Source organism: Pan troglodytes, chromosome 16 (assembly GCF_028858775.2).
Source record: "Pan troglodytes isolate AG18354 chromosome 16, NHGRI_mPanTro3-v2.0_pri, whole genome shotgun sequence".
Lineage (NCBI taxonomy): Eukaryota > Metazoa > Chordata > Mammalia > Primates > Hominidae > Pan > Pan troglodytes.
Window position 1 is genome coordinate 93,703,022 of NC_072414.2, and position 134,479 is coordinate 93,837,500.

Below are 134,479 nucleotides of genomic sequence, written 5' to 3' on the forward strand. Positions count from 1 at the left end.
CAGAATGACTGTCTTTGAGAGAAAGGGATTGAGAATGGAAATTAAAGGGGATAAACAAGAAAAACAAGAGTGCTTGTTGTAACCCAGTGATCATTGCTTGTTGATCAATTGATCAATGCTTGTTGTAAACCAGTGATCATTAAGCACCATGGACAGAGACACATGATTACACCTAAGGTTAGAAAACCACACAAGTCCCGTTGCTTCCTCTTAATATTTTGAAATCAATCCTTACTCATATTATTCCTGCTTCCTGATGACAGACACAGTAAAAGATAATGGAATTACTTCAACAGCTGGATTCTTTTGTTAAATTCAATGAATATAGTCTTCTTTGATTACAGGAAACTGCAAGTTGCTTTGGAAAAAATGAATGTGAATTAGATAAAGCCTATATCTTCAAAGTGCTTGGTACAATATGTTACATTTATAACTTATAAAAGTCACATTATAAGATACTAAAATTTTTTATAGCTTACTCTTTTACTTGCCTACTTTATTCATTATAGATAAAATTTAAAAGGATTCCATATGATTTTTATGAATATCTTGGGAAGTGGATATTATTAGATTATCTAGAGACACTTTCATTTATCATGATAGGATTTAAATTGTTAAAGATTGTGTCCTTTGCAGGGACATGGATGGCGCTGGAGTCCATTATCTTTAGCATACTAACTCAGGAATAGAAAACCAAAAACCACATGTTCTCACTTATAAGTGGGAGCTAAATGATGAGAACACATGGACACATAGAGGGAAGCAACACAAACTAGGGCCTATTGGAGGTTGGGAGGAGGGAGAGGATCAGGAAAAATAACTAATGGGTACTAAGCCTAATACCTGAGTGATTAATCTGCACAATAAACCCACATGACACACCTTTACCTATGTAACAAACCTGCACATGTACCCCTGACCTTAAAATAAAAGTGAAAAAGAAAAATAATCCAGAAAAATATAAAGTGGTGGAGATTGATTTTTCTTAGAGATTCTAGAGTCATTCCTTTCTCCTGTGACTCATTATCACATTTCTTCTTTGTTGCTTTGCATATATTTCTAGGAGACAATTTCTTGGCTCATTGACTTTAGAGTTGCAGTCCCAGGTCATTATAGCTTTATTAGGTCACTATCCTCCAGTGCAGTTAATTAGCTATTTTTCCATTTATATAAAGATTTTAAATACCTCTGTGTGCTTGAGATGATAGTCTGTAAATAGCTACAAGGTAAGGATGGCATGAAGTTCACAACGGGAGCACGATAAACTAGATAAACTTCAGCTGCAAGAAAGACTCAGGTAACAGTTTGTTAGCCTGGGGCAGAAAGAAACAGGTGGTTGTGGTGGGGAAATGGTGATCACAGCAAAGGCATAAATATGAATTACCTGGAAAGGGAGAACAAGAATTAACCTTAGTTTTTAACTAAAACTTAGAAATGACTTGGAGATCCAAAGGTGCAAAGGAGTACACTACAGAGTCTGGAGTCTGCACTGTGGCTTGGTTCAGGGCAGGACTAGGATGCATGTAAAGTTGTTTGTGGTATCCAGAGACTTTTGGGGAAATCTGTTAGCCCTGAAAATGAAGACAAACATGCTTGTTGTCTTCCTAACAAGCTTGTTGTTTACTTCTATTTCTAGAGAAGACCCAAGATATAAAAAGGAGAAAGTTCATCAGATACTAGTCATAAGTGAAGCTTTAAAAGATGAAATTCCAGTTTCATGGACTCAAGATGGAGAAGGAATAGTTGAAAACATTTGGAAGAAAAACATCTGGGTTTTTAACTCACCCTGAACTAAAAAAATGTAGCGTCTGTTAAAATTAGTTGATTGAAGAATGGAGAAAAAAAAGTAGGAAACTAAATGTGTAATGTTTAACAACCTGCAATGAATCCTCCTATACTTGTTCATGTTTTCAAAACATTTATGATAAATTTTTAGGTCTATATAATGAGAAGTTTAGGTAGTGAAATGGAGTGATTAGACAAAAGTGACAAGATAAAGAGGTGGAAGATGGATCCTTTGAGGAAGGCTGAAGCAAATGTAGGTGAATAAAACTAGAGGGTACAGATGAGTGATCTTTATTTGCTTTTACCAACATCAAGGATATTAAGCACTTATCTGACAGAGTACCTGACAACTTCTTTATATCCACAGGGGATGAATTAAGTGGATATCAGCTTAGTTGAAAGGATGGAGATTTCCTTTTTGTAAGAGAACATTTGGACTTTTATGTTAATGAGAAGCAGGACATAGCCGGGCATGGTGGCTCATCACCTGTAATCCCAGCACTTTGGGAGGCCGAGGTGGACAGATCAGTTGAGTGCAGGAGTTCGAGACCAGCCTGGCCAACATGGTGAAACCTCATCTCTATTAAAAACACAAAAATTAGCCAGATGTGGTGGTGCATGAATGTAAACCCAGCTACTCGGGAGGCTGAGGCTAGAGAATCGCTTAAACCTAGGAGGCGGAGGTTGCAGTGAACCAAGATTGTGCCACTGCAATCCAGCCTGGGTGACAGAGTGAGAATCTGTTTCAAAAAAAAAAAAAAAAGACATGATACCTGTTCATAATAGCTAAGAAATATATTTTTGAACCTTGAAAACTGAGGGAAAAACTGACATTTCCTGAATGGGTAAATAAAGGAACTGGTTCAGAACGTAGTCTCAGATCTTTTCCAGCTCATTGAGTTTATTAATTGAGAATAATGAACATCTTTTTAAGAAAATTTTAAAATGTAGTGATCATAAATCTATTCTAAGAAGTTGCCCAATTCCGATCCCATGCAATTCCAGTTAGGTGAATTTAAATTTAAATGATTCCATCAAATGCTAGACTATCTGTATTTGTCACACTATCACAATTGTTTATTGTAAATAGATGATAACTATAATTCATGTCATTGTAATTATTGAGAGAAATAGCCAGGCCAGAACTAGGGAACTCAAAGCAGGATATCTCCTAATGGCAATGGCCTTAGGAGAGAACACATTCTTTCCATGGAGGGTTTGGGATGCATCAAAATAATCAAACACTTATAACCCAATGTGTCATCCTGGAAGCCATTCAGCGACCCAAAGATGAATACTTAATACTTAAGAAATGTGAAGACAAGAGGACAAAAGCTGAGTAAATTTTTAGATCTGCTGCCATTTGCTCTTTGTATTATTTTCTCATCTTTGCTTTATGAGGGATTGTGAAGTAGGTAAATTTTGTGTTTAGCTCAATTTATTCTTCTACTCAGTTCTGGCTTCATTCCTGCGACTCTTATTCTCCTACCCAGCCCTTCAGCTATTAGTCTGTCTCCTGAAGCAACCAGCCCTTGATAATCCTTCTTGGGTAATGACTCAGCTTAAAAATGGATCACTTATTTCTTCATCATTAAGAGTCTCATGTCTTGCATGCATGCGATCTCCACTAAGGAAAGCCAGCTGTTATTTTTTTTTGTTTGTCTGCAATGCTCAATGGAGTATCCTTCCTGTAGCAACGTAAGCAAAACAAGGGACTTCAGTATGTTAACCTAAAGGAAAACAACTCTAATGCTGCAGTTTGTTAACCTAAAAGAAAGCAGCTCTAATGTTAAAGGAAATATTTTGGGGCACTGGAGCTTTTAATATTGCACATCTACACAAACTCCTACTTTGCTATTTCTTCCCCTTTATCACAATTTTCCACTTAATGAACCATCTTAGTCTCCTGTTGAATTCAATAATTCAATTTCCCCTTTTCTTTTTTTCTCATCTCTTTCCTTTCTGATTTAAAAAATGTATTTAACTTAAAAAAATCCACCTTGCCCTCTGTGTAGGCTCTGTCTTTGAGTAAACTTTACACAGAATCTCATATTTTTTGAATGACCTAATAACCCTCTTTTAGTTTTGTCTTTTCCTTGTAAATTCATTAAAAGTGAAGTTTACCACTATTTCTTTTGTTATTCTGAGTTGTCAGTTTTTGCTGTTCAAATTTCAGTTTGGAGGAAGCACCACATATATTTCTACTTCACAGCATATTTTTATTATTCCTACTTCATGGAAGCCTTAATAGCATCTTTGCTAGAAGGCTATTTTTTCTCTTAGTGATCAGAAGGATTTATTTTTGTCTTTGTTGCCCATTTCTAGACAAGTGTTTGTCAGTTTATAGTTCAGGTCATGAGGATTTAGATGTAAATCACAGAATGGTTTGCACAACTCTTACTTAAAATTGCTCTGATAACCTTAGATTCTCATTTTATCTATGTTCAATTTCTTATTAAACATAATGTATATATTTTCACCTTTATATCATCTCTAAGGTTTAGTGCATTGTTAGGCACTTGATAGATACAGCATAAATACTTGTCGAATGAATGAGTGAATAAGCCAAGAAATCTCCCCAGCATTGTTTTTGAGTTGCTTTACAGTCAATACAAAGAATCATGGTATGTGAAACATGACCCCACCAGTTATATATATATATATATATATATATATATATATATATATATATATATATATGGAGATAAAACCAGTCGTATTTATTGGATAAAACCCACTGGAAAATAGTGTAATAGAAGTTACAGTGGTAAGAATTCAGATAAAGGAAGAAGTCAGAAAACAGATCTCCTGAAAGTAGAAATTAGAAATAGAGTGAGACTCCCCAGGTAGTTGATAAATTATAGACTTTCTTCAAATGTTCTTACCCTTTCTGTAGAATGAAAATCTGTATGTGACACCAAAATTGCATTTGCTGTGGTGAATATGGATTCCACAAAAGCAAGAATTCTTGTCAATGCTATATGCCCAACCTCTGGAATTGTATCTGGAATCCTGGGCACTGAAGATATTTTTTGAATTAATGAACAAAAATCATTCGGGGAACCACTCAGGAGATAATTATATACCTAGAATAACTACTTATTAAAGAACATGTTGGTTGACTAATGATCATTGTTTCCTTATTGATAGTCATTAGTGGCCATGCTTGGTCCTACATGTAACTGGAGTCAGAAGTCACTAATGTGTAGTTACAGAGCAAAAGTCAGGATGCACCATCTGTCCCCATTCCCTCAATATCTCTTCCACCTTCCTGACAGGCTACTTGAAATCCCTCTGTCAGATTCATTACTTTAAGATTTTCCTTTTCCCCCTAAAACACCTGTTCACAGTAAGAAAGCTGTGCTGTATAGAATAATGGCCTTCAAAAATGTTCATGTCTTAATTCCTGGATCTGGCAAAAAGGTACAGATATGAATAATTTAAGAATCTTGATTTACTTGGATTATCTGGAACTTCCCAATGAATTACAAGGGTCCTTATAAGAGGAAGAGTCAGAGGAGATGCGATGACAGAAGTTGAGGTTGGAGTGATGCACTTTTAAGAGGCAGAACGTCATGAGCCAAGCAAGGGATGGAGGCATCCTCTAGAAGCTGGAAAAGGCAAGAAACGGATTCTTTTCTAGAAGCTCCAGGAGGAATGCAGCTCTGTTGACACCTTGATTTTAGCTCTGAAAACCCATTTTATTGATTTTAGCTCTGAAAACTCATCTTAGGCTTCTTTACTTTAGAACAGTAAGAATATAACGTGTGTGTGTGTGTGTGTGTGGTAAGCCACTAGATTTGTAGTAGCTTGTTACAACAGCAATAGTAAACTAATGTAACAAGTATTTACTGTAAAGAACTTTGAATGGGAGTAAAAAGTTCTTGGTCCCAGTATAAATTTTCCCACCAATTACCTTTGTGAGGCTGAGTAGATTGCTTCCTATATTTCTTTCTTTATGAATTATTTATAAAACATAAATGTTGGACTAAATCAGGAACACTTCATTGAACAATGAAACTCTAATGGTTTATTTCTGGCAGTTGTTCTTCATCCTCAAAGAATCGTAATATTGTCACACCTCCCCATGCTGGGACCTGGCCACCATTCTTTAGTTTATTTTCTGGACTTAATCTCCGTTACTCAATCATCATCTTCTTCCAGAGTGCAGATACAGACACTGTCTGGCTCTTTTCAGTCAATATTTTATTTCTGTCACTTTTATTCACTCCAAATGTATTTTGATAAAAAAGAGAGACTGCCTTTATGTGACATGGTTTTTATCTTATGGTATCCTCTAGAGGTGTATTATCTACATTAGAGGAGATTATTTGTTTCAGCTCATTACATATTTTATATAAAAATTGAGGTTAAAAATCATTTATAAAATGAAGTGGTTTCTTCCATTTTGAACCATATTAGAAGCCTTTTATTGACTATTTAAAATGAATAATAAGACCCCATATTTATTTTTATGACATCTTATGCAAATGTTTCTTTGAGTGGTTAAATAAGTACAGGATTGAAATAGGGATACTGTGATAATTCCTGACTGGCATGCTGTTCATATACTATTAACATAAACCTTACTGAATTATGAGGTACTCTCTTGACTCCAGTGTCATTCTTCAGTCTCATTAATTTACGCCTTCATTCAACAAGTGTGAAACACTTATTATGTGACTGATTGTGTTGGTCACAAGTGGTGATTGTGATGATGGTGGGAGCTACCGTTGTGGATCAGTCACGGCTTCTATACCCAAGAGGCTACATTTTAATTGGAGAAATGGACATTTATATAACTGTGAGAAGCAGAGTAAAATAAATGCTAATGGTGCGATGAGAATACAGAGTCTGGGGCACATTGGGAAGATTTCACACATAAGTGAGAATTTGGCTGGGATTTTGAGAATTAGATTTTGTGAACTGGAGAATAGAATAAAAGAAATTTTGAAATTTAAAAAAGGAAGGGAAACTTCTAAAGTCTAATCAAGCAATATAAATAATAGAACAGAGACTTTGAAAGCTGTATGCTGTGCATTAGTAATTGTTAGGTGGCTCATGTGACTGGCTGAAATCATATCCATTGATAAGAAAGCATAGTGAAAAGTATTTAAAGATGACCTGATATCTCACCCAAATAGAACATCCTGGGAAGGATCAAATAGGAAATATTCATGTAACACAAAAGCAGAGGAGAGCTAGGTCTAAGGATGGAATTAATTTAGTAGTAGTAGTTTTGAAAACCATAATGCCAAATAGCAGCCAGCTGACCCCTCTAAGTGGAAGTCCAAGATGCATGTGATGAGGGTTATTTGGCTGTGTAAGATGTTAATATGATACTTATTTTCATGGCTGGAGGCTTTCTTTCTTGAACATGAATACTTGCCTAGGTAATTCTTTCTCATTTTCTTTCTTCCTTCAGGTAAGTAACATGAAAACTGATCTTGGAGTCTGAGGCAATGAATGGAATGAATCACTCTGTGGTATCAGAATTTGTATTCATGGGACTCACCAACTCACGGGAGATTCAGCTTCTGCTTTTTGTTTTCTCTTTGTTGTTCTACTTTGCGAGCATGATGGGAAACCTTGTCATTGTATTCACTGTAACCATGGATGCTCATCTGCACTCCCCCATGTATTTCCTCCTGGGTAACCTCTCAATCATTGATATGGCATTTTGCTCAATTACAGCCCCTAAGATGATTTGTGATATTTTCAAGAAGCACAAGGCCATCTCCTTTTGGGGATGTATTACTCAGATCTTCTTTAGCCATGCTCTTGGGGGCACTGAGATGGTGCTGCTCATAGCCATGGCCTTTGACAGATACATGGCCATATGTAAACCTCTCCACTACCTGACCATCATGAGCCCAAGAATGTGTCTATACTTTTTAGCCACTTCCTCTATCATTGGCCTTATCCACTCATTGGTCCAATTAGTTTTTGTGGTAGATTTACCTTTTTGTGGTCCTAATATCTTTGACAGTTTTTACTGTGATCTCCCTCGGCTCCTCAGACTTGCCTGTACCAACACCCAAGAACTGGAGTTCATGGTCACTGTCAATAGTGGACTCATTTCTGTGGGCTCCTTTGTCTTGCTGGTAATTTCCTACATCTTCATTCTGTTCACTGTTTGGAAACATTCTTCTGGTGGTCTAGCCAAGGCCCTCTCTACCCTGTCAGCTCATGTCACTGTGGTCATCTTGTTCTTTGGGCCACTGATGTTTTTCTACACATGGCCTTCTCCCACATCACACCTGGATAAATATCTTGCTATTTTTGATGCATTTATTACTCCTTTTCTGAATCCAGTTATCTACACATTCAGGAACAAAGACATGAAAGTGGCAATGAGGAGACTATGCAGTCGTCTTGTGCATTTTACAAAGATTTTGTAAATGGCTTGGCTGTCAAGATGTGTAACTATGGATTACTCCTCATGCTGATTGCATAAAAGAAACTGCAATTTCAGAGAAATACTGAAGACTCAGGCCATATTATATGCCTGAAAATTTATGAAATCATGGTAACAATTTCACCATTAAATTAGAAGTGATGTTATCCTTTGGCACAGTGTGCATCAAAGTGCTAAATATTAAATCTTAATGTCTTTTGTAACCTACCACTTTGAAAGACCTTGTTCTAGGTGAGTGCCATGTAATTGAACAAATAACAATACTATGTCTTTTATTTTTTCTACTGGACAGATTATTCTATTGATAGACAAACTACACATTCAATCTGTTTACCACCTAACTCCTATTTATTTATTTATTTAGTTAGTTAGTTATTTGAGTTGGAGTCTCGCTCTGTCACCCAGGCTAGAGTGCAATGGCATGATTTCAGCTCACTGCAACCTCTGCCTCTCCGGTTCAAGGGTTCGAGCAATTCTCCTGCCTCAGCCTCCTGAGGGCTGGGATTACAGGCACCCATCACAACCCCTGGCTAATTTTTGTATTTTTAGTAGAGATGGAGTTTCACCATGTTGGCCAGGCTGGTCTGGAACCCCTGACCTCTAGTGATCCACCTGCCTCGGCCTCCCAAAGTGCTGGGATTACAGGCATGAGCCACCGCGCCTGGCCTGTTTAGTATCTAACTCTCTTGATTTTAATTCTTTTTGTTCCTAAAGTGTTTGCTTTCTATTGCTCCAGTCTCTACATATTTATGCCACCTTATCAGGCTTCTTTGGCCATCTACAAAATTGTTAGTCCTATATTTAGAATATTCAAATTTAAAGTTAGAGTGGATTACCAACACCATCTGTTCCAATCCCCTCAAATTACACGTACTAAAATCCAAGAATTGAGCAGTGACTAGTTTGCCCAAAGGCACATAGCTGGAAACCATCAAAGAGAGCCAGGCACCAGAAACCATGACTCTGATTGCTAGGTCAGTGCCCTTTCACTTTCAGATCAATTTTGTTTTTGATTTGATGTTCATATTCCACTCTTCCATCTTTATCATTTCTGAATCCTTCCCTACTTCTACCACCACCACATATTTCTTGTTCAAGTCCTACCAAAGCTGAATTTTAAATCATTCCTTTAATTATGAAAACAATTCTTGAACTTTATTATTAAACAGTGTTCTTTTGTCTATGGTAGTATTCACAGAGACCCTTGATTCAATTCTATTTTATAGGTTTGAAGTTCATTCCATTACTTACAGCGGATGATGTTTCTTCTCTTGGGAAACAAAAATGTGATTGGTGAATTACATAAGTTACACTAAGATATTTTTGCCTCTTTCTCAGAAGGATAAATTTCAAATATTTAGCAAAAAATTGAAAGATTTATAAAAGATGTGTGAAAATTCTGTTTCCCAAAATTCTGTGGCTTTTAATCTAACATGGTTACTAAAATATAGAAACAAACCTATTAATTGAGGTTTCCATCGTGAGGTAATGAAGCTCTGATCATCTCTCATCGTTTGTGTCCTAGGGGAGATAATAATTGATGTTACCTATCCAGTGCTTCTAATTGTCTAGGTACTGTTCTAGGTGCTTTATTTGAATCTTATGATGCAGATTCATTATCTCACTATCCCCATTTTAGAGAGGAGGTGTCTGGGGCACAGAGTTGCTAAATATCATCAAGGTTATGAAGTAGTAAGTGTGGACGCAAAGTCTGCTAGTTTGAATTCAGAGTTGGTTCTCAAAACCAGTGCACTACAGTGTATCCCTGGCAATAAAACGTATCAGAATAGCTCCTTTACTTAAAAGCAGTCCCTATTTGTGGGCCCTCTACTGGGTGACGTCATTACCACCAAACCCAGCATTTATGGGGTCAATTAATTTACAAAAATTTTTTGTATATGTATATGTATACCCATTCAGCCGTTTTGTTGTAGGCTGTCACTACAATCAGGGAAGTTGAAATGCCAGAATTTCTCTGATATAGAGGAAAATGTCTAAAGTCTCCAGAAGATATTAAATAATTCCTAACTCTACCTTTCTTGGAGGGGGTGGGAGGACATAGCATCACCATGGCTGATTTAATAAATGGTAGAAGGAAGGACTGTGCAACAACTCTAAGTACACATACACATAGTAATGATCTACCAGTACTTTGCTCAAACTTACCTATGACCATTTATTTGTACAATTAAACACCAGGAAAAATAAGGAATATCACAATATTTAAAGGACTGTTGGACTCAGAGTTGACATTTACTCCCAGATTCCTGAAGGGTCATCACTGCTGTTTTGAGTGGACGCATTTGGTAGTATGTAGAGTCCTAGTTCAGATCAGGTGCATGTTGGGTTCACCAAATGACAACCTCCCAGTGATCCTTACATCATTTCCTCAATGTATAATTGGAAAAGATATACTTGGTAGTTTGTACAACTCCACACTTGTTCCTTGTCCTGTGGGTTACAGTTATTATGGTAGGGAAGTCACCAAAACTGTCCTATCCCCCAGTATAAAATAGTATTTTTCTTTTTCTTCTTTTTTTGAGACAGGGTCTCGCTCTGTTGCCTAGGCTGGAGTGCAGGGGCACGACCTGCAGCCTCCACCTCCTGGGCTCAAGCGATTCTCCTGGCTCAGCCTCCCAAGTAGCTGGAATTACAGGCGCATGCCGCCACACCCAACTAATTTTTGTATTCTTATTAGAGACAGATTTTCACCATGCTGATGAGGCTGGTCTTGAACCCCTGACCTCAAGTCATCCACATGCCTTGGCCTCCCAACGTGCTGGGATTACAGGTGTGAGCTGCCATGCCCAGCCTAAAATAGTATTTCAAAAATTATACTTCATTATGAAGGGGTAAAAATATCCCAGAGATACAGAAATAGTTCCCATTCTATCTCCATTTAATTCACCAGTGTGTCACCTATGAAAGCTAGTCACTTCCTGGAGAATGCCAATGGACTATTGTAAACTTATCCCAGTAGTAATCTAAATTGCAGCTGCTGTGCCAAAGGTGGTACCTTTGCTAGAGCAGATTAACATAGACCTGGGTATATAATATGTGATCATTGATCTGGTAAATTTTCTCTTCCATCTCTTTCACAAAGTAGAATTAGAAACAGCATTCACTTGGAATGGACAACATATACGTTTGCTGTCTTACTGTACCATAAAATAGCCTGAAGAGACTTGAACCGTTTGGATATTTTATAGATTGTCATAATGGTCGATTATATTAATAACACTATGCTGTCAAACCAGATGAAGAAGTGGCAAGTATTAGATACTTTAGTAGCACACATATGCTCTCAAGAGAAGGAATAAACTCTATAGAGAACTGTGAAATTGTCACATCATTAAAATTTTGAGTTTGATGGCCCAGTCCATGCTAGGAGGTCCTTTTCAAAGCAAAGGAAAATGTTTTTTCCTTCTTTAAAATTTTTTTTATTTCAAGTAAGTTTTGGGGTACAAGGGGTTTTTTTTGTTATATGGATGAATTATATAGTGGTGAATTCTGATATCTTTGTGCACCCATCACCTGAGTAGTGTGCATTGTACCTAACGTGTAGTTTTTTACCCCTAGCCTCCCTCCCACACTCCCACTTCTGATTTTCTAAAGTCTATTATATCACCCTGTCTGACTTTGTTTACTCATAGCTTAGCTACCACTTATAAGTGAGAACATAAAGATTTGGTTTTCCACTCCTGTGTTACTTCACTTAGAATAATGGCCTCTAGCTTCATCCAGGTTGCCGCAAAAGACATTACTTCATTCCTTTTAATGGCGGAGTAGTTTTCCATGGTATATATATTTTTTATCCACTCATGAGTCGATGGGGGCTTAGGTTGGTTTTCCACATCTTTGCAATTACGAATTCTGCTGCTATCAATATACATGTGCAAGTATCTTTTTCATATAATGACTTATTTTCCTTTGGGTAGATACCCAGTAATGCGATTGCTGGATCAAATGTTAGATCTACTTTCAGCATTTTAAGGAATTTCCTTACTGTTTTCCACAGAGGTTGTACTGATTTACATTCTCACCAGCAGTGTGTAAGTCTTCCCTTTCCCCCACAACCGTGCCAACATCTATTGTTTTTTGACTTTTTAATAATGGCCATTCTTGCAAGAGTAAGGTGGTGTCTCGTGGTTTTGATTTTCATTTCCCTGATGATTAGTAATGTTGAGCATTTTCCATGTATTTGTTGGCGATTTGTATATCTTTTTTTTGAGAAATATCTATTCATGTGCTTTGCCCATTTTTTGATGGGATTATTTTAGTTTCTGCTGATTTGAGTTTCTTGTAGATTGTGGATACTAGTCTTTTGTCAGATGCATAGGTTGCAAATATTTTCTCCCATTCTGTAGGTTGTCTGTTCACTCTGATTATTATTTCTTTTGCTGTGTAGAAGCTTTTTAGTTTAACTAGGTCCTATTTATTTTTGTTCTTGTCGCATTAGATTTTGAAGTCTGAGTCATGAATTCTTTGTCTAGGCTGATGTCTAGAAAAGTTTTTCTGATGTTGTCTTCTAGAATTTTTATAGTTTCAGGTCTTATATTTTAGTCTTTGATTCACCTTGAGTTGATTTTTTATAAGGCGAGAGACACAGATCCAGTTTCATTCATCTACATGTGGCTTGCCAGTTTTCTCAGAACCATTTATTGAATAGGGTGTCCATTCCCTAATTTATGTTTTTGTATGCTTTGTCAAAGATCAGTTGGCTGTACATATTTGACTTTATTTCTGGGTTCTTTATTCAGTTCCATTGGTCGACATGCCTACTTGTATATAAGCACCATACTGTTTTGGTAACTATCGCCTTGTAGTATAATTTGAAGTCTGGTAATGTGATGCCTCCAGGTTTGTTCTTTTAATCAAAGGAAAATTATTGCATCTTGCACCTTCTGTCACTAATAAGAAAGAACTATACCTGGTAGATTTCTTCCATTTCTGGAGGAAGCATAGGCTATAATCAGGAACACTACCACAACTCATATGCTGAAAGCCATGAAAGTCTGTCAGCTTTGAGCAGGGCACAAATATGAAAAAGGTTTTGCTGTAAAAGATCTAGACTTTGTGCAGATAGCCTTACTTCTTTGGCCATACTACCTGGCATACCCAGGGATTAGAAAAATTGGTGGTGAAAAGAGAAAAAATGAGTTTCATAGCAAGCACCAGTTGGATAATTACAACACAAAGCTTCAGGGGCTTAAGCAATCTTTTTCTAAAGATTACGGAGTAATTAACACATGACATGTAATTCCACAAGATGTCATATTACACCACATTAAAGATATGGAGGTATGAGAGTTAGCACGATCTACTGGCCTCCTCACATACTGCACCACCCAGAATCTGCTCATCTAATGAAGCAATGAAATGGCTGTTATCAAAATAGTCCTCATGGTGAGCTACAGGAAAGAGGATTTCAACAGCCATGTTTTATGTGAATCACCTTTTTCTTCCCCTCCATTCCCACTAACTAATTCATGTGAAATACACTGGCGGAGGCTACCATTTTGGGTTTAGATTACTCTGCAAAGATATAACAACTTATTTCTTCTATTTTGCCAACTTTCTTCTGCCCTGATGTTATTTGTCCTGCCCTGTTTGTCCCCTGCATAAAAAATGACTGGGTTCAGACAACAATAGCCCAGTTTCCATTTGTCTCTCCAGTGTCCCTCTTGACCCTTCTCCACCCAGTTTTGTGCCTTTATTAAGCTCTTCTTCAGTTACCTAACTTGAGTGTGGCATCTCTTGTCCTGGCAGGATCCTGACTGACACAAGTGTACAAAATTGAAAGTAAAAATACCTTGTTTTCTTGCACAACAATCTCACTGTCAAAAGTGCTTATTGCAAAAAGTTTATTGTCTACTTCTTCCAATTTGTATGCACAGCGGCATAGTGTGTGCTGTATTGGCATCCACTGTTTCACTCAATGGTGTGTCATGGTTGTCTTTAACTGTATAGATATCAAACTTGCTTTACAGTGGCTTTAGAGAATTTGATTGTATGGGTGTAGAATACTCTTTTAAATTTATCATCAACTGCTGGATGTTTTAGTTGTTTCATTTACTATTAAGCTCTAAACACTGGAATGAATTTCTGTACAGCTAAATCTTGGTACATATCCATAACTACACAGCATATGACTATGTAAAAATGAAGTGCTGTGTACATTCTTCTACCATTTAAACTGTAATAAAAATTTGGCACAGTGGCTTTTCTGGAGATGATAAAATGATTAGTTAATTTTTTGAGTTAATATTTACTTATTTTCAGGGATTAATTATAATGAGTAGTTATCACTATTGCCAACAAAACAGCACAAATATATTAAACAAAAATATTCCACTTTTGTTTCCCTCTTTTTCTCTAGTGTCTTATTATGAACTTTTGTGTCTTTTGGTTGCACTGATCCAAGCAAATAGCTCTCTAGTGGCAAAGCCCATGACCCATAAGCTCCTTTAAACTATCATGTTTTTGCAGTATCACTTGGTCACTGTCCTCTTGAGGTATATGTAATTAGCCCTCTGTTTCCTGTGGTAGGGTATTATCTGGCACTTCACGTTAGAGAACACAGGAAACTCCCAGAGTACCTGAACATGTTGTTCTCTCTATACAGGTAAAGTGGAAGGATGCAAATAAATTTAACAACGGGATATTGGCTTTAGTTTTAGATAAGGTTCTGTTGTGGGAATTGCTATGCACACAAGTCATATTCTAAAGCAAAGTAGATAGGGTCCAGGATAAGGAATTGACTAAAATGAGAGAATAATTGTGAAAAGTTTATTGACATTTTAGAAGAAGTTAATTGGCATTGGCTTTTGAGCTAGGATTACACTGTGCCTAAGGAAAGGTGGAAGACATTAGAAAAAGTCTGATTTTGCAATATTTTAAATTCAGCACAGGTTGCAATTAATCACTCTCTGTGATTATGCGAATGATTCTCATCCTTTGTCATGTGATAAATAGGCAAGAAAAATTGACACATGAAGATAGAAAAACATAGGTGATTATATTTTTCTCTCAATTTTCTTTTCAAAAGAGATGAGTATAAACTGATCCTCTTCCATAACAAGGGAAGCATATTTCTTAAGAATTTGTCAAGTTTGCAAGATGGAAGAGTCTCATAGACACTTTATTAGAAATGAAAGACATGGAGACCAAAAGACCCAAAGCTTAGTAAATAATTTCCAATGCAACGTCATTTAAAAATGTGATGTGAAAAGTTTAAAAATAAAATAATACATAAACCACCAGGAGCTTGATTTAGTTTTACTGGTCTCTTATATGATTTAGAATTACAGTGTTTGTATTACTTATGTCTTTGAACTGTAGGTAGAATGAAGAAGGATTTAGAGAATGCTTATAAATAAAATTTTTTTTAGGAATCACTGTGAGAAAACATTCTAAGTGTAAATAAAAGGTATTGAGTTTGTTGAATCTTGGAAACAGAAAGGTGCTAACTTTGTTGCATTTATGTATATAAAAGTTAATTTGACTGGGCACATGGTTATAAAACTTTATTTGATCCTCACAATTTACCTTGTAAAGTTAGTATCATTAATTGCAATTTGGTAGACTGAGACTCAGAAATTTAAACAACTTGCCCAATACCAACTTGTAAGTAGCTGAAAAATTATATAAATCTTTGTTTCTGAAGCCCATATTCTTTCCAACATGCTAGGTTGCTTCTCTAAATAAAACTGAAATTACAATAAAATGTGATAAATCTTTGTATAGAGGTTTGAACAAAATGCTTCCCACTGTACCAAAATGCTCTTTGTAGTTTAAGCTTTTTAGATCATGTGCTACTAGGGCAGTGATTCTCCAATTATCTTCTCAAATTATTTTAGTTACATATTTTTTCCCGCAGTGCTTCTTGGACTTCTACTTTGGTAGAATACAAAATCAAACACTTGGATTTTGCTGTAATGTTAAATTATTAGAGACATTTCTAAACACTCTGAATTTCAGTATCTAACATAATACAAACCCGTAACAGTTTGTGGACCTACTCTTCTCTGTAGACCACTTTTTTGTTGCTTCAGAGAATCCCAATGTGAATAAGTACTAATCCCTGCCTTTCAGACATGTCAACTTGGTGAGTTAGACTTGTACGCAGTTTACTACAACATAAGGGATAGTAAAATGAGTACCTGTGATATAAAGCAAGACCTCACAGCTATGGTAAACATTTCTTAAACCTTGAAATACTTTCCAGATGTGGGGAGTGAGGAACGTTTTTGCCAGAATATGGCTGTGGTCTTGGAAATGGATGTAATAGTTGAGAAAACGTAAATAGTTCTGTGTGACTAGAGCCAGGCTATATTAGTCTTGAAGCAAAAATTAAAAGAATTTGGGGTCAAATTCCTGTTACCCATGTTGACCAGTCTTGTATTTCACGAGGAACATCACGGCCACTACTCTGGGAGAAGCAGAGGGATATTAAAGCAGAGAAGGTTTTCTCCTTCACACTTGGTTGTCACACCGTGTTAACACAATTTCAGAACCTATCAGGATATTAGATTCTTCTCTCAACTCTCTGCAAGTTTTATTAAAGTGTAGTTAACAAATAAAAATTATATATATGGTGAACAATGTGATACTTTGATACATGTATATGTATGAAATAAATCAAGCTAATTAACATATTCATCTCCTACACTTATTTCTTTGTGGTAAAAACATTGAAGATCTATTCTCCTAGAAATTTTAAGTATGAAGTACATTTTTATCAACTGTAGTTACCACGCTTCACAAGAAGCCTCCAGAATTTATTTGTCTTGTTTAACTGAAACACGGTACTGGTGCGTAACATGTCATTCTCTACCCGCTTCATCAACCCTTGTCAGCTGCTAATTCTAATCTCTAGTTCTATGAGTTTGACTTATGTAGATTCCACATATAAGTGAGATTTTACAGTATTTGTAATTCTGTGTCTGTCTTACTTCAATTAGCATAATGTCCTCCAGGTTCATCCATGTTGTTGCAAATGACAGAATTTCCCTTTTTTTTTGGTAAGGCGGAAGAGTATTCGATTGTATAGGTACACACACACACACACAAACACACATTTTCTCCATCCACTTATGTGTCAACGAACACTGCATCTTAGCTATTTTGAATAATGCTGTGATGAACATAGGCGTACAGATGTTTCCTTGAGGTATGTATTTCAATTCCTCTGAATATACACCTAGAATAAGATTTCTAGATTATATGGCAGTTCTTTTTTTTTGGAAACTCCATAGTTTGTTTCATAATGGCTAAACAAATTACATTCCCAACAACAGTGTACAAGAGTTCCTTCACTTCACAGCCTTGTCAAGACTTGTTACCTGTTGTCTTTTTGGTAATAGCTATTCTGACAGGCCTGAGATAAGGTCTCATTGTCATTTTAATCTATATCCTTAATGATTAGTGATAAGATTTTTATATACCTGTTGGTCATTAGGTTAGTTTTAACGCTAAAGTGGAAATAGACTTTTATAACTTTGACTTCTTTCCTTCTCGTTCATTAATATGATTATAATTTACATTTTTGGCTGTTGTTCTCTAGCTATCACTGCTAACAAAGCCAATGGTTGGGGCAAATCACTCCATGGTGTCAGAGTTTGTGTTCCTTGGACTCACCAATTCCTGGGAGATCCGACTTCTCCTCCTTGTGTTCTCCTCCATGTTTTACATGGCCAGTATGATGGGAAACTCTCTCATTTTGCTCACTGTGACTTCTGACCCTCACTTGCACTCCCCCATGTATTTTCTGTTAGCCAACCTCTCCTTCATTGACCTGGGTGTTTCCTCTGTCACTTCTCCCAAGATGATTTATGACCTGTTCAGAAAGCACGAAGTCATCTCCTTTGGAGGCTGCATCGCTCAAATCTTCTTCATCCACGTCATTGGCGGTGTGGAGATGGTGCTGCTCATAGCCATGGCCTTTGACAGATATGTGGCCATATGTAAGCCCCTCCAGTACCTGACCATTATGAGCCCAAGAATGTGCATGTTCTTCTTAGTGGCTGCCTGGATGACCGGCCTTATCCACTCTGTAGTTCAATTGGTTTTTGTAGTAAACTTGCCCTTCTGTGGTCCTAATGTATTGGACAGCTTTTACTGTGACCTTCCTCGGCTCATCAAACTTGCCTGCACAGAGAGCTACCGACTGGAGTTCATGGTTACAGCCAACAGTGGATTCATCTCTCTGGGCTCCTTCTTCATACTGATCATTTCCTATGTGGTCATCATTCTCACTGTTCTGAAACACTCTTCAGCTGGTTTATCCAAGGCTCTGTCCATCCTTTCAGCTCACGTCAGTGTGGTAGTTTTGTTCTTTGGTCCTTTGATTTTCGTCTGTACGTGGCCATCTCCCTCCACACACCTGGATAAGTTTCTGGCCATCTTTGATGCAGTTCTCACTCCTGTTTTAAATCCTATCATCTACACATTCAGGAATCGAGAAATGAAGGTGGCAATGAGAAAAGTATGCCGACAACTAGTAAATCACAGGAAGATCTCCTAAGTCATGGCTTGTTTTGTGAGTGTCTTCATTAACTATTGAAGTTTATTGCTGAAGCTTCTCTTTGTCCTACCTTAATTTGATCATCCACATGGATATTGGGTCTATTTTGTTTGTCATTTAGGAGGGAGGGAAATTTGCTTCTGAAAAGAGAAAAGAGTTACGTATAAATTATTTAGAAACCAAATATTATACTTTTGAGCTTAATTCCTAAGGGTAATTATTAGAAATATGTAAGACGGAAGGCTATCTGAAGGCCTTCTGAAAAGGGAGAAATATCTCCTTCATCCACTGTAATTCAGTATGACCTTGAATTGACTATATCTGCAAAGACAAACATTTGCAAAGAAGGGCACATTGACAGTACTCAGTGTTAGAACTTTAACATGTCTATTTGGTGAACACAAATCAAACCACAACAGTAGTATAGGTAGTACAGATACATGCGAATAGAAATGATTAGAATATAGTTACCTATGTATCAGAGTAAAGCTATTTTTAAAACAAAGTTAGTAGAAGTAACTTTTGCTCTTTCATAGGCAATCAACTATGTTTTTTAAAACAATGGAGCATGTAAAGTCAGCAAAAAGCACAAAAAGTGATTCCTATGTACTACAGAATTTTTATCTACTGGCAAGGACGTTTACAAAGAAGGCAAAGAATAACATTTACTGTTTTTTTTTTTTTAAAGAAGAAAGAATACATTTGTTATGTCAAACAGAGCGAAAGCCAAATTCTAGTCTTGCTTTAATGTAATATTTGGCAATAAAGCATTCTTGAGATTAAAAAAAATAGATCCATGAAAGCTGCGCTGTGAAAAACTTTGCCAAAATTTTAACATATATCATTGCTTCTATTCAGCAGCATTATTTGTAGTTACATATATGTAACAAAACAGAATTTACTTCCTCACACTTCTACAGCTTTCTGTATCCTTTGGCTTTTGTCTTTTCCTATTGTTCTTCACATATTGAAATAACTAGACATTTTATCTTAGAATGAATCTACCCCTTTGTCCCTCTTGATAAACAAAACCAGATCCTATTACATTGCATAGCCTGTCGTATTTTTTGGTTATTATTACTTCTAGTTTCAATCACTCATAGTAATTATGACTTTAACCAAAGAAACTGACTTTTATTTCATAGAGAGTATTTGCTAAAGAAAACTAAAACCTGATAATATTTAATGTGGTAAAAACATTAATTGGTTTTTGAGGAACCATATATTGAGGAATTATTATAATAGTAGAAAAGAGACCTTGGTAAAAGTTTGGGCTCAGTTCCTAGTACAACAAAAACAAGTGGGAATTTATGGCTATGGAGCAGGTTGTAGTTTCTGTGGGTGGAAAATTTTAAAAAGTGACATCAAAGGTAGGGAGAATTCTTGCTAAACTGACCTAATAGGATTCTGGCTGCAGGGAGGCAAGAACATATCAAGGATGGAGAGGAGGAATTAGATCAGATATCAAGGTGTAACCAGATATCAAGGCTGGAAGTTTCTCTCTAAACTGTCTTAGCAGAATTCTTGCTAAAACTGGGCTATGCAGGTTCAGTAGAGAAGCGGGCCAAGGTTGAGGCTTATTCGGGAAGTGGGATAAGAAGAGTCTGACTAAATTTTGGTCAAGGGGAGAGTCTTTGTCAACTCAAAGATGGAAAATTGAGTATTGTCTGACATATATAATTATTTTAGTAACCAGTAAAGCTCATGAGCACTCAAAATATAACCATTTACCACCACAGTTATTCTATTTACATCTTCTTAAAGGAAGTAAATGTTTTTCTTAAAGTAGGAAAAAAGAAAACATTTACTAAGATGATTTGAACACTCTATAAAGGTATGAATAAAGTGACACAAACGCATCACACACACACACACACACACACACACACACAACATTCTCCATGACCACTGCCCCTTAGCATTAGAAACAGTAGTGGCTTCCTGCTGTAGCTAGTCCTGGATACTTAACCATTCCTTGCTGGTTTTCTTTAATATCGCTTGCACTGTTGGAAATTAAATTTCCTCGTTTACTCCATTTGAATATTGTACTTTTTCTTGGTGTGACCCTGATATAAGTATTTGCGCACAGAAAAGCCCCAGGAAAGAGCACCTCAAAATGATTTCTGGGATTAGCTGGCTCACATATTTAAGGAGTACCTGTATAACTTCCTTATCTCAGGAGTACTGGACTTTGATCACACAGGGGTTCTTCTACAAGTTCATGGAAAGTGCTTATTATGAAAAAAACTATGCATGGGTTTCAAACTCTTTTTGCACCAAAATAAACTCATACTAACTTGTGATAACATGTCTAAAAGGAATCTAGTTTGAGGCACTAGGAAGGACAGGACATCAGTTTGAAAAGAGCTCATATCAGAGCAACATGATTTCTTCTAAAATTGAAGCAAGAACAAACATCAAATTTATGGTGAAGCTTGGGCAGAAAAGTGGTGAAATCATTGATGCTTTACAGAAAGTTTGTGGAGACAATTCCCCAAAGAAATTATCAGTTTAAAATTGTATAACTCATTTTAAAAAGGGATAAGACTATGTTCTATGTTGAAGATAAAGCTTGCAACAGCAGGGCATTCACATAAATTTTTGAGGAAAAAAATTAATCTTGTTTACACCCCAATTGAAGAGGACCACTGATTAACAGCACAAACAATAGCCAACTCCATATACATTTCAATTGGTTTAGCTTACACAATTCTTAATGAAAAAGGTGAGCAAACTTTTTACTCGACAGGTGCCAAAACTGTTGCATCTAGATCAACAGCAGAGAAGAGCAGAGCTTTCTGTGGAAATTTAAAAAAAGTGGGAACAATATCCTCAAACATTTCTTTGAAGAATTGTAATAGGACATGAAGCATGGCTTTACCAGTATGATCCTGAAAACAAAGCACAATCAAAGCAATGGCTACCAAGAAGTGGAAGTGGTCCAGTCAAAGCAAAAGTGGGCCAGTTAGAGCAAAGATAATGACCACAGTTTCTTTGGGGATTCTCAAGGAATTTTGCTTTTTGACTTTCTAAAGGGCCAAAGAACAATAACATTTGCTTATTATGAGAGTGTTTTGAGAAAGTTAGCCAAAGCTTTAGCAGAAAAACATCCAGGAAAGCTTTACCAGAGAGTTCTTCTCCACCAAAGCAAAGCTCCTCCTGCTTATTCCTCTCATCAAACAAGGGCAATTTTGTGAGAGTTTTGATGGGAAATCATTAGGCATCTACACTGAAGTCCTGATTTGGCTTCTTCTGACTTCTTTTTGTTTCCTAATCTTAAAAAAAATCCCTAAATGAGACTTCTTGTTCATTTAATAGTGTAAAAATCTGCATTGACATGGTTCAATTTCTTAGGACCCTCAGTTCTGTAGAGATGGACTAAATGGCTGATATCATTGCTCACAAAAGTGTCTTGAACTTGATGGAGCTTATGGTGAGAAATAAAAGTTTATATTTATATTTCTATCTTTTAATTCCATTTTTTCCACAAACTTTTGGAAGTCCTCCTTGTATGTAGAATAAAGATAGACTTATTATTCAAGTTTTCACTTGTGTTTGTATAGAATGAAATGCAGGTCAAGGCAAGGCACTATAATCTCCATTACAAATAAATGTCACAGCCACTTGATCTCCCAATGCCTTACCCTTTCTGCTGGTGGAGCTACTCTTTCATCCAAGTCTGAATAAATCAGCCTTTCCTTGCATTAAAAAAAACTTATTTTTGATTGGCTTTATCTGGACCAGTTGCCCATAGGACTACAACAAGAATTAGGTCCCACTACAACTTATATAGAGAAGTACAAAGCCTGCTCTGAAAAATATAGTTTAAAAGAGTTATAGGATTTTCTAAATATTTGCTGGGGTCTGAGGAAAAGACATATGAGTGAAGTCAATGGTTAGGCTGAAAAAGACTAATGAGACAAAAATCAGACAGAAATCAATATGGTATATCACCTGAGATTTAGGCATTAATAATTGATTTGAGCACCTGGATAAGTGCTAACAGCCTGCTAGGTTGGTTAATGCAATCCTGTACTCAGTGAAGATGTTCCAGTATAAATGTCCATCAAAGGTCATCCATTTTGGAGGAGGCACTTAAATGTCATATGGATTAGAAATCATCCAGCAAACTTGAGGCATGTGATTAAAGTTATCAGCTTAAAATAGACTAGTATAACTTTATGATAAACACAAAGCAGAACCTATAGTTGATTTGCAAAAGATAAAGAGAAAGGAGGGGCTGGGTGTGGTGGCTCACGCCTGCAATCCCAGCACTTTGGGAGGCCGAGGCGGGGGGATCACGAGGTCAGGAGATCGAGACCATCCTGACTAACACGGAGAAACCCCGTCTCTACTAAAAAAATACAAAAAATTAGCTGGGCATGGTGGCAGGTGCCTGTAGTCCCACCTACTCGGGAGGCTGAGGCAGGAGAATGGCGTGAACCTGGGAGGCGGAGCTTGCAGTGAGCAGAGATCGTGCCAATGCACTCCAGCCTGGGCAACAGAGCCAGACTCCATCTAAAAAAAAAAAAAAAAAAAAAAGGAATCAAAACATACCACTACAGAAAAGCATCAGATCACAAAGGAAGGCAGCAAGGGACAAATAAAGGAACAAAGGCTCCACAAACAGCCATAAAACCATTAAGTAATTGTAAATAGTAAATTCTTATTTATTGGTAATTACTTTAGATGTAAATAGTCAAAGTTTGGCAATAAAAAGAATGACTAATAAATCAATTCAGTAAAGTTGCATGTATAAAATCAAAATACAAAAATCGGTAGCATTTCTATACACTAACAGCAGATTCAATGCAATCTCTGTCAACATTCCCATGGCATTTTAAACAGAAATTTAAAATTCTCAATTTTGTATGGAACCACAAAAGACCCCAAATAGCCAAAGCAATCTTAAGAAAGAAAAATAAAGTTGGAGGCATCACACTACCTGATTTCAAATTATAGTGCAAAGTTATATTAATCAAAACTGTATGGTATTGACATGAAAACAGACATATAGACCAATGGAATAGAATAGAAATCCAAGAGATAAACCCAAGCATATACGATTATCTAATTTTTAACATGGACACTAAGAAGACCCAATGGGGAAATGAAAGTCTTTTCAATAGATGGCACAGGAAAACTGGAACTCTACATGCAAAATAATTAAATTGGACTCTTATCTTTATACTTTTTCAACATAGCTAAACCAGAACTATGATTCCCAGAATTCCCTTCCATGTATGTTTTCATGTTAGGGTTTACCACAAGAAAAGTTTGTGTAAGATTTGGAAGGTGGAAGTGAAGCAGTCGTTACTTTTGATGTGAAGTTGGTGTAGAGAAGGTACTGCTGCAGCTCACACATACTGTCACTGGTATGGTGGCTCACCTTGCTGATGTCTCTCCCTTAGATCCTCTGAGTCCTGAACCAGGTGCAAGTACATCAGAGTTGGAAGCACTCAAGGAGACACAGTTCTAATTTGTCCTTGGCCTCCTCTACTTTGTGTCCATTTTCCCTTCCATAGTACTGGCTCTACTGGCTTTAGGCCCAGCATGAGATTCAATGGAAACAGACATACATAGATTGCTTAATGGCTTCCACAATTGCATAAGGTCTAATGCCTATAAGAAATTTCTTACTCTATATCAGTTATAGTGGTTCTACTTCTCTGATCAACCCCTGAGTGATACACTCTCAACAGATCACAACAACCCAATCATTTATGGGCTTATAGAATACCTTATTGATCACCATGATATTGACACAATATTGCATCTGACCAGGTATATTTTACAGCAAATGAATATATTTGACAGCAAATGATATATTTTACAGCAAATGAAGTGTAATAATAAGCTTACACACATGGAACTCACTAGTCTACTGACATGTGCCATCACTTACAAGCATCTGATTTGATAAATTGGTGGAATGGCCTGCTTCTGCTACGGTGTAGTTACAATGCCAGTTGGGAACCACATTTTGTGATGATGAGCTGCTCTCCTACAGGACGCAGGAGAAGCCTATGATGAGCTACTAAAGCAGGCTGTACTACTGGTCACAGCTCCTGTTGCTCATGCTCTTCTGCAGCCTTGGCTTTTATTTGTGATTCTTGAAACCCCTCCCTCATTAGACTCCCATAGCCCTAGGGATTATAAGAGCTCACTACCCTTGCCAGCCCTGGGTTCCTTTCCATTTCTTCCTGGTTCTTATAACCCTGCCCAAATTCTTGTATATAATTCCTTCCATCGATTATTTTCAATCACGCATTTTAGTGTGATATATTTTCTTATCTTGACCTTGATTATTTTCTACAATATCTGTAAAACTGAGAAAGAAAGTAGAGCAATATGGATTTACAGAAGTAAATGCACGTAATTGTCAAGCATAAAAGGGTCTGGAAGAATACATACTACATGATAGTTACTCTAGAGAGGAGGGCAGGAGCCTTGGATTAAGGGTCATTAAAAGGTCTTTGTCTTTATTTGTGATGGTCTAGTTTTTAAAATGAGAACAAATTCATGTACTCTGTATGCAATTACAAATTATTAAAAATTTAAAGTATCAGTTGAAGATCTTTGCTGATATCAAGTCGTTCTGTGATACTTTAAACTGGATTTCAAATTTTCAGAGTATCATTTGCTTATAATTAAATTAAGATTTAATGAACTCTAATATATTAGATATATATTTTTCCAACTAAAACAAAACAGATAATTACATTGTTTGAAATTTCCATTTCAGACTACTCTGGGGGTTAAGGATAATGTACCCCTGAGCCGCCTGATTATAGGCCTGTTCTATAAAACATATTCTTTTGGACTTTATGGGCATTGGCAAGGGAGTCTGTGGGCCATAGATATGAATGACTTTCGGAGAAATGTTAAAGTGGTTTGCTTTTTCCTGGCTTTGCTGCTCTGAAGAGAGTCTGTCTTGGGAGGCAGTTTCAACCTAGAAGTTAGTCTTAAGAATTCAGTTATTTGCCTGTATTTCAAACTAATTTTTAACTTCTTAGCTCTGAAATTCATGATCATTGAGCCATTCTACCCTTATTTATGTTCCCTTTTAGTCATTGCCTATAATTCTATTTTGAAACTATTTTTTCTCTTTTTTTTTACATTTTTGATTTGGTCTAATTTTATTCTTTAGATTTTAGTTTTGTTCAGTTAAACCAATATTTATAGAGTTCCTAATATGTGCCAGAAAATGTAAAAGGCATTATAGAGACAGAGAAAAATAAGGCACATCCTGGCTAGCTTCCATTCTGCAGGACACAGAGAAATAGTTTCAATGTCACCAGGTAAGTACAGTGATAGAGTTATGCATAAGATGGTATGGGAGTACAAAGAGGAGCAGAGGGTGCAGCAGTGGTTTTCAGCAACAGTTGTACATCAGAATTACCTGAGACACTTTTAAAAAATAATGAGACTCTTGGCCGACCTCCCAGAGAGTTTGATTCAATTGGTTTGGTTGGATACATTATTACTATTATTATTTTACAATTAAGACTCTATTTTCCTTTCTAGTTTTCTTCTGTGTTTTTTTTAAATGTAAAGCATTAATTTTTTAAATTTTTAATTTTTTTAAATTATAGATACATAATTGAACATATTTGTGGGGTTCATGTGGTATTGCGATATAAGCATACAATGTGTAATGATCAAATCAGAGTAGCCAATACATCTCCTTAAATATTTATCATTTCTTTGTGGTAGGAACATTCTAATTCCACTCTTCTAGTTATTTTGAAATTTATAACAAATTATTAATTATAGCACCCTATTGTGCTACCAAAACTAGATCTTAATCCTCCATGTAACCGTATTTTTGTACTCATTAACCATCCTCACTTTCTCTCCTGCATACCACTACCATTCTCAGCCTACAGTAATCATCATTCCACTCTCTAGCTCCATGAGATCTACAATTTTAGCTTCCATCGATGAATGAGAACCTGTGATCTTTGTCTTTTTGCACCTGGCTTATTTCACTTAATGTCCTCCAGGTCCATCCATGTTGTTTCAAAGGACAGGATTTTACTTTTTTGTGGCCAAATAATATTCCATTGTGTATATGTAACACATTTTCTTTATTTATCCATTGATGGGCACTTAGGTTGATTCTGCATCCTGGCTATTGTGAATAGTGCTGCAATAAACATCAGAGTGCAGACCATCTTCAATATGTGGCTTTCTTTTCTTTTAAATATACACCCGGCAGTGGGACTGCTGGATCATATAGTAATTTTACTTTCAGGTTTTTGAGAAGCCTCTATATTGTTATCCATAGTGATTGTATTAATTTACATTCCCTCCAACAGTGTATGAGGGTTCCCCTTTCTCCATATCCTCACCAGCATCCATTATTGCCTGTCTTTTGGATAGGAGCCATTTTAACTGGGGTGAGAGTACGTCTCATTGTAGTTTTATTTTACATTTCCCTGATAATTAGTAACGTTGAGCATTTTTCATATACTTGTTTCCCATTTGTGTCTTCTGAGAAATGTCTATTGAAATCCTTTACCCATTTTTTAATCAGTTTTTTTTTTGCTATTGAATTATTTGAGCTCCCTACATATTCTGGTTATTAATCACTTGTCAGATGGGTAGTTTGCAAATATTTTCTCTGATTCTGTGGATTGTCTCTGCACTTTGTTGACTTTTTCCTGTACTGTGCAGAAGTTTTAGCCGTTTTTTAATTGAATTATTAGATTTAGTTTTTTTTTCCTATTGTTTTTGAGCTCTTTATATGTTCTGGTTATTAATCTCTCATCAGATGGGTAGTTTGCAAGTATTTTCTCCCATTCTGTGAGTTGTCTCTTTGTTGACTCTTTCCTTCACTGTGCAGAAGCTTTTTAGCTTGATATGTTCCCATTTGTCCATTTTTGCTTTGGTTGTCTGTGCTTTTGAGGTCTAGCTCAAGATATCTTTGCCTACTTCAATGTCCTGGAGAGCTTACCCAATGTTTTTTTTTTTTTTTTCAGCAGTTTCATAGTTTGAGGTCTTAGATTTAAGTTTTTAGTTCATTTTGATTTGATTTTTGTATGTGGTGAGAGATAGGGGTTTACACTCATTTTTCTGCATATGAATATCCAATTATCGCAGCACCACTTATTGAAGAAACTGTCCTTTTCCCAATGTATGTTCTTGGCACCTTTGTCAAAAATGAGTTCACTGTAGATGTATAGACTTATTTTTGGGTTCTCTATTCTGTTCCACTGGTCTATGTGTCTGTTTTTATGCCAGTACTGTACAGTTTGGTTTACTATAGCTCTGTAGTATAATTTGAAGTCAGGTAATGTGATTCCTCCAGTTTTGTTCTTTTTGCTTAGGATAACTTTGACTTTTCTGGGTCTTTTATAGTTCCATGTACATTTTAAGATTTTTGTTCCTATTTCTGTGAAGAATGTCATTGATATTTTGACCTGGATTGCACTGAATCTGTAGATTGCTTTTGGTAGTATAAACATTTTAACAATATTAATTCTTCCAATTGCTAGTATTTTTAAAGGATTTTTCATCAATATTCATCAGCAATATTGGGCTCTAGTTTCCTCTTCTTGCTGTGTCTTTCTCTGGCTTTGGTATCAGGGTAATACTGGCCTTGTAGAAGGAGTTTGGAAGTATTCCCTCTTTCTCCATTTTTTAAATTTATTATTTTTTTTATTATACTTTAAGTTCTAGGGTACATGTGCACAATGTGCAGGTTTGTTACATATGTATACATGTGCCATGTTGGTGTGCTGCACCCATCAACTCGTCATTTACATTAGGTATATCTCCTAATGCTATCCCTCCCCCTCCCCTGACCCCACGACAGGCCCCAGAGTGTGATGTTCCTCTTCCTGTGTCCAAGTGTTCTCATTGTTCAATTCCGACCTATGAGTGAGAACATGCAGTGTCTGGTTTTTTGCCTTGCAACAGTTTGTAGTTTGAGTAGGATTGGTATTAGTTATTCTTTAAATGTTTGGTAGAATTTGGAAATGAAGCCATTGGGTCCCAGGCTTTTTTAGTCCATTTAAATTTAATGTTATTATTGATAAGTAAGGATTTACCGCTGCCCTTTTAAAATTTGTGTTCTGGTTGTTTTGTTGCCTTCCTTCCATCCTTGCATCCTTTCTTCTTTCCATCTTCCTTTTGGTGAAGGTCATTTTCTCTGGTGGTATGATTTAATTTATTGCTTTTTATTTTTTATGTATCTGTTGTATGTTTTTTGATTTGAGATTTCCATCAGACAGTAAACCCTATCTTATAATAATCCATTATTTTTAGTTGATAACAACTTAAAACTGCTTGTATAAACAAACACACAAACTAACATGCAGAAAGAAAACTAATAAAAGCTCTGAACTTCCTCCTCCCAGCTTTTAACGTTTTGTTGTTGCTATTTATATCTCTCTCTCTCTTTAAAGTAAATACAGGGTTTTGCCATGTTGGCCAGGTTGGACTTGAACTCCTGACCTCAAGTGATCCATCTGCTTTGACCCCTGAAAGTGCTGGGATTACAGGTGTGAGCCACGGCACCTGGCCTGTTTCTATTTATTTCTTATTGTACAGTCTATGTCTTGAAGAGTTGTTGTAGTTGTTATTTTTGATTGGTTCATCTTTTAGTTTTCCTACTTAAGAGTAGTTTACACACTACATAGTGTTATAATATTCTGTGTTTCAGAAATATTTTAAATAATTTTAAAGTAATACTATTATCGGTGAATTTTGTACCTTCAGAGGATTTTTTCTTGCTTATTAACATCCTTTTCTTTCTGATTGAGTGCTCCCTTTGTCATTTCTTGTGGGACAGGTCTCAGCTTTTGTTTGTCTGGGAAAGCCTTTATTTCTCCTTCATGTTTGAAGGATAATTTCACCAGATGCACTATTCTAGGGTACAAGTTTTTCTTTCAGCACTTTAAATATGTCATGCCACTTTCTCCTGGCCTGTAAGGTCTCCACTGAAAAGTCTGTTGCCAAACATATTGGATCTCCATTGTTTATTTTCTCATTTCTCTTGCTGCTTTTAGGATCCTTTCTTTATCCTTTACCTCTGGGAGTTTGCTTATTAAATGCCTTGAAGTAGTCAGACCTGAAGCTAGTACAGCACTGGGTCTCACTCAAGGTCTGCTGTACCCACTCCCTGGCTATGGCCCATGTTCTTTAAGGGTCCCAGGGCTCTTCAGTCAGCCTGTGGTGAATGAGGCCTGGGACTCACCCTTTAGGACAGTGGGCTCCCCTCTGGCCCAGAGTAAGTCCAGAAATGCCATCCCAGAGCCAAGGCCTGGAACTGAGGACCCCAAAAGTCCGCTTGGTGCTTTACCCGTCTGTGGCTGAGCTGATAGCTGAGGTGCAAGGCAAAGTCCCCTTTACTTTTTCCTGTACTTTTCTCAAGCAGAAGAATCTCTCTCCATAGCCACCACAGCTGGGAATGTGCCAGTTCACACCTGAAGCCAGCACATCTCTGAGTCTCACCCAAGGCCTGCAGCATACTACCTGGGTATGGCTGCTGCTGCTTCCGGGCTGAAGGGCTTTTTAATCAGTAGGTTATGGATCCTGCTTGGACTGGGTTCTTCCCTTCAAGGCTGTAGGTTCCTTTCTGGCCCAAGGTATGTCTAGAAATGTTGTTCGAGAGTTAGGGCCAGATGACGCTGACCGTTGCGTCCTATCCTAGGGCCAGATGACCCTGACCGTTGTGTGCTATCCTACTATGGCTGAGCTGGTATCTACGATACAAGACAAAAGTCCTCTTCACCCTTCTCTCCTCTCATCAAACATAAGGAAAAGGTCTCTTTTGGAGAGGTGCACTGTTCTGCCTGTGGTTGGGGAAGGGATAATGTAAGCACTCCCTCAGCTGCCCCAGCTGGTGTCTCAAAGCTCACATGCCCCCCACCTCCTCAGTCAGCTGGCTCTGAGCCCAGCTCAGGACTAGGACTTGCCTAGGAATTGCAGTCTTTGCGTCCTATACTGTCTTTCAAGTTTATATGGGGCCCCACAGCCCTCCAGCCCTGGGTGGTGAGGCTGGCTGGAACTCATCCTCCCACCGAAGGGATGGGTGATGTCTTCTGGCTAGTTAGTGCTGGTTGTTTTTTTTTTTTAATTTTATGTATATATATATATATATATATATATATATATATATATATATATAAAATACTTTAAGTTCTAGGGTACCTGTGCCATGCTGGTGTGCTGCACCCATTAACTCGTCATTTACATTAGGTATATCTCCTAATGCTATCCCTGCCCCCTCCCCCAACCCCACAACAGGCCCCGGTGTGTGATGTTCCCCTTCCTGTGTCCAAGTGTTCTCATGGTTCAGTTTTTAAACGCACCCTCCGTGGTGAGTGTCAGCTGAGTTCAGCTCTGTTCTGCTTTCTGTGGTGACAGGGCAGCACTGAGTTCCATGCAAAGCCTCACAGTTGCTGTGCTATATGCATTATCTCCACCACGCAGTGCTGTAGGTGGTCGGGGGAGCGGTGGCGTCACAACTCAAGACTGAATTCGATATTTCAAGAGGACAGAAAAGACATCTTCTATCCTCTTCAGTGCCTCTTTTAGTGATACTAAGTCAAAAACAGGCACTACGAGTGCTTACCTGATCTTTGGTTCCTATGAAGCTACTCCTTTTGTGTAGATAGTTGTCAGACTTGGTGTTCTTGTGTGTGTGTGTGTGTGTGTGTGTGTGTGTGTGTGGTGTGTGTGGCGGGGGTGGTGATCGGTGGAGGCTTCTATTCAGCCATTCTGCCCCTCCCCCTCTTCCTAATTTTAAACCACCAATGAGCAAGTTGGACTTAGCAGATAAAATCTCCAAGGGTGAGGGTCTTAAAATATCCAGTCTCAGTTTTGTTTCCTCTCCAGGACTCATTACAAGACTGTTCTTTTGGTGGTTCTTACCAAGCCAATCAGGTTCCAGGGACAATTCCCTTGGCCACATGAACAAAGCTGGCAAATCCAAGTTTCTGCAAAAGCAGCTAGTCAGTATTCTTCAGTGCTGTTAATTAACTACTTTTTGTGATTCTCTTAGCTTTTTATATAATAGAAGTGGCACAAGCAGAAGCTCAGTTACCTGTATTCTAATTACCTGAAGATCATGTGGTCTGGGAACAGGTAAGTGGAAAGATGGAAAGTCAAGATAACAGCAGGAAAAAAATTTAAATTGATTTATGAAATTTAGTTTCAGCAAAATAGTGTAGTGGCAGAATCTCTCTTTGCATTTATCAAATACGATTTTGGTGTGGTCAAGTAGGTTATAATGTAGGGAAGAAGGAACAGATCACATTAGGGCATACATAAGGGGCTACAGATCATGAAGAAAGGCAAATAACTGACTTTCACTTTTACCTGGTAGTAGAAATGTATCATGGGTATCCACAGTAAAAGGAAGGCTATGAAGGAGAGTTGGACTCAGCACAATGCAGTGTCTTTAGCAGAGGCAAGAGATTTGGGAGTTCAAATGGTGACTTAGAAAATGATTTATTATTTAAAAATCTTCTTAACCTGTTTGATAGGCTTGAAGGGAAATTAATAACCTATAGAAGTTAAAAGTGAAGACCACTTGCTCTATCTCTGTCTTTGCAGAAAAGTTTAAAAAGGAAGTCTGCTAGAGACTCATGTTCTGTGGCATTTCTTGGGACCAAATTAAATGAAATAAACAGAATTTGGAGAAGAATTGACTGGTAAACTGTCTTTCTGAGAGCCCACCTGCCCTTACCTGCATGCCTTACTACACACTTAATATCATTTTCAACTGTGAAGAAGAAAAACTGTTATAATAGTATTAATGGGGGAATAAATTATTCTGCTATGATAGTATGTTTGTTGGACATTTAGTTGTTTTTTTCTTCTTCCTCTCTAGTTTTCGCCATTACAATGTAAAATAGAGGTAGATACATTTCAGGTAAAATAACAAATTTTTGGAATCCAGGAATCCAGGGACATGAAAATTGACCGTAAGAGGAAAGATGAAAGGAAGGAGTAATTTAGTTTGATTACTTAATTCAAGCATGGTAATGATTTATATGAGAGGATATAAGGTCACCTGTATTTTTACTTTTAAAAAGAAACAGGCAAGTGAACATAGGCTTAAAACAAATAACCAGAAAGTTCAGCTGGGAGCAGGGAAGAAGTTTTGGGCTGTTGAAATGATAAAGCATAGGAATGGCCAAAAAAGAGAAATATTGAATTCTTAAGTAGTATGTCTTAGATAATTTAGAAATGCCACTTATGTGGACTGGACTGGACAGAAATTCTCCCTCAATGCTTTATTTCTATGGCTTTATTAGTAGGATACTAATTTTATCTATTTTCTTCAACTATAAATTTTAACATGGCTAAGAATTTCTTCTGGGAGACTGACCAAATTCATATAAATATGCAAAGCAAATGATGTTGTTTGGAGAGCAAATATTAAAAAGTTATGATTTGTAACTTTCATAGTCTTGAATTAATAAAAAAGAAAAAAAAAGCATGGTGGAGGAAAGTCCTGGAGAAGCAAAGATTGAAAGTTTACTGAGAGCAAAGAATGGCTCAGAGAGCACTGAACACCCTTCAGGGGGCAGTGGGATACCTTTCTCTAGCCTTGTGTATTCCACCAGGAGCAACTTTTGCCTTTGAGACTCTGAAGACACAAGTTAATGGCCCATTTCTAAAATTCATTTTTTCCTGTTTCCTTGTCCAATTTCTCCATCATTTGTATCACAGTCCGGCTCATTACATTTGGATAATATCAGATATTCTAAACTTGTGTTTTTTCTCTCCAAACTCCATTTGCTTAAATACCTGCTGCTGCTTCCAGAAGGAGATCAGAAAAAATAATCTACACAAAACTATGAAAGACTTGTTATTTCTTATTATCTGAACCCTTGGGACATTAGTACATACTTCTCAGATTTATTGCTTGTGCATCTAGAAAAATTCTGATTTTATCTATCAAATCGTGGGATACATTAGGTATATAGCCAAGTTTTTTTGTTTAAAGATGATGCATTCTTTCATTTTTTGTAAAGTGTTGTCATTATAGACTTCCGGTGTCCCTAGCAATAACTAGTCTGCATTGTTTAGAGACCTTTCTTCTTTTGAGTTGATTTAAGCTTCCCTTCTGACTGTCTATTCATCTATTCATCTTTCATCATCCTTCCTTCCCTCAATTCATCCATTCTCCCATCCAGCCACTCATCCACTTACTCGTTCACCGCCACACCAAACGCTGATTAGAGGCACACCATGTGACGGGAATGATGGTGAGGAATAAATTGATATAAAAACTGAATTTTACATAGAGAAGCTCATAGTTTAATGCAGGGGTTTTCTACTTTGGCGCCATTGACATTTGGGGCTGGTCAGTTTTTGCTGTGGGGTCTACCCTGTGCAGTGTAGGATATTTTGTAGTATCCCTGGTTTATACACACCAGATGCCAGTAGTATTCTTCCCCCCATTATCCCTCATTGGGGAAACTAAAAATGTTTTCAGACATTGCTAAATGTCCCCTGGGAGGTAAAATGCCCTGGATGAGAACCACTGGATTAATGAGAGAGACTAAAAGTGACATAATTTCTCTGTATTGTGGTATTTCCTACAATAAATATGCACATTGGAGATATATTCTGGATATATTATATCTGTACTCCCCACCTCTGATTGTTACTAACATACTTCTGTAAAGTAGTTCTTAGTTTAATCATGAAAGAAGAACTTATGTTTGAGGAAATTATTCATGGTTTAATTGTTTTGCTCTACAGCAACTTTAGTTATTCTACGTGATAGCTTTCATGTAAATTCATCTAAATAGCTAAACAAACTTTATCACTGTTTTTTCTTCCATGCAGTCTCTGTTGAAGTAACTTTCAGAGGATATTTAATAGAAATGCTCTTCATAAAAAGTTTTCATTAAATGCCAAATTATTGAAAATGTGCCACTGTATAGAACAGGATGAGAACTGGAATTTGTGATCAACTCAGTAAAATGAATTTTTTTTTTCTGTTTGCCTATATTTCTGTTTTTTAAAACATATATTTTATCACATTTAATTGAAGTCGATTACTTCTATATTAGTAGTGTTTTAAGCACAGACTTTTAATGGCATATGTCTCACACAAAAATGGTTGACAATAGTTAAATGATATTACATGAAATCTAACTGGATATGACATTATTATCCTGAACAGATTTTCCTGGCTAGAAGTAGAACCTCATCTTTCTATTAACCTAGTATTTTTCTGTTTATTTGCATCTTAGATGTTTTTTGCGCTGATGATTTCATCCTATCTTATAGAGAAGTCGATGTGTTAGCCCTTAAAAAAGTCCTGATAATGTGGAGCTTAAGTGACAAAAGAAAAGATTATTCTTGCTTTCTTGGTTTCAGAAACAGCCTTACTTAGGAAAACAAGTTCAAAGAGTTCAGTGTAATTGGTCTGAAAACCAAAACAGTTATTTAAAAGGAGAAATGGCCCATTTAAATTCTCATTTAGAGAATATGGCAGAGTAAATAGAGAATATTTTGTTTTTTTCACTTAAAAATTCCTACTTGGTTATAACAACATTTTCAGCCTATATAATTACTTGTGGTATTGAGTTTCATAGCTTTCTACTTGCTTTGAAAGAGATTATAGTTGACCTTCAGTATCTGTGGGGAATTTATTCCAGGACCCCCCCACCCCCCGCCCTTGGATAACAAAATCCTTGGATGCACAAGTTCCCTACATAAAATGGCACAGTGTTTACATATAACCTAAACATATTCTTCTTTATACTTTAATCTCTAGGTTACTTATAATATCTAATACAATGTAAATGCTATGCATGTAGTTGTTATACTGTATCGCTTTCTTATTTTTTAAATAAAAAAATTGTGGCTACATAGTAGGTACATATTTCTACTTTTTGTTATTTTTCATTTTACTTTATTTTTCCCAAATATTGTTGATCCGAAGCTGATTAAATCTGCAGATCCAGAACCTGTGGATATGAAGGAATTATGCCTTTTGTTTGCCTCAGACTCCCTTCTCAAAACTCCAAATGTTTCCTTATTCTAGAGTCCTTATTAGATTTGGTAACCAAATATATGTTTACCAGAACTGTTTGTGTTTTTACAGATTTGAGATCTCATGTATTTTCGTATGAAAACTCTCTAATAAGATGCAGTGTTTTATAGTCTCCAAAAGGTCAGGGTTATCTATAGCCTGAAAATTTCACCATGTATCATTTCAGTGTCTCCAGAATCTAGTACCTCTCATTGGCTCGACTTCTACCACCCTGATCTAAGCCAACATTATCTCTTGGATTTTTGCTAGTGATAAAAACGTGTTTCTAGCCAATCTCTCTGCTTCTATCCTTGAGACTCTGAAGCATGTTCACAATGCAACAGGCAGAGTAACCCTTTAACAATGTAAGCTATATTTTGTTGTTTCTCTGTTCAAAACCTAGTTGCTTGTTATCTCATTCAGAGTAATGATAAAAGTACTTACAATGGCTTATAAGGACCTACATGATCTGTGCACCTGTTACCTCTCAAACTTCATCTACTCTACCCTCCTTGCACACTCAGGTTCAGCCTTTTGGACCTCCTTGTAGTTCTTTGCAGATGTCAAGTGAGTTTACATTTCAGAGCTTTTGCTCTTGCTGTTATTTCTGCCTGAAGTACTCTTTCCCCAAACACCCTCATGACGTGTTCATTCATCTTCTTAGATTTCTGCTCAGTCAACTCATCAGCAAGAATGTTATTGTTAATCCTGTTTTATAATAGCACTCCCCTTAGTGCCCTATTCTTCTTCCTTGCTTAATTGTTATCCACAGTGAAATAATTGTCTGACACTGTGTATATCTTTATTTATTTATTTAATTGTCTGATTCTTTCTGTCAAAATGTAAATCTGTGAGGACAGGGACTTTTACCTATTTTGTTCTTGGCTATATTCCTAGTGCTTAGTTCCTGGCTCATAATACAAGAAATTATTAGGTAAGAACTACTTCAGCCTAATCATTTATTTACTCAAAAACCTTTTTTTTGTCACCTAGTATTTGCAACACATTGTATGGGCAAACTATTGAAATAAAAAATAAAAAAATAAAAAAAGGAGTGATGATTTATAACCTTGAGCAGTTTATAATTCTATAGGGGAATAGACATGTGACCAACAAGCATTTGGGTATATTGGTGGGTCCTAAGGAAGGTTTGATAAATGAGGTGCTATTTGATCTGGATATTAAAGAACAAATTATATTTTGAGAAGTGTAAAATAGGGAAAGAAAATTTGTGGCTTGAACAAAGAAATCTGAGTCACAAGATCTTAAAAGTCTATGTCACAGAATAGCCCTCTTTGTCTGTCTCGTATACATCATTAGTTATTACTCCTCCAGGGAGAGGGTGGTGAATATTGATTTTACTGATACAGCAATTTGACATCAAATGCACTTTCTTTGTGATTTCCACAGGTAAACACAGGTACCAATCTACCAGACTATTTCACCATCCCTTAAATTAGCAAGCTCATGTGGCAGCTTAGTTACTGTCACATGTAACTGCAGCAGTAGTGGCCAAAAGAATGTCATTTGTTTTTCATGAGGTGCTCAGGTAATATTTGACTTTCATGGTTATATACTTTTTCATAGAGGCTATTAAAGTAATACTATTAATTAGAAATTTCTCATTTTTTTTCTCTTTAGGTAACGTGAAAGTGAACCTATCAAATGAATAGGGACAACCAGTCTGTGGTGTCTGAATTCGTGTTTCTGGGACTCTCAAATTCTTGGGAGATTCAGATTTTTCTTTTTTGCTTTTCTTGTCTTTTCTATGTGTCCGGTGTGATGGCAAACTTCATTGTAGTGGTCACCGTAACCTCTCACCCTTACTTGCACTCCCCCTTGTATATTTTGCTGGCCAACCTCTCTGTCATTGATCTCACATTTTGCTCCATTGCGGCACCCAAGATGATTTGTGATATTTTCAGGAAACAGAAAGTCATTTCCTTTGGGGGCTGTGTAGCTCAGATCTTCTTTAGCCATGCTGTTGGGGGTACTGAGATGGTGCTGCTCATAGCCATGGCCTTTGACAGATATGTTGCCATATGTAAGCCCCTTCACTACCTGACCATCATGCATCCAAGAATGTGCATTTTGATTCTAGTGGCTTCCTGGGCCATTGGTCTCATTCACTCATTGGTCCAATTGGCTTTTGTAGTACACTTGCCCTTCTGTGGCCCTAATGTGTTGGACAGCTTTTACTGTGACATACCTCAGCTCATCAAACTTGCTTGCACAAATACCTACAAACTGCAGTTCATGGTTACTGCTAATAGTGGGTTCATTTCCTTGAGTGCTTTCTTCTTGCTCATCCTCTCTTACATCTTCATTCTGGCCACTCTTCAGAAACACTCCTCAGGAGGCCCATCCAAGGCTGTCTCTACTCTGTCAGCTCATATTACTGTTGTGGTTTTATTCTTTGGTCCACTGATTTCTTTCTATGTATAGCCCTCTCCTCCAACACATCTGAATAAATTTCTAGCCATATTTGATGCCATTTTCACTCCTTTTCTGAATCCAGTCATCTACACATTCAGGAACAGGGAAATGAAGATTGTGATAAGGAGAGTGTTCGGTCAATTTATGGGTTTTAGAAAAACTACTAAAGTGGCTTTATTAAAACACAGAATTTCCAAGTGACTATTGAAAGTCCACATTAGGCAGTCCTCATAACAATGAGAACACTTGGACACAGGAAGGGGAACATCACACACTGAGGCCTGTCATGGGGTGGGGGGAGGGATAGCATTAGGAGATATACCCAATGTTAAATGACGAGTTAATGGGTGCAGCACACCCACATGGCAAATGTGTACATATGTAACAAAGCTGCATGTTGTGCACATGTACCCTAGAACTTAAAGTATTTTTCATACATATATATATATATATATATATATGAAGAGACTTTATACTGTGCATCACTTTGAGTTCTCACAGACCTTCATTGCCCATATAGAGGGTCTATTTTGTTCCCACTGAAGAATGAATGACATTTGTCCTCAAAGAGAAAGAGACTTTATATGTAATGTATAGAAATCAAAGATTATATTCATTCTTATTTTTTAGTTCCCAAAGAATCATGTCATTAATAATATTCACATGGATTAAATAATGGTGTAAATAAGTTTGTTTCTCAGAATAACTGTATTGCTGTTTTCAAGCTGTCCTGCCCTCTAATTGGAATATTTGTTAACATCATGCTTTATTATCTGTGTACATCTCATATCTCCATTTTTATTTGTTCTGCCTTGTTATCTCAGTCTTTTGGTTATTTGTTCCGCCTTGTTATCTCAGTTTTTTGGTTATGAGTAAACAGTAGTAAACATCTTTAGGATTTGTGGTCATGTACACATTTTAATCCACAGAGCTTGCTTTTGTGTTTTGTTCCATATGTTGAAGAATGTTTTTTACTTTATTTTCAGTCAAGTAGATCAGGCAAACTTTTCTGTAAAGGGCCAGATTAGAAATGGTTTTTGCTCTGTGGGCTATGTGGCCTCTGTTGTAACCACTTAATTCTGTTGTAAGATGGAAATAGCCATAAACAACACATAAATGAATAGGCATGGCCAAGTTCCAATAAAACTTTACAAAAACAAGAGGCAGGCCAGATTTGATCCAATGGCTATAGTTTGCCAATTCCAGAAGTAAATTTTGTCCAACGAGTTCCAGTAAAACTTAACAAAAACAGGAGGCAGGCCAGATTTGACCCAATGGCTATAGTTTGCCAACTCCAGAAGTAAATTTTGTCCAATATACAGATTTGCCTATTTCCTCAAATATCACAGTGTTTGTCTTATAACAAGAGTATAAAATGAAAGACAATATAGTACAGAACAAAATTTGTGGTTAAAATATATAAATTCTCATCTCAATAACATCAACTCACTTACTGTGTAATCTTACTTAAATCATTTAACACTTCCAAAATTCAAAGGTGGCAAATAGAACTCACAGGTTTATGATGATGATTAAATCAGATATTTGAAAAGGCTTTATCAATTTAAAAGCTAGCCTGGTTTTCTTTCGTGGACTATAACCATTTGCTTGCAGACTATCAACTTACAAATAAAATCCATTTTATCTTCTAATTTATCCATCACATATTAAAGTTACCTTCCATATTATATTCTTTATGTCCTATACACTCACAAAAATATCTTGTGATGTATCTCCATGATCTTGTCTTTTCATTGCATTCTGGTGTGTACTTTCATTGCTTTGTGTCACCTGTAGAACTGAAGATTTAATAGTTTACTACTTTCTTCTTTAGGTCATTGGTTTAAAAAAGGCTAACATTTACAGAGTACATACTATATGTTAGGCCCTCATAATTAACTCATTTAATCCTCACAGTAGTCCTTGAGATAGACACTTTTATCAGCCTCATTGTACAATTTGAGAGATGAGATGGAGAAACAGAGGGGTCAAGTAACTTGTTTAATGTTAGTAAGCGGTAGAGTTAGGTTTAAACAGACAGTATGGCTCCAGAGGCTAATTCCTTAAATGTTGTGTGATTTTTCTTCTCATAAAATTGGTTTAATATGGATCTCTGGTGAATTTTAGCTGATATTTCTTCATGTAAGGCCAATTATTCTATACGTTTCTCTGTTGCCTGTATTTATATCAATTCCATGTGGATGGTAAAATAATTTTAAATTAAATGAATTATTTTATGAACCCACTGTGGAATTATGTACATACAGTTTAGCTATTATATAATAATATTTAATAACAGAGTTGCTAAAGATAGATTAATAAGTAAAAAGGGAGGTAATAAAACAAGATTTGAAATTTTACTTTAAAATTAATTTGTGTATGTACGCCAAAATGTTAATAGTGGTATTTCTCCAGGGGAAGAATATAGGTGGTTTTTACTATCATCTCATACTTGCCTATACATTTTATTTTTGCATTATATTTTTTGCGTTACAGTCTATGTGTCTGTTTTTTATGCCAGTTTTGTGCTGTTGTGATTACTATAGCTTTGTAGTATATTTTGAAGCTAAACAGTATGATGCCTTTAGATTTGTTCTTTTTGCTCAAGATTGTTTTGGCTGTCTGGGGTCTTTTGTTGTTCCACATGAATTTTAGAATTGTGTTCTCTATTTCTGTTAAAAATGTCATTGGAATTATGATAGGGATTACACTGAATCTGTTGATCACTTTGGGTAGTATGAACATCTTAACAACAGTGAATTCTTCCAATCCATTGACACAGGATATTTTGTCACTTATTTATGTCTTCTTCAATTTCTTTTATTAATGTTTTATAGTTTTCAGTGTGCAGATTTTTCAGTTCCTTAGTTAAATTTATTCCTAGGTATTTTGGTTTTTGTATCAATTGTAAAAGGGATTCTTTTCTTGACTTCTTTTTCACGCAGTTCAGTAGTATATAGAAACATTACTGAATTTTGTATGTTAATATTATATTTTGAGACTTAATTGAATTTGTTAATCAGTTCTAATAGTTTTTCGGTGGAGTCTTTAGAATTTACTATGTATAACATCATGCCATCTGCAAACAAATAATATAACTTCTCCTTTTCCAATTTGGATGCCTTTCATTTCATTTTATTGCATAATTGCTCTGGCTAGAAATTCCAGTATTATATTGAACAGAGAGATGAGATCAGTCTTGTTCCTGATCTCAGAGAAAAAGCTTTCAGCTTTTCACCCTTAAGAACGATGGCAGCAGTTGGTTTGTCATATATTGCCTTTATTGTGTTGAAGTACATTTCTATACCTAGATTGTTGTGAGTTTTTGTCATGAAAGTATGTGAATGTTGTCAAATGCTTTTTCTGCATCGATTTAGATGATCGTATGGTTTTTGTTTTTTATTCTGTTAATGTGGCATATCACATTTTTTGATTTGAGTATGTTGACCATCCTTAGATCACCAAGTTGCCAAGTCCAACTTGATCATGGTGAATAATTTTCTTAATGTGGTGTTGAATTAGGTTTGCTGGTATTGTTTTTGAGGATTTTCACATCTATGTTCATTAGGGATATTGACTTGTAATTTTCCTTTCTTGTAATGCTCTTGTTTGGATTTGGTATCGGGGTAATGTTGGGTTTACGAAATGAGTTTAGAAGCATTCTTTCCTCTTGAATTTTTTGGAAGAGTCTGAGAGGGATTGGCATTAATTCTTTTTATTTATTATTAGTTTTTTGAGACAGAGGCTTGCTCTGTCACCCAGGCGGGAGTGTGATGGTGCGATCTCAGCTCACTGCAACCTCTGCCTCCCAGGTTCAAGTAATTCTCCTGCCTCAGCCTCCTGAGTAGCTGGGCCTACCATGCCCGGCTGATTTTTTAATTTTAAGTAGAGATGGGGTTTCACCATGTTGGCCAGGCTGGTCTCGAAATCCTGACCTCAAGTGAGCCACCCATCTCGGCCTCCCAAAGTGCTGGAATTACAGGCGTGAGCCACTGATCCCGGCCCATTAATTCTTTCTTAAATGTTTGGTAGAATTTACTAGAGGAGCTATTTTGTCTTGCCCTGAGATTTTCTCTGATGGGAGACATTTTTTGTTTATTACTGATTCAATGTTCTAAATGGTTTTTATTCTGTTTAGATTTTCTGTTTCTTTGTGATTTAATCTTGACAGGATGTACATACCTAGGAATTTATTTTGTTCTTTTTGATTATCCAATTGGCTGGTGTATAATTGTTGGTAGTAGTTGGTTTTGTTTATCTTTTTAAAACACCAACTCTTAAGTTTTTGTAGATCTCTTCTGTTTTTCTTATCTTTATTTTATTTCTGCTCTGATCTTTATTATTTTCTTCTTTCTACTAACTTTAGTCCTAGTTTGTTCTTCTTTGTCTGGTTCCTTGATATGTAATGTTAGATTGTTGAGTTGACATCTTTCCTCTTTTTTCATGTAGGCATTTATTGCTACAAATTTCACTCTTAGAACTGCTTTTGCTGCTTTCCATATGTTTTGGTATGTTGTGTTTCCAGTTTAATTGTCTCAAAATATTTTTAAATTTACCTTTTGATTTCTTCATTTACCCATTAGTTATCAGGGGTATGTGTAATTTCTACATATTTGTGAATTTTCCAGTTTTTCTCCCATTGAGTAGTAGATTCATACTGTAGTGGTTGTAAAAGATACTTCACATGATTGTAATTAAAAAATCTGTGAAGGCTTGTTTTATAGCCTAACATATGATCCATCCTAGAGAATGTTTCATGTGCACTTGGAAAGAGTGTGTATTGTGCTACACTTGGGTGGAATATTCTCTATATGTCTGTTGTATCCATTTAGTCTGGAGTGTTCAAGTCTACAGTTTATTTTCTGTCTAAATGATCTGTCCATTGTTGAAGGTGGGGTACTTAAGTCTCCTACTATTATTTTGTGGTCATATTTTAGAGACCTTTACCTTGAACTCATGCTTTATTTACTAAATTTAGACTAGATCTGTACCTTCAAACCATATATACATTTTTTTTGCAGAATCTTTTCTGAAATTGGCTGAAGATAATAAATAGTTTCCTGCTTTTCTGAGATCACACAGTGAGAAATAAATTATCAAAAGCTGAAACAAGAAAGGCACTGCACACCAACTTCTAGTTGGTACTCTGGCAGGCTTCATGTATAACATATATACTATACTTATATATGTTATACCTATACATACTTAGGTAGGTGTATGTTATACCTACCTATGTATGTAGCCTATACTTACAATTATCTCCATAAATGGGAGGGGTTTACTAAGGGAGATTTCATACTAAAATGGCCAAAATTATTATTCTCAAACATGAAGGCATGCCAGGTTTTCTGGGACTCTAGGAGGCTACATATTGTATCTTTTTCTTGTACAAATTTTTAAACTGGTGAGCAAATTACTTAAAATTCAGAACTCAAATGGCCAATATTGCTGCAACTATAGAGTTAACACATAAAGTCTTCTAAGTTCTCTAACTCTCTAGTTTTTTCCCTACCTAATTTGAATGTGATGACTTTCCTACTGGTGTGTGATAAAATTCACTATTTTGGGTATTAGTAATTCAAGGTTACTTGGAGATTTGTTCTTATACAATTCAGCCAGTTCCAGCTAAACTGTACACATTGAAAATTTAACCGTAAACTTACTTGAAATTGAAGTGAAAAGAGGAATAAAAGATGTTTTTAAAAACAAAAAAACACACAAACTACTTTATTCAAAATTTTGTCTATAGTCTTCATTAGATTGCCCATCAGGGAAAATAAAGTTCAGCCATGTGACTATGTCTTCATTTTGTCAGAAATGTAATTTGTATCCAATCATCTTTTATAAGCCAGTGAGTCTGTATTCCTATCTCATGACAGAAATTCTAAACTGAAAGCTATTAATGTAAGATTTGTGTGTGTATGTGTGTGTGTGTGTTTAAATGGATGTATATGTACATGTGTTACATGTTGTGGCTGCGGCAGGGTACCAAATTGACTTATAAATTAATGAGCATGCATAAATTAATAAGCCCAAATAATTTCCAATTTCACATGACAAGAAAATCTTTAATAAATAGTATGGTTTAAAATTATTGGTAAAAATGGAAATGTCTTCAAAGTTGTTAGCATTCATTTTTGCTTAAATTTCTGATAAAACAGCTTTGTAGTTTTCTCTGCTAAATATTTTTAAATATCAGAGTTTGGCATGAAGGTTACAAAATTATAAACCTATCCTAAAACAGGATGATCTTTCTTCATGTGTTTTTTTTTTGGTAAGCAAAACAAATTTAATACTGGTGGTTTAATAAAAACAGCTGTGTCTTCTGAGTTATCAGCACAATATATATTTAATTTTGAGATTCTTAGGTGAACATCTGCTATTCACAGATTATAAAATGGTTTACAGGGAAATAAAATGACTAACATTTTCTAACATCTTAGTTCTCATAAGTAATCTAGGCAAACTGTTAAAAAACAAATAAACCAGGTAAATGTAAATAAAATAAATGTCTATAAATAAAAATTTTATGTAATTTGAAATCTTAAAGTTATGTTAAATGACATAATGATACTAATTAAATATCTGAATGATTTCGAATTAAAATCATTAAACTGTTATATAAAAACATGTTTCTAAAAATTATAAAATGGTTTCATCCATAAAATAGTGATATATGACAGACAATTCAAAATTTATTCTTATTTTTAGGGATGGGATCTTACTCAGTAACCAAGGCTGAGGTGCAGTGGCATGATCATAACTCACTGTAACCTGAACTCCTGTCCTCAAGTGATCCTCCTGCCTCAACCTCCTGAGTAGCTCAGACTACAGGTGTGCTCCACCAAGCCCAGATAATGTTTTTAAAAACTTTTGTGGAGATAGCATTTCACAATGATGCCTAGGACACTCTCAAACTTCTGGCCTTGAGTAATCCTCCTATCTTAGCCTTCCAGTGGACTGGAATTAAAGGTGTAAACCACTGCTCCTAGCCTCAATTTAAGATTTCTTGATTCCTAGGTTTTCAATAAAATTTAAAGTTACTGAGAGTTAAAATTTTTAATTCTCAGTGTAAAAAATGTGCAAATATTATCAAAAAGGCATAAAGTGTGCTTGAATAATTTTGTGTAATTCAGAGTTTTTTAAAAAGATTCTTTCAAGGCCGGGCGCGGTGGCTCACGCCTGTAATCCCAGCACTTTGGGAGGCCGAGGCGGGCGGATCACGAGGTCAGGAGATCGAGACCATCCTGGCTAACACGGTGAAACCCCGTCTCTACTAAAAATACAAAAAATTAGCCGGGCGTGGTGGCGGGCGCCTGTAGTCCCAGCTACTCGGGAGGCTGAGGCAGGAGAATGGCGTGAACCCGGGAGGCGGAGCTTGCAGTGAGCCGAGATCGCGCCACTGCACTCCAGCCTGGGCGACAGAGCGAGACTCCGTCTCAAAAAAAAAAAAAAAAAAAAAAAAAAGATTCTTTCAAAATATAGATTTAGGAATAAAATATAAAACAAAATAGAAAATAGGAAGTAGAAGAGAGAGATAGAAAAAAGGTATAGATATGAAGATATATTTCTGGTAAGAAAGTTTAAAAAATATAAATAACTTTATATGAGAAGGAATCTTGTATGGTAAATTTTTGTCATAAAGTAAAATGACTGGTTATTTCAGGAACAGAAAGTATAGGATAAAGTCGAAATTCAAGCATGTTGTAAATAGTTTGTGTAACTTCTGTGTAATAAGTTTTGTGAAAAGGAACGTTATAAAAATTTTTGTGTATAGTTAAGTTTGCTATAATTAAAAGAAAATTATTTCTAAAGATTGAACTTTGACATTAAAATACACTAACATAAAACTGGAAATTTTCATTTGCTATATTAAAACAACAAGGTTTTTAAACTCTTGATCTGCTCTTATTAACATTGCAAGAAGTTTTGATATTTAATTCTGTAATCCATTTTTTTAAAACTTCTCAGATTTGTATATCAGAAGTTAGACTTTTGCTGTACCTTATTGCACGGGATTTGTAAGTCATACGTGATTACCTCCTGATACAGTTCGGATGATTGTCCCTACAAATCTCATATTGGAATGTAATTCCCAGTGTTTGAGGTGGGACCTGGTGGGAAGTGTTTGGGTCATGAATGGGTTGGTGCTCTTCCTGTGGTGATGAGTTACTGTGAGATCTGGTTGTTAAAAAGAGTCTGGGATCTCTCCCTTCTCTCTTACTCCCTCTGTCACTATATGACATGGTGGCTCCCCCTTTTCCTTCTTCCATATTTGTAAGCTTCCTGAGGCCTCCCTAGAAGCAGATGCTGGTGCAATGCTTCTCATACAGCCTGCAGAAACCCTGGGCCGAATAAACCTCTTTTCTTTATAAATTGCCCAGTCTCAGGTATTCCTTTACAGCAATGCAAAGTGGACTAATACACCTTCTGTTCTTTCTTCTCTTGAATAGGTATATCTTTTTGCTTGGCTGGGATGATAACTCTGTCCTTCAACCTTTTCATTGACTTATAACTTTTTTCCTCATTTCAGACATGGCTGTTGTGGCCTGATGCTGCAGTGTTTATCTTGAAGTCTAAAGAAGCAATGTTTTCCTCCAGTGTAACTTGATTCTGTACTCCAGGCATTTCTTGATGTATCTGAATTGTTCAATGTAATCAGAAAACTTCTCATGTTTTTACTAAGAGTCATGTATTCCCCTGCTCAAGGTACTAGTTTTATTGTTTATATTCCTTTATAGCATACGTATTCTCATAATCCTGAAGACACTCTCCCTGTGTGTGGTTAAATATAAGCATTCTTTTTATCAGGGTTGACTTCCTGGTTATCTACATAGACTTTGCATAAGGAGAAGAAATCACACAACTGTAGATTTTTATTTATTTATTTCATAGCTGGCTGAAAAAACACAAATTTTACATTTTACCAAGATAATTTATTGCATTGTCTTTTTCTTTTTCTTTTTTTTGGAAACAGAGTCACCCAGGCTGGAGTACAGTGGTGTTATCTCAGCTCATTGCAACCTCTGCCTCCTGGGGCTTCAACAATCCTCCCACCTCAGCCTCCTGAATAGCTGGGACACCTGGCTAATTTTTGTATTTTTGGAAAGATGGGGCTTTGCCATGTGGCCTAGGCTGGTTTTGAACTCCTGGGCTCAAGCGATCCACCTGCTTCAGTTTCCCAAAGTGCTGGGATTATCAGCTTGAGCCACCACACCTGGCCTTCACATTGTCTTTATTACATTTTTGACTACTTAGAAAACTGAACTTTAAAATGTTCACTTTGTTTCTTTTTTTTCCCATCAATATGACTTTCTATATTGCTTTTGAGGTCTTTAGATTATCACCTTGGTTAAATGAATAACTTTTATTTTGCAATAACCTTTGATTCTGGTTAGATCAAGTGTTTTAAACTTTTGACGTCTGTGATAAGTTCCCTTAGGGTTAAAATCCTAAATTAAGTCATTTTGAATTAAATAATTAGACTTTTTTTTGTAAATTGTATCAGAGGCATTGTCAAATGACAAATGATAATAGATCTTCTGTCAGTTAGATTTATGTGTATGTTATTGATACAAATATTCCAAAAATTACATAAGGCTAGGGACAGTGGCTCATAGTTATAATACCAGTGCTTTGGGAGGCCAAAGTGGGAGAATCACTCGAGGCCAGAAGTTTGAGACCAGCCTGAGCAACATGTTTTCCGTCTCTACAGAAAACAAAGTAGCTAAGCATGGTGGCATGTGCCTGTAGTCCTAGGTACCTGGGAGGCTGAGGCAAGAGGATCCCTTAAGCCCAGGAGTTTGAGTTTACAGTAAGCTATGATCATGCCACTGCAGTCCAGCCTGGTTGACACAGCAAGACTTTAATATATATACATTCTCTCTCTCTCTCTCTCTATATATATATATGTGTGTGTGTGTGTGTATCATATAATATATATGAAATTGAATACGTTATCAGTTAGAATTTTGATTGTTGATTTTTTCCTAAAATTATATTTGTATAGATATTTTATTAATTTGAGTATTCCAAAGATTATATAAAATTTATAAATGCTTTGTGGTCTCAAAATGGCACTATCAGTCAAAATTCTCATTATCTTAAAATGTTGGATGTAATAAAAATAACTAAATTTACTTGTCAATGAAAAACTTTAAGTTTTAATCATGGCTACTGTACTTATTATACCAATGGTTATTCTAGATTATACTAATAAAAAAATAGATGTGATCAAAAGCGTGTTTTCCAATAAATAGGCAAGTGCGCATGCTGGGCTTGATGCTCGTGTCTTTACAACTACAAATAAAGACTATATCAACTTTTCCAGGAAAGAGTCTTCCTAGCTACATGGGACAATCAGTGTTGGTCCTGTAAATGCAGTCAGACCTGGTTTATGTCAACAGATTTATGACCAAAAGGGGGAACTTATGAAACAGAGCAGCAAATGTAAGAAGTCGTGTTTGCTGTGTATACTTGTCAGCATAATGTCACACATTCCCTGACTCCATGATGAAGTGCAGCTCTCCAAAAAACGCTTTGAAGACAAAACAGGATAGAGTATATGTTCCCCATGTCTCTTGTGTGAGCCTCTGTATTCCTTAAAATATAAATGATCCTAATCCTTACCCTTTTCTACACAAAAGATAATGTCTGACAGGGTTTGTGATTATGCCCCTGTAATCTGTAACCAGATGTATCTACACCCACACATTGATGTGATTCTGCTTTAATGTAGCTTCTGAGCAAGTCCAATATGATTCTGCACTTACTGGATCTTCACAGCTTGCATATAAACTGTGGGCTAAAGACCTGTACCAGAGCAGTCTGACAGAACCTCTCTGAAAGATTTCTCCTAGGCTGTAATCCTCAGTCTCTTGTTCTCAGACCCCTAAATGAATCTAACTTTAATTTCTTAAAAGCTTAATTTTTTTCTTTAGTTGACACCAAAAATCTCCCCAGCCAGATCCACAAACTTTTTCGGTATTTTTCCTATTTTTGATATCATTCCAGGCAAGCGTTTTCTAACTCTCCCATCAGAATATGACTTTGGTGCGTTTTCCTCAGCCTCCACTGATGATTTTTTCTCATTATCCTTAAAGCCCTTTCCTGTAGACTTCTTAAGCTCTTTCAAGTTTTCAGTCTCCTTAAGGACCATTCAGTGTTTACTGTCAGTTCCCAGAATGCTTTTACAGGTTTTGCTGTCATTTTCCTTGAAGTCTGTTCACTTTTCACTAACAGTCTTTGTGAAATCCTTCTGGCTTCTATCCATTGTCTGATTCCAAAGCCAATGCCACATAGTTTAAGTTTATATTATATTAGAGTGACATCTTATTCCAGGTACCACAAACCACCTCAAAACTTAGCAGCTTAAAACAACAAACTTAAAAAAATTGTGGACTTGTATTAGCGCAAGCAGGGCTTAGCTACATGATTCTGCTCCGTGTGGTATTAACTGTAGCTATCTGTGGTATTCAGCTGGCAGCTGGGTAGTTTGGAGAGTTGAAGGTGGCTTCAGCGATGTGCCTGTTTTATTAGTGGATTGGATGAAATGTTGTGGTAAGGTGGGCCTCTCTTGCTCTCCGTGTAGTTTGAGAGCCTGTCTACATGATCTATTCAGCAGCAATATGGTTTGGCTGTGTCCCCACCCAAATTCATCTTGAACTGTAGCTCCCCTAATTTCCGTGTCTTGTGGGAGGGATCCAATGGGAGATAACTGAATCACAGGAGTATTTCCCCCATACTGTTCTCGTGGTATTGAATAAGTCTCACAAGAGCTGATGATTTTATAAGGGGGTTCCCCTTTCACTTAGCTCTCATTCTGTCTTGTCTGCCATCATGTAGAGATGTGCCTTTTGCCTTCCACCATGATTGTGAGGCCTCCCCATCCACCTGGAAATGTGAGTCCATTAAGTGTCTTTTTCTTCATAAATCACTCAGTCTCAGGTATGTCTTTATCAGCAGCATGAAAACAGACTAATACAGTACATTGGTACTGGTAGAGTGGGGTGCTGTTGTAAAGATAACCCAAAAATGTGGAAGCAACTTTGGAACTGGGTAACAGGCATGGGTTGAAACAGTTTGGAGGGCTCAGAAAACGACAGGAAAATGTGGGAAAATTTGGAACTTCCTAGAGACTTGTTGAATGGCTTTGACTAAAATGTCAAATAATGATACAGACAATGAAATCCAGGCTGAGATGGTCTCAGATGGAGATGAGGAACTCACTGGGAACTGGAGTAAAGGTGTCTCTTGCTATCGAGAGAGACTGGCAGGATTTTGTCCCTGCCCTAGAGATTTGTGGAACTTTGAACTTGAGGGAGATGAGTTAGGGTATCTTGCAGAAGAAATTTCTAAGCAGCAAAGCATTCAAGAGTGACTTGGGTGTGTTAAAATCACTCAGTTTTAACAGGAAAACAGCATAAACGTTCAGAAAATTTGCAGCATGACACTGTGATAGAAAAGAAAAATCCATTTTCTGAGGAGAAATTCAAGCTGGCTGCAGAAATTTGCATAAGTAACAAGGAGCCAAATGTTAATTGCTAAGTCTTCAGGCCATGTCAGAGATCTTTGTGGCAGCCCCTTCCATCACACACCCAGAGGCCTAGGAGGAAAAAATGGTTTCATAGGCTGGGCCCAGGGCCCCCCTGCTGTTTGCCTGTGTACAGCCTAGGGACTTGGTGCTCTGTGTCCCAGCTGCTCCAGCCACAGCTAAAAGGGGTCAAGGTACAGCTCAGGCCATGGCTTCAGAGGGTGCAAGCCTCAAGCTTTGGCAGCTTCCATGTGGTGTTGAGCCTGTGGATTCACGGAAGTCCAGAATCGAGGTATGGGAACCTCCACCTTGATTTCAGAGAATGTATGGAAATGCCTGGATCTCCAGACAGAAGTTTGCTGCAGGGGTGAGGTCCTCATGGAGAACCTCTGCTAAGGCAGTGGGGAATGGAAATGTGGGGTTGAAGCCCCCAACACAGAGTCCCCACTAGGGTACTGCCTAGTGGAGCTGTGAGAAGAGGGCTGCTGTCCTCCAGACCCCAGAATGGTAGATCCACCGACAGCTTGCACTGTGTGCCTGGAAAAGCTGCATACAATGCCAGCCTGTGAAAGCAACCGGGAGGAAGGCTCTCCCCTGCAAAACCACAGGGGTGGAGCTGCCTGAGACCATGGGAACCCACTGCTTGCATGAGTATGACCTGGATGTGAGACATAGAGTCAAAGGAGATCATTTTGGAGCTTTAAGATTTGACTGTCCCACTGGATTTCGGACTTGCTTGGAGCCTTTAGTCCCTTTATTTTGGGTAAATTTTTCCATTTGGAATGGCTGCATTTACCCAATGCCTGTACTCCTATCGTATCTAGAAAATAACTAAATTGCTTTTGATTTTACAGGCTTATATGTGGAAGAGACTTGCCTTGTCTCAGGTGAGACTTTGGACTGCCAACTTTTGAGTTAATGCTGAAGTGAGTTAAGACTTTTGGGGACTATTGGGAAGGCATGATTGGTTTTGAAATGTGAGGACATGAGATTTGGGAGGTGCCAGAGGCAGAATGAGGTGGTTTGGCTGTGTCCTTTCCCAAATCTCATCTTGAATTGTAGCTCCCATAATTCCCATGTGTTGTGGAGGGACCTGGTGAGAGATAATTGAATGATGGGGTGGTTCCCCCATACTGTTCTTGTGGTCGTGAATAAGTCTCATGAGAGCTGATGACTTTACAAGGGGCTTCCCCTTTCACTCAGCTCTCATTCTCTCTTGTCTGCTCCCATGTAATGCATACTTTTCACCTTCTGCCATGATTGTGAGGCCTCCCCATCCATATGGAACTGTGATTCCATGAAACTCTTTTTATTCATAAATTACCCGGTCTTGGATATGTCTTTATCAGCAGCATGAAAATGGACTAATGCAAGCAGAATAAGAAGAATTCTTCAATACTGACTCAGCACCCCACACACGTTGGTTCCAAGATGTAGAAATGGAAGCTTCAAGGCTTTTAACATCTGGACATCAAAACTGGAAGTTTTACTTTCACTGTATTTTATTGGTCAAAGCAGTCAAAGAGCCCACCCAGGTTCAAGGAGAAAGAATATGTCCCCACGTTTTCAACGGGATGGTGCCACAAAATTTCTAGTCATCTTAATTTACCACAGATAGAAATATGAAGAGCTCATTTGTTATGTTATTTGTGAATGCAGACTAAAGATATTTGTTGGTTTATATAGTAGTGGGAAAATGAGAACTTTTAAAATATTCAACTTTTAGCCCTTGACATGCAAAATGATATCATTACATGGTAAGGACGAGGGAGAAAGAAAAGGTCTGAAAAAGTAGAAGAGTGATGGATTCAGAAAGTATAGGACGATTGTCAGTGTGATTGTTTTATCTAGCCACATATAGCTGTGTGGTATCAAGATGTAGAAGGCAGAGAGTTGGATTTATCAGGATTGTTGTTTGGAAAAGTGAGTACAATCATTATGAGGGAGCAAGGTATTGATCATGGAATATAAACTGGGAAAAGAGGTAAAGTAAGAAGGATATCAGTAAAGTGAATGGCAGCATAAATGTGGTAGAACCATTGGATTGGTGGCTCTGGAGGAATTGAATAATTATTAGACTTGAAGCATTAAATGGTGCATTAGTGAGGGCATCTCCAACTAAGTCTACCATCAAGTCCTGGTGATTTATTATCTCAAATATATGACAAATTTATCTACTTATTTCCAAAACTCCCATACCTAGTTTAAGTAATCAAATTTCTTGCCTTGGCAAGCATGTTGCTTTCTAATTGACTCACCTGTATCCAATTTGAATTCCTTAAAATCCATTCTATACATTGTAACCATAGTGATATTTACAAATGTGAAATCTGGTCAAATCATTCTTCTGCTTAGTAGTCTTGGATTTCTCATTCTCTTAGGAACCATCTTCCACTGCTTATTTCAGCATTATCCGCACAATGCTTCCCCTCACTTCCTCACAGTGTGGTTTCAGGCACAACTCCCAAGGCCCCACTCTGGCCTCCGGGAGCAGATTGTTCCCCCTGCAGGAAAACCTTTGTTCTCCACTCAGTTAACTGCTGTTTACCCTTTAGATCTCAGCTCCAGTGCTGCTTTCTTAGGGGAAACTTCTCTGACTCACATCAAATCCCTCTCTTATAGTAATTTTCATTGTATTTCAGAGTAATTTTTATGGTTGCAATTTTACATTTGTGTGATTGTTTGATTAATCTCTGTCTCCTCCACGAAAACTCCAAGATGCAGGAACTATATCTTACTGGCATTCAGCACAATACCTGGCACATAGGTGTTCAAAAAATACTAATAGGGTAAATAAATGAATTAATTTTATGCTTTTATTTTAATATTTTCATGGTATTAATATTTCTCTCTATGTGATATTTTGTATGTACATATTTTCTTTTAATTTGAAGATTTATAGTTTATTTTAGTTATGTGCTGTATAAATTATATTTAGTTCTTTAATTTTTGTGTTATTTCCAAGGGTACTCTCCATGGACTCTTTTAGTATAGTTCCACTTTACCCCTTTAACCCACTTTCCTCTCCCACCTTCGTCATTCAACTTTATTTGATTTTATTTTTAATTTTTCTAATAATGACCTTTATCTTTTAAAATAATATTTAATCACCCATAACATAATTTGTTGATTCTCTCCCACTGTGAAAGTTGAATGGACCAGAATATATTTCTACTATCTTTCTCTTCTTATTTTTGTTATGAATATAATTAGTCTTTATACAGTTATGGTTTGTAACATAACTGTTCTTTAACCGCAACCCCCAGAACATTTTGATATTAGGCTTCAGAATGCTCACTTGTATCATGTTATCTCTATTCATTTTTAGTGGATAGTTTTCTTTTTTAAGTTTTTCTGATAGAGATGGGGTCTTGCTATGTTGCCCAGGCTGGTCTTATCTTGAACTCCTGGGCTCAAGTGATTCTCCTGCCTTGGCCTTTCAAAGTGCTGGGACTGTAGGTGTTAGCCCCTGCACCTGGCCTCTAATAGTTGTCTTCATTAAAGCCTCATGGGGACTCTATTTTTTTTTTTTTTGTGGGTTGTTTATTTTGTGTTTGTGAAGTCCGGTAAATTCAGTTGCATCTGCCTGGATGTGGTCATACTATAACACATTTTTTCTGGATAAAGATAAGCCCTTTAACCATTAGATTCAATGTTTTCTTTATTTCAGAAAAGTTTTCTTTTATCTTTGAATTTTTTAACCAGATATTGTGAGCTCTTTCACACTAATTTCTCATTTGTTGGACCTGACTTTAATGTTACATTTCACCTTCTTGTGTTTTCTATTTCGTTTTGCTCAGGATATATTTAAGCCTGTCATTTATATTCTTATCTGTGTTTTTAGCAGCATTATTCTCTCCACTTCCCACTTTTTTTCCTGCTTTTATTGATCTTCATTTCTTTCATGGTTGTCTTTACTCATTACATCCTGAATTTTGCCAGATTATTTTTTATCACTTTATTTTGTATTTATTTTCAATTATGTCTTCTAAATATCATTTCAGAGAGAAAACATTTTAGAGAAGGCATATTTTTAAAAAACATAGAAAATTTGATCCTATTTTTTACTGCTTCATGGTATAATTTGTATGTTCTGTACCTTATGTAATTTTCCCTTTTTCTTCTAGTATTTTTATAAAGGTCATCAAGTTTTATTTTTGTAATACAATTATTATAAATAATTATATAATATTATTAGTCTTTGAATATTCTAGATACTTGTGAAAGGATATTGTGGAGGAGGAGCTGGGGGTAGTAAGTATGATGGAAGGCAGACGAGTTTTGGAATCTTGTCTCCAAAACACTCTCATCTGTTAGAATGACTGCTAGGCTATAGGATTGACTATGGCTTAGAGTGGATTCATAGTTGTTAATTTTGTCATGCGACTTGTGACTTATCCTTTTCTTTTCATAATAGAATGAAAATTGCCATCTGTCTGGCTTCTTCCCCATCTTTTTGCCTTCTTTCATTACACCACACACGTGTCCTAATTATTCCAAAGGTGATACATTTGCATGTTTCCCTTTAAACTCCTTTCCCTCTGTCACTCTGTGGAGGGTTCACATGCTGCAATATTTCTGTTCCAAGTAAAGATCACAGGTTTTGATCTTCAGTCCTCAGTATACACACCTCTTTTAGGGATTTCTGGGCTTCTTGACTAGCTCAAGCTCTTCAGAGGCATGCACTTTATCTTGGTGTTCAGTCTTGACTGGTTTAAACTTTTGATGTCCAGAAGGTTTTCTTCATGTGTTGTTGTGTGGAATTGTAAATATTTTCTAGCTTTTGTAAGGTTGTGGCTCATATTTATATTTCTCCTGGTTTGAAAGAAGAGAGAGAAAGAAGTATCTCAAATTGAGACTCTTAGATTGGAAATCTGAATTTATTTACACGATTGAGATTGATCTAGAGTTTTATTTTTTCTGCTGTAACTGAAATTTGGATTCAAGATTATATGTGTTTTGTGAATATGTTTGGTAATATTGTGACTTTTCTATAATTTAGGGAAGTTTGATGTAGGAGAAAGAGAAAAAATTTTTGAGAGAATCCTAAATTCATATATGGCCTAACCTTTTAATATCTATGTAATTTTAGATAATAAATAATTTGTTTGAGATTATGTGGCTCTAACAACACCTGCTTCACAGTGTAATTATGAGGATTTCATAGAATTTGTATAGTGAGCGTTAGTTTTGATGTTACTTTAAACCTCTTTGCCTTATACATTCTATTTTTTCCATGGAATATTATATGATTTCATGTCCACATATTAATCTCATACTTTCAATTACATTTTATGTTTAAATTGAATATTATGGTAATCGTTATGTAAATGATTAAAAATTTAAAGGGACAACATTTAATGTTGCTCTGGAATTCACCTTTAGTCATAAAATAAAGATTTAAAGTATCATCTGTAGACAATGGCAAAAGGCCTTTTTTGTCATAAGAAAATCAAATATGCTTTATTTCACCCAATTAACAGTTTCTGGGCTTGGCTATCCCGGGAAAACCAAAATGACCATAGGCGGTAATTCCCCAGGCCGTGTGATCTCAGTCTGGCATTCTAGGATCTCCAAGGCATCACTTTGGCCACTACCCTCTGGGGCTGTGATTCCGGCTCTCTTCCTGTTTTATGCAGCTCTGTGTGTATGTCTGCAGTGATGCCGTACTGGATCTGGTTCATCTTGAGAGAACTATACCTATCTGAATTTTTGATGATGCTGTTTTCTTAGTTCCCTTGGCAAAACAGGTAGGTGAGGGATAGAAATAAAATCTATACTTAGTAGATCGGTGAGCCAAGGTCTGTGACTGGCGATGAGTGAATTACATTCTCCTGAGTTGGGTGCAGTGTCCGCCTTCTGTGTGGCCATTTGCTGTTGCCACTAGAGAAGGAGGATGCAGCAGGGATCAGGCACCGTGGAGAAAAGTCACCGTGTGTAGGCAGCTAAGAATGTAGGAAGATGAACATCTCGGCTCCCAAAGGATGAGAATAAAGCTGTAGAAGAATGTCAGGGAGGAATCTGAGTTGATCGTATGACTATTCATCCTTCTTCCCACATTTTCTCGACTGTTTAGCCCTACTTTTCTTCGCGTTGGGTCTCATTTTCCTTCCTGTGTGGCCTGTGCCTTATGGTCAGCTCAGACGTCCATCAGTCTATCAAATGCCTAGAAACCTTTCTCCCTTTGTCACCTTCTGTGTCACCCAGCATTCCCCTTCTCAGCCCTTTTCATTCTCATGGTGGAATCCTTTTGGTTTGATTTCAAGGGTCCGGCACCGTTGATGTCACAACAGAGTGGCATGGAAAGTTTCTGAAAATTTTGTCATCTAACCTCTCGTGGGGACTTTTAATTAATTCAGCTTTTGACACCTCCATCACATTCATTATATTATCCATTCATTCATTCATTAATACATTTGACATTTATAATGTGTGCCAACAATGTGCCAGGTCAAAACTGCCCACTTACAATGTAGAACATTTCCGTAAATTTTATTTCAATTTTCTTGTATTTCTTCTCCTTTATTCTACCATCCCACTTGATCTTCTGCCACAGAAGTTCTCTTCTCTCTCTTTGTTCTCTCTTCTCCTCCTTTATTCTTGATACCTGCTTCTGTGTTGGCTCCTTGAGGCCAGCACTTGTCCTCCTACCTCTGTGATGTTCTGTCTAGTTTATGGGTTCCTTTTCCTACTTTACATAATCTATGTGGATAGTTTCTATAGTTGGGTCTTTGCTTTTTAATCTTTTTTTCCTGTGTATTATTTCCTTCAGGGACCTTATGCACTCTTACACATCCGTCCATTATTTTTATATGGATTACTATACAATTACATGTTGAATTTGTACTTTCCCCCCATATATCCTGTCATATGTTTTCACCTGAGCATCTCAATATCTAATACTCTTATTTGCTTAAAATACACGTGATTATTTTCTCCACCCTGACATATTTTATGTTCAACTTTCTAATTTCTAAAAATGGACCTACCATTGTCCTATTTATTCGAGCTTAAATCTTGATATTTTCTTTGAGTTCATGCTCCTTCGTATTCACCCCAGCTGTGATAAGTCACCAATCCTTTGGGTTTTTACTTACCAGTATTTCTATTTCTGTTTCCATAGCCTTAAAGCTGGAACTGTGTAGTCCCAGTGCCTCTGTGTAGCCCCCAAGTCTGCTCCATTTCAATCTTCTCTTGAGGGAACTCCTTCCCTCCGTTTTTCTTTTCCTCCATTTGATACCTCGCACTTATAGATGGGGCATCTTCCCTAATTACTCGCCTCATCCTCAATTCCCGGGACCCATACCTTCACTGGCTCCCTAAATTTATTTAATAATTCTCATATACCTTTGAGAAGTTTCTAATGATAGGCAACAAATGAATCTTGACTACCTTTCTTATTTTCCTTTCTTCACCAAAATGATTTTTAGGATGTAGACAATCTGTATGCTTCAACATACACCAAACTTACCATTTTTGAAATATTTTACAATCTACTTGAAAAGACTTCTTTAGACCCTATATTCATGTATTGTAATATTTATCCTCTTTTATGGCTATACTCAAATGCCACATCACTATAATGCCTTCCCTCATCACTGTAGCTATCTCTTTTCACTCTACTTATATTGTAGAGGATTTGTTACACTTCTTGAACTGCTGATCTCAAGCGATTTGCTTGCTTTGGCCTCCCAAAGTGCTGGGCTGACAGGCGTGAGCCACTGCACCTGGCCTGATTTGTTCCACTTCTACTATATGCATCACACATGCCTGATGCATATTTTAATGCACGTTGGATAAGGATCGGCTTTGTATGACTTCAGTCTTTCTTGATGTGTGACACCCACTTCTATTTTGGCTCCACTTTAACAAAATGAATAAGTGAGAAGGTAATACTGGAAACAGAACATAACTGTGACTAGGAATTTGGTCTTGACTCGCCATTTAATTTTCTGATGTGCATGACTGTTTTCTTCACATGTGAAATTTAACATGAGGTTGAAACTGCAGAATTTTATATTTTTCATGAAAAAGGCAATTTGGGAGAAAAGTCCATTTTCCTGAGGATAAGGTATTGTATGGTTTGACTGCTTTGCCTTGGCTGGTCAACACATTTGTACACCTGGATAGGCACAGTTTTCAGAAATCCTTTCAAGCATCTACCAATTCTCCTGTCTACAGGTTTACCTTCCTCCCATTTCTCATTCCTAATGACAAGGGAAATATCCAGTGTTATCTGAAGTGGTCATAAAAGACATTTTTTTTCTTTTTATGTGAGGAATTGAAACTTATGGCTTTAGATTATGGGGCTTACCATCAAGGAAAGGGCGTAGCGTGGTCAGAGGACAAAACTTCTTCCTGCATTTCTCAGGAAGTCTTTGATTAGTGCGTCCACCTAGGAGCAATTTTTTTTTTGGGGGGTGGGGGTGCTGGGAAATATACTTAAGTGATTAAATCCAAGTGTAGACATGAGAGCTTTACCTAAAGCCAGGTCTAATTACCATACCTGAGAATCAGGGAGTATTTAAAATTTGAGAAATAATTTTCTATACTTGAAAGTCACTTATGTAGGTAGCCCTCAGATTATAATAAATAACGTTTATTGTGCTATACTATGTGGTAGGTATGAGGTTAAGTATTTTTACCTATATTATATCACTTATTTCTTACAAATGGAGCAAGGGAGCAAGCAAGCAAGGGAGGTATTATTATCCCTATTTTATGTATTTATGTATTTATTTTTGATTTCTATTCTTTTGGTTTTTTTGTTGTTTTTTATTGCTGTATCATAGTTGTACATGTTTTGGGGTACATGTGATATTTTTGATACATGTATACAATGTGTAATGATCAAATCAGAGTAATTTGGATATTCATCACCTCGAATATTTATCTTTTCTTTGTTTTGGGAACATTATAATTTTTCTCTGCTAGCTATTTTAGAATATATAATAAATTATTGTTCCCTATGATTTCTCCATTGTACAATTGAATACTAGAATTTATTATGTCTATCTACATATCCCCAGTTCAATAACTATAATTTCTCTGCTGTGCAATCAAATACTAGAACTTCTTCCTTCGAACGCTATATCCCTAATTCAATAACAAGTAAACTGAAGCTCAGCATGGTCTAGGAACTTTGTTACATTAACACAGCAAGTGAGTGTTGCAGCCTGGATCCAAAAATCAGGCCTGGTCGACCTCAAAGTCCAGATTATTGACCTTTCTACCATAATGTATGGAGGTAAGTTTGTGAATTTATTCAAAAATCAGGCCTGGTCAACCTCAAAGTCCAAATTATTAACCTTTCTACCATAATGTATGGAGCTAAGTTTGTGAATTTTCATAGTTTTAGGATTTGAAGATAAAAGAGGTGAAAATTTGGAAATGGTTTCTGGACTTTTGAATTTTGGCAAACAGCTATGTGATAAGTCCGCCCTGCAGACCCACAACTTTTGGAAATAACTCTACTGTGACCTTCAGTAGCAGAAGCTGCTCCTGGGGTGGTAGAACACAAGGAAAACACACACTAGTAAAAATTTCATGTGCCTTCTTTGTTCTGTACATGTGTTTGTCTTGATTAGTATATGGTAGGATCCTCAAATCATAACAAGTATACTTTTTCCAGTGAATTGCATGTGTATATTATTGTATAGTATAAAAGGCAATATTTCCATTTATTATCATCTGTGCTTTTCAAAGAAACTCTGTGAGTCCAACAGGGCAGATAATAGAAGCTACTGCCCTTTCTCTCCCCCTTTAAATGCAACCCAGTGTCAAAGTCCGTAGCATCCCCAAACGAGTGTATTAAAGGTGAGAAATTCCCAAAGTCAAAGTCAGTAGCATCCTTGAATGAGTGTATTAAAGGTGATAAATTTATTTTATTTATGTTCTTTTTAACCTGTGTTCTCAGAAACAGAGACTACTGTATTTCATCCTACCTTAGTCTTGCTTAGCAGTTTCTCTTCTCCTTTGAGGCTCTTTTATTTTTAAATCATTGTTCATATCTTCTAATTTCCCCTTTCTCCCATTCTTCCCATATTTTTAATCTTTTTTTAACTTTATCTCTGTTCTACTTTTTCTGTATTTCAAATTGATCCATAGACTTTAGAAAAATGAGTTGAATGCTGGCTGTAGGCTGTCTTATCCCCAGCAAGAAACATGTTGTAAAGTCTTAGTACCTTCCCACTGGAAGATCATTAGTCATGGCTACTATGTTTTTAAATGAGAATTGTTTTAATTATGCATTTTAAAATCATTGGAAAACATGAGGGAGAGGAATGAACCATAAGTAATAAAGATTATTGACTTGAAGTTAAGACCTTACTATGATCTGGGATTTTTAGTCTTACTTGTCAATCAAGAACTATCCACTTTCTATTTGTTTGTGGGTATCTAATATGGTTATATACACAGAAGTAATGATAATTGATATGAAAAGGTCTCCTCCTGTTATATCAATTTAGGTATTTTTCACACATTGTATACCTCATTCTTCTCCTATTCAATTTTCACTAATTCCTAAAGGGTCAGGTCAATGTCCTTGGCATAACCTCCTCCACCTGTTCTTAATGGCAATTGTATCTTCTGCCCTCCAATATCTATAACACTTTTTTCTTTAAAACTCTTTGAATGTTTATCCTAATACTCATTTGATATATATTGTATACCACATATGATTGTTTGTTATATGTACAATACATGTTTTTTCAACTTTTTTTGGTTCTTTCCATTTACAGGAATTGGAGAAAGAACTAATCAGTGTGAAGGAGAATTGTCAGTAAAATTACAAGAAAAGATTGAGATCATAATTGACCTTTGAGGATAATAAAATTTAAAGACCAAAAGGATGGACTTCACAGAAACATGACCTTAGGTTGTTTTTGCAGTTGTAGTAACTGGTTATATGACCAACAAAATATGAAGAATGGGTAAACAAATTCTGATAGTAATGATCAGTCACTTCGCAAACATAAAGTTACTATTTACTACTGTATTGTACAGGTTCAATAATCTTTGTGTACACATTTTATGTATTTATTGTCAGGCTGCTATATAATTCAGTATTTATAATAGTTACTATGTATAGCAATCTATGGTTAGTTTTGGTCTTAACCAGGAAAAATCACTCTTTTGAGTTTTGCTGTTTTTACTAGATTATTTTTACTGGATGATTGCTCATATTATTTGATTATTATTGCAATTTGTCTTTCTGGAATAGGAAGCAAGAGGCCTGGATTCTGGTTCCTATTCTATCAATTGTGTGAATTTTGGAAACTCAGTTTACTTTTCTGGGCCTCATGTTTTTCATCTGAATGATGACCAACTTGGATAAAATGGTCTTTATATAATTCCGTAGGCATTTCCCTTCCCAAGGGCTTGAGTCTTTTTCAACAATTATAGAGTTTTCCGGTCCCTCTTCCCAGTGCCTCAGCACCTTGCTATTCATGTTCATCTGATCAGTTGTTTGCACGCTGACTTACATTACCCTGATGGGCAGTACCTGTGGCTGTTTCTGCTCCCTCACCCAGTCCATAGGCTTCTGGTTATAAAAAGTGTGCATCTTGAGACTGTGGACAGTTAGCTCCAGAGGTGGCAGTATAATCACTTCGCATAGAAGAGGATAGAGAGAGACTCATGCCAGTGGTGGTGAGCAAGTATTAGAGATATGATGTGTGCCTCTGTGAGTTTTGGGGTCTAAGATAAATTATGGCACTAGGAAGATGGTCCTTTGTGTCAGAAGAACTGGAGTTGTTGGTGCAAAAAAGTATGATGTCAGCATAGCAGTTTTATTTGTACCTCAGCAACTTCTAAAATAATCTCTATTAAGTGTTTTCAGGAACTACGTTCTACTATAGGAAAATGATTGAGGTGAGTATCCACCTGGACACAGAGAAATATAACACTGTTTTCTGCTCACCCTCCACTTCACATATAAATACAACATGTGTTAAAGGACTAAATTTCTAGTGTCACAGTTTGTACTTTATAGTTTGAAGTCAATAAGAAAGCTCATATACCTTCCTAAAAGTCACTTGTTAATGTTTGATATTAATCTAATTTTATCATAAATTAAAAGTATAAAACTACAAATTTCTTAAAGATAAAATATCCAAATGGATTCAGTCAAATTAAGCATGATAATATCAAATATCAGAATAGGTTACCATGCAGGAGGTACTGAGTACTTAAAAGGGTGGGGAATGCAATGAACATAAAAGCTGGTACCAAGGGGAGGAAGAGACAGCGATGAATTAAAACATTATCTTAACTAATCCAAGTGCTGGTCTTCAATACTTTCATGTGTATAGAGAAAGAGAAACTGCGGAGATTTCTCACAACCTCTGTGTCCATTTTATGCATGTATCTTAGCAGAAACACTGGTGAAATCCCTCCAAAACATATTTATTAGGCATGGAAAAAGCCCTACATGACAGGTGGCATAGGCTCCTTATGAAATCGTTGCAGGATGGGAAGCCATTTAGGGCTTCGTAATTGTGAAAGATTGTATAGAAACCGAGGCACTTAAATAGCAGTGAGCATGACAAAATGTGGTAGATAATGGTGGTGATTCTATTTCTTGTGAAAGTCCACTTACTCTGTTCTGCTACAGTTGTGGGCTTTCCGATTTCACATACCCCAGTCTCTATATTCTGTCTCAATCCACAGCCTACCTCAACTAAGTCCGTTCCAGGCACCTCTTACTGCAGTGATAATCCATCTGTTAATCATGTTTTCCTCTTATGTCTACTTTCTGTCAGAGAATTGTGGGTGCAAACTGGGAAGGGAAGGAAATTATAAGAATATGTATTAATACAAATGGAATATGTTGGAAATGAGGAATAGTCAATATCACAGGTCATTTAAACACTTGATGAATTTCATGGATAGTCAGGAATCTTGTTCTTACCTAACCTGTTAATTTTAGATCAGATATTACACTGAAAGTATTGATGATGGGTTTAAATCAGGTTGCAGCTCACATGTTGTGATAATATTATGTTGATTTTTTGTTGTTTTTATATGTGAGGAAATGAATAACTATTTATTCATAGTGACAACATTGCAATATTAATGATATTAGTACATATTATTATCTTCATAATCACAATTTCCTCCCCATTTTCTTAGTTCTCATAATTTTAGCCACAGCCCAGTTGGCTGGACCAATGGATGGAGAGAATCACTCAGTGGTATCTGAGTTTGTGTTTCTGGGACTCATTCATGGGAGATCCAGCTCTTCCTCCTAGTGTTTTCCTCTGTGCTCTATGTGGCAAGCATTACTGGAAACATCCTCATTGTGTTTTCTGTGACCACTGACCCTCACTTACACTCCCCCATGTACTTTCTACTGGCCAGTCTCTCCTTCATTGACTTAGGAGCCTGCTCTGTCACTTCTCCCAAGATGATTTATGACCTGTTCAGAAAGCGCAAAGTCATCTCCATTGGAGGCTGCATGGCTCAGATCTTCTTCATCCACGTCATTGGCGGTGTGGAGATGGTGCTGCTCATAGCCATGGCCTTTGACAGATATGTGGCCCTATGTAAGCCCCTCCACCACCTGACCATTATGAGCCCAAGAATGTGCATTTCATTTCTGGCTGTTGCCTGGACCCCTGGTGTCAGTCACTCCCTGTTCCAACTGGCATTTCTTGCTAATTTACCCTTCTGTGGCCCTAATGTATTGGACAGCTTCTACTGTGACCTTCCTCGGCTTCTCAGACTAGTCTGTACCGACACCTACAGATTGCAGTTCATGGTCACTGTTAACAGTGGGTTTATCTGTGTGGGTACTTTCTTCATACTTCTAATCTCCTGCGTCTTCATCCTGTTTACTGTTTGGAAACATTCCTCAGGTGGTTCATCCAAGGCCCTTTCCACTCTTTCAGCTCACAGCACAGTGGTCCTTTTGTTCTTTGGTCCACCCATGTTTGTGTATACACGGCCACACCCTAATTCACAGATGGACAAGTTTCTGGCTATTTTTGATGCAGTTCTCAATCCTTTTCTGAATCCAGTTGTCTATACATTCAGGAATAAGGAGATGAAGGCAGCAATAAAGAGAGTATGCAAACAGCTAGTGATTTACAAGAAGATCTCATAAATGATACAATAAGCCCTTCTCACTAAACATGATATGGCTTTATGTTTCTTTCTTTGATATTTTAGATTCAGGAACTATGAGACATTACGTGTTGATTTGAATGTTATTAGACCTGTAACATAATTCTTATCTGATGAATATATGATGAATATATTCCTTGTTCAAAATGAGTCATAAATTCAACACATCTCTACATCTATATTATGCCCATTTAATTTCTTTCAGCAATGTTTTGTAGTTTTTGGTGAACAGGTACTTTATGCATATGTACTTTATATTTATCTCTAAGTTTTATATTTCTGATGCCCTTTTAAGTGACATTTTTATTTCAATTTACAATTGTTTATTCTTAGCTTATGGGCACATAATAGATCTTTGTTTGACATTATATCCTGTAAACTTGCAAAACTTATTAGTTCCGTCAGTTTTTTATAGGTTATGTAGGATTTTCTTTATAGATGATTATGTTGTCAGTGAATAAAGACATTTGCTTTTAAAATTCTAGTATGAATTCATTATATTCATTTTGTTGAATGCTGAGTAGAATTAGTTAGAGCAGACATCTTTGACTTGTTCCTGTTATGAAATATATTAAATATTTCATCATTAAGTATAATGTTAGCTATAATTTTTTTCATAGGTACTCTTTAACAGGCTGAGAAAGTTTTCTGTATTCACAGTTTGCTGAAAATTTCTTTTCTCTTTAGTCAGGAATGGATCTTGGATTTTGTAAAGTTTTTTTGTTTCAGAATCAGGGTAATGCTGGCCCTTTAGAATGAGTTGGGAAGCATCTGCTCTTCTTAAATTTTCTGCCATAATTTTGTAGAATTCATATAATTTTTTTCTTTAAAAAGGGAAGTACTTAAGTATTTTTTCCCATAAGTTACCCATAAGTAAATCTAAAGGAAAGTGGGAAACTTTGATACGCATTGGTTGCCCCCTGGTGGAGATTTCTGGGTTCTTGATTGTTTTAACACTGGAGATAGAATCTGGTGGAATGACGTCAATGCTACCGTGATTAAGAGGTGTGTAGGAAATGCTTCATGTAAGAGAAAAAATAGTCTTTATGAGAATCTGCCTGATGGAAAGGAGTTGGTGCGACAATAACAATATAAATTAGTGAAAAAATTTAAATTGACAAATAATAATTGTATCTATTTATGGGGTACAATGTAATGTTTTCATACATGTTTAAATTGTGGAATGATTAGGTCTATGTTATTGACATACATATCTTTTTTGTGGTGAAAACATTTAAAATCTACTCTGTTAGTCATTTTGAAACATACAATACCTTGTTATTTATTACAGTCACCATTCTGTGCAATAGTTCACTGAAACTTTGTCTAACTGAAACTTTGAACCCTTTTATCAACATCTACCTTTTCCATGTCTACCCCCAACTCCTAGCCTCTGATAATCACCATTCCATTCTCTACTTCTATGAATTCAACTTTTTTAGATTCCACATATCAGTGAGATTATATGATATTTGTCTTTTCGTGCCTGGCTTATTTCACTTAGCGTGATATCTTCTGGGTTAATTCATGTTGTCACATATATCAGGTTTTCCTTCCTATTAAGGCTGAGTAGTATTCCATTGTATATATACACTACATTTTCTTCATCCATTTGTCTGTTGATAGGCACCTGTGTTGATTTCATATTTGGGTATTGTGAATAATGCTGCAATGAACATGAGCCTGGAGATATCTCTTCAGCATACTGACTTAAATTCCTTTGGATATATACAAGGAAGTGGGATTGCTGGATCATATAGTAATTCTAGTTTTAGTTTTTTGAGTAACTTTTATCTATTTTTCATAATAGTATTAATTTACATTTCCACCAACAGTGTACGAGGGTTCCCTTTTCTCTGTATCTTCTTCAACACTTGTTATCTTTTATGATTTTGATAGTAGCCATTCTAACAGGTATGAAGTGGCATCTCACTGTCATTTTAATTTGCATTTCCCTGATAATTAGGATGCCAAACTTTTTTTATGTTAGTCATTTGTGTGTATTTTTTTGAGAAATGTCTATTTAGGACCTTGCCCATTTTTTGACTTGGTTATTTGTTTTCTTGATATTGAGTTGAGTTTCTTATACATTTGGAGATTAGCCTTTCATCAGATGTATGCTCTGCAAATATTTTCTCACAACTTGTAGGTTGTCTCTTCACCATATTGTTTCCTTTGCTGTGCAGAAGCTTTTTAGTTTGATGCAATCCCATATATTTTTGCTTTTGTTGCCTGTGCTTTGGGGGTTATATCCAAGAAATCTTTGACCAAACCAACATTGTGGAACTTTTCCCCTATGTTTCATCTAGTAGTTTTACAGTTTTATGTTTAAACCTTTAATCCATTTTGAATTGATTTTTGTGTATGGTATGAGATAAGGATACACACCATACACATTTTTGTTCTTCTGCATGTGGATATCTAGTTTTCTTAACACCATTTATTGAAACAAATGTCTATACTTCATTACTTTTTCTGGGCACCTTTGTTAAAAATTTATTGGCCATAAATGCATGAGTTTATTTCTGGGCTCCTTATTCTGTTCCCCTTGTCAATGTGTCTGTTTTTGTGCAAGTGTCATATTGTTTTGATTACTATGGTTTTGTGATACGTATTTGTTTTTGGAGGGGATCGATTTTTATTTGGGTTTCTCACAGTGGTTAGAGAACAACCACAGCACAGGAAATGCATCGCCAAGATTGCCCAGAAAACTGACCAGCTGCATCTTATTGCTTAAAAATACACATATTCACAATCACTGACAAATGGTGATGTGCCTCACACAGGAATGTGTTCACATTTGCAATGCTGTGTACAGACTTCACTTCATTCAACATAGATTTTGGTTTAGTGGAATTCAAATGCAGATGCTTGTTCACTTCACAGCCTTGGATTTGTCTGTTTTTGGAAAGATACAACCTCCATGAATATATCTGCATGAAAACCACAGACAATGAAGGTATTTCTTCGTTGATTTATTTATTCTTTTGACTGTAGCAACAAACCCTGGATGACACCCTTCCTTTTAATTCACCTGGAAACCAGACTCAATCAAATCTCCCTGGTCCCCTCACTATTCCTTCAAATTCCCTATTTCTGTCTCTTCCTGAGGAGGGTAACCTCCTGTAGCAGGGGTCAGACTGTGACTTGGGAATCAAGCCTAGGTCTGCAGGTTGCATTTTCATCTTCTTGTAAAATATGGTAGGACACTGCAGTGAATCCAACAGTTAACACTCAGAGCAGTTCCCTGCTCTAACTCAGGAAAGAGACTTCAGAGGGTCAGAATTCATCCATTTGATCAGTTAACTGAGAAGGATTCATTTTGGTAAAACTTGTTCAGCTTTGAGACACTTCAGTGAGTTGTTTGAGATTTTTTTTTTTAATTATGCTTTAAGTTCTGGGGTACATGTGCAGAACGTGCAGGATTGTTACATAGGTATACACGTACCATGATGGTTTGCTGCACCCATCAACCCATCATCTGCATTAGGTATTTAACCCAATGCTAACCTTCCCCCAGCCCCTACCCCCAGACAGGCCCCGGTGTGTTGTGTTCCCCTCCCTCTGTCCATGTGTTCTCATTGTTCAACTCCCATTTATGAGTGAGAACGTTGGGTGTTTGGTTTTCTGTTCTTGGATTAGTTTGCTGAGAATGATGGTTTCCAGCTTCATCCATGTCCCTGAAAAGGATATGAACTCACCCTTCTTTATGGCTGCATAGTATTCCATGGTGTATACGTGCCACATTTTCTTTATGCAGTCTATCATTGAATGGGCATTTTGGTTGGTTCCAAGTCTTTGCTATTGTGAACAGTGCCACAATAAACATATGTGTGCATGTGTCTTTATAGTAGAATGATTTATAATCCTTTGGATATATACCCAGTAATGCGATTGCTGGGTCATATCATATTTCTAGTTCTAGAACCTTGAGGAATTACCACACTGTCTTCCACAATGGTTGAACTAATTTACACTCCCACCAACAGTGTAAAAGCATTCTTATTTCTCCACATCCTTTCCAGCATCTGTTGTTTCCTGACTTTTTAATGATTGCCATTCTATCTGGCATGAGATGGTATCTCATTGTGGTATTGATATGCATTTCTCTGATGACCAGTGATGATGAGCTTTTTTTCATATGTTTGTTGGCTGCATAAATGTCTTCCTTAGAGAAATGTCAGTTCATATCCTTCACCCACTGATGGGTTTGTTTGTTATTTTCTTGTGAATTGTTTAAGTTCTTTGTGGATTCTGGATATTAGCCCTTTGTCAGATGAGTAGGTTGCGAAAATTTTCTCCCATTTTGTAGGTTGCCTGTTCACTCTGATGATAGTTTCTTTTGCTGTGCAGGAGCTCTTTAGTTTAATTAGATCCCATTTGTCTATTTTGGTTTTTGTTGCAATTGCTTTTGGTGTTTTAGTCATGAAGTTTTTCTCCGTGCCTATGTACTGAATGGTATTGCCTAGGTTTTCTTCTAGGGTTTTTTATGTTTTTAGGTCTTACGTTTAAGTCTTTAATACATTGTGAGTTAATTTTTGTGTAAAGTGTAAGGAAGGGATCCAGTTTCAGTTTTCTGCATATGGCTAGCCAGTTTTCCCAACACCATTTATTAAATAGGGAATCGTTTCCCCATTGCTTGTTTTTGTCAGGTTTGTCAAAGATCAGATGGTTGTAGATGTGTGGCGTTATTTCTGAGGCCTCTGTTCTGTTCCATTTGTCTACATATCTGTTTTGGTACCAGTACCATGCTGTTTTGGTTACTGAAGGCTTGTAGTATAGTTCGAAGTCAGACAGCGTGATGCCTCCAGATTTGTTCTACTTGCTTAGGACTGTGCTAGCTCTGTGGGCTCATTTTTGGTTCCATATGAAATTTGAAGTAGTTTTTTCCAATTCTGTGCACAAAGTCAATGGTAGCTTGATGGGGATAGCACTGAGTCTATAAAAACTTTGGGCAGTATGTCCATTTTCATGATATTGATTCTTCCTATCCATGAGCATGGAATGTTTTTCCATTTGTTTGTGTCCTCTCTTATTTCCTTGAGCAGTGGTTTGTAGTTCTCCTTGAAGAGGTCCTTCACATCCCTTGTAAGTTGGATTCCTAGGTATTTTATTCTCTTAGTAGCAATTGTGAATGGGAGAGTTCACTCATGATTTGGCTCTCTGTCTGTTTTTTGCATATAGGAATGCTTGATTTTTGCACATTGATTTTGTATCCTGAGACTTTTCTGAAGTTGCTTATTAGCTTAAGGAGATTTTGGGCTGAGACCATGGGGTTTTCTAAATACACAATCATGTCATCTGCAAACAGAGACAATTTCTTTCTCTTGCTTGATTGCCCTGGCCAGAACTTCCAATACTACGTTGAATAGGAGTGGTGAGATAGGGCATCCTTGTCTTGTGCTGGTTTTCAAAGGGAATGCTTCCAGTGTTTCACCATTCAGTATTGGCTGTGGGTTTTTCATAAATAGGTCTTATTATTTTGAGATACGTTCCATCAGTACCTAGTTTATTGAGAGTTTTTAGCATGAAGGGCTGTTGAATTTTGTTGAAGGCCTTTTCTGCATCTATTGAGAGAAGCATGTGGTTTTTGCCATTGGTTCTATTTATATGATGAATTATGTTTATTGATTTGCGTATGTTGAACTAGCCTTGCATCCCAGGGATGAAGCTGACTTGATTGTGGTGGACAAGCTTTTGATGTGCTGCTGGATTTGGTTTGCCAGTATTTTATTGAGGATTTTTGCATCGATGTTCATCAGGGATATTGGCTTGAAATTTTCTTTTTTTTGTTGTGTCTTTGCCAAATTTTGGTACCAGAATGATTCTGGCCTCATAAAATGAGTTAGGGAGGATTCCCTCTTTTTCTGTTGTTTGGAATAGTTTCAGAAGGAATGGTACCAGCTCCTCTTTGTACCTCTGGTAGAATTCAGCTGTGAATCCATCTGGTCCTGGACTGTTTTTTGGTTGGTAGGCTATTAATTACTGCCACAATTTCAGACCTTGTTATTGGTCTATTCAGGGATTCACCTTCTTCATGGTTTAGCCTTGGGAGGGTGTATGTGTCCAGGAATTTGTCCATTTCTTCTAGATTTTCTAGTTTGTGTAGAGGTGTTTATAGTATTCTCTGATAGTAGTTTGTATTTCTGTGTGATCAGTGGTGGTATCTCCTTTATCATTTTTTATTGCATCTGTTTGATTCTTCTCTCTTTTCTTCTTTATGAGTCTGGCTAGTGGTCTGTCTATTTTATTGATCTTTTCAAAAACCAGCTGCTGGATTCATTGATTTTTTTTGAAGGTTTTTTTGTGTCTCTATCTCCTTCAGTTCTGCTCTGATCTTAGTTATTTATTGTCTTCTGCTAGCTTTTTGTATGCTCCTGCCTCTTGAGTTCTTTTAATTGAGATGTTAGGGTGTCAATTTTAGATCTTTCCTACTTTCTCTTGTGGGCATTTAGTGCTATAAATTTCCCTCTACACACTGCTATAATTGTGTACCAGAGATTCTGGTATGTTATGTCTTTGTTCTCATTGGTTTCAAATAACTTATTTATTTCTGCCTTAATATCTTTATTTACCCAGTAGTTGTTCAGGAGCAGGTTGTTCAGTTTACATGTAGTTGTGTGGGTTTGAGTCAGTTTCTTAATCCTGAGTTCTAATTTAATTGCACTGCGATCTGAGAGACTGTTATGATTCTCATTTTTTTTTTGCATTTGCTGAGGAGTGTTTTACTTCCAAATATGTGGTCAATTTTAGAATAAGTGCAATGTGGTGCTGAGAAGAACGTATATTCTGTTGATTTGGGGTGGAGAGTTCTGTAGATGTCTATTGGATCCACTTGGTCTAGAGCTGAGTTCAAGTTAACTTTCTGTTTCGTTGATCTGTCTAGTATTGACAGTGGGATGTTAAAGTCTCCCACTATTATTGTGTGAGGGTCTAAGTCTCTTTTTAAGTCTCTAAGAGCTTACTTTATGCATTTGGGTGCTCCTGTATTGGGTGCATATATATTTAGGATAATTAGCTCTTCTTGTTGCATTGATCCTTTTACCATTATGCAATGCCCTTATTTGTCTCTTTTGATCTTTGTTGGTTTAAAGTCTGTTTTATCAGAGACTAGGGTTACAACCCCTGCTTTTTTTTGCCTTCCATTTGCTTGGTAAGTATTCCTCCATCCCTTTATTTTGAGCCTATTTGTGTCTTTGCACGTGAGATGGGTCTCCTGAATACAGAACACTGATGGGTCTTGACTCTTTAGCCAATTTGCCAGTCTGTGTTTTTTAATTGGAGCATTTAGCCCATTTACATTTAAGGTTGATATTGTTATGTGTGAATTTGATCCTGTCATTACGATGCTAGCTGGTTATTTTGCTGTTAGTTAATGCAGTTTCTTCATAGTGTCAATGGTCTTTACAATTTGGTATGTTTGTGCAGTGGCTGATACCAGTTGTTCCTTTCCATGTTTAGTGCTTCCTTCAGGAGCTCCTTTAAGGCAGGCCTGGTGGTGACAAAATCTGTCAGCATTTGCTTGTCTGTAAAGGATTTTATTTCTCCTTCACTTATGAAGCTTAGTTTGGCTGGATATGAAATCCTGGGTGGAAAATTCTTTTCTTTAAGAATGTTGAATATTGGCCCCCATTCTCTTCTGGCTTGTAGAGTTTCTGCTGATAGATCTGCTGTTAGTCTGATGGGCTTCCCTTTGAGGGTAACCCGACCTTTCTCTCTGGCTGCCCTTAACATTTTTTCCTTCATTTCAACCTTGCTCAATCTGACGACTATGTGTCTTGGGGTTGCTTTTCTTGAGGAGTGTCTTTGTGATGTTCTCCGTATTTCCGAATTTGAATATTGGCCTGCCTTGCTAGGTTAGGGAAGTTCTCCTGGATAATATCCTGAAGAGTGTGTTCTAACTTGGTTCCATTCTCCCCATCACTTTCAGGTACAGCAATCAAACGTAGATTTGGTCGTTTCACATAGTCCCATATTTCTTGGAAGCTTTGTTCATTTCATTCTTTTTTCTCTAATCTTGTCTTCTTGATTTATTTCATTAAGTTGATATTCAATCTCTGATATCTTTTCTTCCGCTTGATTGAATCAGTGCTTGATCCTTGTGCATGCTGCATGAAGTTCTCATGGCGTGTTTTTCAGCTCCATCAGGTCATTTATGTTCTTCTCTAAACTGGTTATTCTAGTTAGCAATTGGTCTAGCCTTTTTTCCAGGTCCTTAGCTTCCTTACATTGGGTTAGGACATGCTCCTTTAGCTTGGAGGAGTTTGTTATTACCTACCTTCTGAAACCTACTTCTCTCAATTTGTCAAACTCATTCTCCGTCCAGTTTTCTTTTGTTCCCTTGCTGGTGAGGAGTTGTGATCCTTTGGAGAAGAAGAGGCATTCTGGTTTTTGGAATTTTCAGCCTTTTTGCTCTGGTTTCTCTCCATCTTCGTGGATTTATCTACCTGTGGTTTCTGATGTTGGTGACCTTCTGATGGGGTCACTGAGTGGATGTCCTTTTTGTTGATGTTGATGCTGTTCCTTTTTGTTTGTTAGTTTTCCTTCTAACAGTCAGGCCCCTCTGCTGCAGGTCTGTTGGGGTTTGCCCTAGGTCTACTCTAGACCCTGTTTGCCTGGGTATCACCAGCGGAGGCTGGAGAACAGCAAAGATTGCTGCCTGTTTCTTCCTCTGGAAGTTTTGTCCCAGAGGGGCACCCACCAGATGCCAGCCAGAGCTCTCCTGTATGAGGTGCCCGTTGGTACCTACTGGGAGGTGTCTCCCAGTCAGGATACACGGGGGTCAGGGACCCACTTGAGGAGGCAGTCTGACCCTTATCAGAGTTCGAATGCTGTGCTGGGAGATCTGCTGCTCTCTTCAGAGCCATCAGGCTTTTCAAGGATGCTCAAAGTCTGCTGAAGCTGTGCCCACAGGCGCCCTTTCCCCTAGGTGCTCTGTTCCAGGGAGATGGGGGTTTTATCTATAGGTCTCTGACTGGGGCTGCTGCCCTTTTTTCAGAGATGCCTTGCCCAGAGAGGAGAAATCTAGAGAGGCAGTCTGGCTGCCGTGGCCTTGCTGAGTTGTGGTGGGCTCCACCCAGTTCAAACTTTCTGGTGGCTTTGTTTACACTGTGGGGTAAAACTGCCTACTCAAGCCTTGGCAATGTGGAAGCCCCTCCCCCCACCAAGCTCGAGTGTCCTAGGTCAACCTCAGACTGCTGTGCAAGAATTTCAAGCCAGTGGATCTTAGCTTCTGGGCTCTGTAGGGGTGGGACCCACCGAGCCAGACCACTTGGCTCCCTGGCTTCAGCCCCCTTTCCAGGAGAGAGAATGGTTCTGTCTTGTTGGCATTCTAGTTGCCACTGTGGCATGAAAAAAAAAACTGCTGCAGCTAGCTCGGTGTCTGCCCAAACAGCTGCCTAGTTTTGTGCTTGAAACCTAGGGCCTTGGTGGCAGAGGCACTGGAGGGAATCTCCTGGTCTGTGGATTGTGAAGACCGTGAGAAAAGCATAGTTTCTGGGTGGAGTGCACGGTTCCTCCTGGTACAGTCCCTCGGGGCTTCCCTTGGCTAGGGGAGGGAATTCCCCCAACCCCTTGCACTTCCCGGGTGAGGCGATGCCCCATTCTGCTTTGGCTCACCCTCCGTGGGCTGCACCCACTGTCCAACCAGCCCCTGTGAGATGAACCAGGTACCTCAGTTGGAAATGCAGAAATCACCTGCATTCTGCATTGATCTCACTGGGAGCTGCAGACTGGAGCTGTTCCTATTTGGCTGTGTTGACAGCAAATTCTGAGATTTTTTAAAAAAGTGCAAAGAAAGACATCTGAGGGGTGCTGACATATTCGGGTCACCTCAAGCCACATGCCAGCTTGCTTGCCCCTGTTGGATTCAGCAGAGGGAGATAGGCCTTGCCATACCTGCGGTGTCTGCCAAAGCTTCCTCCTGGCAATTCTTGGGAGTGCTGATACCTGGGCCACAGTTAGTCCAAGTTTATCACTGAAGATCCTATCAAAGTTTTGTCTGAAATTCCACTTTTGCCTTTTGTCCTAAGTGGTTGTGGACATCTCCAGGGGCTGATACCAAGGACTAGGAACAGGTGAGGGAAGCAGAAAGGTTCAGAGTACATCTCTATTTAGAGGGAACAGAACACCGGCCTCCGAGAGTCCATGGAGCAATGGGAAAATTGCAGTGATTACTCATCACTGTGAAACCTCTACTTTGAATACAGTATCTTCTGGCAAGCACAGGGGACTGCAGTTGACAATGCTGCTGAATATACCTGAGTACATAGTAAGACATTTGTTTGGTAAACAGTCATTGCATACAATAAATTACCTTGAGAGGGCCATCTGTGCTCCAGATGTGAGAGCTCATGTGAATAGAATGGCCACAATTCAAAGAATCTTCACAGGAAAACAGGGCTCAGAGCTCATCCACAATGGACAGACAGGGAGGGAAAGAGGTGGAGGTTAGTTCACCACTTCCTCATAAGAAGGTAATAAATAGTTTGGTGAAATAAAATGGTAGCACTGAGTAATTGCGGGCTTCTGGATAGGCAGTCAGGTTGATTTCATGTTGCTACTGCTGGACTTGAGGGCTGGCTGGGCTGTGGTGGCAGACACAGCAGCAGCTCAGGATGATGGTGATGGTCCACGCCAGCCAGAACCACCAATGTTCATAGTAGTAGTTACAACACTGAGACTGCCCATAGCAGTGTCCTGTTGTGTCACAGATGTAGCTTTGATTGTTGGTACACACACAGGCTTCCTTATCCTGTGGGGGTTCAGCCCTGGCTGACACGGGGCTGGGCAGTGCCTAGAGGTGCAAGAGCTCCATGCCACCCAGGAGTCTTCCCTCCATACTCCTCCTGCTCCTCCGACCCAGCGCGGGCACCTCCCTCCACCCTTGCTGCACTTCTCCTCTACCCTCTTCTTCCTTCTTTTGTTCTTTTCCTGTAATACGTTTTGAAGTCAGATTGTGAGGCCTTCAACTTTGTTCTTATTGCTCAAGAGTCCTTTAGTTATTCAGGGTCCTTTGTGGTTCCATATAAATTTTCAAATTGTTTTTTCTATTTCTGTGAAGAATGACATTGAAATTTTGATAAATATTGCATTAAACCTATAAATCACTTTGGGCAGTAAGGACATTTTAAGAATATTAATTCTTCCTACCCATGAACGTAAAGTATCTTTCCATGTATTTGTGTCATCTACAATTTTTTCATCAATGTTTTATCGTGTTCAGAATACAGATCTTTCACCTCCTTGGTTAAATGTACTCCTAAGTACAATCCTGAATGTGCTCCTAAACAAAAAAAAATATGGTTTTTTTGATGCTACCGTGAATGAGATTGATTTCTTTATTTTTGTCATATAGTTTGTTGTCAGTGTAAAGAAACTACTGAGTTTTGTACATTGATTTTGAATTCTGCGATTTTATTGAATTCATTGATCATTTCTAATAGCTTTTTGGTGGAGTTTTTAGGGTTTCCTATATATAATATGTCATCAAACAGAGACAATTTTACTTCTTCCTTTTCAATTTGAATATCTTTTATTTCTTTATTTGGCTTAATTGCTCTGGCTAGGACTTCCAGAAATAAGTTGAATAGAAGTAGTGAGAATAAATATCCTTGTCTTGTTCTTGATCTTAGCAGAAAATATTTCACTTTTTCATTGTTGGGTATGATGTGAGCTGTGAGCTTGTTATATATGTCCTGTTTTGTGTTAAGGTACATGCCTTCTATGCCGAATTTGTTGAGAGGTTTTGTCATGAGAGGATTTTGAATTTAGTCAAATGCTTTTTCTGCATATATAGAGATAGCTATTCTTTTTATCCTTCATTCTGTTAATGTGGTTTATCACATTTGATTTGTGTATGCTGAACCATCTGGAGTATAAATCCACTTTATCATGGTAAATGTTCTCCTAATGTGTTGTTAAATTCTGTTTGCTAGCACTTTTTTTTTGAGGACTTTTGTATCTATGTTCATCAGGGATGTTGGTTGGCCCATACTTTTCTTATAGTGTCCTTGTTTGCCTTTTTATTTTTGTTTTTATTTTTTTGTTTTTGTTTTTTTTATTATACTTTAAGTTTTAGGGTACATGTGCACAACGTGCAGGTTAGTTACATATGTATACATGTGCCATGCTGGTGTGCTGCACCCATTAACTCATCATTTAACATTAGGTATATCTCCTAATGCGATCCCTCCCCCCTCCCCCCACCCCACAACAGGCCCCAGTGCTAATATCCGGAATCTACAATGAATTCAAACAAATTTACAAGAAAAAAACAAACAACCCCATCAAAAAGTGGGCAAAGGATATGAACAGACACTTCTCAAAAGAAGACATTTATGCAGCCAACAGACACATGAAAAAATGCTCATCATCACTGGCCATCAGAGAAATGCAAATCAAAACCACAATGAGATACCATCTCACACCAGTTAGAATGGCCATCATTAAAAAGTCAGGAAACAACAGGTGCTGGAGAGGATGTGGAGAAATAGGAACACTTTTACACTGTTGGTGGGACTGTAAACTAGTTCAACCATTGTGGAAGACAGTGTGGCGATTCCTCAGGGATCTAGAACTAGAAATACCATTTGACCCAGCCATCCCATTACTGGGTATATACCCAAAGGACTATAAATCATGCTGCTATAAAGACACATGCACATGTATGTTTATTGCGGCACTATTCACAGTAGCAAAGACTTGGAACCAATCCAAATGTCCAACAATGATAGACTGGATTAAGAAAATGTGGCACATATACACCATGGAATACTATGCAGCCATAAAAATGATGAGTTCATATCCTTTGCAGAGACATGGATGAAGCTGGAAACCATCATTCTCAGCAAACTTTCACAAGGACAGAAAACCAAACACCGCATGTTCTCTCATAGGTGGGAATTGGACAATGAGAACACATGGACACAGGAAGGGGAACATCACTTTAAAAAAAAAACAATAATGCTGATCTTTTAAAATGAGTTTGGAAATACTCTTTCTCCTTCAAGTTTTTGGAAGAATTTCAGAAGGATTGTATCATTATTTTTTAAAATGTTAGAATTCAGCAATGAAGTTTTTTGGTCCTGGGATGTTCTTTGATGGGAGATGTTTTATTATTGATATACTCTCCATACTCAATATTGTTCTGTTCAGATTTTATCTTTCTTCTTGACTTTCTCTAGGTAAGTTGCATTTTTCTAGAAATTTATCTGCTTTTGCTAGGTTATCCAATTTGTTGGCTTGTAATTGTTTATAGTGGCCTCTTATGATCCTCTGTATTTCTGTGGTATTAGTTGCAATATTTCCTCTGTCATTTCTGATTTTATTGCTTTGAGTATTCTCTCGTTTTTCTAGTCTAGCTAATGGTTTGTCAGTTTTGTTTATCTTTTCAAAGAACAAATTCTTAGTTTCATTGATCTGTTCTATTTTCTTTCACAGTCTTTTTTGTATTTGAAGGACTCGTATTTGTTAACTGGCTCAAGCCTGGAAATTTGTTGAGGTGCTATGAGTCTCTATTGCTCTCATTTCTCTTCACTAGACATAGAAATTTTCTGATTACACGAATCAAATAAGACTAATAAGCTTCCCAGGGATGAATCCCACTTAAGCATGGTGAATTTTTTTGCTGTGTTTTTTAAAAAATAATATTTGCTAATATTTGACTGAGGGTTTTTCCATCTGAGTTCATCAGGAGTATTGGTCTGAAATTTATTTTTATTATAGTGTCCTTCTCTGGGTTTGGTATCAGGGTAATGCTGGTTTTGAAAAATGAATTTGGAAGTATTCCTCTTCTTCACTTTTTTGGAAGAGTTTGAGAAGGATTGGTGTTAGTTATCTAAGTGTTTGTTAGAGTTCAGCCACCAAGACATTCACTCCTGGGTCTTTCCTTTATGAGAGACCTTTCATTGGTGATTTAATTTCCTTATTCACGATTTGTTCTAAATTTTGAATTCTTCATGATTCAGTTTTGGTACGAGTTTATCAATTTCTTCTAGGTTATCTAATTTGCTGGTGAATAATTGTTTATAGTAGTATGTTATGATTTTTTAACTTCTGTGGTATCAGTTGTAATGTCTCTTCTTTCGTTTCTGAGTTTTCTTTTTTCTTAGTCTATGTAAGAATTTGTTAATTTTGTCTATCTTTTCAAAAAACAATTCTTATTTTTATTGAAATTTTCAGTTTCTATTATATTATTTCTGCTCTGATCTTTGTTATTTGTTTCCTTCTGCTATCTTTGGGCTTGTATTGTTCTCTAATTTTCTCGCTCCTTTAGGCATATTAGGTTGCTTATGTGAGATCTTTTTTTTCTTTTTTGATGTAGGCGTTTATTGCTATAAATGTCCCTCTTATAACTGCTTTTGTTGCATCCCATATGTTTTAGTATGTTATGTTTCCATTTTCATGCTACCTGATTTTAGAATATATTTCAAAGCATGGTGTACAGTGCTTTTAAAAAGAGGCTATATATAGGTATATATAAAAACAATACACACATTATATATAAACTATGACATGCTTGTAAAGAAAAGAGAACATAAAGTTTCTGAGGAAATAATTAGAAGAACAAGAGGATGCAAAGGGGTCTGTCAAAGATTCAGTGAAATGAGGGTTTTTGGATATTCACAGCTAATAGATTAATGCATTAGGAATGAGCAAAAAAATTGATGGTAGTCAAACAGAGGGAGGGAGGTAGATTTTGAATGATTCAAAGCAGGAGTGTTTTGAAGATAAACAGAATAACTAAAAAGAAAGACTCAGATGAAAAGCCTAGATTTAAAGCATTTGAATCAAGAGGTGGTAATCTAGGAATTAGGTTGATTTCTTTTTTTTTTAATTTGTGTAGCTTTTTATTTTATTTTTTATTATACTTTAAGTTTTAGGGTACATGTGCACAAAGTGCAGGTTTGTTACATATGTATACATGTGCCATGTTGGTGTGCTGCACCCAGAAGACTGGTTAATTTCAATAACGTAAAAATCCACAAGGTGGGAGTGTTTCACTGAAGCCAGTTGTTAGAGAAACGTTAGAACCAACTTCCTTTTTTTCTCTGTCCCTTCTTCTCTGCTTTCTTCTTTTCTCCTCCTCCTCCCTTTACTCTCCTTCTTCTCTCTCTGTTTTTCTAATCATGAAAACAAACAAAAAAAAACTATGAGCAAGAGCACAGAAAAAAGACTAGCAAAGACTGCAGTTATTGAAAGTATCAGATACAGAAAATAAAATAACTATACTTAGTATGTCTAAAGTAAAACAAAAAATTAAAAATATCATAATGGAACAGGAAACTCTGGAGAATGGCCAAGAAGATTACAAGAAAACAAATAGAATGTCCATAGAGAATAACATAATTGAAATTTAAACCCAAATGAATGGTTTTAACAGAATATTAGTATGTTAGAAGCAGTTGAAGAGTGAACTAGTAAACTGTAATATAGCTCAGAAGGGGCTATCCAAAATGAACACAGGAATAAAGACATGGAAAATAAGAAACATGTAGTTAGGAGACATGGAAGACAGAGGGGGAAACACTAAAAAATTTTAAAGAGTGTTTCAGAAGGAGAGGAAGGAGATGATGAATCAGTGTATATATTTTTTAAATTTTATTTTATGTTCTGGGATACATGTGCAGAAAGTGTAGGTTTGATACATAGGTAAATGTGTGCCATGGTGGTTTGCTGCACCCATCAACCCATCACCTAGGTATGAGACCCTGCATGCATTAACTATTTGTCCTGATGGTCTCCTACACCCTGTCCCCCTGAGAGGCCCTGGTGTGTGTTGTTCCCCTCCATGTATCCACGTGTTTGTCCTGATGGTCTCCTACCCCCTGTCCCCCTGAGAGGCCCTGGTGTGTGTTGTTCCCCTCCATGTATCCACGTGTTTGTCCTGATGGTCTCCTACCCCCTGTCCCCCTGAGAGGCCCTGGTGTGTGTTGTTCCCCTCCATGTATCCATGTGTTTGCTCTCATTGTTCAACTCCCTCTGAGTGAGAACATGTGGTGTTTGGTTTTCTATTCCTGTGTTAGTTTGCTGAGGATGATGGCTTCCAGCTTCATCCATGTCCCTGCAAAGAACATGATCTTATTTATTTTAATGGCTGCATAGTATTCCATGGTGAATATATATCACATTTTCTTTATCCAATATATCATTGATGGGCATTTGGGTTGATTCCATGTATTTTCTATCGTAAATAGTGCTGCAATAAACATATGTGTGCATGTATATGTATGTGTGTGTGTATATATATATAGTAGTTATATACATGTATATATATGTGTATATATATGTGTGTATATACACATATATATACATTTACATATATTATATATATACATTTACATATATATAATATATGTATATATGTATATATATGTGTGTATATGTATATATATATATTTTCTTGAGATGGAGTTTTGCTCTTGTTGCCCAGGCTGGAGTGCAATGGTATGATCTTGGCTCAGTTTAACCTCTGCCTCCTGGGTTCCAGCGATTCTCCTGCCTCAGCCTCCAAAGTAGCTGGTATTACAGGTGTGCACCATTATACCTGGCTAGTTTTTGTATTTTTAGTAGAGATGGAGTTTCCCCATGTTGGCTAGGCTGGTCTCAAACTCCTGTCCTCAGGTGATCCACCCGCCTTGGCCTCCCAAAGTGCTGGGATTACAGGTGTGAGCCACTGCACCCAGCCGTGTGCATGTATGTTTATAATAGAATGATTTATATTCCTTTGGGCATATACCCAGTAAAGGGATTGCTGGGTCAAATGGCATTTCTGGTTCTAGATCTTTGAGGAATTTTCACACTGTCTTCCACAGTGAATGAACTAATTTACATTCCGACAAACAGTGTAAAAACATTCCTATTTCTCCACAGCCTTACCAGCAACTGTTGTTTCTGGAGTTTTTGATAATTACCATTAAGACTGGCATGAGATAGTATCTCATTGTGGTTTTGAGTTGCATTTCTCTAATGATCAGTGATTTGAGCTTTTTTTCATATGTTTGTTGGCCACATCCATGTCTTCTTTTGAGAATTGTCTGTTCATGTCCTTTGGCCAATTTTTGATGGTTTTTTTTTCTTGTAAATTTAAGTTCTCCATAGGAGCAGGTGCTCTAATTGCTTGGAGGTCTGCCTATGTGTGGAGATGAGAGGGCCCCACTGCACTATAATCTCAGCACAGGAAGGTTGGGGAAGCTCAGGCTGCTGATCCAGTCAAGTGGGTACTCCCCATACCTGGAAATCTGCCTGGCCATAGACTGGAGAGGGCCCCACTGCACCACAACCTATGTTTATAAGTGGTGGGGTAGCTCAGTATGCTGGTCCAGGTAGGCAGGTGCTCCAATGCCTGAATTTCTGCCTGGGGGTGAAGCAGAGAAAGCCCTGCTGTATCACATTCTCAGGGGAATAGGCTGGGGCACCCAGCAATGACACCTGCAGACTGGTTGTAGGTCTGCAAGCTGGCCCTGGCTGCAAGTTTCATCACCTGGGAGAAATTACAGCTGTAGCAGCTTTTCTGTTGCCCCGAGGCTGCGATGGAGGAAAGCACAATTCCAGCACATACTGCTGAGGTGTTTTCCACAATATGGCTGTGAAGGTCCCTACCAAGCCCCAAAGCAGTTGTTCCAATCTTTGGCCTGAGACTAAAATGCCTGTGCAGGCATTCTGCTGGGTCACAAAAAGAAAAAAAAAAAAAAGCTGGCTTTGCATGCATCCAGATTGAAAATGGCATCTTGCTCTTACTTCCTGGTCTGGGAAAATGTCTGCAGCTGTTCCCAGTGTCTTTGCTTCACAGCATCTCCAAGCCTCTCCCCATGTTGACTCCAGGCCTTGGGAGAAACAAAATGCGACAACTTGGCTGGGGTTGCTCAGATTCACAGTGAAAATGTCAGTTACAGAGGGAGGCTCTCTGCCTCTCTCACATACTAGGACTTCACTCACTTTTATAAGCTGGTTGCTGTCATGTTGACTGTTTGCCCACATTCTCCTTCTTGGGATCTAGGATGTCCTTCATGATTCTGGTGGATTCCCATTTTCCTTCTTGACTTAGAGCTCACAGAGTTGACCTTTGTGCACTCTCTTGCTATTTCTAAGTGGCCGAGGCACACTAAAAGCCTCTAATTTATCATCTTGGGGAAAAAAAAAAACAGGGAAGTTTGCTTTTGCAAATTGTTGTTTGTGGGGGTCTGTCCTGCAGACCCCAGCTGCACGAGGGATGAATAATGTACTCAGACACCAATTATTCAGTGAAAGAGCCGCTAGGGGGCTGGGCCATGCACAGAAAGAGTTGTGGCAGCCACGAGCCCTGACTAGCTAGCCCTGCCAGCATTTATTGAAAAAACATTAAATGACAGGGGCTTTTAGTCAACACAAATAGAGGGTAATTAACCTGGTCACCCTCCCCCGAGAGAGAGCCATCCTGCCTGTGAATGATCAAAGGTTGGCTTCAGGACCACATGAGTAAACAAGTTATTTAGATAAACTCCCTTACGTTCCTTTGCACCTACTTTAAGCTATTTACTCAAGGAAGGATTAGGCCGCCTTCATTCAGATCTATTACTGAAGCTATGCAACACCCCCAGCCTTCCATGAAGGTTTGTGTCGATTTCTTATAACTATCTTTAAAATTTTTCCCACCAGCCTGACTGAACTCCCACAGTTGTTGCTATTTTTTGAAACTGAAATACTTCTAGGAAGACTGATTAAGAACAATATAGAGAAAAGACATTTTTCAAACTCCTGATGAAAAAGAAACATCCGTATTAATATATAGCTAATAAAAAGATAAGAGATGTTATGGAAAACTTCATACAAGGGTGCCCACTCTCAGAACTTCTATTCAACATAGTACTGGATGTCCTAGCCAGAGCAATTAGGCAAAAGAAAGAAATAAAAGGCATGAAAATTGGAAAGGAAGAAGTTAAATTGTTTCTGTTTGCAGTTGACATGATCTTATATATAGAAAACACCAATAACTCTGCCAAAAAAATTTAGAATTCATAAATGAATTTAGTAAAGTTGCAGGATACAATGTGAACATACAAAATTCAGTAGCATTTCTACACATCAAGAACAAACTATACAAAAAAAGAAATCAAGAAAACAATCCTATTTATAATAGGAATAAAAAATAAAATACTTAGATGTAAATTTAAACAAAGAGGTGAATGATCTTTACACTGAAAACTACAAAACATTGATGAAAGCAATTGAAGAAGCCACAAATAAATGGAAAGATATCTCATGTTCATGGATTGGAAAAAGTAATATATTTGAAATGTCCATACTATCCAAAGTGATGTACATATTGAATGCAATCTCTATCAAAATTCCTATGACATATTTTCCCACAGAAATAGAAAAACAACTCTCAAATCTGTATGGAACCACAAAAAACTCTGAAAAGCCAAAATAATCTTGATCAAAAAAAGCAAGGCCGGAGATATCACATTACCTGACTTCAAATTATACTACATAGCTATAGCAATCGAAACACCATGGTACTGGCAAAAACGCAGACACATAGACCAATTACACAGAATAAAGAGCCCATAAATAAATCTACATATTATAGTCAATTGACTTTCAACAAAGGTGCCAGGAACACACATGGGGAAAGAACAGTCTCTTCAAAAAATGGTGTTGAGAAAACTGAATGTCCACAAGATTGACATTAGGCCCTCGTTTCATGCCATATAAAAATATAAACTCAAAATAAGTTAAAGACTTAAATGTAAGACCTAGCACTATAGAACTCCTAGAAGAAAACAGGGGAATAACTCCAAGACATTGGTCTGGGCAATAATATTTTATGATATGACTCTAAAGCACAGGCAAGAAAAGCAACAAAACACAAATGGAATAGCATCAACCTAAAAAGCTTCTGCACAGCAAAAGAAATTCAACAGAGTGAAGTGATAACCTACAAAATGGGAGAAATTATCTGCAAACTATACATTTGATAAGAGGCTAATGTCCAAAATATCTTAGGAACTCAAACAACTCAATAATAAGAAAAGAAGTAACCCTAATGAAAAATTGACAAAGGATCTAAATAGACATTTCTCAAAAGAAGACATACAAATGGCCAACAGATATATAAAAATGCTAATTATCACTGATCATCAGAGAAATGCATATTAAGACTACAATAAAATGCCATTTCACATCCGTTAGAATGGCTGTTACAGAAAAGGCAGAAGATACCAAGTGTTGGGGAGGATGTGGAGAAAAGGAAAACCTTGTAATTGTTGAGAATGTAAATTATTTCAGCCATTGTAAAAGACAGTATAAATGATTCTGTAAAAATAGAATTACCATATGATCCAGTAATGCTATTTCTGGGCATATATTAAAAAGATATCAAATCAGTGTGTCAATGAGTTATCTGTACTCCCATATTTATTGTAGCATTATTCACAACAGCCAAGATGTGGAATTAACTTAAGTATCCATCGACACATGAGTGGATGAAGAAAATGTGGTACACATACACAATAGAATAGTATACAACCTTAAAAAATAAAAAAGTATCATTTGTTGACAACATGAATGAACCGGGAGGACATTATACTGAGTAAAATAATCCAGGCACAGAAAGCCAAATACTGCATAATCTCACCTGTATGTGGAGGTCTAAGAAGGCTGAACACATAGAAGTACAGAGTAGAATGATGGTTACCAGGAGGATTGGGTAGATGTTGGTCAAAGGGTACAAAATTGTATTGTACAGGAGGAATGAATTCAACAGATCTATTGTGCAATATGGTGACTATAGTGGATAACAATGTATTGTTTTTAAATTTAATTTTTGTGGGTACATAGCAGGTGTATACATTTATGGGGTACATGAAATATTTTGGTACAGGCATGCAATGTACAATAAGTACATGATGGAAAATTGGATATTCATCCCCTCAAGCATTTATTCTTTGTGTTATAAACAATCCAATTATACTCTTTCAGTTATTTTTAAATGTATAATTGAATTTTAGACTGCAATCCCCCTGTTGTGCTATCAAATACTAGGTCTTATTAAATCTTTCTTTTTTTGTACCCATTAACCATCCCCCACCTCTCCCAACCCCCACTACCCTTCACAGCCTCTGGTATTCTTCCTTCTACTCTCTATCTCCATGAGTTCAGTTGTTTGCTTTTTAGATTCCACATATAAGTGATAACACATAGTATTTGTCTTTTTGTGCCTGGCTTATTTCACTTAACATAATGACCTCCAGTTTCATCTATGTTGTTGCAAATGACAGGGTCTCATTCCTTTTTATGGCTGAATAGTACTTCATTGTATATAAGTACCACATTTTCTTTATTCATTCATCTGTTGATGGACACTTAGGTTGACTCCATAACTTCGCTATTGTAAATAGTGCTGCAACAAATATGGGAGTGCAGATATCTCTTCGATATACTGATTTCTTTTTTGGGGGGTATATATGCAGCAGTGGGATTGCTGGACCACATGGTAGCTCTATTTTTACTTTTTTGAGGAGCCTTCAAACTGTTCTCCATAGGGGATGTACTTGTATTCTTCAAAATTGCTAAGAGTAGATTTTTAAGTGTTCCAATAAAAAAAGATAAGCATGTAAGGTAATGCATATGTTAGCTTAACATGGCTATTTTACAATGAATATATATTTCAAAACATATAATTTTATTTATCTGATAAAATAAATATAAAATATGAAACTTTATATTAATAAATTTGACAATCATAAGGAATGGTCAAGTTCCTATGAAAAACACCTACTTTTATGAAATGATCAGAAAAAAACTAGAAAAACTGAGTAGTTTTTTTTCATTGTAGAAATTTTATTTAGAAAATTTTTTTTTCCTGTAGAAAGAACTCCAGGGCTAGGTGGATGCAATATTAATAAAGAAATATTACCAAATATTTAATAAGGGAGTAATGCCAATGTTACATGAATATTTTTAGAGAATTGGGAAGACATAACACTTTCCAACTTGTTTTATATGGTGGTACCTCCTTGATAATAAAACCATACAAGGATATTAAAAGAAATGAAATTACAGACTAATATACTACATAATAATTCTAAACAAAAATGTTTGCAAATATAATCCAACAATATACTCCAAAGAAAAATACATCGTGACTAAGTGCAGTAATTTCAAGAATGCATGGTTTAAAATTAGAAAACCAAACAATGAAATTAACCACATTAACTGAATAAAAGAAAAAAATATGGTTATTTCAATAGCTGCGGGAAAAGCACTTGTTCACATTTGAAACTATTTGTAATAATAACTCAACAAACTAGGAATAGAAGAGAACTGATGTAAATATCTTAATATATACACAAAAACTACTCAACATTATAAATAATCATGGCATATTAAACAGTTTCATTCTAACACAAGGGACAAGGTACACATGTCCAGCTCAACACTTTATTCATCATTAAAATAATACTGTGCAGTAAAATTAACAAGGAAAATTTTAAAAACACAAAAGTACAAATCCTTATCCCTGATCAACACAGATGTAAAAATACTCAACAAAATTCTAGCAAACTGAAGCTAACAGCACATCAAAAAGATAATTCATCATGATCAAGTGGGCTTTATTCCAGGGGTGCTTGAATGGTTCAAAATAGACAAATCAATAAACATGTTTCACCACATAAACGGAACTGAGAACAAAAACCCTATGATCATCTCATTAGATGCAGAATAAGCATTTGATAAAATCCAACATCTGTTTATGATAAAAACCCTCAACAATATAGGTATAGATGGAGTATACCTCAAAAAATGAGTCATCTATGACAAAGCCACAGCCAACATCATCCTGGATGGGCAAAAGTTGGAAGTGTTGCTTCTAGAAACTGGAAAAAAGCAAGGATGTTCACTTTCATCATTCCTATTCAATACAGTACTGGAAGTGCTAGCCAGAGCTATCAGAAAGGAGAAAGAAATAAAAGGTATACAAATTAGAAAAGAAGTCAAATGATCTCTGCTCACTGATGACATGACTGTAGGCCTAGAAAACCCTAAAGTCTTCAGAAGACTCCTAGACTTGATACACGACTTCAGTAAAGTCTTGGGATAAACAAGCCACAAAAATCAGTTGTATTTCTATACACCAAAAACATTCAAGCTGTTTGAATGTTTGTTGAGATTAATTTGTTGAGAACCAAATTAAGAACTCAACTGAATTTACAATAGCCATGAAAAATACCTAGAGATGCATAACTATATAAATGAAAGATCTCTACAAGGAGAACTACAAAATACTAATGAAAGAAATTATAGATGACATAAACAAATGGAAAAACATCCCATGCTCATGGATTAGAAAAATCAATAGCTAAAGTGACCATATCACCCATACAATCTATAGAGTTAATGCAATTCCCGTCAAATTACCAACGTTATTTTTCACAAAATTAAAAAAAAATCCTAAAGTTCATATGGAGCCAAAAAAAGATCCCAAATAGCCAAAGCACTTCTAAGCAAAAAACAAAGCAAAACAAAACAAAGCCCCCAGAACAAAAGACAAATATCGTTCCTACAAATGAAGAGCAATGGTAATGCTTATCTGTTCGTGGTAGAAGTGTAAATTGGTAGGATTGTTAAAAAAAATAGTGTAGCATTTCATGGTAATGTTGAATAACTCAATAATTTTACTTTTAAATATATACCCCAGAGGATATCTTGTACATATGAACCAGGAGATTTACAAAAGAATGTTCATAGCAGCATTGTTTGTAATGGTTAAAAGCTGGAAAAATTTCAAGTGTTCATCAACAATAGATCTGAGGAATGAAGTCCGACATATTCATGTAGTAGAATATCATATAGCAATACGAATGGATGAATTACAGCAACATTCAACAAGGTTGTAATATGCAAACTTACTATTGAATCAAGGTGAAAGTACCTTCTGATAAAGGTGAAAGAACTTCTACAAAATAATTTCATTTATATAAGTTTCAAAGAACCAAACTAAATAATGCATCATTTGAGAATCATTAAAGTCTATTAAAAAACACATACAATGCAATGGAAGGATAGTGGTCATATCCAGCAGGAAATAAAGGAGAACACAATTGGCAAGGAGCACCCAATGGGCGTCTAAGGCACTAGTAAAGTTCTATTTTGTTTCCAATCCTCCAAGACATCTAGTTTTTTAATTTTTTATTTTTCTGAGACATGGTGGCCCAGGCTGGAGTACAATGGTGTGATCTTGGCTCACTGCAACCTGTGTCCTGGGCTTAAGTGATCCTCCCACCTCGGCCTCCCAAAGTACTGGGATTACAGGTGTGAGCCACCATGGCCGGCAAATGTTCTATTTCATATCCTGTATGGTGGACACATAGATGTTCACTTTTTTATTATTCCTTGAACACTAAGTATATATTTTTTTATATTCTCTGTGGAATACCTCCTTATTTCTCAGTCAATTCAGGATACCTCCTTACCCCCATCCCCTTTTTACTTTTCGTCATGTCATATAGTTTCTGAGATATAGAAAAGCTTACATATTATCCTGTCATCAGAGCGGCATGGAGGCATTTGGTAGAATAAATATTATTTGTTGATTATTCATCCTTTCCTTTCACTTTACAGAGTCAATCAAACACCAGGTCATGTTAATTTTACTGTCACACACATTTCTTGAATTTGCCTCCTTATCTCTATTTCCACTATTCAGTTCAGACCTTGATCATCACTCATCTGCCTTGTAGTTGCATTTTTCTAATTATTCTGTTTCTAGTCTTGTTCTAAAATCTTTTTTCCTCCCACATTGCAGCTAGAGTGGTCAATTTAAAGCATCATCTATCGCAAGAACAAAAAACCAAACACCGCATGTTTTCACTCATAGGTGGGACTTGAACAATGAGAACACGGACACAGGAAGGGGAATATCACACACCGGGGACTGTTGTGGGGTGGGGGGAGAGGGGAGGGATAGCGTTAGGAGATATACCTAATGTAAATGACGAGTTAATGGGTGCAGCACACCAACATGGCACATGTATACATATGTAACAAACCTGCACGTTGTGCACATGTACCCTAGAACTTAAAGTATAATAAAAATAAATATTAAAAAAGAAGCATCATCTTTATTAAAACATTTAATGGTCCAACTATTCCTTATGCTATAAATTTCTTATAATTTAATAAATATTTTTCCGTAATTGTGACTGTCTTCTATAGCTCTTGTTACTCCCGATATTCTTCTAATTATCAGGCAGTAGCACAAAGCTGCTTACACCTCTTTACACATCTCTTTATTTTAGGCCTCCTTGCATTTGCTCATGCTGTTCCTTTTTGTTTGAAAAACTTACACATTTCTTCATTTGGTTAATCCTTGCACACTTTCAAGACTCATTTGAGGCCTCATTGACTTTGGAAACCTTCCCTGTAATCTTGTATTATTAATTTATCTTAGTTTTCACTTATTAGCTCTTATTAGATTACTGTCCTTACATGTATAACTCTCCCACTAGATAGTAAGCTTTTGGACGGCAGAGATGATGTCTCATTCATCTTTGCATCTTTAGCACCCAGCCTGGTTTCTGGTTTCCTATAGTCACTCAGTGTTGAGCTAAACCATATTTTTGGGGCAATGACTTGACAATGCAGTATCATGATGGAACTATCACAGATGGACAGAATGAGTCTCTAGATTCCTACATTTATTTTTCTATTGATATAGCTGATTTAAAAAGAAACCTCTGTTAATTATATAATCATGTAATTACCCTGACATAACATCAAACTCCATAAATTACTTTCCATCTCTGCCTCTCTCTCTTTCTATATATACAACATACATGTTACAAAAATGCACAGGGAATAAATATGAGCAAAATGGTAAGAAGTGCAGGTTCTAGGTCAGATTTCCTGCATTTACTTGCAGGCTACACCAACTTTAGAGAAAAGATTTAGTGAAAAATAAAAATGAATCATTAATATACCACTTGGCACAGATAAATTATTCAGTAAACATTAACATATTTGCATTTATATTTAACCATGGGCTTAAGTGATTATCCAGAAATCTCCCTCTCTTTGACTATGTTTGAATATTAGATACTTCTTAATTTATGTTTGCTCTGAATTTATGTTTTTTTTCACTCGTATTCTCATGGACCATTTTATGTGTTTCAGGAATTGATATTTTATTTAAAAACTGTTACTACAGAAATTAACTTTTGGATAGTCCTGTTGAGACTAAAACTATCATTTGTAAGATCTGTATTACTGCAATCATTGGTGTTAATACTTTGCATTAATTAAAATTTTTTATGGACATATGATAAGTATTTCTCCCACCTAGATATTTGTGGCTATCATTTTATTCATTCCATTGCTTTTTTCTCCCAGTTTGCTATGAGGAAGTTGATAAGTACGTAGGCAAAACGATAGATTGTTTTGGCAGCTTCAGTGTATTTAAGTGCCTGTGATGAGGCTATGGTTTATTTTTCTAATGTAGAATTCATAATGTAGAATGAATTTTAAAAACATAAATTTCTTTTTTTCTGCACGTTGTGCACATGTACTCTAGAACTTAAAGTATGATAAAAATATATATATATAATTAAAAACATAAATTTCTTTGCACAGCTTTTTCTTTCTGCTATTTTTATTCAATGATTATTTGCTTCCCTTGTTATTTAAGAGCTGACTTTTGGCTTCATGGCCAAAAATAAAATTCTTAGTAGGAGAAAGTAAATGTGATTTACTGATGAAGATGCCACCCCCAAGTGACCCATTAACCACTTTCCCTGCGTTACCCTGGGAAAACCAAAGTGATTCCAGGAGGCAATTCCCGTGACAAGTGATTTCTGGCTGGCAGTGCCAGGTCTCTGAAGTTCCACTTGGCCACTGCCCAAGCACAATTAGTGCCGTTAGTTAACTACCTTTACTATGGCAGCATTTTGTGTAATTTTTTGCACAGGGGAGTTTTATGCAACAGACAGAAACTTTGTGAGTTGTTCTGATTGCCTGAATATGCCCTGTTTTAGAGGAGCAAAATTTTCCCTGTTTATTGTGTTTCAGTGTTAAAAATATGAATGCATTGTCAGGGTTAGCTCTGACAATGGTAGTTAAATGCAGATATCCAGACAAAGGAGGTTACAGATTGGAGACTTTGTGCTACTTGATAATGAAGCCTTGGTTTTGATTTTACTTATTTTTAAGTTGAAAAAAAACCTCACAATACAAAATATGGCACAAAACAAACTTATAGTTTGATTTTTGTAAACATCCCTGTAATCATCACATAAGTCAAGATGTAGGACTTTGCCAGCCCTGAAGTCCTGTATGTGACTCTCCTCAATTGCAGCCACTTTTCTCCTGAAAAGTAACGATAATCATGACTGTTACAATAGAGACGTCCTTGCATTTTCACGGCTGTATCCTTCATGTATGCATTCCAAGACACTATGATTTAGCCTTGCCCATTTTTTTTCATTTGTCATGTTTTTAAAATCTCTTCTAACATACAGGTTTCTTTTCAAAGTTTTCTTTCCCATACAATATATTTGTTGAAAAATTTGGGATTTTTGTCACTTGATTTCCACACTGTGAATTTTGCTGGTTAGACTCTCAGTGAAGATCGACATTTTCACTCTCCTTTGCATTTTATCCAAATGACAGTTGAATCCAGAGGTTTGACTAGGACACGTGCTTGATTCTATTTTTGGTAAGATTGTAGGTGATGGTGTGTTCATTCACCAGGAGGTTTAATTATGACTTTTATCTTAGCACCTACTACTACTTTCTACTAACACCTGTTAATACAAAGAAAGTTAATATTTTCTACTAGCACCTGTTAATCCTCAATATGTATAGATAGGATATGTATAGACACACATGTGTGTCTATGCATATAATATATAATATGCACATATTATATTTTTTAAGAGAAGGAAAGAGCATGTGATAGAGCACATTGCATATTTATATTGATAATACTGATTCTAATGTAACTCAGTGGGCTGCTTCTTTCCTTGTCTTATTCCATATCTGTATCTCTGTCCTTTCACAGTGAGAATCTGGGGTTCTAGCAATATAAATATATTAGTGTTTACTCATTGGCTTAATCTTACAATGCACATATATTTGTTTCAGAATTGTTATATTTATACTAATATAAAAAGAAAAAAGCTTATCATGAAGATTTAATAATTTTTTTGCAGATACTTTATTTTTTCAAGCAATGGTATGTAGTCAAAGTATGTTCAAAAGTGAATTTGAAGTAAAAGAACAGTCAGAAATTAATCAGATTAATTATTATTTTCCCCTTAAGTTTGATTATGTCATTCATTCATTTGAAATATATTTGGATTCACTTGTTTCTCATTGCATTTGGTTTTAGAGTCTTGTAATAACTTATCTTTGCTTGCTTAATATCACACGTTGAGAGTGTAAAAGATTAACTTAATTAAAAATGTACAATTATGCACAAAAGCATTCACAGAGCAATGTCCCATTCTCCCATATTTCTTTCACCAAATTCCCCTCTAATTCTTCATAGATAATACATGTTTTCAGATTCTGGTACATTTTGGCTACATTTGTTTGTTTCATGCTTGTATTTTTGGTGTATTATCTAAGAACGCCTTGCCAATCCACAGCAATGTTTTATTTCCATGTTTTCTTCTAAGCATGTATGGTTTTCACTCTTACATTTACATTATTGATCCAATCTAGATTTTGTATATAATGTGAGGTGGGGGTCCAGCTTCATTTTTTTTGCATATGAATATTCAGTATTCCCAGCACTTTTTGTTGAAAAGCTATTATTCCCCATTGAATAATGTTGGCTTCCTTGTAAAAAAAAGTCAGCTGAATATAGATGTTTTGCTTAGTCTATGTAAAAGTGCATTAATTTTATTGATATTTTAGAAGAACCAACTTTTAGTTTTGCTGATCTCTGTATAATTTTTTAATTCTCAATTTCATTTATCTCTGCTCTAATCTTTATTTCCTTCCTTCTGCTAGCTCTGGATTTTGTTTGCTCTTCCTTTTATGGTTTATTGAGTAAAATTTGGTTATTGATTTGACATGTTTCTTTTTTAAAATGTAGGTGTTACAACTCTGAGCACTGCTTTTGATATTTCACAGCCATCTTGTTATATTTTTGTTTTCATTTGTCTCTAAACATTTTCTAATTTCCCTCATGATTTGTTCTTTGATTCATTGGTTGGTAAATACTGTGTTGTTTATTTTCCGAATATTTGTAAATTTTCTAGTTTTTCTTTTGTTATCGATATCTTATTTCATTCCATTGTGGTCAGTGAAGATACTTTGCATGATTTCAATCTTTTTAAGTTTATTGAGCTTATCTTATGGCCTAACATATCATCTATGCTGGAGAATGTTCCATGTTTACTTTAGAATAATGTGTATCCTGCAGTTTTTGAGAGAAGTGTTCTCTATAGTTTTTGCTTATAGTTTTATTCAAATCCTCTAATTCCTCCCTTGATATTTGCTCTAGATGTTTTATCCTTTATTTAAAGTTGGGTTTTAAAATGCCCAACAATTTTCGTGGAATTGTCTGTCTCTCCCTTTAATTCTCTCAATGGTTACATTATATATTTTGGAGCCCTGTTAGTTGGTGTACATATATTTATAATTGTTATATCTTCTTAATTAATTTTGAAATCAATATATACTGTTCTTTGTATTTTGTAACGGTTTTTGACTTAAAGTCTATTTTGTCTGATATAAGTATATTTGCCTCAGATCTCCTTTGGTTATTACTTACATGGAATATTTTCTCCCATCCTTTCATTTCAACTCATTGTGTATTTTGATCTAAAGTGAGTATCTTGTGGACAATATAGTTGGATCATTTTTAAAAAATCCATTCTGTCAATCTCTTTCTTTGGATTGGAGAGTTTAATTCATTTGTATTTAATGTAATTACTGATAAAGAGGGGCTTACTCCTACCATTTTGCTTTTGTTTTCTGTATGTCTTATACCTCCTTTGTTCCTAATTTCCTCAATTATCGCCTTTTGTGTTTAGTTGCTATTTTGTAGCATATCACTGTGTTTACCCTCTGCGTTCCTTTTCTGTATTTTCAAAAGATATTAACTTAGTGGTTACCATGGGGATTTACAATTAACATTCTTAATTTGGAACAATTTAGCATAAATTGAAACAACTTCAATAGTATACAAAATCTGTATTATTATTTAGTTTCCTATGAATTTCTTTATGTTGTTAATTTCACAAACCACATCTTTATACATCATGCTCCATTAACATAGATTTATAGTCATTATTTTACGCATTTGTTTTAAAACTTATATAGAATATTAAAAAAGACTTACAAAAAATGTGATAATTGCTTTTATATTTACCTATGTAGTTACCTTTACTGGAGTTATTTCTTTATGTGGTTTTGAGTTACTTTCTAGTGTTTTGTAGTTTGTATCTGCAGGAGTCTTTTTTTTTAAAGTGTATCTTGAAGTACATCCTACCAAACATGAACGTTTAAAGCTTGCTTGCTTGCTTTTCTTTTTCTTCCTTTCCTTTCCTTTTTTCTTTTCTTTTCTTTCTTTTCTTTTCTTTCTTTCTTTCTTTCTTTCTTTTTCTCTCTCTCTCCCTCTCTTTCTTTTTTTTTTAATCTGGGAATGTGTAATTTATCCTTAATACTTGAAGGGGCATATTCCAGGTTATAGAATTTTTGGTTGACAGTGTTTTTGTCTTTCAGAACTTTAAAATGTCATCCTAAGCTCTTCTGGCATCCATGGTTTATAATGAGCTCTCTGCTGTCAAACTTACTGAGGATCCTTTGTAAATGATGTGTTGCCTTTCTCCTAAGCTCTTCTGGCATCCATGGCTTATAATGTGCTATCTGCTGTCAAACTTATTGAGGATCCTTTGTAAATGATGCATTGCCTTTCTCTTGCTGCTTTCAAACATTTACTTTGCCTTTTGACAATTTGAAACATAGTGTGTCTTGGTGTGAATATCTTTGTATATTTCCTTGATGAAGTTCACTGAGCTTTTTGAATGTGTATATTTGTCTTAAGTGAAATTTGGGGAGCTTTCAAACACATTTCTTCAAATAGTCTTCCTGCCCCTCACTCCCCACCAGGATTCTGTATGTAGGCATTCTTGATGTTGTTACACAGGTCTTTAGGCTCTATTCTTTTTTGTTGTCATTCTTTCATTTTCCTGCTCTTCAGAATGAATCATTTCATTTGATCTATCAAGTTCACTGATTCTTTTTTCCACCTGCTCAAATCTTCCATTGGAACCCTAAGTAAAAAGTAACTTTTTACTTAGTTATTGTACTTTTCAGCCTCAGAATTTTTTTGTACCTTTTAAAAAAATTCACATTTCCTATTTATTCATATGTCATTCTCTTGGGTTTCTTTAGCTCTTTAAGTTTATTTAAGACAGTTATATAAAGTTTTTGTCTAATATTTCCAATATCTGTGCTTACTCAGGGAGAGTCTCATTTATTTCTTCTGTAAATGGGCCATACTTTTGTGTTTATTTGCATGCTTCTTAATTTTTGTTGAAAACTGGACATTTTGGATATTATAATGTGTTTATTCTGGAAACCAAATTTTCCCCCTCTTCAAGGTTATTTTTGTTACCCACTGTGGGATGTAGTTTTTATTTGCTTAGTAACTTTTGTAAACTGGTTTTTTAATATCTGCATTCTTTTTTTATGTTTGATGTTTGAAGGCTCAGTTCCTTTAGCTTGTGTTCATTTAGCATTTAGTGATTTAAAAATGATTTCCTTGACTGCAAGGAGCCAAAAAAGAAAAAAAATATGAAAAACCTCTCCCAGACTTTGCTTACTGACTCTGTATTGGGGCTCCCTCAACACTTAGCTAAGCCATATATAATTCTGCCTTGGCCTTCGTTTTTTTTTGCCATGAGCCTAGGAATTACTAAAGGTGAATTATTAGTGTCTTCTCAGGCCTTTTCTGAGCATGTGTCCCACCTTGGCCATGCTCATGGATTTCCAAATTTTTCATTACATGTAAGCACTTTTGAATATTTGAATTTCCCAAAGGAACTTTCTCTCATGCTTTTTCCTCAAGCTTTCAGTACAGTATATCTTGCCTCAATTGTAATATTTTGCCTCAAATGGCTGAGGGTTGTTAATTTGCCTTTGGATGATCTGATTTCTAAAGGTTTGGTGGAATTCTCAGTGAAAACATCTAAACCTAGTGTTTGTGTGTGTGTGTGTTATAATTCCATGACAACTGTATTTCTCTATGGAAATTGCTCACGTAAGTGCTGTACTTCTTTTTTTTTTTTTGAAGTCAGTTGTGGTGAATTGTATTTTTCTGGAAAATTACCCATTCCCTCTAGCTTTCAATGTTTTTCATAGATGTGAACAACATTGTTTTTAATGATTTTTTATTTGCTGATTATCAATAGTTATTTCTCTCACCATTCCTTATTCATTTTTGTGCTTTCTCTTTTTTTATTCATGATTAAAAATCTAATTTTTTGTCAACTTTGTTGATTTGTTTAAAGAAGAAGATTTTTGGTTTACTGATTTGATCTACTGTTTTTTGGCTTCTTATTTTATTAATTTTCACTTTTATCTACTTTGGGTTCTTTCTTGTACTTTCTGTGTACTCTTTTAGATACTTTTTACATTTTCGAGCTGATAATTAATTCCTACACTTTTATTAATAAATGTGTTAAGGCTATAGATTTTCTTCTGATCACTGCTTTAACTATATTTCATATACAGATGCTTCTTGATATATGATGAAGTTATGTCTCAACAAACCCCCATAAACTGAAAATATCATAAGTTAAAAATGCATTTAGCACACCTAAAATTATAGGTTAGCCTAGCTTACTTTGAACATGCTCAGAACATTTAGATTAGACTTCAGTTGGTCAAAATAATCTAACAAAATGTCTAAATAAAGTATTAAATAACTGATATTTATTAAATATGGTACTGAAAATAAGAAACAGAATGGTTGTGTGGGTACTCATCATTAATGTATGTAGCTGAAATTACACAGGGCCTGAAGAATTTTTGAAGCATTGAGCTAAAGTTAATTTCTGAATGATGGGACTAATACTTTGACACAGTCAGTGTCTGTCTCTTCCGATGATGAGGTTTGAGAATAGCTGGTAGAAAGTATTGATGCCTGTTGATGGTAGGCAGGCATTATGTTCTTCAGGAAGATATCAAGATGGATTATCTACCTTTATTATCATTTGGCTGACTGGAAGCTGCAGCTCACTGCTGTTGCACAACATTGTGAGAGAGCATTGTGCCACATATTGGTAGTCCAGGAAAATATCAAAATTCAAAACTCGGAGTAGGGTTTCTTTCTTTTTTTTGAGATGGAGTCTCACTCTGTTGCCAGGCTAGAGGCAGTGGTGCTATCTTGGCTCACTGCAACACCTCCGACTCCCTGGTTCAAGTGATTCTCCTGCCTCAGCCTCCCGAATAGCTGGGATTACAGGCACGCACCACAATGCCCAGCTAATTTTTATATTTTTAGGAGAGATGGGGTTTCACCATGTTGGCCAGGATGGTCTTGATCTCTCCACCTCATGATCTGCCTTCCTCGGCCTCCCAAACTGCTAGGATTACAGGTGTGACCCACTGTGCCCATCCTGGAGCATGGTTTCTAATGAATGGCTTTCACTTTCACACCACCATAAAGTTGAAAAATGGTTGAACCATTGTAACTTGGAAACAGTTTGTATTCTGGTATGCACTGTTTTATTATCACTATTCGGAATATTTATGTCTTGTTTTTGTATTTCCACTGTCATCCTTGTGTTGCTTAAGAGCAAGTTGAAAAATTTCCAGATGCAAAGGCCCTGTACACCGCATGTTCTCACTCATAGGTGGGAATTGAACAATGAGAACACATGGACACAGGAAGGGGAACATCACACACTAGGGCCTGTTGTGGGGTGACAGGAGCGGGGAGGGATAGCATTAGGAGATATACCTGATGTTAAATGACGAGTTAATGGGTGCAGCACACCAACATGGCACATGTGTACATATGTAACTAACCTGCACGTTGTGCACATGTACCCTAAAACTTAAAGTATAATAAAAAAAATAAAAAAACAAAAACAAAAACAAAACTAAGAAAAACTGAAGAAAGTATGGACATAAGTTTAAAAAAAAGAAGAAAGAAAGGGCCCTATGTTTCTCAATCCCTTTTCTTTTAACTTCTAGTGTTATTGCCTTATTAAAAAAAGTACTTTTTATAATATTTCTACTTTCTGACACTAGTGTTTTTAAAGGAACTATTATATGATGAAATTTTGTGAATGTTTCACGTGCACTTGAGAAGAAGAGATATTCTCTATTATCAGGCTAGTGTTAGAAAACATCCATAAAATCTCTCTTATTGGTCTATTGTTTAGGTAATCTATATCTTAGAATCTTTGTCAATTATTTCCCCACTTTTAAACACTTTTTCAACTACTTTCACTTGTACCTCTTGTATATAGTTCTAATTTTGGGTTTTTATAAAATGTCATTGCTTTTAATATGTGAGTTAAGCCCATTCATGTATATTGATAAGACTGATATGTTTGTCTGTACTCTGTCACATTATTTTATTGTTTCTGTTTATACTATGCTATATTTACTGTACTTCTTTTTGCGCTTGACCCATCTTTTTTCTTAAATTTTTCTTTTGTTATATAGGAAGACCCTTTTTTTTAATTGTGGGTAACATATATTTACAAATTCTCTAGTGCCTCAATAGCTCCCTTTCTTATTTAACCTCTTACTATATTGTTTGCCAGTTTTAAATGGCATCCTTGAGTCTTCCTATTTCCTACACAACAATTAATGATCTTATTCTACATTCCCTTTTCTCCTCTCTTTCCATTTTGTTTAGGTTGTATTATTTCTTTCTCAGAACATACAGGATTTACATTCTCTTATTTCAACAATATTCTTACCTTTATTTCAATCTTAGATATGCAATTAAATACATAGATTGCTCACTATGAGTCTTTTCATGAAAAAGTTTTTCCAGTTATGTCCTTGGTGAAGTTTATCTCCTAGTTGATTCTTCTGGAAGGGATTTGTGATTACAATATTCCCTGATTTCTTGCATGTCTAAATTTTTTTCCAATAGCATTAATAATTTAAGATCTGCTTCACTGGATATAAACTTCACTGTATTCCTTGTGTATTAATTGCATAATTATGCATTAGTCACGCTAAGTTATTGCGGAAAGGGCTCAGGGGAATCAAATTATTTATTCTCATAAAATAGTTTCACTACAGATGAAGAGATACAGATGGCAGTGTAGATATTTCCATGTTTATGAAGATGGTGGTGTAGATATTTCCATGTTTATACATATGTCTGTGTAGATATTTCCACGTTTATACAGATGGCGGTGTAGATATTTCCATGTTTATAGAGATAGCGGTGTAGATATTTCCATGTTTATACGGATGGCGGTGTAGATATTTCCATGTTTATAGAGATGGCGGTGTAGATATATCCATGTTTATACAGATGGCGGTGTAGATATTTCCATGTTTATACACATGGCGGTGTAGATATTTCCATGTTTACACAGATAGCGGTGTAGATATTTTCATCTTTACACAGATGGCGGTGTAGATATTTCAATGTTTACACCGATAGCGGTGTAGATATTTCCATGTTTACACAGATAGCAGTGTAGATATTTCCATGTTTACACAGATAGCAGTGTAGGTATTTCCATGTTTATACAGATAGCGGTGTACATGTCTCCATGTTTATACAGATCGCGGTGTAGATATTTCCATCTCTATACAGATGGTAGTGTAGATATTTCCATGTTTATACAGATGGTTTTGTAGATATTTCTATGTTTATACAGATGGTGGTGTAGATATTTCCATGTTTATGCTGATGGCTGTGTAGATATTTCCATGTTTATAGAGATGGCGGTGTAGATATTTCCATGTTTATAGAGATGGCGGTGTGGTTATTTCCAAGTTTACAGAGATAGCGGTGTAGATATTTCCATGTTTATACAGATAGCGGTGTTGATATTTCCATGTTTGTAGAGATAGTGGTGTAGATATTTCCATGTTTATAGAGATAGCGGTGTAGATATTTCCATGTTTATACAGATAGCGGTGTAGGTATTTCCATGTTTATAGAGATAGCGGTGTAGATATTTCCATATTTATACAGATGGCTGCGTAGATATTTCCATGTGTAGACAGACGGCGGTGTAGATATTTCCATGTTTATACAGATGGAGGTGTAGATATTTCCATGTTTACAGATGACTGTGTACATTTTTCCATGTTTTTACAGATGGCGGTGTAGATATTTCCATGTTTATTCAGAGAGCGGTGTGGATATTTCAATGTTTACACAGATAGCGGTGTAGATATTTCCATGTTTATACAGATAGCGGTGTAGATATTTCCATGTTTACACAGATAGCGGTGTATATATTTCCATGTTTACACAGATAGCGGTGTAGGTATTTCCAAGTTTATACAGATAGCGGTGTACATATCTCCATGTTTATACAAATCGCGGTGTAGATATTTCCATCTCTATACAGATGGTAGTGTAGATATTTCCATGTTTATACAGATGGTGTTGTAGATATTTCTATGTTTATACAGATGGTGGTGTAGATATTTACATGTATATGCTGTTGGCTCTGTAGATATTTCCATGTTTATAGAGATGGCGGTGTAGATATTTCCATGTTTATAGAGATGGCGGTGTGGTTATTTCCATGTTTACAGAGATAGCGGTGTAGGTATTTCCATGTTTATACAGATAGCAGTGTAGGTATTTCCATGTTTATAGAGATAACGGTGTAGATATTTCCATATTTATACAGATGGCTGCGTAGATATTTCCATGTGTATACAGACGGCGGTGTACATATTTCCATGTTTATACAGATGGAGGTGTAGATATTTCCATGTTTATTCAGATAGCGGTGTGGATATTTCCATGTTTACACAGATAGCAGTGTAGATATTTCCTTGTTTATACAGACAGCGGTGTAGATATTTCCATGTTTACACAGATAGCGGTGTAGCTATTTCCATGTTAACACAGATAGCGGTGTAGGTATTTCCATGTTTATACAGATAGCGGTGTACATATCTCCATGTTTATACAGATCACGGTGTAGATATTTCCATCTCTATACAGATGGTAGTGTAGATATTTCTGTTTATACAGATGGCGTTGTAGATATTTCTATATTTATACAGATGGTGTAGATATTTCCATGTTTTTGCTGATGGCTGTGTAGATATTTCCATGTTTATAGAGATGGCGGTGTAGATATTTCCATGTTTATAGAGATGGCGCTGTGGTTATTTCCAAGTTTAAAGAGATAGCGGTGTAGATATTTCCATGTTTATATAGATAGCGGTGTTGATATTTCCATGTTTGTAGAGATAGTGGTGTAGATATTTCCATGTTTATACAGATAGCGGTGTAGATATTTCCATGTTTATACAGATAGCGCTGTAGATATTTCCATGTTTATACAGATGGCAGTGTAGATATTTCCATGTTTATAAAGATGGTGGTGTAGATATTTCCATGTCTATACAGATGACGGTGTAGATATTTCCACGTTTATACAGATGACGGTGTAGATATTTCCACGTTTATACAGATGGCGGTGTAGATATTTCTATGTTTACAGAGATAGCGGTATAGATATTTTCATGTTTATACAGATAGCGGTGTAGATATTTCCATGTTTATACAGATAGCGGTGTAGACATTTCCATGTTTATACAGATCGTGGTGTAGGTAGTTCCATGTTTATACTGATAGCGGTGTAGATATTTCCATGTTTATACAGAGAGCGGTGTATATATTTCCATGTTTATACAGATCGCGGTGTAGATATTTCCGTCTTTCTACAGATGGCAGTGTAGATATTTCCATGTTTATACAGATGGCGGTGTAGATATTTCCATGTTTGTACACATGGCTGTGTAGATATTTCCATGTTTATGCAGATGGCGGTGTAGATATTACCATGTTTAGAGAGATGGCGGTGTAGATATTTCCATGTTTATAGAGATAGTGGCGTACATATTTCCATGTTTATGGAGATAGTGGTGTAGGTATTTCCATGTTTATACAGATAGCGGTGTAGATATTTCCATGTTTATACAGATTGCGGTGTAGGTATTTCCACGTTTATACAGATAGCGGTGTCGGTATTTCCATGGCTTTACAGATAGCGGTTTAGATATTTCCATGTTTATACAGCTCACGGTGTATATATTTCCATCTATATACAGATGGCGGTGTAGACATTTCCATGTTTATATTGATGGCGGTGTAGATATTTCCATTTTAATGAGATGGTGGTGTAGATATTTCCATGTTTATACAGATGGCGGTGTAGATATTTCCATGTTTGTACACATGGCTGTGTAGATATTTCCATGTTTATGCAGATGGCGGTGTAGATATTACCATGTTTAGAGAGATGGCGGTGTAGATATTTCCATGTTTATAGAGATAGTGGCGTACATATTTCCATGTTTATAGAGATAGTGGTGTAGGTATTTCCATGTTTATACAGATAGCGGTGTAGATATTTCCATGTTTATACAGATTGCGGTGTAGGTATTTCCACGTTTATACAGATAGCGGTGTCGGTATTTCCATGGTTTTACAGATAGCGGTTTAGATATTTCCATGTTTATACAGCTCATGGTGCATATATTTCCATCTATATACAGATGGCGGTGTAGACATTTCCATGTTTATATTGATGGCGGTGTAGATATTTCCATTTTAATGAGATGGCGGTGTAGATATTTCCATGTTTATACAGATGGAGGTGTAGATATTTCCATGTTTATACAGATAGCAGTGTAGATATTTCCATGTTTATAGATATAGCGGTGTAGATATTTCCATGTTTATACAGATAGCGGTGTAGGTATTTCCATGTTTTTACAGATAGCGGTGAGGATATTTCCATGTTTATACAGATAACAGTGTAGATATTTGCAGGTTTAAAGACATAGCGGGGTAGATATTTCCATGTTTATGCAGATAGCGGTGTAGATATTTCCATGTTTATAAAGATAGCGGTGTAGATATTTCCATGTTTATACAGATAGCGGTGTTGATATTTCCTTGTTTATAGGGATAGCGGTGTAGATAATTCCGTGTTTATACAGATCGCGGTGTAGATATTTGTCTTTCTACAGATGGCGGTGTAGATATTTCCATGTTTATACAGATGGCGGTGTAGATATTACCATGTTTATAGAAATGGCGGTGAAGATATTTCCATGTTTATAGAGATAGTGGTGAAGATATTTCCATGTTTATAGAGATAGTGGTATAGGTATTTCCATGTTTATACAGATAGCGGTGAAGATTTTTCCATGTTTATAGAGATAGTGGTGTAGGTATTTCCATGTTTATACAGATAGCGGTGTCGATATTTCCATGTTTATACAGATAGCGGTTTAGATATTTCCAAGTTTATACAGCTCGCGGTGTAGATCTTTCCATCTATATACAGATGGCGGTGTAGATATTTCCATGTTCGTACAGATGGCAGTGTAGATATTTACATGTTTATAGAGATGGCAGTGTAGATATTTCCATGTTTATACAGATGGCGGTGTAGATATTTCCATGTTTATACAGATGGCGGTGTAGATATTTCCATCTTTACAAAGATAGTGTTGTAGATATTTCCATCTTTACACAGATAGCGGTGTAGATATTTCCATCTTCACACAGATAGCGGTGTAGATATTTCCATGCTTATACAGATAGTGGTGTAGATATTTCCATGTTTATACAGATAGCGGTGGAGATATTTCCATGTTTATACAGATAGCGGTGTAGATATTTCCATGTTTATACAGGTAGCGGTGGAGATATTTCCATGTTTTACAGATAGCTATGTAGATATTTCTATATTTATAGAGATAGCGGTGTGGATATTTCCATGTTTATAGAGATAGCGGTGTAGATATTTCCATGTTTATACAGATAGCGGTGAGGATATTTCCATGTATACACTCATAACGGTGTAGATATTTCCATGTTTAAAGAGATAGTGTGGTAGAGATTTCCAGGTTTATATATATAACGGTGTAGACATTTCCATGTTTACACAGATAGCGTTGTAGATATTTCCAGGTTTATACAGATAGCGGTGTAGATATTTCCATGTTTATAGAGATAGCGGTGTTGATATTTCCACGTTTGTAGAGATAGTGCTGTAGATATTTCCATGTTTATAGAGATAGCGGTGTAGATATTTCCATGTTTATAGAGATAGCGGTGTAGATATTTCCACGTTTATACAGATTGCGGTATAGATATTTCCACAATTATACAGATAGCGGTGCAGACATTTCCATCTTTATACAGATAGTGGTGTAGATATTTCCATGTTTAAACAGATAACAGTGTAGATATTTCGAAGTTTACACAGATGGCGTTGTAGATATTTCCATGTTTATACACATAGGGGTGTAGATATTTCCATGTTTATACAGAGAGCGGTATAGGTATTTCCATGTTTATACAGATCGTGGTGTAGATATTTCCATGTTTACACTGATAGCAGTGTAGATATATCCATGTTTATACAGATCGTGGTGTAGATATTTCCATCTTTATACAGATGGCGGTGTAGACATTTCCATGTTTATACAGATGGCGGTGAACATATTTCCATGTTTATACTAATGGTGGTGTAGGTATTTCCATGTTTATGCTGATGGCTCTGTAGATGTTTCCATGTTTATAGAGATGGCGGTGTAGATATTTCCATGTTTATACAGACAGTGGTGTTGATATTTTCATGTTTGTAGAGATAGTGGTGTAGATATTTCCATGTTTATAGAGAAAGCGGTGTAGATATTTCCATGTTTATACAGATACCAGTATATTTGCATGTTTATAGAGATAGCTGTGTAGATATTTCCATATTTATACAGATGGCTGTGTAGATATTTCCATGTGTATACCGATGGTTGTGAAGCTATTTCCATGTTTATACAGATGGAGGTGTAGATATTTCCATGTTTACAGATGACTGTAGATATTTCCATGTTTTTACAGATGGCGGTGTAGATATTTCCATGTTTATTCAGATAGCGGTGTGGATATTTCCATGGTTATACAGATGGCGGTGTTGATATTTCCATATTTATACAGAGGATGCTGTAGATATTTCCATGTTTATAAAAATAGCGCTGTAGGTATTTCCATGTTTATACAGATCGTGTTGTAGATATTTCCATGTTTATACAGATAGCGGTGTAGGTATTTCCATGTTTATACAAATGGCAGTGTTGATATTTCCATGTTTATACAGATGGCGGTGTAGAAATTTCCATGTTTATACAGATAGCGGAGTTCATATTTCCATGTTTATACAGATAGCGGTGTAGATATTTCCACGTTTATACAGATAGCAATGTGGATATTTCCATCATTATACACATAGCGGTGTAGATATTTCCATGTTTACGAAGATAGCGGTGTAGATATTTCCATTTTTACACAGATAGCATTGTAGATATTTCTGTGTTTATACAGATAGTCGTGGAGATATTTCCATGTTTATACAGATAGCGGTGTAGATATTTCCATGTTTATTCAGATAGCAGTGTTGATATTTCCATGTTTATATGGATAGCAGTGTAGGTGTTTCCATGTTTATACAGATAGCGCTGTAGATATTTCCATGTTTATACAGATGGCTGTGTAGATATTTCCATATTTATACGGATGGCAGTGTAGATATTTCCATGTTTATAAAGATGGTGGTGTAGATATTTCCATGTTTATACAGATGACGGTGTAGATATTTCCACGTTTATAAAGATGGCGGTGTAGATATTTCTATGTTTATACAGATAGCGGTGTAGATATTTCCATGCTTATAAAGATAGCGGTGTAGATATTTCCATGTTTATACAGAGAGCGGTGTAGATATTTCCTTGTTTATACAGATCGCGGTGTAGATATTTCCATCTTTCTACGGATGGCAGTGTAGATATTTCCACGTTTATACAGATGGGGGTGTAGATATTTCCATGTTTATACACATGGCGATGTAAATATTTCCATGTTTATGCAGATGGCGGTGTAGATATTACCATGTTTAGAGAGATGGCGGTGTAGATATTTCCATGTTTATGGAGATAGTGGTGTAGATATTTCCATGTTTATAGAGATAGTGGTGTAGGTGTTTCCATGTTTATACAGATAGCGGTGAAGATATTTCCATGTTTATAGAGATAGTGGTGTAGGTGTTTCCATGTTTATACAGATAGCGGTGTAGATATTTCCATGTTTATACAGATTGCGGTGTAGGTATTTCCACGTTTATACAGATAGCGGTGTCGGTATTTCCATGGTTATACAGATAGCAGTTTAGATATTTCCATATTTATACAGCTCGCGGTGTAGATTTTTCCATCTTTATACATATGGCAGTGTAGACATTTCCATGTTTATACAGATGGCGGTGTAGATATTTCCATTTTAATGAGATGGCGGTGTAGATATTTCCATTTTTATACAGATGGCGGTGTAGATATTTCCATGTTTATACAGATAGCGGTGAGGATATTTCCATGTTTATTCAGATAACGGTGTAGATATTTCCAGGTTTAAAGACATAGTGGGGTAGATATTTCGATGTTTATGCAGATAGCCGTGGAGATATTTCCATGTTTATAAAGATAGCAGTGTAGATATTTCCGCGTTTATACAGATAGAGGTGTTGATATTTCCTTGTTCATAGGGATAGCGGTGTAGATATTTCCATGTTTATACAGATAGCGGTGTAGGTATTTCCATGTTTATACAGATAGCGGTGTAGGTATTTCCATGTTTATACAGATAGCGGTGTAGATATTTCCATGTTGATACAGATGGCTTTGTAGATATCTCCATGTTTATACAGATACCGGTGTAGATGTTTCCATGTTTATAGAGATAGCAGTGTAGATATTTCCATGTTTATACAGATAGCAGTGTAGATATTTCCATGTTTATACAGATCGTGGTATAGATATTTCCGTCTTTGTACAGATGGCGGTGTAGATATTTCCATGTTTATACAGATGGCGGTGTAGATATTTCCATGTTTATACAGATGGCGGTGTAGATATTTCCATGTTTATGCAGATGGCGGTGTAGATATTACCATGTTTATAGAGATGGCAATGTAGATATTTCCATGTTTATAGAGATAGTGGTGTAGATATTTCCATGGTCATAGACATAGTGGTATAGGTATTTCCATGTTTATACAGATAGCGGTGAAGAAATTTCGATGTTTATACAGATTGCGGTGTAGGTATTTCCATATTTATACAGATAGCGGTGTCGGTATTTCCATGTTTATACAGATGTCGGTGTAGATATTTCCATGTTAATACAGATGGCGAGGTAGATATTTCCATGTTTATGCAGATGGCGGTGTAGATATTTTCATCTTTACACAGATGGCGGTGTAGATATTTTCATGTTTATACAGATGGCGGTGTAGATATTTCCATGTTTATAGAGATGGCGGTGTAGATATTTCCATGTTTACGCAGATGGCGGTGTAGATATTTCCAACTTTACACGGATAGCGGTGTAGATATTTCCATCTTTACACAGATAGCGGTGTAGATATTTCCATGTTTACAGAGATAGCGGTGTAGATATTTCCATGTTTACACAGATAGCGTTATAGAGATTTCCATGTTGATAAAGATAGCAGTGTAGATATTTCCATGCTTATACAGATAGCGGTGTAGATATTTCCTTGTTTATACGGATAGGGGTGTAGATATTTTAATGTTTATATAGAAACGAGGATATTTCCATGTTTATGCACATAACGGTGTAGACATTTCCATGTTTATAGAGTTAGCGGGGAACATATTTCCAGGTTTATACATATAGCGGTGCAGATATTTCCATGTTTGCACAGATATCGTTGTAGGTATTTCCATGTTTATAGAGATAGCAGTGTTGATATTTCCATGTTTGTAGAGATAGTGATGTAGATATTTCCATGTTTATGGAGATAGTGGTGTAGATATTTCCATGTTTATACAGATAGCGGTGTTGATATTTACATGTTTGTAGAGATAGTGTTGCAGATATTTCCATGTTTGTAGAGATGGCGGTGTTGATATTTCCATGTTTGTAGAGATAGCGGTGTAGATATTTCCATATTTAAAGAGATAGCGGTGTAGATATTTTCACGTTCATACAGATAGGGGTGTAGATATTTCCACGTTTATACAGATAGCGGTGCAGATATTTCCATCTTTATACAGATAGCGGTGTAGACATTTCCACGTTTACACAGAAAGCGGTGTAGATATTTCCAAGTTTACACAGATAGCGTTGTAGATATTTCCATGTTTATACAGATTGCGGTGTTGATATTTCTGTTTTTATACAGATAGCGGTGGAGATATTTCCATGTTTATACAGAGAGCGGTGTAGATATTTCCGTGTTTACACAGGTAGCGGTGTAGATATTTCCATGTTTACACAGAAAGCAGTGTAGGTATTTCCGTGTTTATACAGATAGCGGTGTACATATCTCCATGTTTATACAGATCGCGGTGTAGATATTTCCATCTCTATACAGATGGTAGTGTAGATATATGCATGTTTATACAGATGGTGTTATAGATATTTCCATGTTTATACAGATGGTGGTGTAGATATTTCCGTGTTTATGCTGATGGCTGTGTAGATATTTCCATGTTTATAGAAATGGTGGTGTAGATATTTCCATGTTTATAGAGATGGCGGTGTAGTTATTTCCATGTTTACGGAGATAGCGATGTAGATATTTCCATGTTTATACAGATAGCGGTGTTGATATTTCCATGTTTGTAGAGATAGTGGTGTAGATCTTTCCATGTTTATAGAGATAGCGGTGTAGATATTTCCATGTTTGTACAGATAGCGGTGTAGTGATTTCCATGTTTATAGAGATAGCGGTGTAGATATTTCCATATTTATACAGATGGCTGTGTAGATATTTCCATGTGTATACAGACGGCTGTGTAGATATTTCCATGTTTATACAGATGGAGGTGTAGATATTTCCATGTTTACAAAGGATTCTGTAGATATTTCCATGTTTTTACAGATGGCGGTGTAGATATTTCCAAGTTTATTCAGATAGCGGTGTGGATATTTCCATGTTTATGCAGATGGCGGTATTGATATTTCCATGTTTATACAGAAAGCGGTGTAGATATTTGCATATTTATACAGATAGTGGTGTAGATATTTCCATGTTTATACAGGTAGCGGTGTAGATATTTCCATGTTTATAGAGATCATGGTGTAGATATTTCCATGTTTATACAGATAGCAGTGTAGATATTTCCATCTTTATACAGATGGCGGTGTTAATATTTCCATGTTTACACAGATAGTGGTGTAGTTATTTCCGTGTTTATACAGATGGTGCTGTAGTTATTTCCACGTTTATACAGATGGCGGTGTAGGTATTTCCATGTTTATACAGATAGCGGTGAGGATATTTCCATGTTCATACAGATAACGGTGTAGATATTTCCATGTTGAAAGAGATAGCGGGGTAGATATTTCCAGGTTTATACATATAGCTGTGTAGATATTTCCATGTTTACACAGATAGCATTGTAGATATTTCCATGTTTATACAGATAGCGTTGTAGATATTTCCATGTTTATAGAGATAACGGTGTTGATATTTCCATGTTTGTAGAGATAGCAGTGTAGATATTTCCACGTTTATAGCGATAGTGGTGTAGGTATTTCCACGTTTAAAGAGATAGTGGTGTAGATATTTACACATTTATACAGATAGCGTTGTAGATATTTCCATGTTTATACAGAAAGCGTTGTAGATATTTCCATGTTTATACAGATCGTGGTGTACAAATTTCCATGTTAATACAGATAGCGGTGTAGATATTTCCATGTTTAAAGAGATAGCGGGGTAGATATTTCTAAGTTTATACATATAGCTGTGTAGATATTTCCATGTTTACATAGATAGCGTTGTAGTTATTTCCATGTTTATACAGACAGCGGTGTAGATATTTCCACGTTTATAGAGATAGCGATGTGGATATTTCCATCTTTATACAGATAGCGATGTGTATACTTCCATGTTTACAAAGATGGTGATGTAGATATTTCCATTTTTAGAGAGAGAGCGTTGTAGGTATTTCCATGTTTATACAGATAGCCATGGAGATCTCTCCATGTTTATACAGATAGCGGTGTAGATATTTCCATGTTTATATAGATAGCGGTGTTGATATTTCCATGTTTATAGGGATAGCGGAATAGATATTTCCATGTTTATACAGATAGCGGTGTAGGTATTTCCATGTTTATGCAGAAAGCGGTGTAGGTATTTACATTTTTATACAGATGGCTGTCTAGATATTTCTATGTTTATACAGATGGCGGTGTAGATATTTCCATGTTTATAAAGATGGTGGTGTAGGTATTTCCATGTTTATACACATGACTGTGTAGATATTTCCACGTTTGTACAGATGGCGGTGTAGATATTTCCATGTTTATAGAGATAGCGGTGTAGATATGTCCATGTTTTTACAGATAGCGGTGTAGACATTTCCATGTTTATACAGATAGCGTTGTAGATATTTCCATGTTTATACAGATAGCGGTGTAGATATTTCCATGTTTATGCAGAACGCGGTGTAGATATTTCTGTCTTTGTATAGATGGCAGTGTAGATATTTCCATGTTTATACAGATGGCCGTGTAGATATTTCCATATTTATACACATGGCGGTGTAAATATTTCCATGTTTATGCAGATGGCGGTGTAGATATTACCATGTTTAGAGAGATCGCGGTGTAGATATTTCCATGTTTATAGAGATAGTGGTGTAGATATTTACATGTCTATAGAGATATTTGTGTAGGTATTTCCATGTTTATAGAGATAGCGGTGTAGATATTTTGATGTTTAAACAGATTTCGGTGTAGGTATTTCCACGTTTATACAGATAGCGGTGTCAGTATTTCAATGTTTATACAGATAGCGGTTTAGATATTTCGATGTTTATACAGCTCGCGGTGTAGATATTTCCATCTTTATACAGATGGCGGAGTAGACATTTCCATGTTTAAACAGATGGCGGTGTAGATATTTCCATGTTTATAGAGATGGCGGTGTAGATATTTCAATGTTTATTCAGATGGCGGTGTAGATATTTCCATCTTTATACAGATGGCGGTGTAGATATTTCCATCTTTACACAGATAGCGGTGTAGATATTAACATCTTTACACAGATAGCGGTGTAGATATTTCCATGTTTACACAGATAGCATTGTAGATATTTCCATGTTTATACAGATGGCAGTGTAAATTTTTCCATGTTTATACAGATAGCGGTGTAGATATTTCCATGTTTATACACATAGCGGTGTAGATATTTCCATCTTTATACACATGGTGGTGTAGATATTTCCATGTTTATACAGTTGGCGGTGTAGATATTTCCATGTTTATGGAGATGACGGTGTAGATATTTCCATGTTTCCACGGATAACGGTGTAGATATTTCCATGTTTACACAGATAACGGTGTAGATATTTCTAAGTTTACACAGATAGCGTTGTAGATATTTCCATGTTTAAAGAGATAGCGGGGTAGATATTTCCAGGTTATACATTTAGCTATGTAGATATTTCCATGTTTACACAGATAGCGTTGTAGATATTTCCATGTTTATACAGATAGCGGTGTAGATATTTCTATGTTTACACAGATAGCGGTGTAGATATTTCCATGTTTACACAGATAGAGGTGTAGATATTTCCATGTTTATACAGATTGTGGTGTAGATATTTCCGTCTTTCTACGGATGGCAGTGTAGATATTTCCATGTTTATACAGATGGCAGTGTAGATATTTCCATGTTTATACACATGGCGGTGTAGATATTTCCATGTTTATGCAGATGGCAGTGGAGATATTACCACGTTTAGAGAGATGGCGGTGTCGATATTTCCATGTTTTTAGAGATAGTGGTGTAGATATTTCCATGTTTATAGAGATAGTGGTGCAGGTATTTCCATGTTTATACAGATAGCGGTGTAGATATTTCCATGTTTATACAGATTGCGGTGTAGGTAATTCCACGTTTACACAGATAGCGGTGTCGGAATTTCCATGTTTATACAGATAGCAGTTTAGATATTTCCATGTTTATACAGCTCGCGGTGTAGATATTTCCATCTTTATACAGATGGCGGTGTAGACATTTCCACGTTTACACAGATAGCGGTGTAGATATTTCCATGTTTATACAGATAGCGGTGTAGAGATTTCCACATTTATACAGATAGCAATGTGGATATTTCCATCTTTATACAGATAGCGGTGTAGATATTTCCATGTTTTCAAAGATGGCGGTGTAGGGATTTCCATTTTTACACAGATAGCGTTGTAGATATTTCCATGTTTATACAGATAGTCATGGAGATATTTCCCTGTTTATACAGATAGCGGTGTAGATATTTCCATGTTTATACAGATAGCGGTGTTGATATTTCCATGTTTATAGGGATAGCAGTGTAGATATTTCCATGTTTATATGGATAGCAGTGTAGGTATTTCCATGTTTATACAGATAGCGCTGTAGATATTTCCATGTTTATAGAGATGGCTGTGTAGATATTTCCATGTTTATACAGATGGCAGTGTAGATATTTCCATGTTTATAAAGATGGTGGTGTAGATATTTCCATCTTCATAGAGATACTGGTGTAGATATTTCCATGTTTACACAGATGGCGGTGTAGATATTTCGAAGTTTACAAAGATAGCGTTGTAGATATTTCCATGTTTATACTGATAGCGGTGTAGATATTTCCATGTTTATAGAGATAACGGTGTAGATATTTCCATGTTTATACAGGTAGCGGTGTAGGTATTTGCATGTTTATAGAGATAGCGGTGTAGATATTTCCATATTTATAGAGATGGCTGTGTAAATATTTCCATTTTTATACCGATGGTGGTGTAGATATTTCCGTGTTTATACAGATGGAGGTGTAGATATTTCCATGTTTACAGGTGACTGTGTAGATATTTCCATGTTTTTATAGATGGTGGTGTAGATATTTCCATGTTTATTCATATATCCGTGTGGATATTTCCATGTTTATAGAGATGGCGGTTTTGATATTTCCATATTTATACAGATGGCGGTGTAGAGGTTTCCATGTTTATACAGATAGCGGTGTAGATATTTCCATGTTTACACAGATCGTGGTATAGATATTTCCATGTTTATACTGATAGCGGTGTAGACATTTCCACGTTTATACAAATGGCAGCGTTGATATTTCCATGTTTATACAGATGGCGGTGTAGATATTTCCATGTTTATACAGATGGCGCTGTAGATATTTCCATGTTTATACAGATAGCGGAGTTCATATTACCACGTTTATACAGATAGCGATGTGCATATTTCCATCTTTATACAGATAGCGGTGTAGATATTTCCATTTTTACACAGACAGCGTTGTAGATGTTTCCATGTTTATGGAGATAGTCGTGGGGATATTTCCATGTTTATACAGATAGCGGTGTAGATATTTCCATGTTTATACAGATAGCGTGGTTGATATTTCCATTTTTATGGGGATAGCAATGTAGATATTTCCACGTTTGGATAGCGGTGTAGGTATTTCCATGTTTATACAGATAGCGCTGTAGATATTTCCATGTTTATACAGATGGCTGTGTAGATATTTTCATGTTTATACATATGGCAGTGTAGATACTTCCATGTTTATAAAGATGGTGGTGTAGATATTTCCATGTTTATACGGATGACTGTGTAGTTATTTCCACGTTTATAGAGATGGCGGTGTAGATATTTCCATGTTTATAGAGATAGCGGTATAGATATTTCCATGTTCATACAGATAGCGGTGTAGATATTTCCATGTTTATACAGATAGCGGTGTAGACATTTCCATGTGTATACAGATCGTCGTGTAGGTATATTCATGTTTATACTGATAGCGGTGTAGATGTTTCCATGTTTATACGGAGAGCGGTGTGGACATTTCCATGTTTATACAGATCGCGGTGTAGATATTTCCGTCTTTCTACGGATGGCAGTGTAGATATTTCCATGTTTAAACAGATGGCGGTGTAGATATTTCCATGTTTATACAGATAGCGGTGTATATATTTCCATGTTTGTACAGATGGCGGTGTAGATATTTCCATGTTTATACACATGGCGGTGTAGATATTTCCATCTTTATGCAGATGGAGTTGTAGATATTACCATGTTTAGAGATATGGCGGTGTAGATATTTCCATGTTTATAGAGATAGTGATGTAGATATTTCCATGTTTATAGAGATAGTGGTGTAGGTATTTCCATGTTTATACAGATAGCGGTGTGGGTATTTCCACGTTTATACAGATAGCGGTGTTGGTATTTCCATGTTTATACAGATAGCAGTTTAGATATTTCCATGTTGATACAGCTTGCGGTGTAGATATTTCCATCTTTATACAGATGGCGTTGTAGACATTTCCATGTTTATACAGATGGCGGTGTAGATATTTCCATGTTTATAGAGATGGCGGTGTAGATGTTTCCATGTTTATAGAAATGGCGGTGTAGATATTTCCATGTTGATACAGATGGCTGTGTAGATATTTCCATTTTTACACAGATGGCGGTGTAGATATTTCCATCTTTACATAGATAGCGGTGTAGATATTAACATCTTTACACAGATAGAAGTGTAGATATTTCCATCTTTACAAAGATACCGGTGTAGATGTTTCCATGTTTACACAGAGAGCGTTGTAGATATTTCCATGTTTAAACAGATAGCGGTGTAGATATTTCCATGTTTATACAGATAGCGGTGTAGATATTTCCATGTTTATAGAGATAGCGGTGTAGATATTTCCATGTTCATACAGATAGCGGTGTAGATATTTCCATGTTTATAGAGTTAGCGGTGAGGATATTTCCATGTTTATACAGGTAACGGTGTAGATATTTCCATGTTTCAAGAGATAGCGGGGTACATATTTCCAGGTTTATACATATAGCGGTGAAGATATTTCCATGTTTACACAGATAGCATTGTAGATATTTCCATGTTTATACAGATAGCGGTGTAGACATTTCCATCTTTATGGAGATAGCGGTGTTGATATTTCCTTGTTTGTAGATATAGTGGTATAGATATTTCCATGTTTATAGATACAGCGGTGTAGATATTTCCATGTCTATAGAGATAGCAGTGTAGATATTTCGACGTTTATACACATAGCGGTGTAGATATTTCCATGTTTATACAGATGACATTGTTGATATTTCCATGTTTATGCAGTTGGCGGTGTTGATATTTCCATGTTTACACAGATGGCGATGTAGATATTTCCAGGTTTACAGACGGCAGCGTAGATATTTCCATGTTTAAAGAGATGACACTGTAGATATTTCCATGTTTATAGACATGGCGGTGCAGATATTTCCATTTTTATAGGGATGGTGGTGTAGATATTTCCATGTTTTTAAAGATCGCGGTGTAGAAATTTCCATGTTTATACAGAAAGCGGTGGAGACATTTCTATGTTTATAGAAATGGCGGTGTAGATATTTCCATGTTTATAGGGATAGCGGTGTAGATATTTCCATGATTATACAGGTAGCGTTGAGGATATTTCCAGGTTCATACATAGAGCGGTGTAGATATTTCCATGTTTACACAGATAGCGGTGTAGATATTTCCATGTTTATAGAGATAGCGGTGTAGATATTTCCATGTTTATACAGATAGTGTTGTAAATATTTCCATCTTTACACAGATAACGGTGTAGATATTTCGAAGTTTACACACATAGCGTTGTAGATAATTCCATGTTTATAGAGATAGCGTTGTAGATATTTCCATCTTTACACAGATCACGGTGCAGATATTTCGAAGTTTACACACATAGCGTTGTAGATATTTCCATGTTTAAAGAGAAAACGTTGTAGATATTTCCAGGTTTACACAGATAGTGGTGTAGATATTTCCATGTTTACACAGATAGTGGTGTAGATATTTCCATGTTTATACAGATAGCAATGTAGTTATTTCCATGTTTATGCAGATAGCCGTGTAGATATTTCCATGTTTATACAGATAGTGGTGTAGATATTTCCATGTTTATACAGATAGCGGTGTAGATACTTCCATGTTTATAGAGAAAGCGATGTAGATACTTCCATGTTCATACAGATAGCGGTGTAGATATTTCCATGGTTATAGAGATAGCGGTGAGGATATTTCCACGTTTATACAGATAACGGTGTAGATATTTCCATGTTTAAAGGGATAGTGGTGTAGATATTTCCAGATTTACACATATAGCGGTGTAGATATTTCCATGTTTACGCAGATAGCGGTGTAGATATTTCCACGTTTATACAGATAGCGGTGTAGATATTTCCATGTTTATAGTGATAGCGGTGTAGATATTTCCAAGTTTATGCAGATAGCGGTGGGGATAATTCCATGTTTATACAGATATCGTTGGAGATATTTCCATGTTTATACAGATAGCGGTGTAGGTATTTCCAGGTATATAGAGATAGCGGTGTAGATATTTCCACGTTTATACAGATAGCGGTGTAGATATTTTCACGTTTATACAGATAGCGGTGCAGATATTTCCATCTTTATAGAGATAGCGGTGTAGATATTTCCATGTTTATTCAGGTAGCGGTGTAGATTTTTCCATCTTTATACAGATAGCGGTGTAGATATTTCCATATTTATACAGATGGCGTTGTTGATATTTCCATATTTATACAGATGACAGTGTTGATATTTCCAAGTTTATACTGATGGCGGTGTCGGTATTTCCATGTTTATACAGATAGCGGTTTAGATATTTCCATGTTTATACAGCTCACAGTGTAGATATTTCCATCTTTATACACATGGCGGTGTAGATATTTCCATGTTTATACAGTTGGCAGTGTAGATATTTCCATGTTTATAGAGATGACGGTGTAGATATTTCCATCTTTACACAGATAACGGTGAAGATATTTTGAAGTTTACACAGATAGCGTTGTAGATATTTCCATGTTTAAAGAGATAGCGGGATAGATATTTCCAGGTTTATACATTTAGCTGTGTAGATATTTCCATGTTTACACAGATAGCGTTCTAGATTTTTCCATGTTTATACAGACAGCATTGTGGATATTTCCATGTTTATAGAGATAACGGTGTTGATATTTCCATGTTTGTAGAGATAGTGGTGTAGATATTTTCATGTTTATAGAGATATTGGTGTACATATTTCCACGTTTATACAGATAGCGGTGTAGATATTTCCATGTTTACACAGATAGCTGGGTAGGTATTTCCATGTTTATACAGAGAGCGGTGTAGATATCTCCATGTTTATACAGATCACGGTGTAGGTATTTCCATCTTCATACAGATGGCAGAGTACATATTTCCATGTTTATACAGATGGCGGTGTACATATTTCCATGATTATACAGATGGTGGTGTAGATATTTCCAAGCTTATGCTGATGGCTGTGTACATATTTCCATGTTTATAGAGATGGCGTTGTGGACATTTCCATGTTTATAGAGATGGCGGTGTAGTTATTTCCATGTTTATAGATATAGCCGTGTAGATATTTCCATGTTTATACAGATAGCGGCGTTCATATTTCCATGTTCATAGAGTTAGTGGTGTAGATACTTCCATGTTTACAGAGATAGCGGTGTAGATATTTCCATGTTTATAGAGATAGCGGTGTAGATATTTCCATATTTATACAGATGGCTGTGTAGATATTTCCATGTGTATACAGATGGCGGTGTAGATATTTCCATGTTTATACAGATGGAGGAGAAGATATTTCCATGTTTACAGATGACTGTGTAGATATTTCCATGTTTATTCAGAGAGTGTTGTGGATATTTCCATGTTTATACAGATGGCGGTGTTGATATTTCCGTATTTATACAGATGGCGGTGTCGATATTTCCATGTTTATACAGAAAGTGGTGTAGATATTTCTATGTTAATACTGACGGGGGTGTAGATATTTCCATCCTTACACAGATAGCGTTGTAGATATTTCCATGTTTACACAGATAGCCGTGTAGATATTTCAAAGTTTACACAGATAGCATTGTAGATATTTCCATGTTTATACAGATAGCGGAGTAGATATTTCCATGTTTATACAGATAGCGGTGTAGATATTTCCATGTTTATACAGATAGCGTTGGAGATATTTCCACGTTTATACAGATAGCGGTGTAGATATTTCCTTGTTTATACAGATAGCGGTGTAGATATTTCCATGTTTATACAGATAGTGTTGTAGTTTTTTCCACGTTCATACAGATAGCGTTGTAGTTATTTCCACGTTTATAGAGATAGCGGAGTAGATATTTCAAAGTTTATACAGATAGCGGTGTAGATATTTCCATGTTTATACAGATAGCAGTGTATATATTTCCATGTTTATACAGATAGCGGTGTTGATATTTCCATGTTTATACATATAGCATTGTAGATATTTCCATGTTTATACAGCTCGCGGTGTAGATATTTCCATCTTTATACAGATGGCAGTGTAGATATTTCCATATTTATACAGCTCACGGTGTAGATATTTCCATCTTTATACAGAAGGCGGTGTAGATATTTCCATGTATTTACTGATGGCAGTGTAGATATTTCCATGTTTATACAGATAGTGGTGTGTATATTTCCATGTTTATAAAGATAGCGGTGTAGATATTTACATGTTTATAGAGATGGCTGTGTAGATATTTCCATATTTATACAGATGGCAGTGTAGATATTTCCATGTTTATACAGATGGCTGAGTAGATATTTGTATGTTTATACAGATGACTGCATAGGTATTTCCATGTTTATACAGATGGCAGTGTAGATATTTCCATGTTTATAGAGACAGCGGTGTAGATATTTCCATGTTTGTACAGTTAGCGGTGCAGACATTTCCATTGTAATAGAGAGAGCATTATAGATATTTCCATATTTATACAGATAGTGGTGTAGATATTTCCATCTTTATACAGATAGCGGTGTAGATATATCAATGTTTATACAGATAGCGGTGTAGATATTTCCTTGTTTATACAGATCATGGTGTAGATATTTCCATGTTTATACAGAGAGCGGTGTAGATATTTCCATGTTTACAGAGATAGCGGTTTAGATATTTCCATCTTTACACGGATAGCGGTGTAGATATTTCCATGTTTACACAGATAGCTGTGTAGATATTTCAATGTTTACACAGAGAGCATTGTAGATAGTTCCATGTTTATACAGATAGCGGTGTAGATATTTCCGTGTTTATATAGATAGCGGTGTTGATATTTCCATGTTTATACAGATAGCGGTGGAGATATTTCCATGTTTATACAGATACCAATGTAGATATTTCGATGTTTATACAGATAGCATTGTAGATATTTGCTTGTTTTTACAGATAGCGGTGTAGATGTTTCCATGTTTATACAGATAGTGGTGTAGATATTTATATGTTTACAAAGATAGCGGTGTAGATATTTCCATCTTTGCACAGACAGTGGTGTAGATATTTCCATGTTTACACAGATAGCTATGTAGATATTTCCTTGTTTACACAGAGAGCGTTGCAGATAGTTTGATGTTTATACAGTTAGCGGTGTCGATATTTCTGTGTTTATAAAGATAGCGGTGTAGATATTTCCATGTTTAGGCAGATAGCGGTGGAGATATTTCCATGTTTATACAGATAGCGGTGTAGATATCTCCATGTTTATACAGATCACGGTGTAGATATTTCCATCTTTATACAGATGGCAGAGTACATATTTCCATGTTTATACAGATGGCGGTGTACATATTTCCATGTTTATACAGATGGTGGTGTAGATATTTCCATGCTTATGCTGATGGCTGTGTACAGATTTCCATGTTTACAGAGATGGCGGTGTAGTTATTTCCATGTTTATAGAAATAGCGGCGTAGATATTTCCATATTTATACAGATAGCGGTGTTCTTATTTCCATGTTCATAGAGATAGTGGTGTAGATATTTCCATGTTTATAGAGATAGTGGTGTAGATACTTCCATGTTTATACAGATAGCGGTGTAGTTATTTCCATGTTTATACAGATAGTCGTGTAGATATTCCCATGTTTATAGAGATAGCGGTGGAGATATTTCCATGTTTATACAGATAGCGGTAGAGATAGTTCCATGTTTGTACAGATGGCGGTGTAGATATTTCCATGTTTATACAGATGGCGGTGTAGATATTTCCAAGTTTATTTAGATAGCGGTGTAGATATTTCCATGTTTGTACAGATAGTGGTGTACATATTTCCATGTTTATACAGATAGCAGTGTAGGTATTTCCATGTTTATAGAGATAGCGGTGTAGATATTTCCATGTTTGTACAGATGGCTTTGCAGATATTTCCAAGCGTATACAGATGGCAGTGTAGATATTACCATGTTTATACAGATGGAGGTGTAGATATTTCCATGTTTATACAGATGACCTTGAAGATATTTCCATGTTTTTACAGATGGCGGTGTAGATATTTCCATGTCTATACAGATAGCGGTGTGGCTATTTCGATGTTTATACAGATAGCAGTGTAGATATTTCCATGTTTATAGAGACGGCAGTCTAGTTATTTCCATGTTCATACAGATGGCAGTGTAGATATTTCCATGTTTATAGAGATGGTGTTGTAGATATTTCCATGTTTATACAGATGACTGTGTAGGTATTTCCATGTTTATTCAGATGGCGGTGTAGATATTTCCATGTTTATACAGAAAGTGGTGTAGATATTTCCAAGTTTATACAGACCGGGGTTTAGATATTTCCATGTTTATATAGATAGTCGTGTAGATACTTCCATGTTTATACAGATCATGGTGTAGATATTTCCATCCTTACACAGATAGCGGTGTAGATATTTCCATGTTTACACAGATAGCCGTGTAGATATTTCCAAGTTTACACAGATAGCGTTGTAGGTATTTCCATGTTTACACAGATAGCGGAGTAGATATTTCCATGTTTATACAGATAGCGGTGTAGATATTTCCATGTTTATACAGATAGCATTGGAGATATTTCCACGTTTATACAGATAGCGGTGTAGATATTTCCTTGTTTATACAGGTAGCGGTGTAGATATTTCCATGTTTATACAGATAGCGGTGTTCGTTTTTCCATGTTTATTCATATGGCGTTGTAGATATTTCCATGTTTATACAGCTCGCAGTGTAGATATTTCCATCTTTATACAGATGGCAGTGTAGATATTTACATATTTATACAGCTCGTGGTGTAGGTATTTCCATCTTTATACAGATGGCGCTGTAGATATTTCCATGTATTTACAGATGGCACTGTAGATATTTCCATGTTTATACAGATAGTGGTGTGTATATTGCCATGTTTATAAAGATAGCGGTGTAGATATTTACATGTTTATAGAGATGGCTGTGTAGATACTTCCATGTTTATACAGATGGCAGTGTAGATATTTCCATGTTTATAGAGACAGCGGTGTAGATATTTCCATGTTTGTACAGTTAGCGGTGCAGACATTTCCTTTGTAATAGAGATAGCATTGTAGATGTTTCCATATTTATACAGATAGTGGTGTAGATATTTCCATGTTTATACATATAGCGGTGTAGATATATCAATGTTTATACAGATAGCGGTGTAGATATTTCCTTGTTTATACAGATCGTGGTGTAGATATTTCCATGTTTTTACAAACAGCGGTGTAGATATTTCCATCTTCGCACAGATAGCGGTGTAGATATTTCCATGTTTACACAGATAGCTATGTAGTTATTTCCTTGCTTACACAGAGAGCGTTGTAGATAGTTTGATGTTTATACAGATAGCGGTGTCGATATTTCTGTGTTTATAAAGATAGCGGTGTAGATATTTCCATGTTTAGGCAGATAGCGGTGGAGATATTTCCATGTTTATACAGATAGCGGTGTAGATATCTCCATGTTTATACAGATCGCGGTGTAGATATTTCCATCTTTATAGAGATGGCAGAGTACATATTTCCATGTTTATACAGATGGCGGTGTACATATTTCCATGTTTACACAGATGGTGGTGTAGATATTTCCATGCTTATGCTGATGGCTGTGTACATATTTCCATGTTTAGAGAGATGGCGGTGTAGTTATTTCCATGTTTATAGAAATAGCGGTGTAGATATTTCCATATTTATACAGATAGCGGTGTTCTTATTTCCATGTTCATAGAGATAGTGGTGTAGATATTTCCATGTTTATAGAGATAGTGGTGTAGATACTTCCATGTTTATACAGATAGCGGTGTAGTTATATCCATGTTTATACAGATAGTCGTGTAGATATTTCCATGTTTATAGAGATAGCGATGGAGATATTTCCATGTTTATACAGATTACTGTAGAGATAGTTCCATGTTTGTACAGATGGCGGTGTAGATATTTCCATGTTTATACAGATGGCGGTGTAGATATTTCCAAGTTTATTTACATAGCGGTGTAGATATTTCCATGTTTATACAGATAGTGGTGTAGATATTTCCATGTTTATACAGAAAGCGGTGTAGCTATTTCCATGTTTATAGAGATAGCGGTGTAGATATTTCCATGTTTGTACAGATGGCTGTGCCGATATCTCCAAGTGTATACAGATGGCAGTGTAGATATTACCATGTTTATACAGATGGAGATGTAGATATTTCCATGTTTATACAGATGACCTTGCAGATATTTCCATGTTTTTACAGATGGCGGTGTAGATATTTCCCTGTCTATACAGACAGCGGTGTAGCTATTTCGATGTTTGTAAAGGTAGCAGTGTAGAAATTTCCATGTTTATAGAAATGGCAGTGTAGTTATTTCCATGTTCATACAGATGGCAGTGTAGATATTTCCATGTTTATACAGATCGGGGTGTAGATATTTCCACGTTTATACAGATGACTGTGTAGGTATTTCCATGTTTAATCAGATGGCGGTGTAGATATTGCCATGTTTATACAGAAAGTGGTGTAGATATTTCCAAGTTTATACAGACCGGGGTGTAGATATATCCATGTTTATACAGATAGTCGTGTAGATACTTCCATGTTTATACAGATCATGGTGTAGATATTTCCATCCTTACACAGATAGCAGTGTAGATATTTCCATGTTTATAGAGATGGCTGTGTAGATACTTCCATGTTTATACAGATGGCAGTGTAGATATTTCCATGTTTATACAGATGGCTGAGTAGATATTTGTATGTTTGTACAGATGACTGTGTAGGTATTTCCATGTTAATACAGATGGCGGTGTGGATATTTCCATGTTTATACAGATAGCGGTGTAGATATATCCATGTTTATACAGATAGCGGTGTAGATATTTCCTTGTTTATACAGATCGTGGTGTAGATATTTCCATGTTTATACAAACAGCGGTGTAGATATTTCCATGTTTATACAGGTAGCGGTGAAGATATTTTCATGTTTATACAGATCGTGGTGTAGATATTTCCATGTTTATACAGATAGCAGTGTAGATATTTCTGTTTATTCAGAAGCCGTTGTAGATATTTCCATGTGTATACAGATAGCGGTGTAGATATTTCCATGTGTATACAGATAGCGGTGTAGATATTTCCATGTTTAAAGAGATAGCGGTGTAGATATTTCCAGGTTTATACTTACAGTGGTGCAGATATTTCCATGTATACACAGATAGCATTGTAGATATTTCCATGTTTATACAATTAGCGGTGTAGAAATTTCCATGTTCATTGAGATAACGGTGTTGATATTTCCATGTTTGTAGAGATAGTGGTGTACATATTTCCATGTTTATACCGATATTGGTGTAGATATATCCATGTTTATAGAGATAGCGGTGTAGATATTTCCATGTTTATAGAGATGGCAGTGTAGATATTTCCACGTTTACAGAGATAGCGGTGTAGATATTTCCACATTTATACAGATAGCAGTGTAGATATTTCCATCTTTATACAGAAAGCGTTGTAGATATTTCCATGTTTACACAGATAGCGGTGTAGATATTTCAAAGTTTACACACATAGCATTGTAGATATTTCCATGTTTATACAGATAGCGGTGTAGATATTTCCACGTTCATAAAGATAGTGGTGTAGATATTTCCATGTTTACACACATAGTGGGTCAGATATTTTCATGGTTATACAGATAGTGGTGTAGATATTTCCGTGTTTACAAAGATAGTGGTGTAGGTATTTCCATGTGTATATAGACAGCGGTGTAGATATCTGCATGTTTATACAGATCACGGTGTAGATATTTCCATCTTTATACAGATGGCAGTGTAGATATTTCCATGTTTATACAGATGGCGTTGTACATATTTCCATGTTTATAGAGATGGTGGTTTAGATATTTCCATGTTTATGCTGATGGCTGTGTAGATATTTCCATGTTTACAGAGATGGCGGTGTAGATATTCCCATGTTTATAGAGATGGCGGTGTAGTTATTTCCATGTTTATAGAAATAGCGGTGTAGATAATTCCATGTTAATACAGATAGCGGTTTTGATATTTCCGTGTTTGTAGAGATAGTGATGGAGATATTTCCATGTTTATAGAGATAGTGGTGTAGATATTTCCATGTTTATACAGATAGCGGTGTAGTTATTTCCATGTTTATAGAGATAACGTTGTAGATATTTCCATATTTCTACAGATGGCTGTGTAGACATTTCCATGTGTATACAGATGGCGATGTAGATATTTCCATGTTTATACAGATGGAGGAGTAGATATTTCCATGTTTACAGATGACTGTGTTGATATTTCCATGTTTTTTCAGAAGGCGGTGTAGACATTTTCATGTTTATTCAGACAGCGGTGTGGATATTTCCATGTTTATACAGATAGCTGTGTAGATATTTCCATGTTTATACAGATAGCGGTGTAGATATTTCCATGTTTATACACATCGCGGTGTCGATATTTCCATGTTTGTAGAGATAGTGGTGTAGATATTTAAATGTTTATAGAGATAGCAGTGTAGATATTTCCATGTTTATACAGATAGTGGTGTAGTTATTTCCATGTTTATAGAGATAGCGGTGTAGATATTTCCATATTTATACAGATGGCTGTGTAGATATTTCCAGGTGTATACAGATGGCGGTGTAGATATTTCCATGTTTACAGATGGAGGAGTAGATATTTCCATGTTTACAGATGACTACGTAGATATTTCCATGTTTTTACACATGGCGGTGTAGATATTTCCATGTTTATTCTGATAGTGTTGTGGATATTTCCATGTTTATACAGATGGCGGTGTTCACCTTTCCGTGTTTATACAGTTGGCGGTGTAGATATTTCCATGTTTATACAGATCGTGGTGTAGATATTTCCATCCTTACACAGATAGTGGTGTAGATATTTCCATGTTTATACAGATAGCGGTGTAGATATTTCCACCTTTATACAGATAGTGTTGAAGATATTTCCACGTTTATACAGATAGCGGAGTAGATATTTCAACGTTTATACAGATAGCGGTGTAGGTATTTCCATGTTTATACTGATAGCGGTGTAGATATTTCCATGTTTATACAGATAGCGGTGTAGATATTTCCATGTTTATACAGATAGCCGTGTTGGTATTTCCATGTTTATACATATAGCGTTGTAGATATTTCCATGTTTATGCAGCTCGCGGTGTAGATATTTCCATCTTTATACAGATGGCAGTGTAGATATTTCCATATTTATACAGCTCGCGTTGTAGATATTTCCATCTTTATACAGATGGCGGTGTAGATATTTCCATGTATTTACAGATGGCAGTGTAGATATTTCCATGTTTATACAGATAGTGGTGTGTATATTTCCATGTTTATAAAGATAGCGGTGTAGATATTTACATGTTTATAGAGATGGCTGTGAAGATATTTCCATGTTTATTCAGATGGCAGTGTAGATATTTCCATGTTTATACAGATGGCTGAGTAGATATTTGTATGTTCATACAAATGACTGCGTAGGTATTTCCATGTTTATACAGATGGCGGTGTAGATATTTCCATGTTTATAGAGACAGCGGTGTAGATATTGCCATGTTTGTACAGTTAGCCGTGTAGACATTTACATTTTAATAGAGATAGCGTTGTAGATATTTCCATATTTATACAGATAGCGGTGTAGATTTTTCCATGTTTATACAGATAGCAGTGTAGATATATCCATGTTTATACAGATAGCGTTGTAGATATTTCCATGTATATACAGATAGCGGTGGAGTTATTTCCAGGTTTATACAGATAGCGGTGGAGATAATTCCATATTTATACAGATGGCGGTGTGGATATTTCTATGTTTATACAGATGGCGTTGTAGATATTTCCAAGTTTATATAGATAGCGGTGTAGATATTTCCATGTTTATACAGATAGTGGTGTAGATGTTTCCATGTTTATACAGATAGCCGTGTAGGTATTTCCATGTTTATAGAGATAGCAGTATAGATATTCCATGTTTATACAGATGACCTTGCAGATATTTCCATGTTTTTACAGATGGCGGTGTAGATATTTACATGTCTATACAGATAGCGGTGTGGCTATTTCCATGTTTATCCAGATAGTAGTGTAGATATTTGAATGTTTATAGCGATGGCTGTGTAGATATTTCCATGTTTATACAGATGGCAGTGTAGATATTTCCATGTTTATACAGATGGTGGTGTAGATATTTCCATGTTTATGCAGATGGCTGTGTAGCTATTTCCATGTTTATTCAGATGGCGGTATAGATATTTCCATGTTTATAGAGATAGCCATGTACATATTTCCATTTTTATACAGATAGTGGTGTAGACATTTCCATCTTTATACAGATAGCGGAGTCGATATTTTCATATTTATACAGATAGAAGGGTAGATATTTCCATATTTATACAGATAGCGGTGTAGATAATTCCATGTTTATAAAGATAGCGGTGTAGTTATTTCCATGTTTATACAGAGTGTGGTGTAGATATTTCAATGTTTATACAGAAAGCGGTGGAGATATGTCCATGTTTATACATGTAGCAGTGGAGATATTTCCATGTTCATTCAGATCGCGGTGCAGATATTTCCATCTTTCTACAGATGGCATTGTAGATATTTCTGTTTATACAGATGGCGGTGTTGATATTTCCATGTTTATACAGAACGCTTTGGAGATATTTCCATGTTTATGCAGAAGGCGGTGTATATATTTCCATGTTTATAGAGATGGCGGTGTAGATATTTCTATGTTTATAGAGATAGCGGTGTAGATAATTCCATGTTGATAGAGATGGCTGTGTAGGTATTTCCATGTTTATAGACATAGTGGTGTAGATATTTCCATGTTTATACAGACAGTGGTGTAGATATTTCCATGCTTATACAGATAGCGGTGTTGGTATTTCCATGTTTATACAGGTAGCGGTGTAGATATTTCCATGTTTATACTGCTCGCGGTGTAGATATTTCCATCTTTATACAGATGGCAGTTTAGATATTTCCATGTTTATACAGGTAGCGGTGTAGATAGTTCCATGTTTATGGAGATGGCGGTGTAGATATTTTCATGTTTATAGAGATGGCGGTGTAGATACTTCCATGTTTATAGAGACGGCGGTGTAGTTATTTCCATGTTTATAGAGACAGCGGTGTAGGTATTTCCATGTGTATAGAGATAGCGGTGTAGATAATTCCATGTATATAAAGATGGCTGTGTATTTATTTCCATGTGTATACAGGTGGCAGTGTGGATATTTCCATGTTTATAGAGATGGTGGTGTAGATATTTCCATGTTTATAGAGATAGCGGTGTAAGTATTTCCATGTTTATAGAGATAGCGGTGTAAGTATTTCCATGTTTATAGAGATAGCGTTGTAAATATTTCCATGTTTATGGAGATAGCGGTGTAAATATTTCCATGTTTATGGAGATCGCGGTGTAAGTATTTCCATGTTTATGGAGATAATGGTGTAAATATTTCCATGTTTATAGAGATAGTGGTGTAAATATTACCACGTTTATAGCGATAGCGGTGTGTATATTTCCATGTTCATAGAGATTGCGGTGTAAATATTTCCACGTTTATACGGATAGCGGTGTAAAAGTTTAAATGTTTATAGACATAGCTTTGTTGATACTTCCATGTTTATACAGAGAGCGGTGTAGATATTTCCACGTTCATACAGATAGCGGTGTAGATATTTCCGTGTTTATGGACATAACCGTGTAGGTATTTCCAACTTTATACAGATAGCGGTGTAGATATTTCCATGTTTATAAAAAAAGCCGTGGTGATATTTCCATGTTTACAGAGATGGCGGTGTAGATACTTCCATGTTCATAGATATAGCAGTGTCGATATATCCATGTTTATATAGATAGCGGTGTAGATGTTTCCATGTTTATAGAGATAACGGTGTAGCTATTTCCATGTTTATACAGATAGCGGTGTAGATATCTCCATGTGTATACAGATAGCGGTGTAGATATTTCCATGTTTATAGTGATAGCGGTGTAGATATTTCCAAGTTTATACAGATAGCAGTGGAGATAATTCCATGTTTATACTGATAGCGTTGGAGATATTTCAATGTTTATACAGATAGCAGTGTAGGTATTTCCAGGTTTATAGAGATAGCGGTGTAGATATTTCCACATTTGTAGAGATAGCGGTGTAGATATTTCCACATTTATACAGATAGCGGTATAGATATTTTCACGTTTATACACATAACGGTGCAGATATTTCTATCTTTATAGGGATAGCGGTGTAGATATTTCCATGTTTATTCAGGTAGCAGTGTAGATTTTTCCATCTTTATACAGATAGCGGTGTAGATATTTCCATGTTTATACAGATGGCGTTGTTGATATTTCCATGTTTATACAGATGACAGTGTTGATATTTCCAAGTTTATACAGATTGCGGTGTCGATATTTCCATGTTAATGCAGACGTGGGGTAGATATTACCACGTTTAGAGAGATGACGGTGTAGATATGTCCATGTTTATAGAGAGAGTGGTGTAGATATTTCCATGTGTATAGAATTAGTGGTGTAGGTATTTCCATGTTTATACAGATAGCGATGAAGATATTTCCATGTTTATACAGATAGCGAAGTAGATATTTCCATGTTTATACAGATAGCGGTGTGGATATTTCCATGTTTATACAGATAGCGGTGTAGATATTTCCATCTTTATACAGATAGCGGTGTAGATATTTCCATGTTTATAGAGATAGCGGTGTAGATATTTCCATGTTCATACAGATAGCGTTGTAGATATTTCCATGTTTATACTGATAGCGGTGAAGATATTTCCATGTTTATACAGATAACGGTGTAGATATTTCCATGTTTAAAGAGATAGCGGGGTAGATATTTCCAGGTTTATACATATAGCGGTGAAGATATTTCCATGTTTACACAGATAGCTTTGTACATATTTCCATGTTTATACAGATAGCGGTGTAGATATTTCCATGTTTATACAGATAGTGGTGTAGATACTTCCATGTTTATACAGATCGTGGTGTAGATATTTCCATCCTTACACAGATAGCGGTGTAGATATTTCCATGTTTATACAGATAGCGGTGTAGATATTTCCACGTTTATACAGATAGCGGTGCAGATATTTCCACCTTTATAGAGATAGTGGTGTAGATATTTCCATGGTTACACAGATAGCGGTGTAGATATTTCGAAGTTTACACAGATAGCGTTGTAGATATTTCCATGTTTATACAGATAGCGGTGTAGATATTTCCACGTTTGTACAGATAGCGGTGTAGATATTTCTATGCTTATACAGATAGCAGTGTACATATTTCCATGTTTATACAGATCGCGGTGTAGATGTTTCAGTCTTTACACAGATGGCGGTTTAGGTATTTCTATGTTCATACAGATAGTGGTGTAGATATCTCCATGTTTATACAGATCGCGGTTTAGATATTTCCATCTTTGTGCAGATGGCAGTGTAGATATTTCCATGTTTATACAGATGGCGGTGTACATATTTCCATGTTTATACCAATGTTGGTGTAGATATTTCCATGTTTATGGAGATAGCTGTGTAGATATTTCCATGTTTATGAAGATAGCTGTGTAGATATTTCCATGTTTATACAGATAGCGGTGTAGATATTTCCATGTTTATAGAGATAGCGGTGTTGATATTTCCATGTTTGTAGATATAGTGGTGTAGCTATTTCCATGTTTATAGAGACAGCGGTGTAGATATTTCCATGTATATAGGGATAGCGGTGTAGATATTTCCACGTTAATACAGATAGCGGCGTAGATATTTCCATGTTTACAGAGATAGCCGTGTAGATATTTCCATCTTTGCACAGATTGCGGTGTAGATATTTCCATCTTTACACAGATAGCGATGTAGATATTTCGAAGTTTACACAGATAGGTGTGTAGATATTTCCATGTTGACACAGATAGCGTTGTAGATATCTCCATGTTTATACAGATAGCGGTGTAGATATTTGCATGTTTATACAGATTGCGGTTTAGATATTTCCATGTTTATAGAGATAGCGATGTAGATATTTCCATGTTTATACAGATAGCGGTGTAGATATTTCCATGTTTATACAGGAAGTGGTGTAGATATTTCCATGTTTATACAGATCGTGGTGTAGATATTTCCATTTTCCTCAGATGGCGGTGTAGATATTTCCATGTTTATACAGATAGCAGTGTAGATATTTCCATGTTTATACACATAACGGTGTAGATATTTCCATGTTTATAGAGATAACGGTGTAGATATTTCCATATTTATACAGATGGCGGTGTAGATATTTCCATATTTATGGAGATGGCGGTGTAGGTATTTCCATGTTTGTAGAGTTTGCATTGTAGATATTTCCATGTTTATAGAGATAGCGGTGTTGGTATATCCATGTTTATACAGATAGCGGTGTAGATATTTCCATGTTTATACAGATCGTGGTGTAGATATTTCCATGTTTATACAGATAGCGGTGTAGATATTTCCATGTTTATACAGATCGTGGTGTAGATATTTCTATGCTTATACAGATAGCAGTGTAGATATTTCCATTTTATACAGGTAGCGTTGTAGGAATTTCCATGTATTTACAGATCGCGGTGTAGATATATCCATCTTTCTACAGATGACAGTGTAGATATTTCCATGTTTATACAGATGGCGGTGTAGATATTACCATATTTATACAGATGGCAGTGTAGATATTTCCATGTTTATAGAGATGGCGGTGTAGATTTTTCTATGTATATAGAGATGGCGGTGTAAGGATTTCCATGTTTATAGAGATAGCAGTGTAGATATTTCCATGTTTATAGAGATGGCTGTGTAGATATTTCCATGATTATAGAGATGGGTGTGTAGATAATTACATGTCTACACAGATGGCAGTGTTGATTTTTCCATGTTTATAGAGATGGCGGTGTAGATATTTCCATGTTTATACAGAAGACTGTGAAGATATTTGCATGTTTATACAGATGGCGGTGTAGATATTACCATGTTTATAGAGATAGTAATGTAGAAATTTCCATGTTTGTACAGATAGCGGTGTAGATATTTCCACGTTTATAGAGATAACAGTGTAGATATTTCCATATTTATATAGATAGCGGTGGAGATATTTCCATGTGTATATAGATGGCGGTGTAGATATTTCCATGTTTATACAGATGGCGGTGTAGATATTTCCATGTTTATAGAGATAGATGTGTAGATATTTCCATGTTTATACAGATAGCGGTGTAGATATTTCCATGTTTATAGAGATAGCGGTGGAGATATTTCCTTGTTTATACAGATCGTGGTGTAGATATTCCCATATTTATACAGATGGCGGTGTAGATATTTCCATGTTTGTAGAGTTTGCGGTGTAGATATTTCCATGTTTATAGAGATAGCGGTGTAGATATTTCCATGTTTATAGAGATAGCGGTGTAGATATTTCCATGATTATAGAGATGGCTGTTTAGATAATTCCATGTGCATACAGATGGCAGTGTAGATATTTCCATGTTTATAGAGATGGTGGTGTAGGTATTTCCATGTTTATACAGATGATTGTGAAGATATTTCCATGTTTATACAGATGGCGGTGTAGATAATTCCATCGTTATAGAGATAGTGATGTAGATATTCCCATGTTTGTACACATAGCGGTGTAGATATTTCCATGTTTATAGAGATAACGGTGTAGATATTTCCATGTTTATACAGATAGCGGTGTAGATATTTCCATGTTTATACAGATAGCGGTGTAGATATTTCCATGTTTATACAGATAGCGTTTGAGATATTTCCTTGTTTATACTGATCATGGTGTAGATATTTCCATGTTTATACAGATAGCTGTGTAGATATTTCCATGTTTATACAGGTTGCGATGTAGATATTTCCATGTTTATACAGACTGTGGTGTAGATATTTCCATCTTTCCACAGATGGCAGTGTAGATATTTCCATGTTTATACAGACGGCAGTGTAGATATTTCCATGTTTACACAGATAGCGGTGTAGATATTTCCATGTTCTTGCAGATCGCGGTGTAGATATTTCCATGTTTATAGAGATGGCATTGAAGATATTTCTATGTTTATAGAGATAGCAGTGTAGATATTTCCATGTGTATAGAGAGGGCCTTGTAGGTATTTCCATGTTTATAGAGATAGTGGTGTAGATATTTCCATGTTTATACAGATAGCTGTGTAGTTATTTTCATGTTTATACAGATAGCGATGATGGTTTATCCATGTTTACACAGATAGCGGTGTAGATATTTCCCTGTTTATACAGATGGCGATGAAGATAGTTCCATGTTTATACAGATAGCAGTGTAGATATTTCCGTGTTTATACAGATGGCGGTGTAGATAGTTCCATGTTTATGGAGATGGCGGTGTACATATTTTCGTGTTTATAGAGATGGCGGTGTAGATCTTTCCATGTTTATAGAGATGGTTTTGTAGATATTTCCATGTTTATAGAGATAGAGGTGTAGGTATTTCCATGTTTATAGAGATGGCGGTGTAGATATTTCCATGTGTATACAGACGGCAGTGTAGATATTTCCATGTTTAAACAGATGGTGGTGTAGATATTTCCATGTTTATACTGATGGCGGTGTAGGTATTTCCATGTTTATACAGACGACTTTGTAGATATTTCCATGTTTATACAGATGGCGGTGTAGATATTTCCATGTTTATACAGATAGCGGTGCAGATATTTCCATGTTTACAGAGATAGCAGTGTAGATATTTCCATCTTTGCATAGATTGCAGTGTAGATATTTCCATCTTTACAGAGATAGTGTTGTTGATATTTCTAAGTTTACACAGATAGCTGTGTAGATAATTCCATGTGTATGCAGGTGGCAGTGTAGTTATTTCCATGTTTATAGAGATGGTGGTGTAGATATTTCCATGTTTATACAGATGACTGTGTAAATATTTGCATGTTTA

At 36.2% G+C, this 134,479-nt stretch overlaps 3 protein-coding genes and 1 pseudogene across 3 annotated transcripts; all 4 read left to right on the forward strand.

Moving 5' to 3' along the window:
• Positions 1 to 1,226: 1,226 nt before the first annotated feature.
• On the forward strand, positions 1,227 to 9,254 carry OR4F15 (olfactory receptor family 4 subfamily F member 15). Its single transcript, XM_523178.5, has 2 exons — positions 1,227 to 1,297; positions 7,211 to 9,254. The coding sequence occupies exon 2, from the start codon at positions 7,248 to 7,250 to the stop codon at positions 8,184 to 8,186; it is 939 nt and encodes a 312-aa protein (XP_523178.3). The 5' UTR covers positions 1,227 to 1,297; positions 7,211 to 7,247; the 3' UTR covers positions 8,187 to 9,254.
• Positions 9,255 to 17,789: 8,535 nt separating this feature from the next.
• Positions 17,790 to 18,728, forward strand: LOC467784 (olfactory receptor 4F3/4F16/4F29-like). The gene has a single exon (XM_001144694.4). The coding sequence runs from the start codon at positions 17,790 to 17,792 to the stop codon at positions 18,726 to 18,728; it is 939 nt and encodes a 312-aa protein (XP_001144694.4).
• Positions 18,729 to 37,518: 18,790 nt separating this feature from the next.
• Positions 37,519 to 38,181, forward strand: LOC100615336 (olfactory receptor 4F15-like). Its single transcript, XM_009429972.2, has one exon. It carries the CDS (start codon positions 37,519 to 37,521, stop codon positions 38,179 to 38,181), a length of 663 nt encoding a protein of 220 aa, XP_009428247.2.
• A 25,695-nt stretch (positions 38,182 to 63,876) lies between these two features.
• Positions 63,877 to 64,811, forward strand: LOC129137096 (olfactory receptor 4F3/4F16/4F29-like; annotated as a pseudogene).
• The last annotated feature ends 69,668 nt before the right edge of the window (positions 64,812 to 134,479 follow it).

Excerpts from the sequence above, each read along its gene's own strand:
- LOC100615336 (XM_009429972.2), top strand. The coding sequence starts at position 37,519 with ATGGCAAACTTCATTGTAGTGGTCACCGTAACCTCTCACCCTTACTTG.
- LOC467784 (XM_001144694.4), top strand. The coding sequence starts at position 17,790 with ATGGTTGGGGCAAATCACTCCATGGTGTCAGAGTTTGTGTTCCTTGGA.
- OR4F15 (XM_523178.5), top strand. The coding sequence starts at position 7,248 with ATGAATGGAATGAATCACTCTGTGGTATCAGAATTTGTATTCATGGGA.